This window comes from Alosa alosa, chromosome 1 (genome assembly GCF_017589495.1).
Source record: "Alosa alosa isolate M-15738 ecotype Scorff River chromosome 1, AALO_Geno_1.1, whole genome shotgun sequence".
NCBI classification, from domain to species: Eukaryota; Metazoa; Chordata; class Actinopteri; order Clupeiformes; family Clupeidae; genus Alosa; species Alosa alosa.
In genome coordinates this window covers 13141795-13250083 of record NC_063189.1, presented here as the reverse complement: position 1 = coordinate 13250083, position 108289 = coordinate 13141795, and the positions used below count along the sequence as shown (strand labels likewise).

Genomic DNA, 108289 nt, shown 5'->3' with positions numbered 1-108289 from the left:
TTTGGGTGAAAAATAAAACGGTAGTAGACCAAGATGAGCATCCAATCATGATTTGTCTTTTGTCCATGTACAGTGGGGAGAAAAAGTATTTGAACCCATGCTAAAGTTGACTAAAAAGAAAAATATAAAAACATCTGTTTGAAATTGATCTTAATGCCTTAATTAAAACAAATAGTAAAAATCCAACCTTTAAGGACACCAATTTTCTTAGTGAATGAAGAATGTATCATAAATAAATAAATGTTCTTCCTTAAATTTGTATTTGACCCTATGTTAAATTCCCATAGAGGCAGGCATATTTTTTTATTTTTAAAGGCCACTTATTTCATGGATCCAGGATACTATGCATCCTGATAAAGTTCCCTTGGCCTTTGGAATTAAAATAGCCCCACATCATCACATACCCTTCACCATACCTAGAGATTGGCATGGTGTGTTTTTCAGTTAGCTTATTAGCTGGTTTGATTTGCATGGAACCCAATGAGCATTTTAGTCAACTTTAGCATGGGTTCAAATACTTATTCTCCCCACTGTATATATATATATATATATATATATATATATATATATGTGCCAGGCCTATCTGTGTATTAAATACAAGATGTACCGCATAGTGGTACAAAATATGACCGCCGCTCAGTCCTGTACATCTGTTCCACGAAAATGATCACACTTGTCAATTTGTCTCCATCTCCTACTCCATCCCCCACCCTTGAAACTTTGTGTCATGCTTGTGTGTGCCTGTGTGTGTGTGTGTGTGTGCGCACCTTTGTCCGTGTTTGTGTGTGTGTGGATGTGTGTGTGTTTGTGCATGTGTGTGTCTGAGTGTGGATGTGTGTGTGTGTGTGTGTGTGTGTGTATGTCAATGTATCCATCTCCTTATAGAGCCTGACCAATGGGATTTTGAGTGCCGATACCGATTTCGATGTTTGAGTTACGTTTTAGCAAACGTTAGCATTGTGGCTAACTAACTTAGCTCCTGTCAGTATTGTCAGAAAAGAATGAGATGACAGTTGAAAGACTGATTACAGTGCTGTTATCAATTTACTTGGTATAACCGCGTTTATGTTTCACAAATACATCAACAATCAAACTAGCCTCTATCACTCAACCAATGCTAACGGTAACATTGTTTTACCTATGGATATAACATTAAGCTGGTGTAAGATTAACGTAGCTGCAGTAAAAACCAAGCATGTCCATTCTCAGGTTTATTTCGGGTTCAAGAAGAAATGGGAATTAACTTTTTATGTGAAAACCATCCTACTCTTATTAGACATTCTCTGCCTAAGCTACACTTAGGAGTCATAGGAAGAGTTGCAGGAAGTAAGTGAGTGAAGTCCCAGGTAAAAAAAAATAACTATTAAAAGTATACTTTTTGAAAGTGTACTAATTACAGTTTGTACTTTTTTTGTCAAATCCAAGTGTAATTAAGTGTATTGAATTATGTTCAACTTAATACCAACTTGACTATACTTTGAGTGTAATTAGTGTGCTAAAATGGAACAACTTTTTTCAAACTTTAAGTGTTTTTAAGTACATTATACAAAAAGAGATTTTATGAGCATTCGGAACACAGCCGCAGTACAATTTTGTAACATCCCAAGTGTATTGGAAATGTACTTAAAAGGCATTACAGTATAACTAATAATAGTGTAGTAGTGTATTTTGAATACACTCTTATCATCCTCATTTCTATTCATTTGGCATGCTTCTGTAATATTTTAAATTAACTTCAAATGTACTTCCTGACTACAATAAGTGTCTTGAAAGTTTGCAGTTATGTTAATAAAAGTATAGTCTTAAGATACTTTAAGCATTATAAAGGCATGCAATTTAAGTATAATATTAGTGTGATTTACATTTTATTGACATGAATGAAAAAAAAACATAATATTCATCCATAACAAAAGTAAAACATTTTTCTGAAAGTTATGGATCTCTTGAGCATATCTTTTCAAGTTGGATGTGGTAACGCGATAAAACATGCATTTGGGCGTGTTATATTATTTCACATTTTGAGTGGCTGTTTGGAGCGCTGGTCAGATTCCTCCTCCCTCGCAGCATTTTCTTCCATGCTTGGGGAGCAGTTTCCTCTGAGTGTGCACGTGCAGAGAATTTGAAAGGTACAGCTGGTAGAGTTGTGCAGTGAGTGAACTTCCCTCCCAACACTGAGATGTGGTGGCAAAAGCTGTGGTAGCTAGCTTCCTTACAAGCACACCATCTTCCAGTCCAAGATGCATAAAGTTTTCGGTGGCAACCCGGGGCTGGACAGCAGTCAAATGCATTGACCTTGGTATTAGAGAATTTGTCTCTGTTGTCTGTGAACAGAAAGAAGATGGACAACATTTTACAAGATAAACAATATTTTACACAGAAATCCATTGGCAATGATGAGATTAATACAGATTATCTGTACCTATAGGTACCTACCTATCATTGGCAATGATGAGATTAATACAGATTATCTGTACCCCCACCCCTTCTCGGTCCAGGCCTGCCCCACCTCCAGTCGTTCCGACGACTGCTCCCTCCCTCCCCCCCTTCCCCCCCCTTTCCATTCCGGGAGCCACGTCTGTACAGCACGCCTCAACTCACGAAGCGTCAGCTCGAAGAGTCACCTCACTAGCTCCCCATCTCTCTTATGAGTTAGCGAGCACCTGGTCTCAGCCGGCGCCGATAGCGACAGCGTCGCTACTCCCCCCTAACCCTCTTTCCTTCCCCGTCCCACTTCCCGCGACCCTGTCCCAGGTTGCTCCCCTTCCGGTCGCGTCAGCGACCGCTCCCTCCCTCCCCCCTTTTCTCCCTTCCCATCTCTTCCCCGGCTCCGCGCTAGACCAGCCCGCAGCAGCGGGTCATCAGCACTCAGCAAGTGCTTCGGACCACGACGTTCCGTTCCGGCAGCAAAACTATTCTTTAGCCACAGCACAGGCCCTGCCACCGCCTCCTCATGCTGCAGCATTCGAACCACCACCTGTCACAGCGTCCACCAGGAACCTCATCTTGTCAGGTGCAGACGTGACCTTTCTACCATTCTTCCCTCCTTCCTATTCCCTCTCATAACGGGATCTGGTTTGCGGTGAACTGGTTTTTCTCTAAAAATTCTGGCCCAGTATCAAAAACCCTGTCATTTCCCGAGTTCACCGTAGCTTTTACCAACTACACGGAAGTCATCTGTTTCGCGTTCCCCAGCCGACGCAAAGAGCTGAACGACTACCTGGCCATCATCGCCGGTCTAGCCGTATCCTACGGGGGAGCTCATTTCTACACATATCACCGTCTGTTTTCAGCTAAATGCGCTGCCAGAGTCGGCCTCTGGAACCAAAACCCCTACTGGGGCGCGCTCAATATGGAGCTCCATAACCGCGTTTTTCCTAGGACTTAAGCCATCTTGTCCCCTCTGCAATAGCCCCAGTCACAGCGCGGCCGAGTGTCCACTAGTCAACCCCGACCATCAACTCCCCAGCTTTTCGGAGACCATCTTCCTATAAACCACCCCCTCAGCTATCTTCAGCCCATCACGGCCGACCTAGCCCTCCAAGCCCTCGCACCCAGGACCATGCAGTCCTACTGGACTGCTTGGTCGTGCTTCAAACAGTTCCATGCAAAGCACTCACTACCATTTCCCAGTTTCGATGCAGTCACCATATCATCATTTATCACCCACGCCCACACTTCACTCGGGATCAAAGTCTCTTCCATTAGAGTCTACCTAGCTGGCATTCATTTCGTCTACAAACTCCTCCACGGCTCCGAATGCCCTTCCTTCTCTGACACCAGGATAGGCTTGTTAATCAAAGGTATCCGTAGGCAACAGCCAGTCCCCCAAGACTCCCGCCTTCCCATTACCTCAAGCATTCTCGCCACCTGCCTCGCTACCCTTCGCAAAGGGTTCATGTCACCGCATTCCGATTCCACCATCTCCGTTATGTTTCTACTGGCCTTTTTGGGCTGCTGAGATGTAGCGAGTTTACATGCCCTTCGTCCCTCTTCATTCCCGATGTCCACCCGTGCATCGCAGATCTAGAGCAGCTAGACCAAGACACCATTCGATTTACCATCAAACAGAGTAAAACCGATCAGTCCGAAAAGGACCTCCATATCCATTTAACTCCGCCTCAGATCTTCAGCCTTTCCAATACCTATCTCACTACATCTCATATCGGTCAGCTCAAGCCGTCTACTAGCCCGCTCGCCGTGTCAGGCGAAGGGCTACCCATCACTCGCCACATATTCCAGACACTCTTAAAACCATTTCTAGTCAAATCTGGTTTTCCAGCGGATCGCTACTCCGCACACTCCTTCAGGATAGGAGCTGCCACAACAGCTGCGCTCAGCGGCTTATCGGGCAACAAATTAAAATACTGGGCGTTGGTCACCGGATGCCTACCAGTCTTACATCCGGCTCAATCTAGCGGATTCTGACTTCGCTCAGCAAGCACTTATGTAGTTGGTAGCGGCCTTTCTCTGTGATCTTTTGGGGTGCAAGCGGTCATCGGCTATCGCGATATCGCTCCAGGCACTCCAGGACCACGGACAGCTACCTTGCCAAACACGCACTTCTCCCATACATTCTAGTCTAGCTGAAGCAATCATATAGAAGGGCGAACTAGTGAAATGATGTTTTATAAACAAAGTTCGGGTGGAGCCTTCGGGATGATTGACAGCAATTAACTCACCCACTGCCGCCGCAGGGTAGGCCTATTAAAGCCGACCTCCTTTTCCATACGTCACACGCTCCGACGAAATGAAGTTGAATGCTCTGTCAAACACGAATAATTTAAAAAATCTGAATCTATCGCATAAACCAAGGCATAATATCAATCAGGTAGCCTAAGCTTCATAGCACTAACTTAGTAGAACACCAGGTTTAATTTCCCCTCTAATATCAATGGTGGAAAAAAACGTTCTACTTCATAAAATGCATGTAATTTGTCCTGTAGACTCATTTTAAAAGATGTCTTTACGATTAAAGAAAAAAACAGCTACAACATCATTAGCTGCTAGCATGCCTAATGAATGTGAAGTGTGAAATGTGACTAGCCTAGCACCATCCTCCTTTCTGTGAGGTAGCCTACACCACACATAATATTAAAGAACATTGGTGAACTTTAGGCAAACGTTGCTTAATAAAGAACACACTTTCTTCCATCATATTTTGTCTAATGTTAGTGCTAGCCAACGCTTGTCAATAATCCCACAAACACAAAGCAGGCTAATGTAGTTTTCTTCTTGATAGGGATCTGGGTCGACAACCTACATCAGAATGATTTAACAATATGCTTTGGGACTCACCTGATAACGAATAACTTGGCACTTTAGATCCAACTGGCTTCAGCCCTTGTTATCTCATATGACGAGTCCTTCTGGCTCTGTAAGACCAACGTCTCTGGCATGACTAGAATTTATGGTAGGCCTATCTTTAATTTGGACACCTGACAACCTGTAACCTTATACAGACCGTAAACGTATGCATTTTCTGGTCTCTACAGTCCATCTGTCTTGCAAATAAAGTTACAAGCATAGACTATCAAATAGCGTTAATGTTTGCTCACACCGTTTTTGCTTTTCGAAGGTGCACAGATCCGCCCCTCCATTTCAAAAACAGCCATGTTATTGGTCAACTGGACTGCCTATAAATTTAACTGTGTTGCCTATAAATTTAACAAAATGCCACATTCATCCTCTCACAACCTCTACTACATCACAAACGTATAGGCTACTACCTTACTAAGACACAAAATCAACAAAAGAAAAAATATTATTTGATGACCAAAACTGATAGATCAGTGCGTCTAGGCTAGGTTATTGCACATTGCCATCCATGCGGCTGACATATCAGGCCTAAAGGCTACACACATTAGTATTTTATTAAAGGTGAGATGACTATGAAACTATACAAACAATGTATTAGGCCTACCAAAAAAATATACTTTCCATAAGTACACTATATTACAACTCTAAGTATTAGCAATTTAATACACTTAAACTAAATAAACTTCTTTACAATTTAAAATACACTAACAACAAAGTACACTTTTAAAAGTACATTACAAAAACACTTTGAATATTGCACAATAAGTATATTTAATTTTAGTACACTGAAGTTGAACTTAATAACATCTACTTTGAAGTATACTTTCTAAAAGTACACATTAAACATACTTTACATAAAGTACAAAAAGTGTAAGCATACTTGCTTTATACTTCATGTACTTTAATCATATTTCTAACACACTAAAGTATACTACTTTTTTCCCTGGGATGGTACAAGTCAAGTCTAGCAGCAAGACACTGTGCCATCTGGTGGACAAACTATGTAATGGCAATACTGGAAATGCAGCCTAAATGAAGAATCAATATTCAGTTTTCCTTTACTGAATTTGTAATTATTTATCTGCCGTTATAATTGCAGTTACCGATTGTATGTGCGTGCCTGTGTGTGTGTATATATGTGTGTGTGGGTGTGTGTGTGTGTGGGAATGATGCCAAAAACCTCCCTTCCTACCATCCGGTGGATCCATCAAACGTCATGTCAAACGCCTACCAGCACGTTCATTGCTTTATCATGCAACAACAAATGTGTAGCTACCTCTCCGGAGGTTTTGTTTTTGGTGCATTTTGTCTGTTTGTCTAAAATCTAAGACAGTAGAAAATTATGTTTAAAGACTTAATTAAATTAAAAACATAATTTTCTACTGTCTTAGATTTTAGTTTCACATTGCAAGTAACGCTTAACATGACCAATAGGGCTACAAATTGTGGTTAACTAGTGTCGATAGCATATTGCGAGTAGGCCTAGTTGTGAACCATAGGAACTTTAATCGTAGCCTATAGCCAAATTGAAATAAATGCCTGTCAGTTCTGGGACTGGCGACCCACAGTTGGATAAGCAGGTCCCCCTGAACAGTCTGCATTGCTACACTGAGGGCTTCTCTGTCTGCTGATGTTTTGCTCAAAGGTCCAGGCGGTCCACATATAGCCTTCATGCCATTTCAGCTGAAAACACTTTTCATTTGTTAGCCTACTCATAAAGGTATCTTTATTAGTGTCAACATTACAGTATTTAGGCTATGTTACTGTAATCTCAAGCCACTCTAAGAAATGGCCGTAGGTCTACTTTTATAGTACAGCACAGAAAAATCTATTCAAATTGCAGTCCGAGGGATATTGTCCATAAAACGTTGTTAAACTTAGCCTATAGGCTAGGATACATAATCACATATTTGGAGATTTGAAGTGGGCTCATATGCTTCCATAACGTATTGATGTAAGAAAGAGAAAATGTGGTAAGGCCAGCCTATGGCATTTCTCATATCTCGCAGATAATTGGTTGTCCTGTTTTGCCGATGGTTATTACGCATAATAGTTTAAGCAACAATAGCAATAGCTTGTCACTAATAACGACACAAATAGATTAATGAATGTTCATTTAATGAAGTTCCAACATTGTACAGTGTTCCTACATGTATTCATGTTCCAACACAAGCCTACATGTGATCATGTTCCAACAGAATAAGTACATGTTGCAACAATTCTGGGCACATGTTGTATACGTGTAAGTACGTGTAGGTATATGTAGGCTGCTTATAAAAAGGCAATTATTCTGATACATGTAAGTAAGGCGGGTGGTATGACGTTCGGTTGGTCGATCGGTTGGTTGATCAGATGGACGGTCGGAAGGTTTTAGGCACGATTCCCGCGCCATATGTGTGGATGTGTGTGTGTGTGCATGCATGCCTGTCTGTGAGTGTGTGTCTATGTGTGCGTGCATACATGTATGTGTGTGTTTATGTTGTTGGTTTATGTACGTGTTTGTGAGAAAGAGTGCGTGTGAGACAGTATCATCCTCTAGCAGCAACCCATCGCTTCACTAAATGTACACATAACTTATTTTATAGTCCCCCATGGATGAAAATTCATGAAACTTGGCATACGCCCAGAGGATGTCAGGTTAATCAAACACGTGAAATTTGGTGCAGTCCAGAACATCCCACCGCACCTCACTGAATAATATATAGTCCAAGGCACAACCTCAAAAGCCATTTGAACAACTTCCAATCTGATGACAACCACGTCCACCTTTTCCTCCAAACAGATTTTTATATAGTGAATGTGCAGTTAATAGCAGTTTTTTCAGTAGTAATCGTATAAATAATAGTGTTTTGTGTAGGTATTGTGTATTGCATTTTATATTTATCATTGTGTATTTCATATCATGTGTGTGTGAAAGTGGTTAACGTTAACGTTAGCAACATGGTGCAGTGCTTCATACCTGAATGCCATCACCGCTCAGTCTGTCGGTCTGATGCATGGACCGGTGCATAGTCTGCTCTTGGACCACCATCATATTCAGTTTGACTTGCTGTGAATTATTACACAAAATGTTAATTAAATGTATGATTCAATTGTCAATGGAGAAATTGTATTGGATTCTTACTTCCAGAATCGGCTGTGGGCGTTACGATATGACCGCTACGCTAGCAGCAGTCATAATAAGAATCCTTGAAGGTATAGTATGGAGAATCGTGCAATTTTAGGAACGGTTCATATAGATTTTGCAAGGACCCCATTGAATACAAAACAACCTGTTTCCAATTTTTTTCTTCATTTTAGTGCCAAAATTATGGTGGACAATATATGCAGAAAAATATAATAAATAAATTTTTTTGATAAATATACATATAATAAGGTAGTCAAGTGAGATACAGACTATTTACAAAATATGTATTGCATCATTTGCCAAGAAATTTGGAGAAAAATGGGAAAAATAGAAAAACATTTAAAAAATCTGCATTTTGTTTCATTATTGAAGAGTTCAACAAAACATTGTCACTCAAGTATTTATCCTCACCACTGTCACTGTCTTTTTAATATTGGTGCACATCTCCTCAGAGCCTTCACACCTGCAAAGTTGTGTGAATGGTAAGTTGTTACTCTTGCAAGAACACCTTCTACTGCATTGGCTGGCAAGACAACAGCACTTCACAAGCTGTACATCAGGAGCCCATTGCCCATCAACAATTTGCCTCCATCCCAGTGATAGTGAGTCAAGAATCTTTGGAGCAGGCACTGTATCTTGTGCCCAAACATTTGCTTGCCTGTGTGCTCTCAGAATTTCAATTTCAACTTAATTTCACTTATAGAGTGTCAAAACATTACCCATGTCTCATGGCGCTTTACAGAGTGTTAAACATTCAGACAGAGCCAATGAGTAACGGGCGAGGAAAAACTCGCAAGAATTGGAGAAACATATCGGATGAAACCCTAAGCAGATCCACGACTCAAGGGCCTGACCCATCTGCCTGGGGTCAGTTACAGGACAGTAAGGTCTATATACAGAGAATAGAACATGGTATTTAGAGCCATCTGAAGTATATGTTACAAAGTGGTTAGATGGTTACATAACCAGTATGATAATGCATGAATCCTATTTAGTGTTAAGTTCAAATAGTCCAGTGTAGGGGATGAATTGTCCATAGGGATTAGGAGTTGTCATCGGGCAAGTAGTGGGTCTCTAGGCTGCGTGGGCTGGAATCTGAGCATGGGGACAGCAATAGACGATGGTAGGACAATCATAGGGATGGGATTTCCCTAGTTCCCGAGTTCCACTGAAGGGCTTTAGCTGTTTGAAAACCATGTTTTGAGGAGCTGACACACACATTTCTCACATCCAGCTAACACGTCTGGAGATGGATGAGGACCTACTACAAGCCTACAAAGTGTGTTAATGACATCATCATGACTTGTTTGACTTGAAACAGAAACCTTTCCTTTCCCACGGGATAAACAGTAAATGGCGGGACAAACGGTTGTCTTTCAATTTCCTGACAGGATACAATAGGATACCCGATAGGTCCACCGACTCTATGCACGATGTGATTGGCTGGACCGAAGTTTGGTTTTTCCACCTCACAAGCCAACGGAGAGTTGCTAGACTACCCTGGCTAGAAATTACATTTGCTGCTGCTAGGGTGCGTCAAGATTTCTAGGCTGAGATGTATCTTTTGTCGACGTTCTCCAGTGCCCATGATAATGAGACTGTCTTTGTTGATGTCTGGTACCCTGCGAAGGGCAAGCACCAAGACATCTGTGTGACATGTAGATATGTGGGGTTTTGCCAAAATGACTTACTGCTACTGCCACCTTTGTGTGTGTGAACTGTGACTGGCAGTTTACATAGTTCAACAGCTTTATGAGCAAGGTAGAGGACGAGGTTGGCTTTGGTTTCCTTCGATCCCAGAAAGCTTTAAAGTCTTTGATTGGTGTAGTCTTGTATTTTGTATCCCTTATCATGAGCTTTTTCCCATTGTATCGACCTGTCTCGTCCTGTCTTTCATGGAGTTTGTGATGGTATAGTTGTTAAATAATAAGTAGCCTATATGTCATTGTAGCCTCGTGCCTCACTTTCAACATTTTCAAAGAAGCATTCTGCCAGATCTTAGCAACAGTTTATGTAACTTTTCCTGACAACCATCTCCTGCACAACAGCCATGCCATCTATTAAGATGCTATCCAATGTGTGTGTTAATTGCACTGAGCTACTCTCTGTAGATTGTTCAGATGATGCTGTTTCTGAAACCAGTCACAATTCATGGATGAAGGCAGACTTAGCTGTAGTGGGCAGCATTAGGCTTGCATATAATCAACAAATTCATATGTTCCCACAATTTCCTGCAAGTCCTGTTAACAGAATTATTGAAGACCAAAGAGCTCATTGTGGACTTCAGGAAGCTTTCTATCTGAGGAGGCTAAAGAAGGTCCACCGCCTCCTCAGATCATGGTGAACTTCTACCCCTGCACCATCAAGCGTATCCTTACCAACTGTGTCACAGTTTGGTATGGCAACTGCTCTGCCCACGACCGAAAAGCATTGCAGAGGGTGGTGAAAACTGCCCAACGCATCACTGGTTCCTCACTCCCCTCCATTGAGGCCATCCAGGGCAAGTGATGCTTGCATAAGGCGCACAGCAGGTTCAGAGGAAGCTTTCCTGCAGCTGAACTCTAGCTCTGCATCCTGGTTGACAACCAACCTACAAAGCCACCCCCGCCCAATGCCTCCTTGCCTGTGCCTGTTGAGGTGTCCACGACCATAGCAATCTTGACAGGGACAACAAGGAGGCAGCCCCCCCAATGTATGTTGTTTATACATTGTTCACATTACATAGCCATATTTATTCTGCTCTCATAAAGTAACTGCTAACATACACTGCACATATTTATATTACTCTAAACCTCTCTACCTTATATAAATCAACTGTATACTACTGTCTACACTGCACTACATTTCTTGACCTGTCTATGCACCACCTGTCTATACTTTGTATATCACATTGCACTTTTCTTTTTTTTGCACTTCTGGTTAGACGCAAACCACATTTCATTGTCTTCATACTTGTACTCTGCAATGACAATGAAGTTGAATCTAATCTAATCTAATCTATTGTGGTGAGTGCAGAACAATACTGTAATTCAAATGATTATTATGTTATGTGAAGGAAACTTTTAATCAGTCAATGTGTTTTTCTGGGTATGCCAATAAACAGCATAATGGTGGTTACACCCATCACTGGTTGATAATCATGACATCTCATGTCACCCATGGTCATATTTATTACCTAAGTCATTAAATTTTATTAGAAAATGTATGTATATAATGATAATACCTAACATATATCCATTTAAAATGATTAAAAAGGCGATTATTTGCCATTTTTGGTGATATATCCGCCATCTTGGATTTTGGACCTGTGCAGTCCGGGAAAAAATTGGAAACAGGTAGTTTTGCAAACTATAGGGTCTGAAGAAGTGAAAAAACATAATTTGCAAAATTCTATATGAAATGTTCCAAACACCTTTTTTTGCTACATATCGCCCTGCACTAGTAGAGCACTTAGATGCATTCCCTAGGATACATTTGGCTGGCTGTTGGGGTGTCATGAATATTGCATTAACTGATGTCAGTGTGAAATATAAAGAATAGAACAGGTTAGACACGAAAGTCCTTTCTCAGGTCGACGGCAAGCCACACCCTCTCGACATTGAAATATTTAGGCTTTCAGCACCATGGTCAGCGTTCCGCTCATCCTTTACGTTACCTTATTTGTGTCAATTATGAGTGTGAGGTGTGATGACTGGCCTGAGATGTGTTCATCGGAGGCGACTTCAAGGCCAAAGAAGAAGGTTCATTCATCAAATCATCACATTTAAGCATTCAACATTCCTGTAATGTGGCTCTAGTCAATGTTTCATAAAACGCACATTCAGGTGGATATTAGCCTAATAATCTCTATTTTGCTATTTAGTGTGACGTGAGCACTGTTCTGTCCAAGAGTTGGGAAACTGCGCCTGCCCACATGAAACTTCCTGTGACTTCTTCACGTTAAAATGTTTGTACACTCTTAAAATGAATGTGTTGTCCCTATTTGGACAAAAAGATGTGTTAAAACAACGCAAGTTGTGTTGTTTTTAACACATTCATTTTAAGAGTGTAGTGATTTACAGTGCAACGAAATATCTATCACAGTTCTTGCTAAAACGCATAACATGATGCTCATGTGCTTCATCAGTGTTTTGTATTTTAATCACAAAACCGTAGTTACTGTATGAACAGATCTGTGTTCATGTAATAAAGTCACTGTGACAAACCCATCTTTCTTCCCTAAAATTAGTTTGGACAAATTTGCCTATTTCACTATATTGCTGTTTGAAATAAAAAATATAAATGAAACTTGTGTTCTACAATATACATGCGCTGGCGACCCTGCGCAAGGCAGCGATTGGTCAGATTTTTTGTTTTTAAGCTTGATTGTTTGCGTATGACATCATAACCATAACTTTTCAACATGGCGTCTGAACAAGCGCGACCAAGGGAACCGATTGGAAACCAGGGTCGGGCAGTTCAGGCGGGCTTCAACAATGACAAATATTCTCTACTAATTATTATCGGAGCGCACCGACGACTGAGCCTTGTCGAATATGTTATGCTAGAAATTGAAAGAGGTATGGGCGTTTTATTTAAATAAATGTTTCTGCGGTGGGCAATGATGCATGTCTCAGTAGGCTATGCATTGGGTTTAGGTGACAGAATATCCGCTATACCATTTTAATGTTTGCTGAATTAGTATACTATAAACACCTATAATAAACACCTATGACAGGATCAACAATTCCTCAGTGCGCAAACGAGAAATGGCCAAGACTATTATACAGCGCAGTGTTATCTAGTCTCTGTACAATTATTCTTGTGTTAGAAGATGCTATTGTGCACAGTGGCCATTTTCATCTTCATTTCGAAATAGTGGCAAGCCTTTGGACCATAATCGCCTGCCAATATACAGTTCTAGCATAATTACAAATCCTTGATGTTTGACAAGTCCCAGTTCCCTGGTGCAGTGCAGTCTCTTGCAGTGTTTCCTGGGGCTGGAGACATCGAGCGCGAGTCATCTCGATGTCTATTATACGGTTTCGCATGGTCTAGTCATCGCACTTCGTTTGTTAAAGCAAGCTCATTTTATAGCGCTTTGTTCTGTTATCCCAGAACGACTGTCAGTCACCGGTGCTAAAGCTGTTAAGTTGAGCTGTGCCGTGTCTTACTGTGCCAGTATGTCGATTTAAAGGTTGTTAAATGCAGATGTCTGTCTGGGAGTGAAAGTCTAACCCGAACGGCTGCACTCACTGAAGTGAATCCTTTATAGTGTAAAATATCTGTTGATGCCACAACCTTATCGTCTATTTATTAAGGAATGCTAAGGACAACAAGATAATGACAAACACCGAAGACCAGTCAGGAGGCACAAAATGTTCTAAAATAAATGGAGATGACTGACTTATGTCATCTAAGCTGACTGACAAATTGAAACAGCCTTTTTTGGTCTATCAATGTAGCTGAGAGTCCATAATAGTCTCTAGCAAGTCTCTTTATGTTGACTGCTCTTCATCAACATACTGCATTGTGTACACAGAAACATAATGTATAGTGATAAACATTGAATAGCCACCCCTCTTAGGTCTTGAAACATGATATTTAAAAGGGCTGTTTTAAATACTGCTCATATGTTTCAAGATGACCTTTAAATAGCCCATTTGATAAACTGCTCGTCTCTGCCCATTTAGGCTGGCACACGTCGTCAAGCTTCAGGGAAACGAATGTTTGATTTGCCCAGCTCAGCTAAGCTGACACAGCTGAAGTAATTCTTCTCATTTAATGTATGTCATGCTCAGGCATTTAATACTGGCCTCTGCGGTCACCATAAACCCTGTACCTTCCCATAGATCAGCCCCAGCAAACCCATAGATTGTCTGTGTCGTGAATACTGTAGCTATTACTTTGTCCATGTAGTACTTGGGTTCAGACAAATTCAATTATCATGAGGATATTATGACAATGACTTGATATTCTAATAATTATCTGTTTCTAAGTGTGGAGTGGAAGTTTTAGATGTCTTAACTCAGAGCCTCCTATTTCAGGACATATAGGTAAATCTTGACGTTTCACATTCACACTTGATTCTGAATTCTTGGGTTTAGGCATCCGCTCCTGGGATATTGACCTGAGTGCATGTAACCTGGATGAGCACCTCAAGCTCTTTGTGTCCAGGCATTCCAATGCCCTGTCTAGTGATGTCAAAGGTATATATCTTGTCTCTCTTTTGATTTTGCGTATGTACAAAAAAAATAATCAAATGCATTTCCTTCAATTGCCAAGTCATAATGTTACAAAGAAAGATCTCTTTTTGCAGTGGCTAAGACTGCTAAACAAAGGGATTAAATATTTATCAAGACTCTTCAATAGCTTCAGAAACAACATTGTCAACATTTCACTAATACACATATCCAAAAAAGCATACTATGTCATTTAAATAGCTCAAACTGCAAATAGAATAGAAGCTGAATTCATGGTGCAATGGCATTTGGGAAACAAAAGAGAATTGTTTTGAATGTTCTGGAACATTCTCTGCTGCTGAATATTTCCCAGACATCACTGGTCATTCTGTCCCCTTGAAATGTAATCTTACATGGTGTTATTGAAAACAATGTCTTGCATGGAAAACCTGCTAATATACTACCCAAACCAACGCTGATTGATTTACTAGATGTCATGGAAATAACATGTACTGTATGCTGTAGTATAGAGTATATTTTTATCTGTACAATAGCTAATTGTTTACATTTTACAATACACTGGTTGTACTGGTGTGAAGGCATTAACTCATGGACTGACTCAACACAAATGAGATTGTAAATGGTTCACTGTATTATTTCCTTAAGGTAATGTTTATTGAGTAATTTTCCTTTTCATTGCTTGAGTTACAGAAACCTTGGTCAAAAATAATCAGTGACATTTATAACGTTAGTTTAACGTTGGGGTTACTTCAGACGAGTTTCATATTCTTTCTGTGCACAGTGTTTGCAGCCTTTTTCTTTGGGCCACCACCTCAGCACATCCTGTAAAGGGAGGGAAAGGAAGTGCTTCCAAACAATTGTTTTGCACTAGGATTCTTGGGGCAGAGTAAAGCCTAACATAATCTCTCTCTCTCTCTCTCTCTCTCTCTCTCTCTCTCTCTCTCTCTCTCTCTCTCTCTCTCTCTCTCTCACACACACACACACACACACACACACACTCATTGAGACAAACATACACGGGTCAATTTATTGTTTGATAACATTTAAGCAGTAGTCCTCTCTTTTGTCCTTGAATGAAGCTGGTGTCCCTGATGAAGCTAGGGATTGAACCTCTTGGAATGTCCAGACCTGCATCCAGGGTATCACTGAATTTTGTCTTCTGTCTCTGCTATCAGGTCAGAGGTCATTACAGTATAGTTCAGACATTCTAAACATCCATGCTGTGGTCAACCCTTCTGAGGAGTTAGTGTACTCAGAGGTGAGGAGTAACCATTTTCATTGTATTTTTGAACCATTTATAGGTCTAAAATACATGATGTATTTTTTAATTAATTATATGATCATACATTTTGATATGCAGGTTCACTGGCTCATATTAGATGGATCTCGTCACAAGTTGCTTATATTAACTGGACAGTCATCAGAGGACTCCGGTGATTTGCTTCTGCATACTGGCCAGTTCTCACCACATGATTTCATCCAGATTTTTGCAGATGAGGAGGTAGGTGATTCAAAATCCATCAAGTACTGTGAGCATGTTGTATTCAAACATATTTCTATTTAACTTTACTTCAATTAATGCTTACATTCTGTTCATATCTATTATATTTAGATAAGCCAGCTGCTGACTGCTGCAAGTGGGACTGGCAAGGCAGCTCTGACCTTAAGCTGCCCAAAAACTGGGAAGTGGAAGAACTCTGTGTTGGGCAAACAAACCTTGCAGGACAGTATCGATATCAAAATCAACCCTTTGATGGTGTTGCCAAAGATGGAGGGGCTTGAGGAGTTCACAGACTGCATTTCTGAGTCCATGGAGCTCCTCTCCCCCTTTGACCTGCTGGAGCCCCCAAACACTGTGGGCTTCCTGAAGCTTTGTCGGCCATGCTGCTATGTTTTCCCTGGCGGGAGGGGTGACTGTGCCTTCTTCGCAGTGAACGGTTTTAATGTCTTGGTTAATGGTGGAGCCGACACTCGCTCCTGTTTCTGGAAGCTAGTGAGGCACTTGGACAGGGTTGACTCAGTGCTTCTGACGCATGTTGGCCTAGACAGCTTGCCTGGCGTGAACAGCCTGTTGGAAAGGAAAGTGGCTGAGCAGGACGAGAACGCCACTGAATCCCAAATCAAAGAGAAATGGATGAAGAATCTTATCTCGCCAGAGATTGGCGTGGTGTTCCTCAATGCACCGAACCGGCTGAAAAAGGTCCACGGGGAGCCGAATGTGCTCAGGAGTAGTGATCAAGTGGCACTCACCTTACGGTACCTGGAGAAGCTAAAAATCACACCTGAACCACTTTTGCGCTTAGCAGGAGCTGCAATCGAACCGGTCATCCTCTTCCAGAAGATGGGGGTGGGATGTTTGGAGCTCTATGTCCTAAACCCAGCAAAACGCTCAAAAGATCTTGAGATGTTCATGCATCACTGGCCTGAGAACAGCTCAAATCCCAAAGGAACAGAGGTGCCCCTGACTAGCCTTGTGTCAGTTTGTGCACTGCTGGTCTGGCATCCAGCTAACCCACATGAGAAGATAATTCGAGTTCTTTTCCCTGGCTCTACACCACAGGGGAAAATTCTGGAAGGTTTGGAAAAAATCAAACATCTGGATTTCCTCAAACGACCAGTGGTGTGCCCCAATGATTTGGAGTCATCAAAGTCAGATAAGAATCCTAAACGAGCCGAGAGCCAAGATAGCCTCAAGTCCAGCAACTCACGGCCAGGGAGTGCACTTTTCAAGGAGAAGTCACCCCGTGGAGAAGTTAAAAGTGACAAGACCAAAGCCACAACCGAAAGTGACCAAAAGGAGCCAAAGGGAGAAGAAAAGCCAAAATCCGCTGACAGCAGCAAAATGCGGGCAACCAAACTGGACAAGCCAGGTGCCACAACTGCTCCACCGAAATCTGATAATGGATTGAGGAGAACACCGAGTAAAAAGGAACCTACCTCAGGAAGACCTAAGGTAGATGTAAGAAATGATGGAAGAAAGGATGGAAAGAGGGACTTAAAAACAGAAAATGGCAAAAATAAGAAACCTCTCAGCAAGGATTCTAAGAAAGTTACAGCGTGTCAGTCTGTTGAGCCAAACAAAAATAACAGTCAAGCAGGCAGTGCAAAAGCAGCAAACAACAGCAAAGAGATGGAATGTAAGAAAATAAACCACAAATCTAACAAAGACCAGCAAAATCAGATCCTGTCCGGTGATACAGAGGACGCTCCAAATCGCTCTCCTGTGTCATCACCAGAGAACCTCACATCAGAGTTCCTGAGGTTACGTGAGGAAGAAGATGAGGTTCATGGCAGAAGAGGAGAGGAGGGTCATGTTAAAGTTCTCACTGAACACATGCCCCAAGTACTGTCAGAATCTGGCCGTGAATTTGGTGGGCTGGATGGAACACAGTCCAACTCGGATGGTGCTGAAGGGGGTTGCTGTAAAGATGGCAAAGGAGCGCCATTTCCCTCTTCCTTTGCTAAACCCCCTAAAAGTGACGAATGCGTAAATCTGGACCTCACGCCAACTGAGTATACGTTACTCGATGGGGCTCTGAAAGAGAATGCATCCAAGAAGAATAGCCCAGAGGATGCCTGTGGTAGTCCGGACGAAAAGACGCTTGAGTTGACCTCCCCACGGTCCGGCCCAAACAGCGCTGGCCATACTCCTTACCATCTGTCACCTGAGGAGATGTGGTCCTCCAAGAAGAACAGCAGTCTTGGAAGCAAGATTTCGTGCTTGGGGTCAGATAGCCAATCAATGGAATCTTACAAGAACTCTGATGCAGGGCCTATCAAAAGCAACCAAGAGAGCACCTCTACATCCTCCAAAGACAAACACACAAGCTTCCTGTCCCTGAGTTCCTTCAAAGACATTGGCCCAGACATATCCCCCACAGTGACCACCACACATTCTATGCCTGCTGAAGTCTGTTCTCCACAATCAACAGAAGTGGATGAGTCATTATCAATGTCTTTTGAGCAGGTGCTTCCACCTGTAAGTGAATCTAGTAATGAGGACGAGCAGTCCTACTCTAATGGACATTTTGTGGACTCTGACTTCAAAGTGGGAATGGCCTTGCCCCTGAAGATTTCCCACGGCATGAAAAACCAGAATGAGGGCTCAGATGGGCGCCCCCTGGCACCACAAGGGCTCATATTTGACCCCACTCACGATGTTGACCTTTGCCTGGTGTCGCCGTGTGAGTTCAAACACTTTAAGCCTGTCGGAAATCATCAGCATCCCCTGTCGCCCAGAGTGGCTAACCCTAGCCCTCACGAATTCTCAGATGACAGTGACCTCTCTCAGGAGGTGCCAAAACCCAAGGCGCCATCTCATCTGGCCAGCAAGCCTCGTCCATGTGCACAGGAGACACCGCTGACATCCACGAGCGATTACCTGCCCACCGCCTCCGACTCGGACATGCCTCCGGGCACCGAAGACTGTCCTTCCATCACAGCCGACGGAGCCCTGGACTCGGATGATGAGTGCGGCATGGCGTTTCTGCCGCAGAACGCCGGTGATGGTGCACAGAGTCACCTTTCCCTGAAAGGGGGCAATCCGCTGCCTCAGGACCCCCTACCCACTCCCCTGAAAGACCTTCCCCCGTTGCCGCCTCAGCCTGGCACCTGCATGCCCGACCCCGGCAGAGGCGTAAGGGTTGCAACAGCGAAGACTAAGAGGTTACCTGTAGCCACTCAGAGGCCTGTGTCCACTTTAGGGCTTGTTCAGGGGAACAAAGTCAAGCCAGGTGGTGCAGGTGCTTCGGGGGGCAATCTGAAGACCAGCTGTGCTTCAGAGCCCCAGGCAGTTCTTCGTCCCTCAGGTGCTAGAGGAGGTGCATCACGGCCCACTTCTTCAGGTAAGAACTAATTATGCTGTCTTATTGCTTTTCCATCGATTATGTACTACTACTACAATGGTAGTCTCATTCCTATTTCAAGATACACAATATAGTTTTTCAGTAAATGAGTTAATACACAGTTTTACTCACTCAGTTTTTCTTGCCTAATGTTCACTTCACAGGCTATACCATTGGCAGCAAGGCTGGAAGTATTGTAGGCCCACCGATCTATTTGGACTTGGCATATCTACCATCTGGCCATGCAGCCTCTACCGTTGATGTTGAGTTCTTCACCCGTTTGCGCTCTTCCTGTTACATCATCAGCGGTGATGACTCTCTGAAGGAGACCATTTTGAGGCCCATTCTGGATGCCATCCTGGAGGGAAAATCTGTCTGGCCGGATGATGTGCCGGTCAGATAACACTTATTGACCCTTTGTTATTATTATTAAAACACCATTAGTACACATTAATACACATTTTCTGTTATATCTATGTCCTGTTTTGATCATTTTTTATTATGCATGAATGATCAAATCCTGATGGCTTAGCCATATCGTTATTGATTTTTGTGTTTTTCAGGTGACTTTGATACCCACGTTTGAGTCCCTGACCATTCATGAGTGGTACCAGCAGAGCCAGGAAAAGCAAAGGAAGCTTGGGGTCACTGTGCTAGGCAGCAACAGCACCGTGGCCATGCAGGAGGATACCTTCCCTGCTTGCAAAGTGGAGTTCTGATGAGCAGACAAAATCTTACCCATTTAGTCACAGAGAAACACACACATACTCTCTCTCTCTCTGTCTCTCTCTCACTCTCTCTCTCTCTCTCTCACACACACACACACAGACACACACACATACACACACACAATAACCACCACACAAAGACTCAAAACTCTCTATGTGTCACACTCTCTCACACACAAATACTCACAACTCACTAAGTGAGTATGTGTCACACTCTCTCACACACAAAAATGTTCTCCTTTAGACTGAAAACTGATAACTCTGAGCACTGTCTAATTTATAGTCTAATGACAAACAATTGTGCTTGATTGGGTTTTCCAAAAGGATATATCATGTGCACTTTGAAGTGTTGACAGTTATCATAAACTAGATTTGTTTAAAAAAAGACTGTCAGACTATGTAACCAAAAAAGTGTTATAGAAGACTTGTATGTAGGTACAGTAATGCATACACAGTGAATGACCAGTAAGAGGAGGAAGTGCCTGACTAAGATGTATCATTGGAGGTAATTCCAAAGTGATTGTAACAATGGAAATCTCTTGGCAACACTAACATGCATGAGCTCATTGTATAAAACCAAGCGGCAATGTGAGTCCCTCTGTAGATATGATCTAGAAAGGCTCAGGTCTGTGGTAACAAATACTTTTTTGTAGGCATAACACATAAAATCTAAGATTCATTTTTCCTATTGAAAACAAATTCTTTAAAAGAAAGACCAATCAAAGTCAATCAAATTTAGTAAAACCTGTTATATATATGAATATAGATGATGTTTAAAATTATTCTGATGCTCTTTATGTAAACTGATTAAAATAGTGGCAGATGTGAGGACATTGATCTGGCAATCAATTATGTTTACTTGGACAATTATAAAATAAACTCTATAAGAGGTTTTGAACAAATTGTTAATATCTGAATTGTTATTTAATACAGGTGTAGCTTGGTGTATACATGTTTTACATTTTGCAATACAGAACTAATGTTGCTGATGGGATATTTTCTTCTGACTGTTTCATTTTGTGCCTACAGAGTATTTGACAAAATGTAAAATTAACCTTGTGTACTTGTGTGTCTGCTTATGCGTTGTATGTATGGCTTCACATGAAAAAATAATTTAACTTACCGGTATCTTGATTTTGTAGCCTACTGTTTTAAATAGGATGTGGTTCACCAAACAGGCCATGATAGTCAATTGGTATACAATTACAATTGGTTAGGCTATTACAGTCATTTTTATACACATAAAATACATTTAATTTCTTTCTTCTTTTTTTTTACTTAGGCCATATTGTAGGGTGTAGGCCCTGTCCACTAAGCGACGCTATTTCCCATTCTTAGCTGACTACTGTGATCTGATATCTTGTGGTGAGAGTAAATTGCTGGATCAATGTTCAAAGTCTGTTGTTTATGACCATTAAATTAAAGCTACAGAAAATTTTAGTTTCTCACAGTACCACTACATACTGGCTAATATGATTTTGTTTAACACAATGTGAATGTTTTAAGAAATATCTTGAATGGATTTTACTGTTTATTTCACTCTTATTTCACACTCTAAATGTATTGGGAGTTTGTTTCTCCAAGTTGTCTTTTCCAACTTATTTTAAATGTAAAAGAATGACCGTATGTATACAGCATCCCCCTTATCAAGGATTAAGTCATGGATTCTGTTTCATTCATTCTATGTCTCACTGTGTGTGACTGTAACTATGTGGCAGGCTACATGAATTATATGCCCATCTATTAAAGAACCTTCCTGGATTTTTCTGAAATAAGAACTCTTGTCTTGGCTTACTCAGACCTCTTTGGAGGCAGGGATCGTTGTATGGAGCAAGAATGTGGTTGTCTTTTTCTGTGACTTGTCAGATTGATTTCTTTATATGAAAAGGTACCATGTACTTATAAGAATGACCAGAAATATAAATACATATCAGATATGTGATAGTCTCTTATCAAGATGCTAATGTGGTTTAGACTTAAATCCATGATAGTCGTGTAAGTAAAGCTGGAACAGGAGATGGAATTGCTCACTTTCAATCAAATTACAGTTTTTCTTGATCGTTTTGATACCTGTGTCAACTCTGAAATCACACTCTCAGTTCCTCAAATTCTTCATCGATAAAATTGACAAAATAAAATCTCAAATCTCACCTCCAGATTCGGATCCCTCAGGGATAGAACTTTCACCTAGCTGCCTCCAACAGTTTCAGGCTATATCTTCCTCCCAGCTTTCTGAGGTTGTCTCCCATATGAAATCTACATCCTGCCACTTAGATGTTTTACCTGCATGCCTTTTTAAAGAAGTTTTTACCATCATCTGCCCTCTTGTATTGGCCATAATTAATCACTCACTAACCAATGGAGTGGTCCCCTCAGGTTTTAAACGTGCAATTGTGCAACCTTTACTTAAGAAACCTAACCTTGAGCCCAGTGACCTGAAGAATTATAGGCCTATTTCTAAATTACCTTTTCTGTCAAAGATACTAGAAAAGGTTGTCCTCTCTCAGGTTTCTTCTTATCTGAGTGAGTTCAATATATGTGATAAATTCCAATCAGGTTTTAGATCTCTGCACAGCACTGAATCGGCCTTGCTTAAAGTCCAAAGCGACATTCTCTTAGCAGTTGATTCTGGATCTTGCGCCCTCTTGGTGCTTCTTGATCTGAGTGCAGCATTTGACACCATTGACCATAACATCCTATTAAAAGCGCTTGGAGGATGAAGTTGGTCTCAGGGTTCTGTTCTGCAATGGTTCTCTTCTTATCTTAGTGATAGATCATTTTCAGTTAGTTTAGGCAATTTCTCCTCTTCCTCTGCCCTTATAAAGTGTGGTGTTCCTCAGGGTTCCATTTTGGGCCCTCTTTTATTCTCTCTTTATATTCTACCCCTTGGCTCAATTTTTAAAAAGTATAACATTCAGTATCACTGCTATGCAGATGACACTCAGTTTTACCTGCCTGTTAACACTAATGGCATTTGTTCTTTGGAGAATATTTTTTAACTGTCTCAGTGACATCAAATGCTGGATGGCAAGAAATTTTCTTCAACTGAACGAAAGTAAAACTGATATAATTATTTTTGGCCCTCCAAGTGATGTTTCTATCTTGAAAAATGCACTAGGACCTCTGTCTGCAAACTGCCACAGTGAAGTAAAGAATCTTGGGGTTTTCTTTGACTCCTCTTTAAATTTTAATAAGCAAATAAATAGTGTGGTCAAAGGCAGCTTTTTCCAGTTAAGAACCATTGCAAAACTGAAGCCCTTTTGTCCTTCTCGATCTTGAAACTCTTATACATGCTTTCATAACATCTAGACTAGATTATTGTAATTCATTATATGCAGGCCTGACCCACTCCACTCTCAACAGACTTCAGCTAGTTCAAAATGCAGCAGCAAGATTATTAAGTGGCTCTAAGAAACGTGAGCATATAACTCCTGTGTTGGCTAAGCTGCACTGGTTACCTGTGGAGCACAGAGTTAAGTTTAAAATTGTACTTTTTGTCTTCAAAGCCCTCAGTGGTTTGCCACCTAGTTACATAGGTGACCTACTAATTCCTTACAGCACTCCAAGATCACTTAGGTCTTCATCTCAGAATCTTCTCTATATCCCCAAAACACGCTTTAAGACTAAGGGTGATAGAGCCTTCTCTGTTGTTGCCCCCCAACTCTGGAATAGTCTACCTGTACATATTAAGTCCTCTCCAACCATTGACTGCTTTAAGTCTAACTTAAAGACTTTCATTTTCTCCCAAGCTTTTAATCTACCTTAATCCCCCCCCCCCCCCACACACACACTCTTTATTCTTTATTTTATTTTTGACCAATTTGTGTATTATTTCAATTATTTATTTATTTTTTCCCCATGTTATATTGTTGTTGTACCATTGTCATTGTTTTATGTTTGTTTGTAAGCACTTTGGTTCAACTCAGTTGTTTTTAAATGTGCTATAGAAATAAAGTTGACTTGACTTGACTTGACTTGACTCTCAAAACAGTTAACACCCGTGTGTGTCTGAACAAAAGCACTCTGGACAAAATGACACATTTTGCTTGCAAAAGGCTGTTACTCTCTCAAAACACTTAAAACATGCAGCAAAAGCAAATCTTGCCTTCAAACACTACAACTTGTTGCCAATTAAAAAACACTCTTTAATCAATCATTACACACTGGACAACAAAATGCAAAATCTAGTTCTCAAAATGAGCATTTTTGCTATGTCTGTACCATTACTTTCTCATTTTCATCATTACATCATTTCATCATTAAAAAACTGTGAAAAGAAAAAATGTACTGAATAAAAAAATAATTTATTCATTCCTCCCAAGATGTAACTGTCATTGACATGTAAGACATACAGCAAACACCTAGCAAGATACTGTACATTTCATTGAACTACAACATTCATCGAAATAAACCTACAGCAAAACACTTTTTGTACTGTTTTCTCCACCAAATAGGCAATACAGTACTTTGTCTAAATGTGCATTAGATCCATACTTGCAAATAGCAACACAAAACAGACATCTCTTATGTAAAATGAATGACTGCTGATTGAAGAATTGTGCAAAGGAGTTTCACACAGGTGTATCAGAGATTCAGACTTATGCAAGGAATCTATGCCACCTGTGAAAAGATGTTTTCCTTTTGTTTAGCATGGGAAAACCAATAGAGTTTGGGGCTTTTGAATGACACCTGTGCTAACTGTTTTGCAAAAGGGTGTGAGAAATGTGTGAACCCAATGAAAATGTGTGAACACATTCGCAAGAGATGACTTCTGCTGTGCAAAGAAAGTAGTCATGAAGACCAAGTGGGTTCCAGTTTACTTAAGCAGGTAAAAGCAATCGAGAAAAACTGTAAACAAATAGAAGGCTACAATGTTTGCTTGTTGCATGGGGCAGCGTGGCCTACAGGGGGCAGCAAGTAGTAGCAGAGTTACAATCTTCATCAAGTTACAGCACTCATTAAAGCATTAATTCACTGTACAAACATATTTTGTCCTTTGCCTTTGAGTGGATACTGTGATCTCCTGTACGTGAAGGCGGCACACATTGATTTTTGCTACCCCAGAGCTAACTTGCTATGCTACTTGCCATTAAGTTAGTTAACAAGTTAGATCTAAGATAGAAAAAATCAAAGTGTGCCACACGTACCGGAGTTCACAGTATCCACTCGAAGGCAGAGGACAAAAGTGTGTTTGGGAAAACGTCTTCATTTCAGACTTTTTCGTCCCCACAAGAGTTTAACAAGTGTGATAATTCAAAATCCCCAGGTTTTCCCATTGGAGAAATCACCAGATACCGGTGTTGCACCAAATCCTGTGACCTGTCGAAATTTGTGACTCTAGAGGGCGCTCTATGAATTTAATGAGTTGGACTGACACATTGACAAAGCACTTACGCAAATAACGTAAGATCATGGTCCAAACATGAACGGTCTATTAAAGAAACGAACTAGGCTACTTTACTGACATTCAAACGCACAGTAGGTATAAACGTAATATAGGCTAGTCTAATAGTTCATCAACAAACAACCTACCGGTTAAAACGGAAGGTCACAATTTTCAAAAGTAGTCTACAGTAGCCCATAGGCGAAATGATTGCGAGAAAGTCACTCCAAATATCTCTCACCACCCCAGTAAACAGACGGACTCACTCAACATGCAGTAGGCTATGCTACTTCTTTCAGATCGGTCACATAGCCTATTTAAATGGTTAAGACAGTGCTCCACCTTGTCACACCTCGTTGTAAAAGTCATTGGGATGGCATCTTTCATTTCACTGGGGTTTGGTATTACAATACATATGTAGCCTAGTAAATAACAAAAACAAACACAATTTGTTGACATGTGTGGTTGAGCGCTTGAAACTGTCATTTATTTTATGAATGTATTTCAAGGTTGTTTTGTGGGTAGAACTACAACATATGCTGTGTGGTCGTGCAATGTCATTCTTTCAAAAAAATAATGTTTTGGTTGTTTTGAATGAAAATGCATAGGCCTACTTCCATAAAAATGGTATGTTTACGATAAATATTCTGTTGTTATTGTGAAAATTGCAGCTATTCATTAACCTTATTTTAGCCAACAGCTTTTCAGATATCAAGTTTGTTGTCATCTGTATTGTGATTTTTGTATGTAATAATAAAGTAATAAAACAAAACATCGGTCACTATTTTTTATAGACTGTCAAATTATGTTTCCCCACTGGAACTCTGCAGAAATTGACTCATATGCACACAAAACCATCTCAGGTGACTTCTCTGAATGTCCCATGTTTAGCAGCTTCCATCACTCCTGTGAACAGGTGGCCTATTGCATGGCGTGCATGACAAAATATGACAGTAGGCAATACGCCTATCAAAATATGTGACCTGTCCTGCTGAAGTTCACTGGAGTGATGGAAGCTGTTTGGTTAAACATGGGACATTCAGAGAATTCACCTGAGATGGTTTTGTGTGCGTATGAGTCCATTTCTGCAGAAGTTCCAGTGGGGAAACATAATTTGACAGTACGCTATCAAAATAGTGGCATAGAAATTCTTAGGCTAGCCTACATAAAAAATCACCACACAGATGATAACAAACTTCATTTAAGCTGCAAAACAAGGCCCTCCCCCGATTTATGTTTATAAGTAGCCTATGACATTTTCCCAATAACAACAGCAGATTTATCGTAAACACAATTTATATTATTTTTATTACAACAAAAAAAATGACATTGCACGAGCACACAGGACTCCATATTTTGTAGTTGTACCCAGAAACACCTTGAGTTGACACATTCTGAAAATAAATGACCGTTTCAAGCGCTTAACCACAAAAGCACTATGTGTCTTCACCATTTATAAAATAGGCTGACCGATCTTGCTGACGTAGCCTAGCCTACTGCGTGTTGAGTGAGTCTATCTGTTTAGGCTATGCGAGCTACTTTCTCGCTATCATTTTCCGTTTTAACCGGTAGGTTGTTTGTTGATGAACTATAGACTATATAGCGTTTACTGTGCGTTTGCATTTCAGTAAATGCATCTGCATTGAAGTTTCAGTATAGTAGAGGATTTATTTGCCCGGTCCATATTTTAGACCTCTATGATCTTACGTTATTTGCGTAAGTGCTTTGTCAATGTGTCAGTCCAACTCATTAAATTCATAGAGCGCCCTCTAGAGTCACAAATTTCGACAGGTCACAGGATTTGGTGCAACACCGATCTCAAAGATGGCAGCTTTTTTTGTAGGCGAACTTCAGAGGTCTATTTTATTCGGTATTGTTCAGGCACATTCCCATTGATATTGGACAACATTTTTGGATAATTTTAATAACAACTTGGCAAATTATCATGATGATTATGCAACCACCAAAATATTGAACCGGTTATGAGGTTGCCCTGCAACATTGTAAACGTTGCTCCACCACGTTCCATGGCTCTCAGTAGGTTCAAGTGTTCAACAAGGATCAAGTAGGTTGAACTTGTAAAGTCTAGCATACCACTTGACTTGACAAGTACAGCTGTGATAGACAAAGAAACAAATAGCCTAATCCGCAAAGTCCATCGGTTTCGATTCATAGTAAACGAATGCACGTGTGTCCCAAAGTGCGACCACACCAATCCCTGCGCAGTTTCGATTCTGGCACTGCAGCAGATTAGCACCTTTTGGTCTACGAACTAAGTGCGATTGCTAAATAACGCAGGCTGCTCACAACTTGAACTTTTAACATAAACAAACCAAGCTGTGGATCCTGGAGCTCTAAAACTGGTAAGCATGGCATTATTGAAATGGGCTACATGTGTTTGACAATGTGTCCTAAGGTATGCAGGAAATGCAGTATTTTGGATACGAAAAAACTATTGTATTGCATAGCACTGCATGTACTGTACTTGACTGCAGAAATTCAGTATTTTGGACATGAAAATACTGAAGCATGGGTGTTTAGCCGACGTCTTCAGATATTTGACGTCGCATAAAGTTGATTATTACTTCTCCACAGTGTTTTGTAGGTCTCCATCAGTATAAGGACCATCATGAGCGTCATAACATCCAAACTGACCAGAGATCAAGAGAGGATGATCTGTTCTATGTTTGGCCATGCCAAACTTAATCTGATATACAAAGCTAGTGTACATAGCTATAATAATAATAACTTTCACTATAAGTGCAACCAACAAGGCCCTACCCTGACTGTTGCCTACAACAACACAGGATTCATATTTGGGGCATACATTAGTAAAGATTATGCACAAACAGGGCAAAATATTGTCGATGAAAAGGCTTTTTTGTTCAGCTTTGATGGAAGAGAGCAAAACCCCGAGCCTTATCGTGTTACAAGTACTGGCCAGTACTCCTTCAATGATGGAGACACTGGGCCCAATTTTGGGTCTCTGGTCTTCCTCCTCGACAATGGAGCTGACATCCAAAGTAACCCAGGGAATTTCTTCAACTTCGATCCATTAAAAATGCATGGAAATGATTTGGTACTGACTGAGTGTGAAGTCTACAGAGTTGAGGGTGAGTAGGATGTTCAGCTACACAATGTTTATTGAATGTAATATGTGGAATATTTATACAAATTCCATTCACTCTCTTTACTGTGTCTCTTTAGAGTGTGATGCTCTCTTGGCAAAGCCTTGGAGGAATGTCACATGGAATGCTGAGTATGTCAGTTTTACTTTTAAAAATCATAGCCTATTAGCCACACTGAATACTTTGTTTAATTTCAATAAGGACACAATGTGTTAGCCTGGTTGACACCAGACCGCCTCTCATATTTCAGTTGAGATTGAGAGTTGGTCTAGATCGGGTTTATTCATGTACAATACTACTTCCAGGGGCGTAGCGCAGGGTATTTTTCTGCATTAAAACACATCAAATGAGCCGTGGAGACAGTATTTTTTGTTGATCAACCACTACAGAGCTTTCACAGGTATATGCTATAGCCCCAAATCGCAAACAGTGGATTAGCTAAGAGCGGTGAGCTAAACGCTTCCCAAATAGCATTTTTTAACCAGTAATATTGTTCAAAACAGCACCAAACCTTGTCAGTAGCACCAAAAACGTAGTTAGCGAACCTAGAGTTTATAAGACTTTTAAGAACACTTACCAACTGTCCCCCTACCAGCTCCTCCAACCCCAGCACGAATAATAGATTACCAAAACGTGACAGTACAACGAATCCTTGCGATAATGGGTTACTGGCCCGCCCCGCAAGTAGATAACGACATCTATGTGACACACCGAAGCTTGTAGTTTGTTTATATCTGGATCCAACATGGCAGCAGATGCAAAGTTACCTTTCGATGTATCCTTAGATAGTGTCATTTAGAACACATACATTTAGAGAAAGTTTATTTTGAACTTGAAAAAAGAGCAACTTTTGGTGATGTCTTTGCCCTGCTACCAACAGATACGACAGAGAGGGTTAAAGCGGATCTTTGGATACGATTGGCTATGACCTACGTACAGACACATTTGATAGACATTCGTAGCACCCAATAAATGGCTCTGGACATTCGTAAACCACGCCTCAAATACGAGAAAATTAATATGTGGTTCCCAGACCAGAATCTCAATGTAATAGATTGAGATGAGGTTTGGCGTTAGCCAGGCTATTGTCTATGTCCTTTTTGCTGCTAAATATGGGTTTATAAGACTTGTATATTATCACATTCTGTTTTTATATGCATTTTACACAGCGTCCCAACTTTTTCTGATTTGTGGTTGTATTTATATCTAAGAATTGTCAATGACCAGTTACCATGAAACATTTAATTAGCCTTCAACAGATGTAGCCTAAACATAAATTAAAATAAATAATATTTAGATTTTAGATGATAGTTTAGATTAATGTGAGATGATAATAACCTTGTGAAACAACGTGCCTACCCTATGTGAAACTACCCAATACCCTATACAGAATGAAAAATGAGATGAATAGTTTGATGTTTTTTTAGGAGTAAAAAAGGCCTAATGGAAACCATTGCAAACTGGAAGTCTGGCATTAACTCAGTGAGCCAAGCCCGGATACTGCTTGTTGGGCAGGTGGGGGCTGGGAAGTCGAGCTTCTTCAACTCTGTCAGTTCAGTATTCAAAGGTCATGTGACAAGTCAGGCCAACACAGGCACTGCAGGGACCAGTCTGACCACACAGGTACTTACGACTCTGTTACACAAACACACAGTTGACATCTCAATAGCCTCTCAGTGGACACACACTGTACACCTGAATGTTTTACTAATTTCCACATTTAAAACGTTGTGTTAGTGGAAGTTTACATAGCACAAGTACAGCACACTCGATGGAATGTCTTTGTATCTATCAGTTCCGCACCTACTCTATCAGAGGAGGACACAGTAAGAAGCCCCTGCCAATTGTTCTGTGTGACACCATGGGACTGGAAGAGGGCTTAAATGCTGGTTTGGATATAGAAGATTTCACAAGCATTCTCAAGGGACATGTACAAGACCGCTACCAGGTAACGTTTATTTATTGTATAGTTTTCTTAGTGTTTACAATATTCTGAGAGTAAGATAAAATATGGACAAATGTATTGGGTTACCTGGCCATTATATCTATAGGAATTTTTATGACATCCCACTCTAATTATTTTATTGTTTACTTTATATACTTTAATAGTATAGCTATAGCAGCTTCCACAGCATTTGGGATGGTTTATAATATAAGATGAAGAGACCACTGTTACGGTTTCAGTTCAACCCATCAATGCCCTTGCAAGAGGAGGCTCCTGGTTTCCGCAAATCTTTCACACTGAAGGACAAGATCCACTGTGTGGTCTATGTGATAGACACCGCCAAAGTCAAACTCCTCCCAGCCAGAATGATAGAGAAATTTGCTGCTTTCCGCAGGAAAACCAACCAGCTAGGTCAGTGTTGCGCTGAGATAATATTTAGTCCAGCAGCTTTACTCAAGAACACCACAAGATGGCACTACTAAATTTCCTAACAAATATTTCTATAACTACTGTAAATGCCAGTGAGAAATGAATGCTGCTTATTTTGTCTTGACTTCTAGGTATTCCTCAGCTCGTGCTCATGACCAAGGTGGATGAGGCCTGTCCCTTAGTTGCAGAGGACCTGAAAACTGTTTACTGCAGCCAGAACATTGAGGCAATGGTGAGGAATACATGGGCCCTAATTTAAATTATGAGAAAAGTGCAAAGTCTGACAATAAGCAAAGTGTCTTGTGCATGAAGTGTTGTGTTTAAGCATTGAGCTGACCCACCAATGTTTGTGCTTAGGATGTTGCTCATGGTATGAAATTATAAGTTAGATTTAGCCTAATTTTTGAATCCTCTGACTAATTTAGTTTTACATTTCTGTAGATGCGTGAGGTTGCTGCCCAGCTGGGCGTGTCCATGTCAGCTGTGATTCCGGTGAAGAATTACAGTCAGGAGCTGGAGCTGGACCTGCACACAGACATCCTGCTGCTCAACTCTGTCATCCAGATGCTTCGGGTGGCAGAAAGCTACTGCGATGATCTCTTCCTGGACGAAGAAGAGAAGGCTGACTAGAACTTGCATTTAGTGAAGCTCTGACTTATTTGCATTGCATTTTTAAGAATCCTTATGCTGCAGGTTTCCTTTATCTCCTATCACCTTACAAGTTCATGTGTTCAAGGAAATGGTTCATGTAGATCCGCCACAGTTCAAACTGTTTTTTTTCCTGAGGTACCAACATATACAAATTAAATGCAAGTCAACATTATGATTACAGTTGAGTCATGGTATACCCTAAATCAGGGGTCTCAAACTCAAATGAGCTGGGGGCCAATTCTGCCAACGTCATCTGATTGGAGGGCCGGCTATTTCTGAAAATGCAATGGTCTTTTTTTCAAATACCACACAAAACTGTAAACAGAAAGTGCAAGTGTTTTTATCTAGTTTTAGACACCTATGCTAGCAACCTTAGCTTATAAATAAAATAATGATAAAATAAATATTAATACAAATTATAAAACAAATGAAAAGCATAAAAACAGGTATGTGTGTGTTTCACACCAAATAAAAATATTTTCCTCATAACTTTTTTAAACCTGGCAAACTATAGGCGTCAGGGTTAAGAAAGCAACACCATTGGATTTTTATATCAAAATTTCAAAAGGCCATGGCTTGAAAGTGGTCAGAGATAAAGTCCTACTGTAAATGTAAAAATCTTTGAGTAAAACAAAAGTTTATGAAGGGGGTAAATGTACCCATCTAATTTGCCACTGGATGGCAAGCACCTCAAATAATGCACCTTTCAATAAATACTGGATGAACATATTTGAGCAGGTTTACTTTACTTTTTTCATATTACCCACATAACAAATTAACAGGAAAACACCTAAGATGTATATGGTTTCTAAACCACAAGGCCTACAATAAAGTATTCTGGTTAAATCAGTTCCTATCGCGGGTAATCTGAGTACCCAGAAGTTCGCATCATATTGCGGGTGACTTTGTAGTTTAGAGCCCTGCTGTCTGTACCACGTCCATTACGGACACTATCATCACGATTACCACTGCAACCTCCAAGCTATGTTGGGCAGAGGGTCGAAATAAGCATGGTATGCTTAGTGGACACCGTCGTATACACGCAGACGATCGATCATAATCTCCAAAAGGATATTCTCTTTCAGATTTAGAATAGGTGAATAACATAGCCTACCTAAGACTTCATCACACGTAAACGGTTTTCAACATTTGGTGTAGGCCTATTTCTGCTTAATTTCTGCTTCAATTTCTGCAACACTATGGCCTGCAACGCTTCCGCGTCATTACAAATGCACGTCTTTGTGTTTCTCGTATTTCCTGAAAACTTTGCGCAGCGATTTTGGGTTTGAATGAATGAAGCTTTGTTGTTTGTCACAATTAAAAAGTCTCAAGGGCCGGATTACATTATTATTTTGACATACGTCGCGGGCCGGATTTGGCCTCAATCCGGGTGTTTGAGACCCCTGCCCTAAATACTGATGTATGAATATGGATGTATATCTTGATAAAAGATAGATTAGATATAGATATAAGATATAGTATATGATCCATGATTGCCTCGTTGTGCACCTTGAATTGCAACAGTATTCAAGTAGTCAGAGTCTAGGAAATTTCAATCTTTGGTATTTTCTTTGTATTTTTTTGTTTCAATTTTCTGGGCTTCTCAGTCTACGTGAGACTAATAGGTTTACATTTATGTGTTATTGTGGTATATTTTTATATATATATATATATATATATATATATATATATATATATATATATATATATATTTGTTAGATTGTCTCATATGTGGTCATAAGGTCATACAAAACTTGTTTATTGTTTTAATTGATCAATAATAAATACTGCGCACAAATTGGCACATATATAAAAGTAAATCATTACAAATAGCTTAACATAAGCTGGGACCACCAGCACTAAAATGTTCATCCATGGCATCCACAATTCATCAGAAGGGTGATATTTTTGTCTCTTCCTCAGAAAGTTTCTGCCAGAACATGGCTTCTGCAGGGAGGTTTACAACTTTTTCTGAGTGAACTTCACCCAGTCAGTCACTAAACCATGGACTTGGAACAACCCCAGATGTGCGTTTCCTGAAAGCATCATTGAGGAACCACCTCTGGGACTAAGAGAGTGAGAATTTTCAGGACCAACTATCTCTATTCTTTAACAATAGGATTTGCTCTGCATCCCCTGACAGGGATACTACCTAGCTCCAAGCAGCAGTTAAGGGCACCTACATATCGTAGCTGTCGTGCTTCTCCCTCTGGATTCCTATGAAACAGTTCTGGTGTCCAGTTCATCCTCATACATGAGCCTTCCTACCCTCTCTCAGTGCCAGGGAGAGTCTCCTGGCGCTCACCCACCCGGACCGAGAGCTGCTGAGCGGCGCCAGGATGTCGTCTCGCGGTGTGGAGGCCTGCGCACCAGTAGTGGCCATCCTCAGGGAGCCGAGGGTCTTCCTCAACCAGCCATTCTTGGCTTCTTGGAGGTCAGTCGTCAGCGCTCCGTTCTGGTGCTCCAGTTCCTGTGAGATGGTCCAATATCTCAAATTAACCCAATACATCCTATAGTTCTGTGATAATAAGCAAAGCTAGATTTCCAGGATGTTCAATGTAGATTAATAATATGAACTAGAGCTTGCCTGTATCCTGCACTTGGCCTCCACCATCTGAAGCTTGGTCTGGGCCAGCTCTTTCTCAAGCTCTCGGACCTGGTCTTGGAGCAGGTCCCTCTCTCTGCTTGGTGAAGGTTTTGACAAAGTTCTTGATTCCTCTGTTTTAAGTGTTCCATCCACACTGAAGAGCTTGCAACACTTTTCACATTCCATCACTTTGCTCTGTGGAAACAACACCCACAGGAGTTTTATTTATTTAGCAATTTAAATGTACTTTTGTATTTAATTTGTATTTTATTTCATTTAGTCTGTGTATATAAAAGCTTTCTCTGAAAACATTAATGTACACATATGCCACTGATGGGAGTACAAGGTGTATTTAATCAATCATTTGGGCCTGACTTAAGGCATGCTTTAGCTTACAGTTGTTTTTGTCAGAATATGCTTCCTGAGAACCAGCCCCTGACCTTGGTGTTTTTGTTGGTGGACATACTAGTAACTGCAATGTGCAGGAACACAGTGGTAGCAGCACAGCTGAGACTTACCTTAATTGAAGCCATTTCCTCATCATTGTCTGTTTGCTGCTTCTCAAGTCTTGTATTCATCTGAGAGCAGATCTAAAGATGAGGCAAAAAATAAAGTTGCCCTTTTTGCTTTGTATATTAAAAAATAATATGCAGTGCAGAGAGAGTTACCCACAGCATACCTGCTTGTAATCAGCTATGATGCTGTTTGCCCTGTTGACCTCTGTTCCTGTCTTCTCCAGCTCTTTTCTGAATACTTCCTTTAGCTGTAGACATTGATGACCATGTTATTGCCATTCACACAAAGTAAATGAATAAGGTGATTGAGTGACGGTAGCCGACCCACTGTACCTGAGTGGCCTCCTCTTCTTTCTCTTTCTTCTCTTCTTTTGCCACTTCCAAATGGTGCCTGGTTTTCAAAAGCTCTTGTGTTAGTTCGTCAACCTTGTCCTCAGCCTGAGAAGATATGTTGCACAGAAGCACAGATGTTATGGACAAGAGAACATGGATAAGAACATGTAGACTCATATATGTTGTTTTTTTTTTTCATTTATACTGTATACAGGTGGTCTGTCTTGATTGACCTGGTTTAAGGCATTCCTCAGGGCAATCTTGCTGGTGACGAGTTCATGGGCCAGGTGATCGTTCTCTTGCTCCAGGCGCAAACTTGTTTCGTGAAGACATAGGTTCTCCTGCTGTCAATGACAAACACAGTCTCTCAGTTAAGTATTACTACATGACAACCCCACCACAGAAAGACCTTTAAGTTTAAAGGTGCATTTAAATGACTTTATATTTAAAACAATATTGTATTTCGATGCAATCTGGTTCTGGACTTTAATTGTATTTATTGGGGGCCTAGGATAAATAATAATAATAGGAAAGGCACCAATTGAGTATTGAGTTACTAGCTTTTCCTATTATTATTATTATACATCCGACATTGCAGTCTATGGCAGCCCATAGAACGCCTGGCTAAAAAGTGCTGAAATTTGGCAGAAAGTTTCGGGACACTCCACTGACCACTCACGCTCATTTATGGATCTCTAAACCCAGTCGTCTAGCGCCACCAACGGGTCAAACATTTGGCTAAAGTTATGAAATTCGGCGCACTGATTCAGGGCCGTCCCATGATCACCCTCACTATTTTACAGAACTCTATGCCCAACACTCTAGCGCCACCAATGGGTCGAACCTGGATTGCATTCACGCATGTGACCATTGAACGGTGCGTCCGATTTTCACAAATCAGGCACTGTTGGAATCCCTGGATCGACCTAAGTTCAATGACCCCTATTACGTCACTTTTCGCCATATTGGACCTCCGCCATATTGGATTTAGTCCAAACTCTACGAAAAGTTTCAGCCGTCACAAATTTCATCCGATTTTCACGGAACTTGGCGGAGATGATCTTCTGCCCGAGCCGCACAAAAGATACTTGTCAGATTTTTCAATTTCATTTTTGTTTGCCTGTGACAGCCAATCAAATATGGCGATGAAGCCGCCAAACAGGAAGTGGACTAACATCTCCGTGGCACTTTGAGTTAACATAACAAAACTCAATATCATTAGTCAGGACACTGTCCCAATCACTCACAGCAATTTTTATGCATATACATTGAACACTCTAGCACCACCACCAGTTCAATGCTGGACATGCGTTCATGCACGTGATCCTTGACTCTTTTGTCTGATTTTCACAATTGAGGTAGCGTCTGAATCCTTGGACCATCCCGAGTTCATCGACCCCTATCTCGTCACTTTCCGCCATATTGGACCTCCGCCATATTGGATTTGGTCCAAACTCTACAGAAAGTTTCAGCGGTCACAAATTTCATCTGATTTTCACGGAACTTGATGGAGATGATCTTCAGACCGAGCCGCACAAACTATATAGATTTCACTATTCAAATTCCACTTTATTGGAATATGACAGCCAATCAAATATGGGGCAATTCCATTCAAAGGTCATCCTTACCATGGAAAAAAAAGTTGTGCATACGCAAATAGAACTGTTGTTAAAATCTTCATTTAGGTCTATATTTTATTGTTTGTAACTGATCTGATTGAATTTGATGGAGAATGACACTCTTTTTACATCATAAATATGGTGTGCAACCATATAGAAACAACATTTTTCACATGGTAATATTATACATATTTCAAAAGTGGATAAATGGACCCAATGTTCAAACAAATTGTGTCATTTGACAAATTCCAGATTGACAAGGGAATGGTAGAGTAATGTCTATGCTCAGCTTGCCTTTAAGAGCACAACTCCTTACATTTGTAAGGCTTTTGTCAGCAAGTTCCATGGCCATGTCACATCCATAACGTTTTATAGGAAAAGTTTATGCTACACATACAGTGTTGATGCAACAATGTCCATAGTGTCTGTGCAAAGCTGATTTATATCAATGTAAAGTGTGATGACCAAATTGTGCCCCTTTCTTACTTTTAAAACCTTTAATGGTGCGTTATGGATGTGACGTTATGGATGTTACATAATGTGAATTTACAAGACTGGGGACTTTTTATTATACCTCAAAGCCGATAAAGCGTCTGTTCTGGTGGCATGTCAGTTTCAACGCATTTCAACTTAGTGTTTACAACTAACATTTCAAAGATTATTAGGTTGATGAAAACCACAGGGAGGCCTTGCCTAACCATTAGCAAAACAAACATAATATTAAAATACCTCCAGTGATTAGCCTAGCCATAGCCTATTTTCAAGTGGCCTAATAGCGAAAATCTGAGCGATTATCTTCCTGTAACTGTCATACTATCACGGTGGCGATGAAAAGAAGGCGCAGAAGTGGCGTCTCGTCTTCTTTTTTTATTCGTTTAGGCAAGCATTCTCAGGGGAAATCTTTGTTTTATATGTCAAGAGTATGTGATATTCGATTGGATATGCATTCCAGACCGCTGGGTGGTGGTGTCCAGACCGCTGGGTGGTGGTGTGATAGAACCCGTGCGTCCACGGCGCAGACATTCTAATTTGACAGTTTAGCCAGAGAGGTAATCAAGGATCGTTGGTTTAGCCGTTTAGGCGGAGGCGCCAAGCCCGGTGATCTTCAAAACTCTACACTCTGGAAGGAGTCTTCAGATTTTTCGTCTTCAAGCCCGATGGCGGGGTTGTCGTGTAAGCGAAAGGCACTTATGATAAAATATTTTGTCGTCTTCCTTCGCAATCGTTCTCGTATAAACAGCCCCTAATGTTGTACAGTAACTGGATTATCGTGATAGCTGGTGAAGATGGCTGACTTTGCAGCTGGAGTTAACATAGCAACCTCCTTCTGTTGCAGATCTGTTCAGCCTGCCGTTTCCGTCTGCTTAACACAGTTTAATTTTAAATGTGGCCAGCGATATGACAGCATTTGAAGTGTCAGGTCCTCTGTAGCTAATACCCACAGAGTAACATGAGTAAGGGCAGCAAAAACTAGATGTACCGCATAGCGGTACAAAATATGACTGCCTCTCAGTCCTGCATATTCTCTTATGAAAAAATAAATCAGCTTGTCAATTTGTCTCCATCTCCTACTCCTGCAACTCATGTGCATGTAAATGAGTGTGTGCATATGTGAGTTTGCTTTTGTTTATAAGAGTGTGTGTGTGTGTGTGTGTGTGTGTGTGTGTGTGTAATGTGTGTGTCTGTGTGCCTGTGTTTGTGTGTTTGTGTGTTTGTGTGTGTGTGTGTATGTGTGTGTGTGTGTGTGTTTGCATGCCCACATGTGTATGCGTGCCTGTGTGTGTGTGTTTATGTGTCTGCATTCATGTGTGTGTGTGTGTGTGCTTGCCTGTCTGTATGTGTTTATGTGTGTGTGTGTGCTTGCCTGTCTGTATGTGTGCGACTGTGCGTGCGTGTGTGTGTGTGTGTGTGTGTGTGTGTGTGTATGTGCACATGGGCATTGTGCGTGTGTGTGCATGTGCGTGTGCATGTACTTTATGTGTGCAAATCACAAATGAGTGGGTATGGGTTAGGTTCATGCGGGCTCTTGAGACTAACATACCATAAATATTTTGTCATCTTGGGTGCAACGGTTCAGGTAGGGCTAGTTATTTAGGGGAGTGGGCACCAAGTTTCATGTTCCCTGGTGTTTCAGTAACCCGGGAATCACTGACCAAAATTGATGACGGTAAAAGAAAAAAAATAATTTCTTTTTTATATTTGAAATGACTTGTCCTGATTCTTCCTGTGGATCATAGTGGGCACTGAGGAAGCAATAATTTCATCGCTAGTTTTTTATGATTACTATTTCAATTGTTTCATATCAAAATTCACTACTTAATTATGTGTTTTATGTAGTTTTATCGAGGACTGGTTCAGACCGTCCACATCCATAGCGATGAAACCGTCACATCCATAGCGCCAGTTTTTCCTACATAATGCATTACGAAAATGACGCATAGTTTCAAAAACACACTTTTTGTGTTCATTCAAGTCTCCTTCATGGTACATATATCATAGATTCGACGGTTTCCTTCAAAATTCACAGAGTTTGTAGAAAACCTGTAATCTCTCACAAAAGTGTGTCCATTTCATGTCACATCCATAACGCTGATAAAATGCCTTGTATTCTTAGGATGAAATTGATTATATGCAATTTGAGGATTTCTCAGTATTCAGAGGAGAGAGGTTACATTAAAAGTTATGCAAATTAATTCACTGATACTAATTTTGCATTTTGTTTACCAATATGAGTCCAATTGTCACATCCATAACGCTGGAACTGCCCTATGGCGAAGGAAGGAAGTGGGCTAACATCTCGGAGACGCTTTAATGTATGAAGTCCAAATTGGGTACAGGGACATAGTATGAGGCTGATTGCTCATATCTCCAGCAACGCTTCGATGTATGAAGTCCAAACCTGATGCTGATTGTGAGGAAATGCAAGGAAAGTGGTCTCATTTGGCCTCTAGGGGTGCTGTAATAAAGAAAGTGAGCTCACATCTCAGCAACACTTTGGTGTATGAAGTCCAAACTTGGTAGAGGGACATGGTAGCTGATTGTGAGAACACACAAGGACATTGGTGTAATTTGGCCTCTTGCTGTGAGTGCTTGCTCATGCCATGGCAACGCCATTCCTGCTATAGCGCACTGCTAGGCCCCCGCATTGCTGCTTGCAGCTATATTTTGTATTTTACTTGTTGACAAAAATTAATGCTATATGCCCAAAATAAAGAAAATACAAAATCATTGTGAAACACAGTTGCTTCATTGCTCTTTCAAAAATGAATGTTTAGTCCATATTCAAATTTGACATAAATGGCCTACATATTTCACCTCTAAGTTTCGTTATTTAGTGTTTACTTACATTAATAGTACTCATAACACTCTTACTAATAATCATAGTGAAAAACACACACACACACACACACACACACACACACACACACACCACATGCAACTGCCTGGTTGTGGAAGTGACCAACAGACTGTGTGCTTAGAGGAAGTGTGGGTGTGCTCTCAAGTGATACTTTCAGGATGGGACTGGGGCAGGAATGGGGGAAGTGCTCACCTGGTATCTGTCAAGAGGGTCTTCTTGCCTCAGCTTCTTAGAGGGTATCTGTGAAGTGGGGACCTGTGGCAAAGTGTGGGGGGTTGCAAAGCTGTGATTTTGTAACAGTGGCTGTAATATTCCAATCTCGTCTTTTATTACAAAAAATAGAAGTGAATAAAGTGAAAAATGAAGTATAGCCTAAAAATGTCTCATATTGAATCTCAGATGGTGTGCTTCAGTAGTTTGCAGAGTGTGCAGTGGACAGGGCACAGCCTCTAGAGGCCACTAAATCTGCTGTCTGTGGCACACACACACTAAAACAGACGAGTGTTTGCATTAACACCAGATTATAACATTATTAATTGACACATGATTATAGCATTACTTAGCACCTGCTGTCTCTAAATGTATTATCAATAATACTAATATTGTTTGTCTATCAGATCTAAACGTGCTATACAGCATTTGTTGTTTTTTTATGTGCAATATTTATACATAATGTACCTTGCCTTTCTTTACCTGAATAATGAAACAGATACTGACTATAATAGCTACAACATTTAAACATTTGTGTCATCCTACAGCACATTACCCAGTATTTCTGACAAATTGCAATTGCAGTTTATCCTATTGGTGTATGATGCAGGACTCACTGCTTGTTTGGGTAAGGACTCCGCCACTAAACTGGCCAGGATCTCCTCCTCGGACATCTGGTCGATGATGTGGGCATTGTAAGCCACAGAGATAGACACTTCTTCCATCATGTTTGCAGTGTGAGAGTGCGAGAGAGAGAGAGTTGACCTGCGGCTATCAGACTGAAGTAGAGAGACACGCCAGCAACAGGTTCAGCAGGCGCTGACACACTGTCACACGGCAACTTCTATCCCAACAAGGAGGGGAGGGACCACACTTAAGATCGGTGTGGTCACACCCACTGGTTTTGTCCATATTGTTTTCATGTGCAACACAATAGGCTGTACATCTCATGGTGCCCTCCGTTGTTGTCACACATGTGACACTGCCAGTAATCTGAATTTTCTGGGAAGCTCTTGAAACTGAACAGAGAGTAGGCATTCTGTAACAAAGTAGCCTTGCATACTCTTAAAGTAAATAACAATGCTGTACTCACATGTGTTTGTTGTTCAGTTGAATGTATCTGATAGTGGCAGTTTTGCTCATACTCCTACTTCTCATATCAATGTTTTAGCAGTGACTCCCCTGAGTCAAAATATAGTGCTTCAAAACACATGAGAAAAAGTGAAAACCTCTTATTATTCCCCAGATATGCTATTAGGTTCTTTAATGGGACAAACTCAACTATCTTAATTTTTAGTGTTAAAAATACCTGTTGAGTTTGGTGACCTGTAGCTCGAGCCAGTACCCCCTCACCTAGCATAGTCCTTTTCTCCTCATAGCATGCGTCTGTGTGTCTTTAAAAGAACGTGTGAAACTCCGACTCTCTCTGTAAGCTGTGTGGGGCAGGGTGCCCCTGGCATACAGGCTCTCCAGTCTCTTGAAGGGGAGCAGGTGCCAGTAAATTCCTATGGCCCATAAGCTGCTTAAGTCAGTCCCTAAGTAGGCCCTATCCTCTTCTCCCCTTATTCAGTGGGAGCCATGGAGACAGAGTGCTAACTGCGCACTCATGCAAAACAACACACAAGTAAATAACCACCACATGTAAATAACGCAATATACCTGTTGAGTTTGGGTGCTTTCATCCACTGTTTGTTGGTCAGTTTGGTTTTATTGGCACCATAAACAGTGGTGGGTGTGTCAGAATTGCAGGTTCACGATAAGAGTGGGGGTAATGAAATGAGTTGAATACGTCTAACAAGAGCACTCAGGTAGCTGCTGATCCTTGCCCCTACCCTGCAATGTTGAAGTGAAACCACATTTCAGCCCCCAGATCCAGATTCGCACGATCTTATAGACTGATATACACTACGGTGTCCTCTCTGCTTTGCCTTGTCTGAAAATTTGAAGTAAAGAAGACCAATAGTTTTTAAGTTACGTGAGCACTCTCTCTCTCTCTCTCTCTCTCTCTCTCTCTCTCTCTCTCTCTCTCTTTCACAAACACACACACACACACACACAATACTCTCCTCCTTATCAAGTGTGAGGACAATAATAATGTCCAATACTTTCCCCATGAAGACCTGAAACTAATATCTAATACGTTCCCTAATTTGATATTAGGGTGCTAAAAATGAGTCATCAGTAACAGGCTTTTTGGATTTTTTGGTTATTGGAGACAGTGATACCATAGAGTAAACTTGAGTCATTTCATAGCCGTTCAACTTTCCCCATGAACACCTGAAACTGCTCACTCATGTACAACAATGATAATCACATTCAGATTTGTGAGCCTGTGCCTGTGCTTTGTGTGGGAACAAAAACTGCAATTACAGATCCAAAAGTCTCTTACCAGTCACACAGGGTGTGATGGTGTGAATGCAAGAGCAAGATTGTGTTTCTAGTTTTAGTGAATCATTTAGTTGTGGTCTAACTAGTCATTCAGAAGTCACATTGCACTGTTCGGAATGAGATAAGGAATTTGAAGTCACAGCAGCCACCACCACAATATCATACACTAAGAATGGGACAACTAAACAGTAAATATCTTCATGAAAATTCATACCTGGATTAAAAGAGAATTCATTAATGAATGGAAGTGGCTACACCATAAACTGTAAAACGCAAGCATTACACTGTTAAGCTGATAAGCCACTGTTGTATTTAGACAATGTTTGTGTTGGCATAGACAAATAACACATAATCCTTTCTTTGCCAGAAAGCCCATACCATACGATAGCTGCTCTGAAAAGGAAAAAAGAAGAGATATTTTGACAATGGCCCCAAGGGATGCCATATTTCAGGTCTTTTGTCAGATGATGAGAAAAGTGTTATGTTCCAGTGCTCAAGTAAGCTTTGAGGTTGAGCAGGATTTCTGACAGGTTCTACAGGTATCGCAGCACATTGAATAAAAAAGCTTACTGAATGAAGCCTTGAAATCACAAGAATGCAGACGTGGAAACACCCATCACATTCTGTTCCAGCTCTCTTTGATAGACGGCTTTGTCAGATACATGGACAGATACACACACAAACAGCTCAGATGTGATATGGTCTTATCTGAGAAGTTAAATAAGGGATGTTATATTTTCACTATCCAGGTCACTGCTCTGCTTGGAAGATAAATGTCATCATGGAGCCACTCTTAATCAACTTCCAGTCATGTCATGACATTAAATAACTTCATGAATCTAAATAGAATCTAAATACAATACATTTCATAAATCTAAAGGGAGGGAGGGATAAAGTGGAGCTAGTAATCAAGGATCTTTGTTGATTATTAAGACGTTTTGATGTTTAATGTCCATGATGACAATATGCCAGAGTAGAATTTCTGTTATACTGACATATTGTATAAAAATAATTGGCAATAATGTACTAATGTGTAAATCCTGAAGTGCATTCAAATAAAAGTTATCAAATGAACTAACGCTAATTCTTTGGAAAATGTGATAAAAATCCAAACCACTATGTTATTTTGTTTTTATAAAAGATTACTATCGTTTTGCACCAAATCAAATTATTACCAAAAACCCTCAAATGTCAGATAGATTATTTTACTTCTCAGTTGACAAAGTGTTACTGTAGTAACCAGCCCACTGTTCCTGAGCCAATGCCTGCAGTAAGCGACACTACAGTATAGCTTTTCATATTACCAACAGAGATGACCTCAGAGAGTGTTGTGAGATTAGATTGTAACAGAGAAATGGACTGTGGCACTGCTTCATTCAGAGACTCTACCCAGAAACTTACAGAGGAGCTTCAGTGATTATTCGAGCATGCCAAGCAGTCCACAGCCACTGCACACTGGTGTCTTCTTTTTCTGAAGGAGCTCAGTAGTGTTTTTCAAGCATCAGTGTTCTGCTAATGTGTGCTATGTGGTTCTGGATGGAAGGTAAAGGGTTCCTTGTTATGTGAAACCTATATGACAGGGTTTTGGGTAATTGCGTCCACTGCCCACTGACCCAACTTGTCACCTAAATGCTCTAGGTGTCAAGTCAGATATTCTGAATATGCCATCACAGCTGTCAGGCTATTGGTAAAGAAAAAATGAGTGCTGTGTAGGATATTAATCATATTTAGAAAGCTGGGTCGATTTTGCAGGCTAGCTAGGGTTCCATCTAACTAATTCACATATGTTAAGTGCATTCATGAAAATCTGGCAAATCTCCTTATCATGTGAGGAGTATGGAACAGCTGTAGCTGCATATATGGTGCTGCTGTCGAGGGCAAATTTTATTTATTTTTTTTAAAAAGAGAGAATTTGTGTTGATAGGAATAACCCTGTAGCTCATTCAAATTCTAATATTTCATGCACATTTTACATGTTCCCGGTCATTATTTTCTTTTAATGTGCATTAGGTTGTTGGACGTAAATCCAGTTTGCCATATATGGTCATTCGTCAAAGCATGCAGATATGTCGTCAGCATGAAATCAACCAAAAAGAAGTGTCCAGGCATTTATAAATATTTATTAATATTCAAAAGGGAACATTCTGTGAATTAAGTGGCTGATGCTCTTGAGGAATTTCAAATGACAAATTAAATAATGTTTTAGGTCTAAGACATTAAAATCACTTTTGAGAGGAAGCTGTAGGCCGTAAGTGTTTTGCAGTAAATTGCTGCATTCTATAGTGTAAAGCTATGGGTCACATTATATTAGAAAGTAAGTTTACATCATTTTAATGCTAATGTTTATGGATATAAAATCATGTAGATATGGACTGAATAAAACCCATGACAGAATTGAATTGATAATTGGTTTTATATGTTGCTTTAGTGTGAATATTCACGACACTTGGTGAACACAGTGAAAAAACTTTAATTTCAGTATATATAATTATTATTTCAACATATTTAATAATTCAACAATTTAAAGTCATTTATAACACAGCAGGGAAGTTTTGTGTCCTGGTGAAGGTGTGATAATATTTATAAAGACTATTTCATGGATACGTTGGGTCCAAAACGGAACAGAATAAAACACAGGAGAAACTAGGAAGGTAAATGCACTGTGGAGATGAACATAATGGGACATTCATAGGTGGTACATTGATAGAAACCATACATACAATTAACAGATATTTCATTCATTTAACACTAAACACAATGCAGTTTAAAAAGACACACTCTACTCGAGAGAAATGAAAAAGAAGAGATAATGTGACTGCATAACATAATGCTCATTATGTAAATTAATAGAACAGCCAGTCAGCCATAGAAACAAAACCTGTGAATAACAATTCTGGACTTGCACATTTTGCTGTCTCAAAATGAAGAGGCAATGTTACCCTGGGAAAACAAACTGGTAATGTGGAAAGAATCATAGAGGTAATTTCATAATAATACAATTCATATCCACTTTCACTCAGACATAGCAGCCGCGAAAAAGGTAAATTATATGTACAAATCTGCCCTGCCCCTCACATTGTATGTGTTCGCAGAGAAGTAACCTCTGTTACATTACAGGGGTCTTTTGGAAGTCTTGTTCTCTTCTCCATTTTAATATCTGGCATACAGTACTTGCATAGAGACAACCTTAAAATTGTTTGACTCTTTTTCTGTTTGCTACAGATCTACAAAATGAAAATAAAACACAGTGATCCTTAGAAGTAAGAGTATCAATTCTCCCAGTCGAGCAACGAGTACATATTTCTATTAACTTTCTTTTTTCCAACTAACAAGAGGGTAAAACAGACCGCAGAGAAGGTGAGAGAAGGTGAGAGGGGAAAAGAGCACTCGGCATATAGCCCTCACAGTTCATGTCTGTCGAATGAAAAAGAGAAAAGGTTGGCAGCAGAGAGGGGAAAGCTTACAGGAGAGAGAAAAACTGGATCAAAAACCGAGAACCGAGGACAAGTCGTGAGGGAACTGGGACGGTTGGCATCGGTGGGGGGGATGGCCTGTAGTAGATATGACCTTCACAGGTGACCCCTGTTAAGGTCAATTTCCCTTCCTGTGCCATGATGGGTGGCAAAATACATTTTTTTCGATCTTTTTTGGGGGTGGGGTGGGGGGGTGTGGTTGGGTATTGTGTCCTGCCATTGGGTGTGTTCCCGCCTCGGCTCAGACGTCGGTGCTGATGGCGCGGGTGTTGGTGTAGAAGTCGGGGGTGGAGCGGCTACTCAGCGGCGCCGAGTGCAGGGAGGACATGGAGAAAGACGCGGCCGGGTTCTCGTAGTGGGCAGGCATGAAGGCCATCCGCTCGCCGCCGTTGCGCAGGTCGTCCATGGAGCGCATGTAGTAGGGCGAGCACGTCGGGCAGAATTTGTGCGCCGGCGGCAACTGATGCTGCGGCAGCTGCGCCGCCGCCGCCACCGCCGGCTCGTACGGCAGCGCGAGAGGCGTGACCGCCGAGCCGTCCACCCCGGGGGCGCTGCATGCGTTGCAGGCAAACTGTGGCTGAGGGTCCCCGGTAGAGCCTGCGTCCACTTCCGAGTCATTCCTCTTACAGCAGTAATACTGTGGAGAGATGGGGGGGGAGCAGTGTAGAAGAGGAGGAGGAGAGAGGAGGAGGCCTATGGTCAAATTGCAGTTCAGTCTGTGAGTATTTGGAGTGTGATGTGTGAGTATATGAATCCACGTGCATATGTGTGTGTGTGTGTGTTTTGGTTCACCAAATCATGTGTCTACACATTTTAAACTTGATGAGGCCAAATTACCTGGAGTCTACAGTAACACAGCACTGCTATGATACACAGGAGTATCACCGTTGCGAGAATTCCTCCAGTTATGACAACAGTTCCAGCTGTCATCCGACCAGATCTCCATCAAACCCTGCACATCCAATACAGAAAATGAGCCAGCAGACATTTACACATGCAGAACTGATTTTACACGTCTTTCACGCTAAGCCAAAACAAACCATTTGCCACCTTAATGTATCCCCAAACACCCAAAAGTCATTGATAATCACTTACATTCAGCAATGTGTGCTTTTAGTACCTGCCGAGATAATAAATGGTTACCATTAAACAACCTAACAGCATGATGCATAGCTGACACACAAACACTCTGGCATTATAGAGGTGCAGAAAAAGCATGCAGTCAGCCTTCAGTGTGTGTTTCAGTGGAACAGAGACGTGAGTGCCTGATTGAGTGCAGTGTGGTGCGGTGTGGTGTGTGTGTGTGTGTGTGTGTGTGTGTGGGGTATGTGTGTGGGGTGGGTAGTTGAGCGCAGTAGGTGAACCTACATCAGGAGAGCGGGAGAGGAGGGGCAGGAGGGCACCAGGGGGCCTGTGGGCACAGCTGCAGCTCCGAAGGCACCAGGCATGGGTCACAGCGCCTCGACTGAATGGAGCCTCTGCTGGTCTCACACGCGACACAGAGAACAAACAAAAACAAAAACAACACAAATTAAAATAGGCCCCGCTCAGCAGTAATGTGCTAAAAGACTGAGAACCACGGTTAACGTTACAGTATGGAAAGCCTTGTGTTACTAAGTGACTACTCTTGTTGTCAGACAACCATTTTGTCTTCCTTGCAGTGATACCACAGTTACCCACAAGATGGTGTGCAGGTGCACTAGCTGCAATACTGTAACTGCACTTTATGTTATGCATAATGACCACAAATACCATATCTTGATACATATCTAAATGCAACATGTTACATCATGAAACGAAGCACCAGTGGCATGACACTTGACTGTTCATAGCTGTTCAGATACAGAAATAATGATTAAATCTGAGGACAGAATGGAGAGGTGATGGAGATTTGGCCAACCCAATTGCCAGCTAAAGAGGAAGAGAGAATTGGCACGGAATGTCATATTGCTAGAGTGCAAATATGATACTGATATACCTCCTGGCATGTCCTTTAAAGGGCTAGCATGTCTCTCGATATCCAAATCGAAGAGTATGGATCTGACCACGCATGTTACCTCTATGAAACCCACAGGAAAGTGACATCGAGAAACAGCCCCACTGGCCTTTTAAAGCTCCACCTCTTGGGCAAGAGAACACCGTTGTCAGGAGCACAGATTAGCCCAGTTTCCCCAGCTAGCTCTTCTCTTCCTGTCCATTTTGGTTGCAAGTAAGAGCACTAAATTATATAGGGCGATGGGGAATGCTAATGTGGTTAAAAGCAACGTGCCATCTATTCTCCCTGGAACGTGTCCAAGCACTGTTTCAACAGCTCCTCCTCTGTTTCCACAGCTCCTCCTCTGCTTCCTTCTCCTCCTGGGCCCACGTGAGCAGGGATGGGCATGGAGGAGTGATCCTCTGGAGGCTTGGCCTCCTCCGATGGGAACAGGTGTCTCCGACAGTGAGGTACCGCAGAGAGCTGGCCGTGTTGAGCTGGCTTACTGGCAAGGGAGCAGGGATGACTACAATGGGGGAAATGGGCTTATGAGATACAGAGAGGTATAGGCGTAAGAGTCCAGGGTCTGTGAGGACAGATCTGTGAAGCAGAGGAATCGTATCATATATGAATGCGAACTGCCAAAGCTGTATCCATCAGAGAGGAGGCCATAGCTTTGAATAGTGGGCCGTTCAGACAGCAAATATATCTGTCTGAAAGAGAAGGATTCAGAGACATATCCATCTGAGAGGTCTGTTCACCCCACTACACCATTTCAAACTGGATATGTAATCCTGGATTTTTTTTTAGTGTGAACACTTCTTTGATTTTGTGGGTGAATGAAGTACAGTGAAATGGTAAAAGTTCATATTACAGGTGTTAGGGTTTGTTTGTTTGTCAGTTTGTTAAAAAAAAGAAACGTTGTTTATTGTGGAATTCAGACACATGGATCATTTTTTTCCTTTGCCCATGCAAGAGCAAGACTAGCAGCCTGGCAGGACTGACATAAGTAACATAAGAACAAACACCAAACACCAATGCACGAGTGCCAAGGACCACAAGCATAAGAACCCCCAAGGCTACTCTGTCTGCAGTCTGCCTTTCGTCCCCAAGCCAAAACAAAAGAACTCTTAAAGTAAATGGCTTCTTATATTGGCCCTTACTTTCCCTGGAGAGTCCTCTGGTAAATGGAGCATCAATTATGCATGGCGGAGAGTAAGAGACACCGCATGTGGACAGGCCGCTCCACCACGCTGGCCCCAGCGGATTACATTTCAGCCGTCCGATATGATATCGACGCCCGAGTCTCTTAATGAAAAGCTAAGTGTCCATGTGTGTGTATGTGTGTGTGCGTGCGTGTCTGTAGATGTGTGTGTGTGTGTTTCTGTGTATGTGTGTGTGAGTCTGTGTCATGTGGACATGAGTAGGGGGAGGTTTGGCAGCATCGGACCCTCAGTGCAGGCACGTCCAGCTGTGAGGAGTGATGCAGTGATAAGGGGGTTGGACTGGCCGGCCCGGCGGAGAGGAGCGGAGGGCAGCGTGACCTGGAGCGGGCCTTGTCAGCGTGCCCGTTCATCATCCGGCTCCCTCTATTACAGCAATGAGTCTGCAGATCAATAGACAGACGCTCGTATATCTCCGTTACCATGGCATCTCGGGGGACACTGACCCACTTCTCCTTTAACACCACCAACCTCTGTCTCTCTCTCTCTCTCCCCCTGTCTCTTTCTGTCTCTCTCTCTCTCTCCCCCTCCCTCTCCCTTTCTCTCTGCCCTCCCTCTCTCTCATTCTCAGTCTTCTATCTCTTGGCCTGACTCCTCATCTTTGATCAGATGGCCTTTATTTAATCCGCTGCTGTTGTGATGCCTCTTCTGTAATGTCAGCGGTCAGCTCTGCTCAGCTCTCCGCGGGAATGCTCTTTTGACTTTCCTTCCTGCCTGTCAGTGGCTAGTTGTCTGTTCTCTCTCTCCCTCTCTCTCCCTCCCTCTTCCTCTCTGACAGGCTGTCTGTTTGACGGCAGTGAAGGCTACTTGGTGGTCGGGCAGAGTTCATTCTGTTTGTTGTTCTGTCGAAATTGCTTACACCCCGTATAACATATTTGTTACATTCTAAGTCAGCTTTCCACAGTTAAACTGAAACGAACAAAGTTACATTGACTGATGAATAGCATAAATGAAAAGTTTTCTATGCAGAGGCTTAGACTGCGTACACGAGTCTTAGATTTTGTCTTAGTAAAGAATGTGCACCACTGAAATTAACACATTTGCTTCTTTCATGCATTCGAGTGAGCTGCTGACAAGGTGCAGAGGAAATGACAAACAGGCAGCTGGAGGATACTCTGGGAGTTTTTCCACCAACAGAGAACGCATTCTTGAACCGGTTCAGTTCAGAATGTCATGAACCTTGGTGCTATGTAGTGAACCAGCCTGCATTTCCACCAGTTTTGAACAGAACCAGGATGTGTTGCATGCATAAACAAGAGTTAATGGCATGCTTAAACAGGACATAATAATGACAGTGGTGGTCCCATACAAATGGGAGAAATTATGCTAGTTAAGTCCTGCAGTGTAATGCTAGTTGACTAGTTTTGTTTACTTCTGGCAACAGTTGATACAGAAAGAAAACTCATGCTTTTAGCCCTCTCCTCTCTGAATGGTAGAATGATACGCTCACTCCAGACCGCAGGAAAAAACTACTATTTCTTGGTTCCAGCTCCGAACCAAAATGTCACGTTCTGAACTGGTTTTTGTTTGGTCAAAATGCTCCGGATGGTTCAAATGTTGGTTCACGAATGGTAACGGAACCGGTTCTCTGTCAGTGGAAAAGGGCTATCAGACCTGTTTCCCAAGAATGAAGAAGTGAATTGAATGATGAGCATAAAGATATAAAAGAATCTTTCAAATAAACTGTATTATATTCAGTCTTTCATAAGCCCTTTGTGATTTAACAGCATTTGGAATGGTGCTGGAAGCCTAAGTGTAGAAGAGGATATTAGAGCCTACAGAAGCATTCAACTGCACTCCAAACACTCCACGCTCTTGCATTTCTCAGATTATGGCTTTTGTGTTCTCAAATCTCCAACACTAAGATTTTCTCTTTTTTCTGTCACACTTCTGGGAGTTTGCCGGCCTCCCACAGCATGGAGCTATCCCACAAATCGTAAGAATCGAGCCATCTCGGATGCCGCACTCCAAGAATAGCCCAGGGGGGATGGTAGCTGAAATAGTCCAAGCTTTCATTTAATCTCACTGCAGGGCCTGTTTTTATTCCAAACACTTAAATGACTGACTCTAATGAATTACTTACTCTTGCAATAAAAGGAACAGAAAGAGGGAGAGAGAGAGAGAGAGAGAGAGAGAGAGAGAGAGAGAGAGAGAGAGAGAGAGAGAGAGAGAGAGAGAGAGAGAGAGAGAGAGAGAGAGAGAGAGGCAGACAACGAAGCCCAACCCAGCCTCTTCTTGAGCTCTCCTTTACATGACTTTCCGTTCTATTGCTCTTCACAGAGAAGGAGGAGAGGGAATTTTTGGGGGAGATCTGCATGGAGAAACTGGACAGGATTGAGTCATTTTTTTGTGTGGCTCATTCAATTAAATTCAATTCAATTGTATTTATTCATATAGCACCAATAACAATTGTCTCAAGGCAATTGCTATTGGCACCCTGGCAACTGCACCCTGCAAAACCAAGCAGTAAGATGAAGGGGGGAAGGGAAAACTTCATTTTAACAGGAGCCTCTTCATAAGGGGCTGGCCAGATACGGACAAGGGGGCGAGAGGAGGAGATGAGGTGAGGTAAGAATCAGAAGCACGCAGATCCATGTTTACATGTGAACATGCACTGTGCATGCATCAGGATTAAACATAAACATACAAAGTATGAGCATATGCAGTCAATGATACATACAATGGCACATACTTAAAAAGCTATTCAAAGAATTAGATGTAGAAGAGCTAGGCATGTACACAGCACACTCATAAGGCTAGTCTCATAAGGACAAGCAGAAATATGAAGCTATGGAAGCTATGTCAATATATAAATATTACTTCAGCCAGTGGTCACTCACAACAGGCATTATTTCGACACTGACCACAGTGAGCTCTACCCTTCATCTGGTGCTTGTGATGATGATGGGATATGGGAGAAGCTCTCTGTCTTGTACATCATCGCCTGGCATCACTGTCATCATTATAACTGTCAGTCAAGAATCAGCTACCTGCAAGACACCACCCTCCCCCGCCACACACACACACCATCCCAGACTTCACTCAGTGGGGCTCAGGAACGGACACTGAAATGGATGTTGAAATGAAGACCTAGAAATAAAGGGTGACATCTGAAAAAGGCCAGAGTAGACACTAGAAGACAAGACACCGAAATAAGAAATGGACCATTGAAATAAAAATGGAAAATCACTATAAGCCTCAAAAGAAGCGCGCACAAAAGAATGGATGTTGCTGAGCTACACCCATCCTCTTTCCAAGACATCAACATCACACAGACATGAACCAACAACTGTCCAACACCACAGAGCAATCCCCCCCCCCCACACACACACACACACTAGTCACCAGTGCACTTGGAAATGTCCGAGTAGGCATAAGGCATGGACACAAGCTGTGGTGCTGGCAGCGGCGCTGTCCCTCGGAGGCACTGGGTAAGGAGGCTCTGTTGTGTGCCAGCGTCTATCTCATCACACCCCAGCCTCTGTCTCTCCCAGTTCACGCTGAGTGCAGCCCGCGCTGGGACTGTGCAGTGTCCACATACTTGGTAATTGTCTTTTTGGCAGGGACCAGCCGCAAGTTATGGATCCACAATCACTCCACATTCGAGCAATTCTGCGATGTGCTTCTTTGACCCTACCCACCAGCAATATCTTTTTATAGCACTCTTATCTTTGCTACAGGAAACGTCATTTGAAATGGGATTTTTTTTAATCTACAGAATGAAAAGGGCCTGTGAACAAGTGGCCAGATTTTTAAAAATAAATTTTGTGGTATGAAGAAAATGTGTGGTTTAAGAATGAGGGAAAGAAAGGGAACTATCTCCAAATGATCAGATCTCTGGATGAGTATGATGGGTTGAGGGGAGAGGCTGAAGAATGGAGGCTGTGACTGAATCACTGAATTACAAAATGATGTTGGAACAGTGGGGGGAAGCTGCTGAGAAAACTCGTGTAAGCTTAGCTCATGATGATCAAACTCATTCATGCAAGCCTTTCCATCTTTTATGCTTTTGCACCCCCAGATTATGGCTAAAATCCAAACAATCTCCTCTTATACTCCACACTCTTCTGTTGGTCCTAGACACACAGTATTTCTCGAGATGAGAGCAGTCTGTTTAGGCCAAGCCAGAAACATGGCACTTCTCCATTCTATTGGTGACATATGAACACTTCCAGGAAATTATGTGAGGAAGATTTTTGCCATCTGTCATTCAACAGGGGGATATGTCACAACAGCCTGCTCTGGAGTGGAGCTGGGCCACATCTGGCCTGGAGTCACTGTGCCCTGTCTGGGCCTGAGGCAGCTTCTCTCTCAGAGAGCCCCCTCTGTCAGACTCCTGCTGGGGCCCCCCTGTGTGTGTGTGTGTGTGTACTATAGAGAGAGCTCTCTGGGCAGATTTATGGCTGTCCAGCAGGCACATCTCGCTCCAAGGACAAATCAACAGACAGCTTCAGATGTCAGGCAGTAAAGCAACATTCAGCTGCTGACTTGGGTCTTATTCAGCAATTGTGGCGGTGCTGCTTTAATTTGGACAGTGTTTATTTAAAGCACATAAAGGAACAACAACCACTCAGAAAAAACAAGATAAAATGTTGCTGATTGGACTCATTAAAAAGCAGACACAGTCCATGGGGTTCTGAGAGCCATTCCACATGACTTGCAGGCATCATCACACAGATTAGTTCAGAGGCACATATTCCTGTGTTTGTGTGTGTGTGTGTGTGTGTGTGTGTGTGTGTGTGTGTGTGTGTGTGTGTGTGTGTGTGTGCATGTGTATCTGGTCTGTCTGTCTTGGATATTGTCCCAACGTATTTTAGAATTTCAAAATCTTGCTCAATGCTGGGTTCTGTTTTCAGCATAAACAGGACTTCCTGTGTACTGTGTGCTTCCTGTGGTAAATTGGCCTAATTAAAATGATCATTAAACCGACATTGTGTCTGGTCACTGCCTCCTGAGCAGTACAACCTCTGGAACACATGAAATGTCACAAATACTTATAACTGCTCGCTGTATTCCATTTTACAAATTAAACAACTGAATTCAACCGACACAATATCCTTAGGACTGAATATTTTCCATGGTGACCACTGTTGAGTCTCTCCATGTCATTAGATTGGCATAGTGCAAGAATGAGCTCAATCCTTCCAAACTCAGATTTATCTCCATTTAAATAGCAGAGGAATATGTGATGTGAATATCCATCATTATCATTTGTTTCCTCACAGTCAGTCAGTCAGTGAGGACATGCGTCCATCCACACAGTGCCCGCCTCAGCGGTGGTCTCTGAAGGCCTGCGTACAGCGCAACACAGGCACCAGATGTGACCAGATGTGAAATCAAAAGCTCAGAAACAATCAGCCTGAAGTGATGTGATGTGAAAGTGTTTTTCCATTCGAGTAGATCCTGAAACACCCTAGTAAATGAGTCAGACACTGACTTTCGCTACCTCCCCCCTCTTCATCCTCCTCCTCCTCTTCACCCGCCTCCTCCTCCTCCTCCTCCTCCTCCTACGCCTACCCCTCCGTCGTCATAAACATGCCAAAATGTGTTGCCTCCTTGATACCCGATACCTGTTGCATTATTCAAGTGCCGCCAAGTAAACACAAACAGGCCCTGAAGGCTCCTCCCAGAGCCGCTTGTTTAACTAATCCATGATGTCATCTAGCACAAGGCAACGGGAAGATGGGTGCTGCTCACGTCCCTCTTCATTATTCAAATGAACCTTTCTCCAGTGACCACAGAAGTCAGCACCAGCCAAGCAGACAGGGAGAGTAGGAGACCTGATCATTTTTGAATGAATCCCTGAGCCCTGATATATCCACTGTTAAATAATGACATGAATATTTCGGTGAGGTAGCCTCTAACTTTGCACTTGGAATCACGGCGAGCCTGCAATTTTAAAGCCGCGCTGCTCAATTATTTAAATATAATTCCCGTAACAATATTTTTCCATCACCAGGCAATTTAGCCAGGTAGTCCAAGTCAAGACTTTCTCCACCCCATCCTCTTCAAAAGCACTCATCTCCACCGTGCAAGGAGAAGAGAATACATCTGAATCTAGGACAGCTGCGCCACTAGCAAAACTTGAATAACAGAAGGTGAAAGAAAGAATAGTACTCCTGTATTTAGCAATTTGCACAAACCATGTTTAAAAGCACTATGATTACCTCAATTCCAGAGTTTAAATGTTTTAGTACGATTCAGTGCCCATGACTGATCCCATTAAGAGTTTGGATTTGACTTATACATATCTGGAAAATGCTGCTGTCGTCAGAAGGCATTTGGAAAATAGGCTCTGATCACCTCAAAATCTGCACATGAATGGTATGACATTTTATTGTCATAACCATGATATGGGCCAATGATTTTACCACTTGTGGCCAACGGCCTTTAACTGCCAGAAATCTACTGATCATCCTGACTCTGAGATTACATACATGGTCCCATGTGCAGGTGCGCCAGTAGCCTACTGATAAGGACACCCCTTCAGTCATCTGTGGCACAAATATGCCCCCATTAATGTGTTTGTGTGAGAGAGAGAAAGAGAGAGAGAAAGAGAGAGAGAGAGAGAAAGATATCATTTGATGATGGTAGTTCAATTACACACCTCGTGGTAGTCCATTTGCCTTTCAAAGACTTAACTAAATAACAGCAATGACATTCAGTTGAGAGGCGATGTCCACTACATGATACCATGACACAAAGTCACATCTGAAATATCTACTGACCAGTCCCTAGAATACTCATGCAAGTTCAAGATGCAATAGCATTTCCATGCCGGAACACAACAAATGAGGATTCTTGTCATCAGCCAGGTCCCCAACAAGTAAATTGTCCTAATACTGCAGCATCTTACAGTAGCATTAACCAAAAACAGCACTGGAGGTTATGGATGGTTATGGATGGAGGTTATGGATTTCTTTCTGTAGATGGGTCTGTGCATCATGTCTCTCTGTCTTTGTCTGAACAGTGAACTGGCAAGGCGTCTACACAAATGTTCTATTTTATTGAGGAGCAGCTGATTCTCTTCTGATGAAGTTTTGAGACTGGGAGTAAAACAGAATCCTGTATTGTAAGCTCATAATCTGATAAGCGGACTGCTCAGCTGAGGTTGACTATCTGACTCAACTTGATCTAGTGTGAAGAAGTGTAGTTTGCTGCGCTTTGATTCAACTTGATGCTTATACAGAGCCAAGTTTTATCAGGGGCCTCTGGAAGCTCTTCCTTGTGACAGCACTTTGTACAGGCTCAAGAGTCCCTCTCTGTCAGGCACTGAGGCACTTTGATGGGATGTCACCCGCACAGGCGCCCTGCCTGGGGGACGCTGCTTTGTAAACTTCACACAGCACAGTCATCTGCTTAAAAACACAACCCACCACACACACACACACACACACACGCTTCTCCCACAAGCACCACATCTGCCAAGCCATAGCCGGCAGAAGGGATCACCGCAAATCCAGCAAAAACAAACCACATGGAAACAAGTGCAAACATCAGATGCAACATGGACTGTTAAGGACTGTTAAGGAGATCTGGACTGGCCAGCAACCCTGAGACCCCGAGGGTCTACCTTACACACTTGCCAACCCCAGAATGAGCAGTATAACAGCTTCCCCAAAAGGGAAGCATTACATCACTGCCACAGCACTTAGTGCTGGAGACACTGAGATGTGCATATAAAATGTATGGAAAGTGTATGGAGACACAGGTTAGCAGCCACCATACTCTCCTTTTTTTGCCATTTAAAATAATAGCAACATGGAATAGTGTTATTTCTGTTATTTCAGATAGCAATTCAGTAGACTAATGCAAAAAGAAACCGTGTGCACTGACATAATATTATCTTTTATCATCAACTAAAGAACAACCTTTGTATATGGACATATAGCTGCCTGGTGTGTAAAGTCTCTAGAAGTCACATGCCTTTCCATCGATATATTAAACAACAGGATGTTGCACTTTCTAGCTGGTTGCTCAGGAATAAGAATAATTTCATGTTTTATCTGCACGCATGCAAAGGCAAAAAATCCCGTCAAAGTAACATTACCAATGTCTGCGAATGTCTGTTAAAACACGGAGTAGGCTATTCCAAATATCAGCCGCCGATTGCGTCTCGTGGTGGCTGCACAAGGTTGCCCGATGCTTTGCTTCGTTGGCAGAAAATCTCCACTGTCCGCTACATACACATACACACAGACTGTGACATCTGTTATTCGAAAATGACCACGGTCACATCATCATTGGTTGTATGTATTTTTCCTTACCATGTCTGCCTTCTCCCTCAGCTGTGCTGGTCGTGTGAGAAATGATGTTGCATTTTCTTTGTGATTGCAGAGGCGCGAGTTGGTGTTATAGCCCAGATTGCGGCTCAGTATCCAACCCATGCAGAGAGTGGCTCAGGAGCGCTGTAGGGCGCTAAAGGAAACGCAACAGTCTGAGCAGCGGCAACGACCGGCAGAGGTCAGGGGACGAAGTCCTCATAGCCTACGCCTGCTGCAGGGGTCCGGAGTTAAAACATCGGCTTCGGCTACGTCACGTTTCACATGGTCTCCCAGAGAACAACCTCAACTACAATACGAATAGGACAAGCTATATTTAGGCGATTTGTAAATTAGTTTTAGTCACCTTGCACCTCCCCTGCATATCTGCTTACACTTAGAATGTAGGCTACAAACGCTCCCTTTCTTTTGACAATATTATTACAAGAGGAGAAATATTGCAAATACTCTAGCCTACTGTAAAACATGCTAAACAAACTTTAAACGTTACATTACATTGCCAATTTATTAATGGATAGAAGGCAATTATGACAAACATTCTAAGTAACAAGACAAAAAAAATGAGAATTATCATAAGCCACATCGCCACACCTATAGGCTTATTGGAACACAACAAACCCCACCCCAACAGCAAGCAAGTGATCATGCCACTGGGGAGTAACTGGGTGATCAGGGGCTAACCACATCTTTACAGACATTACAGCCAAACTATGTGCACTTATTTGTGCTCATCTGAAAGCTGCCTGACATCAGGTCCTGAATCCACACAAACCCTCCTCAGCCAGTCAATCAGTCAGTTAGTCTGTGCTCTCCAGCAGGCTGATGCTGTAACTGCTGACTACCACCAAGAAGACTTTCTACATATCTGTTGCATGGTCCTATAAATCAACCCTAATGAAATGTCACATGCTTTCGTACATCCATTTAAACCTAGGACTAGGATAAAAAAAGCATTTAAGTACTCTTTGTGGTGACCATGCCCCTTACTTAACAACCCTGCTGAAAAAACCTTATAAGAAAAAAGCTTATGCTGGTAGCTGGTTTTTGCTGGTCTAACTACTAATTAAGCCCTTGAAACATATCACTTCACAGATGCTTGCTGTGACAAAGTGTACCATGTTGAGGAGATGAGGGAGCCTGCAGACAGTGGTCTTAAAGTTCCACAAGAATACAATTTGGTGGGGGGTTGGCCTACTAAAGTACTCTGGCTCCCTGACACGATAAGGCACTTTTATCATCTGTCTCGCCACACTGGTCATGCTCACTTGCATAGTAAATCACAGCAGGCCCTCCTAGGGACTGTTTAAGACAGGTGCTAATTCAACCAGAAGTGATACTTTGCAAGAGAGTCCTGATTTAAATGGTGACTGCCTTGTAGTCAAACCATTCGGGCTTAGTTCTATGCCTCTTTTTAACTGAGGTAGAACCTATTTTGTCCCACTTCATTGCAATGCCTTTGTCTTTCATTCACACATTGGTCATTTGCGACAACTGCAGATTTATGAAACTAGAAATCGGAATTATTTATCAAATGCATTCAAGAATGCTGCTACGGTTGCTATGACACCTGTCAACATGCAGCTGCAGCTAATTGTTGTTTTGTTTCCTACTGTATTTCTCACAAATGCTGCACAACAGTGTAAAGTAAGGAGATACACATGGAGAGAAGGGGGAGGGACTAGAGGGACAGAGAGAGAAAACAACAAAGCTCTGCACAGCATGCCCCTGAATCACGGCCTGAGTTCATTATAATCCCTAGCAGGGTTCTGCGGCAAGAAACCAGAGCTGCATCCACCAAAATGGATCCCCTTTGCAGTGAACAAAGAGGTGAGAGTGAGCACTGAGACAAGAGTGAATGCAGAACACGTGAGCAAGAGTTGAGCCATGTGGGTCTGAGCGAGATGGAACCATAGGCTTCCATAAGCGCCTGTGCCAATGACCGCATCTGTCTGCAGGTCTGTCTGTTTGCATCTCCTGTATGATCCGGTGAGTGTCTAATGCTTTTCATATGCATCCATATTAATGACCTTTTTTTGCAGCGCATGTTAGAGCTGGGTGGAATGGAGCCGACACTGCATCAGTGGGGGTCATATGGGATTGTGCTGGGAAAATGGCACCGGAATTCACTGCTCTGATGCAGCAAGCAATCATAAAACAGAGAGAGCACGGCAGAGGGTGAGACAGCAAGAGCCAGCGCTACCTACTCTGGTTTAATAAAACGCATCTGTGGAAACTGAACTGGGAGCATTGGGCTAAGTGATACTAGACAAACCCTTTCCCATCACATTCCAAACATGTTAGATTTCAGTTTAGTTTGCCTTAAAAAGTACAATCACTGATGAAGTACCATTTAGATATTTGTATTGTTATCATTATTTTTTTCTTTTTCTTTGTTGGTTCCTTACACAGCTGATTATTAGTTGTGATTTATACTTTAGAAAACACTTCACACATGATTTTAAGGAGAATATTGACAGTGTGGAAATCCCAAATTCAGAGGTCCTGAATTTACATTATGGATTGATTCCTTAATGTAAGACAGAGCAAGACAGCTTAGTGCATAGTCAAATGCACAGAGCATTTCTCAAATATGAAGGTTTAACTGTGGAAATTTGCTATTGTCTTTTCAAAAGGGATTAGGCCTAAACCTGGCCTGGTGGAGGTGAAAGTTGTCATATCATATGACCGCAAAGCCCATTTTATGACAAACATTCTATATAAAAATATACTGACAAGAAAGTCTGACGTACGGATAGAAAAGATAATGCAGTTGCCGTAGGATCAGGTTGTGGTGTGCTGTTCCATTTGCTCATCGTGGGAGCGGGGGAAATGTGGCACTGCTTAACATACAGATGTGGCACCTTCAACCCGCCTAGTCCAAGTGCTGGCCCAGTGAACACATCTAAATTAAAGCTCGCACTCTAATGGTGTTAAGGCTGAAAGAGCCATGTTTCTGTACCACTAAACTCAATTAGCATCAACGCAAGCACGAAGTGAGCCTCGGAGCCGTTAGAACGCGCTGCTACAGGCTTTCAGGAGTTGGCATACGACACAAACAAAAGAGCCCCGTGAGCCATATCTGCCAAAAGGCACAAGGCCTCCTCACTCGCTGATATCAGTCTTACCAATTTGTGCTTTATTTATTCATCTTGTTTAACTGTTTTCTTTTTTAAAGTACATCTCCCACCACTTAAGCCGCTCGTTTGTCATGCCACTCAGAAGCACAGGAGGAGAGAGCGGGGCTGCATGGGTAAAAGGCACAGGAGAGAATCCATGAATCAGCGTAATAGATGCCGCCTTTCATCTGCCAGCACGCGAACATCCTCAGCTGCGCTGTGCCCCCCGGGGCCCCGGCAGGCTCAGTGCCAACTCTGCCCGTGAGCCTGCGACTCTGTGGAGCAATGCATCAGGTCTGATGCCGCCATTTAAAATGTGTAAATTAAATGTACCACAGACCATGGCGCCATGCTTAATGCACTTTTAATAAGTATCATGAACACTCCTCATTTAAGCAGTGACCTTGAAGCCAGTCATATTCACAAGCTGAAGTTATGCAAATGATGAACTGGGATCTCGCCATCTAATTTTGCTCATGCAGCTTCACCTCTTCAGGAATGCCCACGAATACGCAGAACCAAGTCTGTGATCACCTACTGGCTGACATGATAGCAAGGCCAGATCCACCTCCAGTAGTGGTGTAATAGAGAGCCAATGCATTAGTACAAACAAAACACAGCAGATATAGAGGATATCAGTAAAATACACACAACTTTTCTTTTCTAAATTTCCCCAAATTTTGTCAAGTAGGTTGTGTCAATGGACTGATCACACAACAAGGGCGAGTGACAAGGGGTTTCCGTTTCTCTTAAACTCGCCGTCTCCACTGTCCAAGTCGCCTGTGAGCCACCTGGTGGTGTTATTCTGTGAGCGTGTGAGTGGAGAGGTGGTGGCGGTGGTGGATGATGGTGGAGCAGGGACTGGGTGCTTGTGTCGGTCGCTGAGGTGGCGGCTGTGCCTATTTGAGGATCTTGTGGTAGGGGTAGAGTTGCAGAGTGGCGGTGAAGGTGCGGATGTCCGTGATGACGGTGGCCGAGGCCAGCTTCGGGGAGATGGGCAGGAAGGTGAGCTTTGACACCTCGCCGTAGGAGGAAGAGGCGGAGCACTTGATGACGCCACCGTCGTCACCACCTGCTCCTTCTTCGCTGGGGTGCTCCTCACTGGGTGGGTCATTCTCCTCTACCCCAAAGCCCACCACCTGTAAACATAGAGCTGCCATTTTACATTCACTCAAAGCTTTTCACTCTATGCTGGGCAACAGTTTCCTCAAAAGATTGTTTAACAGGAGTGCCATTCATCTATTGCTTGAGTGAAGTCAGACAAATCTGTGAGCACATTTGAATTTGCTCTGCAGATCCGTCTAGCCACCTTCTCATTCATGCCCTTATATGAATAACCAAAAACCCAGGAACCAATCAAAAACAGCAGCAGGTCCTAGGCCACTTCAGAAGACTGAACCCAGGAAATGACCAGGCCATCCCACTTGTGTGACAGACTGTGAAGCTCACCTAACAGGCATGCTGTGCTCCTCATGCACTAGGCATGCTCACATATTTTGGAAGAAAGAAATTTGAAATATTGAACTGAAGCTCAGCTTTCAAAAATGATATTGCAAATCAAATCGCAATATTTTTCCCCAAATTGTCAACCCTATTTTTAAACCTTCCTTTACCAAATCTGTTTGCTGTACTTCCGAAAATATTCTGTAAGAGTTTAATGTAACTGTTTAGTTTCACTGCTGGTTATTCTTAGAAATCTTCATCAAATCAAAAGTGAACAAGGAGCCCCAAGACCAATTCTCTTTTGAGAATACTGTAAGTCTGCCTTCAGCCAGGCGTCTTCTTCTAAGTTCTCCTATACAGAAATTCCAGAGAACCCAAAAGGGTTTTAAATCACTCTTCACATTATTTTCAACATTGTTTTGAATGATCCGGATTGTATCTGCTGTATTTAAGGACATAAACAACTCCTTGGGCATATGGGCTTACATGAACACTCAGCTTCTTGCTGGTTTGGCCACGGTGCTCCATGAACCAGGAAACCAGCTCAGCCTTCGTCATCAGCTTGAGAGCATCAATCTGAACGGGAGGCACAGACAGACATGTGTTTCAAATGTGTTTTTATGTCATTGTTTCATATTGCTGACACAAAGCTCATCATTCATAACAATGCACAAGCACAACCCCCGCACCTCTCGGTTGAGTCTGTCAAAGACGTACTGCTGGGTGACCACCTCCGCCCAGTTCCTGTCCACCTCCTCACCCAGGTGTGTGTCCTCACACTCCTTCAGCTTGATGAGTGCTGTCACCTGCGTCTTGAAAGCCTCATCGCTCAGGGCAGTCATCTTCTCCCCGAAACTCACCAGAAACTCCTCAATCTTCGTCTCAACTAGCTCTGTGCTGAGGTTGGGGAAAAAACACACACACACACACACACACACACACACACACACACACACACACACACACACACACACAAACACACACACACACACACACACACACACACACACACACACACACACACACACACAGGCAACGTATTATACTTCCACAGAACTTTAAAAGAGGCCTCAAAGGAGAATGAAATCAAACACAACAGAGCCGACAGAATCCATTTTCAGGGCAGAATCCAGTTTAGGCCTCTGTTTCTGTGCATTTCAATTAACAGTGGTTACAAGACAGGCAACAATGCATTGAGCATCTAATTAACATCTTGGATAATTGCGGTCTCTTCATCATCCGCCTCTTAGCCATGATTGCAGTCATTACTGTAAGCAGATTTGCAGACTGCAAATTAAATCAGGGCCGCTCACTTGAACTTGGTCGCCTGCGTCTCCACAGTGACGGAGAAGCCCAAGACCCCAGAGGTGTTGCGACAGGTGGGGTACACGTGATACCTGAGAGGGGAGCAATGAAAAGGTCATGGCAGATGCAATCCAACCAATAAAACAAACTCAAGCAGTCCTAACAAAAAATGCCTAGACACAACAACTTGGACGAACCCAAGCGTCTCTTTCGTCCTCAGGAAGTCAAAACATGGCTCCTCCATGTGCATCTAAATATGAAGACAGAGAAGTGTAAGATACAGAGTGCGTAGACACAGACACATTGACATTTTCTGAAAATTCCTTTTAGGGATCAATAAAGTACTCTCTCTCTCTCTGTCTGTCTCTCTCACACAAACACACGCACCACACACACACACACGCACACACACACACACACGCATGCACCCTGTTATCTCTCTGCACTACACTAGCGCACGCACACACCCTGTTACCTCTCTGCACTACACACACGCACGCACACACCCTGTTATCTCCCTGCACTACACTAGCGCACGCACACACCCTGTTACCTCTCTGCACTACACTAGCGCACGCACGCACCCTGTTATCTCACTGCACTACACACACGCACGCACACACCCTGTTATCTCTCTGCACTACACTAGCGCACACACACACTCTGTTATCTCACTGCACTACACTAGCGCACGCACGCACCCTGTTGTCTCACTGCACTACACTAGCGCACGCACCCTGTTATCTCTCTGCACTACACTAGCGCACGCACACACCCTGTTATCTCTCTCTGCACTACACTAGCGCAATACGTTACCTCTGTTATCTGACACTCTGCACTACTACACTAGCGACACACACACCCTGTTACCTCTCTGCACTACACTAGCGCACGCACACACCCTGTTATCTCTCTGCACTACACTAGCGCACGCACACACCCTGTTATCTCTCTGCACTACACTAGCGCACGCACGCACTCTGTTATCTCTCTGCACTACACTAGCGCACGCACGCACCCTGTTATCTCTCTGCACTACACTAGCGCACACACACACCCTGTTATCTCTCTGCACTACACTAGCGCACGCACACACCCTGTTATCTCTCTGCACTACACTAGCGCACACACCCTGTTATCTCTCTGCACTACACTAGCGCACACACACACCCTGTTACCTCTCTGCACTACACTAGCGCACGCACACACCCTGTTATCTCTCTGCACTACGCACGCACGACGCACGCAGTTACTCTGCACCACACTAGCGCACGACGCACTTGTTATCTCTGCACTACACGCACACACACACCCTGTTATCTCTCTGCACTACACTAGCGCACGCACGCACCCTGTTATCTCTCTGCACTACACACACACACACACACACGCACACACACACACACACACACACACACACACACACACACACACACACGCGCACTCTGTTATCTCTCTGCACTACACTAGCGCACGACACACACACCCTGTTATCTCTCTGCACTACACTAGCTGAGTACTCTACGTCCTCCTCCCCACCTAATTCCAGAGAGATTCATCTCAAGAACCCCTGAGGGCTATTGGTCTTGGAGGACGGCCAGCCCAAGGCAGAGTGGCAGAGAGGCCGAGTGGCTGAGTGGCAGAGTGGCAGAGTGGCAGAGTGGCAGAGTGGCAGAGTGGCAGAGTGGCAGAGTGGCAGAGTGGCAGAGTGGCAGAGTGGCAGAGTGGCAGAGTGGCAGAGTGGCAGAGTGGCAGAGTGGCAGAGTGGCAGAGTGGCAGAGTGGCAGAGTGGCAGAGTGGCAGAGTGGCAGAGTGGCAGAGTGGCAGAGTGGCAGAGTGGCAGAGTGGCAGAGTGGCAGAGTGGCAGAGTGGCAGAGTGGCAGAGTGGCAGAGTGGCAGAGTGGCAGAGTGGCAGAGTGGCAGAGTGGCAGAGTGGCAGAGTGGCAGAGTGGCAGAGTGGCAGAGTGGCAGAGTGGCAGAGTGGCAGAGTGGCAGAGTGGCAGAGTGGCAGAGTGGCAGAGTGGCAGAGTGGCAGAGTGGCAGAGTGGCAGAGTGGCAGAGTGGCAGAGTGGCAGAGTGGCAGAGTGGCAGAGTGGCAGAGTGGCAGAGTGGCAGAGTGGCAGAGTGGCAGAGTGGCAGAGTGGCAGAGTGGCAGAGTGGCAGAGTGGCAGAGTGGCAGAGTGGCAGAGTGGCAGAGTGGCAGAGTGGCAGAGTGGCAGAGTGGCAGAGTGGCAGAGTGGCAGAGTGGCAGAGTGGCAGAGTGGCAGAGTGGCAGAGTGGCAGAGTGGCAGAGTGGCAGAGTGGCAGAGTGGCAGAGTGGCAGAGTGGCAGAGTGGCAGAGTGGCAGAGTGGCAGAGTGGCAGAGTGGCAGAGTGGCAGAGTGGCAGAGTGGCAGAGTGGCAGAGTGGCAGAGTGGCAGAGTGGCAGAGTGGCAGAGTGGCAGAGTGGCAGAGTGGCAGAGTGGCAGAGTGGCAGAGTGGCAGAGTGGCAGAGTGGCAGAGTGGCAGAGTGGCAGAGTGGCAGAGTGGCAGAGTGGCAGAGTGGCAGAGTGGCAGAGTGGCAGAGTGGCAGAGTGGCAGAGTGGCAGAGTGGCAGAGTGGCAGAGTGGCAGAGTGGCAGAGTGGCAGAGTGGCAGAGTGGCAGAGTGGCAGAGTGGCAGAGTGGCAGAGTGGCAGAGTGGCAGAGTGGCAGAGTGGCAGAGTGGCAGAGTGGCAGAGTGGCAGAGTGGCAGAGTGGCAGATTTCCACCCAAAGTCCAAAACACAACACACTTACGACAAGAACAAATACTCACTCTGTAACATACTGCAGAAACTCCATTGATTCCTGTTGACAAAGAGTAGTGACAACAGATATGTCAATTGTATTTCTATCAATGGCAAAGGGATCACTATTCAACCAGGAGCCAGGAGTGCCCACCCACCCTGCTAGTGAAGTTGCCCTGCACCAGGCCCTCAGCGTACAGCTCGGACTTGAACCCGCCGACAAAGTCCATGAGGTCAGCAACAGTGAGGCCGTCCACTACAGCCTGGTACTTCTGGATCATGGACAAGCGTGCGTGTTCTAGGATCAGCAACCGTACGTCCCTGCGGTCGGAAGAGAACACAGAAAGAAAATGTGGAGAACCGACACAGAGATAGCATCTACAGAGGATTAGATACTATTTTGTCTCTACTTGCAGGTGTTGGTGGAAATAAGTAGGCCCCCAAGGTACAAAAAAGTAACTTGGAGGAGGAAAGTAAGAAACACATTATGCTGAAGAGGGAAAGTGGCCATATTTAGATGTCTTGACATACTTTCCTAGCTTCTCTGGCTTTATTAGGATGTTGAAGTAGGTCTTCTTGAGCTGCTCAGCAAACATGGTGAACACATCAGGAGCTGCGCTGAAGTCTGCCAGGTGGTCCACGATCAGGTTGAACAGCAGCTGAAACCACACAAGACGGGAGGCCGTGTCTCAGAGAAAACCATAGGAATGAATTTATGAATTCTAAACCAGCATTAATTGTCTGTGCATTCTTATCTACATGCTAACACAGACAGTTGTTTTGGTGTTGTTTAATTTTTTTACTTAAATTGACAATGTTAGACTAATTTTGTACTTTGTATTGGCTATGTGTGTGTGTGTGTGTGTGTGTGTGTGTGTGTGTGTGTGTGTGTGTGTGTGTGTCTCCTCACAGGTAGCTTGTGGTTGAAGCCCTTGACCTTGATGACTAGGCCGTGCTCCCCGGCCACCAGCTTATACTCCAGCTGTGCCACATCAGCCTCGTATGCTGGCTCGGCCAGGTTGTGCGTCAGGATGTTCACAAAGAGGTCGAATAACACCAGGCTGAGGAAGACAGAACAGGAACAGGAACAGAGGCAGGAAGCCTGGAGTCAGATCAACTCAGCTGTTAGAGCAGGCAAACATGCTAACCACAAGCAAGAGTAGTGTGGACTTTTGGACTTTTGTAAGGTTTGAAGGTTTGTAAATCAACTTCATGCCAATGCAAAGTCTTAAGTTAAACTAAAGCTCATTTAATAACTGGGAAAAGTAAATTTATTAATTTAACACCATAGGTGAGACACTGAAGCACAAACATGATGCCACAAAATATATGCAATGCACAAGAATTTTGTTTGTTGACAGACTTTGCACTTTTCCCAGCATTTAAACTATGGCCGTAAATGACTCTTTATTTGGACAGATGGTTTCTGACACTGGGTAGTTTCATACAGAACACTTCACAGTTGGTGAGGATGTAGAAAAAGCACCACACAGCTGCCACCGAGCCCTATCTCACACCTATCTGTCAGTTAACCCTTACAAATCTGCCTATACTCAACTCTATGCCAAACTTGTACTATTCTGGACAATACAAGCTGTGCTGTGAACACAAAAGACAAAAAGACAAATAAAGGCTAGCCAAAAGAAAGGAGGAACTTTTTATTCTATCATCATAGTGCAATCATTTATATCCAAAGCACTTATATGCACTTACTTTTTAGCAGACTTCTGAATCACAGGTGAGATTAAGTGGAACCGGATATATGCTGAAGGCAGACATACAAGTAAGAATTACCAACAACAACAAAACCACAATAATTGAAATCTCATTTTAATGCTACATCAGTGACCCTCACAAAGAAAACAAATACCTTTTGGTATCTTGAACTTGTTGTCCTTCTTATACCAAAGACATCCTCTATCACTGTTGACCACCCTAACAGGATATTCTGTGTCAGGACAGTCCGATGTTTTCAGCGTAAAATCGGTTGCTGGTAGGAGAGAATGTGGACAACATCAATTTGCTACAAGTGTGGTAACATACAATCACCAATGCAAAGTTTTTCATTTTAACACTTGTAGTACATTTAAGACAAAATGCTAGCTGGTTCAAACTACACCACAATATAGGCACTTTATGTATTTATGCTACTGGGTTATATGGTCCATCACAGTAAGTCTGCTCAATGACCTTTTCTTTACTGATTTTTCATGAAGAAATGTTATATAAATAAATAATGCAGTATCTCATACACACATACCAATGAATTTGTTTTCAACTGGGAGATGCAACTCTGGGCTCAGTTCAAAATCGCCTGTCCAGCGCTCGGTCCACTCCTTCTGGACATCTGCAGGGGACAGAGGCCGGGAGACAACAGGAACCATTTACCTCACAGTCAACACATGGCATTCAAGTGTAAAGATTCACTCTTAGGATCTCTGTTAACTACCAGTAACAGAGCATTACAGTTAGCCAACTCTTGACTCTCCCTGTAAATCATCTCGCACGTTATTAGCCCAGTGGGTCTCACCCTCGATGCTGTACTGCGTGCCAAACCACTTCTCCCTCAGGCAACACTGGCCCTCGTGCTCTGGGGACAACAGCATCAGGTTGGCCTTGTCTGGGGTCAGCAGGGACAGAGCAGCAGAGATGACCTGAGAGAGAGAGAGAGAGAGAGAGAGAGGGGGGATAGAGAGATAGGGAGGGAAGAGGAGAGGAGGAAAGAGAGGCAGAAGAGAGGAAAGAGAAGAGGCAGAAGAGAGTAGACATAAGGAGAGAGAGCAAGAGAGAGGATTTTGAGTCACAGGATACGCAATCATTTACATCTGAGATAGTTTGTAATTCCTGTAGAGCTCACCAAAATTATAGAAATGATACAAGACACTAATCCAAGGTAGATTTTCTTCGAGTTTTTGAGCATTTATTTTACCAAATGACATGGGGAACATAATTCATTTCATCCACATATTCTTATGCACCATGCACAACAACGCTACTAAGTTAGCTTAAAACCGTGAGAATCAAGCAAGCCTCACGGGCCGTCACGGCATTAAAGTGACAGGCACTCAATTCGACTTGCACAGCCTTTTGCCTATTTTGCCTTTTGTCTTAATTAAAAAAAAAATAGGACATCAATTATTTTTTAATGTATCATAAATAAATAAATGTTATTATATAAATAAATGTATTAACTTATGCACAGCACTGTATATTCTAAATAGTAATAGTTTGTACAGTGGCCTACAGTGTACAGTTGTACAGTGGCTAATTACTAATAATGTAAATGAAAAAGGTGAAAGAAAAACATGAATAATCCTGTTCAAGTACTGCAATAATCATGCTTTGTAAATGCTTGTGTTGATGGTTATGTCATAATTTGTAACTCAATCTGTCCATTTCTTTCACAAACTCCACCAGAAGTCACCATTTAAGGAGTCATTTTTTCAAAATGTTTTTTTTTTTTGGGGGCTACCTACGATCAACAGCACCGCTGCTGGAAAAATTTCTAGGGGAACTGGAAACGCCTTCTGATTAGAGAAGGTATATAAGTATATATACTCTTTTGATCCCGTGAGGGAAATTTGGTCTCTGCATTTATCCCAATCCATGAATTAGTGAAACACACACAGCACACAGTGTACACACAGTGAGGTGAAGCACACACTAATCCCAGCACAGTGAGCTGCCTGCATCAACAGCGGCGCTCGGGGAGCAATGAGGGGTTAGGTGCCTTGCTCAAGGGCACTTCAGCCGTGCCTACTGGTCGGGGTTCGAACCGGCAACCCTCCGGTTACAGGTCGAAGTGCTAACCAGTAGGCCACGGCTGCCCCGAAGGTCTGACTATTACCCCAGTGCCAGCTCAAGGACACCTGTTATACTAAATGATATGGTTTAATAAGAAGCTTCTATTGCAGCACAATCCTTGAAGAAACAATGATATAAGCAGTAAGGCTGTGATAAGCACGTACCTCTGGTTTGAACTCAAACATAAGCTGGTCTCCTGTCAGGTAGTCCTCCTTCGGAAACAGCTGCATGTTTTCACAGATGTCCTCCACATATTCAATTGGATCTGTCTGTAGGGCATCCAATGTCAGCAAAGTAAGTATATATTATAAATAATACAATTAAATAAATCATGGACACACAGACTGCATTCAGTGAATCACTTTCTCAAAATCATACAGTGAATTATAACAAGTAGAAGAGAATGACTTGTACCTGTTCCTGATAGTGGAACTCATTTGCTTCAATCTTTTGAATTTCCTCATATATTCTGAAACCATGTACAGAAAGAGGAACAAAATGAATCAGTGGCCAGCAGACACACAATTACCATGTTCAGTTTTTCCTTTACATTTATAGGGCAGGCGTGGACATGGATTGGAGAGGCCCTTATTCTACTCTAAAAATACTGCAGGTAACCTACCTCTGCTGGGGCCCCAGGGTCTGTAGCATTTTCATGTACTGGAACACCAAGTGGACCACCTGCAAAAGAAGCCAGGAACCACATCTCACATCAGGACCTATCAAAACCCATCACCTCAGGCAACAGAACATGACAGCCCCCCTATAGCCTTGCGACATACTAAGTCCAGCTGAAATTACATGCATCGCCTCCCCCTTCTGAGAGTTTAACGTTTTGAGCGTGGCCGGTTGAGGACCAATGAGGCTTTCTGGGGGGAGAGTGAGGCACTAAACTTGATTACGAAGCGTTAAGCAGCGATAGGACTGAATAAACCCAGTGGATAATGGATACTGGATTGCTTTAACCTGCTTCCTGTCTGGCTCAGGGCTCTGTTAATCCTATTAGACACACATGCATCAAACCAGCTCCATTTACTTCAGTAAAGATGCTGGAGGAGGGTCGTATGGAGGCCACCACAACACTGTAATGATGTTAGGTGTGACTTGTACAATATACCATGTAAGGTTTGGGTTAAAGCCATGTCTGGTCATCTCAGAATGCTTAATTTTTTTCAATGTCGGAGGAATTCAGTGTACTGTAAGCAGGATGAATGAATCAAGGCTTGGAGGCAGGGAATTATGGGTAGTGGGTCTCTGAGCTGGAGGGTATGCACTGACCTGATAGAAATTCTGGAAGCCCTCGTCAGTCAGTGTGATGGAGACGCTGAAGATGGAGTAGGTGGTGTTCTGGTCAAAGCCGGTTTCGCTGTTACCCCCAAAGAGAGCCAGAGCCCAGCACCTGAAGGGGTGAGACAGAGACATGAGAGAGATTTGCCATTTCCGTCACACGAGGAGCAGAATTTCAGAATCCGTGTGGGATTAGTTAGAGGACAGCATTTCCTTTGCGCGTCTGGACAAGGCGACACTTACTTTTTCCTCAGCAAAGACAGAATGCTGCCAGTTCCTTCGTGGCCGATTAGCCAAGATATGTAATGGAGGGGTTTTACCCTGGAAATAAACACACAAGCCAGGTTTGAGCTTAAGCAAAAATAAAAGAAGCTGAAGATGTTTAGACCACCTTGAAATGGCTAATAGCTTTGTAATTGGTGGAGACTCTCAGCATTCTCACCTGTAATGTTTTTCCTGAGGAGGCAGGGCCCAGGTGATGGTGAGGGCGTGAACTTTTCTGACAGGCACCACTGCAACACAGATGGCATTCCAATGGCATATTACACACACACACCTTCAGCCAAAATATCGCTGGCCACAGGTACATTATACTCATCAGTGCATGACATGATCAACTCGTTACTGAAGTAACACTTTGAGTGTAGCAACAACTAAACGATGGACATTTATCAGTATGGGTGGTCTTGGTTCATCTTTAGAGTTAGCAATATAATTATACAATTCATTAAAACATACTTTTGTAAAACAGCATGTGTCATAACATGGTTAGCAATAAAGTATACAGTACAGAGTTTCCTAAAATGGAAATATTTTACAGACAGACCTCTGTAAAGCTTGTTGAAAGCCGGGGTGTCAAAAGGATCCACCAACTCAGAGAAGTTTGGTTGTGGCTGACCGCTACAAGGAAAATAAATAAATAACCGTGTCAACATAACTATGTCATAAAATACAGTCAGACCAGCACAGACTGGGACTTGGTCTCTCAACTCACTTGTTTGGAACCTTACTGAAGATCTCCCGCACCCATTCTTCTAGTGTGTCCAACTTCTCTGTGAGAAGGGAAAGCAGCACAAGTATGTTGGCATGGTAAATAGAATTTGGGCCATCTGAGTCAGGAGAGTACAGCATCCCTTTGGTTTGGACAGGGAATGAAAAAAGGCAGAATTTAGCACACATACCTTTAGACTGCACTGCTAAGGTCATGTAATGCGCCGAATAGTATCTCTTCCAGAACTCGCGAAGACGCTTATAAACGTTGATCTTCTGTCTTTTAGGTTCATGCTTCAAAGTCTCCGCATTTCCTGGCCAGAAAGAAAACAAAAATGTCAGCACTCCTCATTAGAATCTAACAGGTCATAGAGAGAGGGCACTTACAGTATGAACAAAGCATATGGGGACCACACATATGTTTTCTCCCAGGGTCATATAACATTGTGAAAGAGTGTGATTCTCACCCCAGCAGAACTTTCCCATGGGGTGGTTGTCCCTGGCCAGACCACCGAACAGCATCTCCTTACGATGGGAGTCAGATGGCTTTGCCAGCTGGTACTCTTTGAAAGAAAACATGCAATCAGAATCAACAATAAAAACAATACAGTAGCTGATTGGACATCATCATCTCACAATGTTGTTAGAAGTTCTTACCGCTGTCCACAGCTTCCACCTCTCTTTCAATGGCATCTTTGATCATCAACGGACATATGAAGAACTGTGCCCACCTAGAATTACATGACAAATATAAACATATGTTCAAAACTATCACAAGGTTACCTATCAAACATGCAGTGTAGTTATATGTTCAGAATCTGTTTTCAACACTAACCATCGAAGACCATCAACATTCATAAAATACTGAAGCATGTCATACTCAAGATGACACTAGGAGGAAAATGGGTTTCTGAGAAAATTTCTGAGATTCTCTATGTGCCATTAAACTGATTAGGTGTTAGCCGGAGGGTGGAAATGTTACCCTTGCACATACACATCCACATTTTAAAGGACATGCTTCAAAGAGTGGCAAGTGTGGTGAAAGGCACAAGGCGGGCAGAGTCCACTTAATATTATGATGAGACATAGGATGTGTGATCATGTTCTAAATGTAACAGAAAATGAAAAACTAAAGATCTTTGGCTGTAAGCGTCTTATGCATGAATATTACTTTTTTTTGTAATGCAATGTTTATTGAGTTTTGAACAATGGGAAGTCTTATGTAGGTGAGTTAGAAGCTTTTCTGTCTGGTCTTTATGGACAAGGACTTGAGGCATTTCCTTTTGTGGCCTTGTTGACTGTACCATTTCAACTCTGTATGACAGCTCTGTTTTGTCTATCCATTCAAAAGTCCATGGGTAAGGACAGTATGGCCTCTTCATTTGAATAATTGGTTTTCCACTGTTGAGCAGCGATGACAGATTTCCATCCAACAATAATGCCTCGTGCAGACATCTGCATGCCGTTTGTGAATACTACAAACAGTGTAGAGCAGTGTTTCTCAAAGTGTGGTCCGCAAGCTATCCCAAGTGGTCCGCGAGCAGACGTGGTAAAATATAATATAGATGAGTTGTTTGCAATATTGAACCAACTTGTATGAAAATCGAAACAGTTCTGCAACACTGTCTATGTAAGATATGCCAGTTTAAATCATATGAATCCTCTGACACCATAAGCAAAGTGCAAAGACACTAAGCAAGGTGGTTCAGTGAGTATACCTATTGTGTAGGCTAATATATTGTTGAAGTAAGTCTAATCTTTTTTTTTTAGCTAGGTGGTCTGTGTGTTTCTTTTTTATTGGTTAAGTGGTCTTTCATCTGAAAAAGTTTGAGAAACACTGTTGTAGAGTAACACATTTTGACTGTGCCTAACACATTTACAAAGCTTCTATTGATTCTAAAGAAGTGTTGTGGGGTTACTTCCTTAAGTTAAGTTTAACTTAACGGACATCTGTCGTAAGTGATCAAGTTTGCGAGGGTGTAAGGGTTCAAAACACTAATAACAGGAATGGGACAGCACCTGTTACCTATCATTAAATTGACAAGGCAAAAAATGTGTTGCAAACACGTTTCCGTTTTATGGCAGTTATTTACTGATGGTTTTTCAATGGCCTCAAGCCTCCCTTTGGGTGACTCTCTGTTTTACGTCACAACGCTATGTATTGTAGGTAATTCCCTTGAGTTAAGTGTGCATAGATGCTGACTTACGGAAAGGGCACAGAAAGGGTGTGAGCGAGCCCTCGTGCACTTCACAATTTCGCAGTGGGACAGCCCTAAGCCCTCACGAAGTTCGCGGGAACGCACATCAAAGTGTGTGAGTCCGTGAGGGGAGAGATTAGGATTCAGCCTATATTTTGTGACTTGATCTCGAAAGCACATGTGATTCCCTGAGGATAAGAAACCACAGATATTCATGGGCCTACCTATCAAGGGCTTCTTTGAAGTGTTTCCTCTGCACATCAAACTGGAATATCGTCCTCTCACAGTCGGTGGAGGCATTATCACTACCGCCATGTTTTTTCAGGAATGCATCAAAGCCATTTTCTGATGGATACTTCTCACTGCCCATAAACACCACTAGAGAAGAGGATGGCAGCAGGTGAGGAAAAGAGAAGAAATAAGTAAGAGAGAGGTGGGAGGGGGACACAAAAGCAGGAAAGTAATATTTTAGTAGTATTTTTTTTTTCTGCAGCAGAACTGGTAAGTTTTGGATGACACCTAAATTCCATCCATACAAGTTTCATCTATTTGTAGCGACTCACTGTGTTCAAGGAAATGGGCTAGTCCTGGCAGGTCATTGGGGTCGCTGAAGCTCCCCACGCCAATGCAGAGTGCAGCAGCAGACTGGTGCAGCAGAGGAGAGAGAGAGAGAGAAAGAAGAAGCCTCTTGAGAGACTACATAACACAACAGGCAAACAAAGCAACCCCACCGCCAACCCTGTTTCAACACAGCAGATCCATTACGTCTTGCCGTTAATCTCATCTTTATCAATGCAATCTTAGCCAGTTCCTCTTCAGAAGATGGCTTGTTCACACAACTTACTTCCCAAGCCCAATCATACAAAGGGAAGAATGAAAACATAAACATGAGTCTAGTACTTTGTTAATGTAATCACCTTATGGCACACAAACAGCCTTGCTTAACACACAGAAATAACTGTGGTACAAGCTGCATGTTCACCTCCCACTCCTGATCTCATGCAATGCAATACCATGTACAGTAATAACTACCACATTGCATCATTCACAGAGGCAGTGTCTAAACTGGGATGCTGGTGACAGAGGAGCTAACGGGGTCCTAATGAGTGGGCACGAATCTCAGTGTTGGCCCGGCTCAAATCTACAGGAAGCTGCTGGTATGTGTCAGTATGATGAAAAAGAAAAACAAACCAAACAACAGACTTCCGTTCATCTTTAAACATGGTTTCCTATGAGTGGCAGCTTGCTGTTGCAAGATGAGCTTGGCCACAAATAGCATGACACTATTTGAAATTAGTAATGATAAATGCAGCATTGCTATAACAATGTTGTAAATAATACAAGGAATTTGTACAATTCTAATTTAATGCAGTGTGCGACTGAGGGATTACTGAGATATGCTTTCCCAGCTCTAAATATTGAGCATCTCTTTGGCTTGCTGACCTGTTTTTCAGAGCTTGCTTTCTTCTTTCTCGTGTCATTTTCATCATCCAGGTCCTCAAAGTCACTGTCCTGTTCATCATCTCCTTCCTCTGACTCTTCGTCGGTGCCTTCTCCCGAGTCACCCTCCTCAGCACTCCCCTCTTCCTCCTCCTGCTCTTCCTCCTCCTCAGATTCTTCATCGTCCTCGGAGGCCACCTTGCCGCTGAAGTCTGAGATAAGGAGAGCTCTCAAGCCGTTACCAAGAACAATGTACCTGTACCAAAGACGTAGAGAGAAATGTACGTGTGAGTTTCAGACAGAATCTCAGATTTGTGCTGAATCCTCAGTGAATGCAGTGGCTTAAGGCAAGGGACTTCACCATACACTCAATACTTAACAGCTCTTCTTTCACGGTGTGATAGACACCTAGTCCCAATCTAAGCAAAACTATGATTACAAGAGAGGAAACATGGGTATCCCCTTACATTCTAACATGAAACAAGCCTTTCAGTGTGCGATCAAATTCCATGTAAACTTGGCAAGAACTTTCCTCGAACCATGGCAGTAACAGTGATATAATAGGATTATTAATGCGCTTCTGAGATGTAAGAGACTGTAAAGAATTTCAGAGTTGTATCAGATGAGTTAGAGAGCAAGCCAACATTGCACTAGATAACTTGTTGACCATATAGAACTTTACCTGTACTGCTTTGGGTCACTGGGAGATTTAACAATTTCTGGATCTCCTTGACTGTCTTCTCCACCACCATCCCCGGGAGGCACATCCTGGTCTCTTGGTTGTGAGAGCTGATGTCCCTCTCCCCGATCCGAACCAGGCGCCAGGGCTGCACTGCATTCAGCGTTTTTGGACTTGTTCGTGAGGGGCATTCTCACTGATGGCACTTTAGTATTGTAGCTGAATGACACCGTGTAACGATAAGAATGACAGGTAGACAGCCACTTGCAAAGTCGGATTGTACTTCTCGTTGCCTTGAACAGCGAAATCCTGAATATATGATGCAAAATACCGGACAGACAGACAGGGTTGTGTGAGACACACTAGAACATGTGGAGAGGAAAACAATCGTATGAATGGCTTTGGAAGCTCCCTACATGCTGCTTTGTGCCAAAAACAATACTTCCAAATAAAATGCTGGCACGGCTAAGCGCCAACAGCTTTCATCAATAGACTTTCACTCCCAACCAGCCCAAATGGCATTGCTAGTTAGCTAACATTTAATGTCACCCATTCCCAATGCGTTGGGAGATAGAATATCTAACACACATAGGCTACAGAAATCATTTTCACCCAACACATAATACTTAACGTGGAAGTAGCCCTTAACAGTGACACTGACTTTATCAACTGTAGAGCCAAAATGTCTGAACTAGCAAGCCAATTATCTGGACACTAGTGGACTACCAGGCTAACGTTTCAGGGCTAATAAGCGAACTATCACCAGAGTCCGTCTATCATGATGGACTGTGCTATCATGCAGCGTGCTAGCCCTGTGGTGCTAGCTGGCAACACTATTAGCATCCAAAGGGATGTTGTAACACGTCTTACAGGATGGTGGTTTAGACAGTGAACAAACAGATTTCTGTACAGATAAAATTTGTCTCAGCAAATTCATATAATGTCTGTTGCTACTCTAACAATGAATTTATTACAGTTAAACAAGTTGCAGCGTAGCATCAAAACTATCATACCTGCTTGTCGCTGTGGATCAACCTAACTTCCGTACTCTAAAGTGGGTGGAACCTTTGCGGCAAAGTGATTCGTGATTTGCTCAGAAATAGTGCGACACTGTTACGGATTCCAGTTACTGTCATTCCATGCAAGTGACAAGGCCAGGCCACAGGCCCCGGGATTCTTGTGGGAGGATGATTAATAATGCACGATTTTGAATTGTATCAACACATGTCACTTAAATATGTGCATCATTGATGACTGTCAAACGTACCTAACCTAATCATCTCTGCTCCAGATTGTTAATTTAACGAACTAGCTGGTGCATCACCTTCATGCCTCACATCCATGCTTACATTATGTTACACTCATTCATTCATACACTCATGCAATCAATCAATCAATCAATCAGATTTTATTTATATAACCTTTCATGCAAAGTGCTGAATAGTAGGCACCAGTAGGACCTAGGAAAATACATGACAGATAAGATCAGTAGGGCAAGAATGAGAAATTGTCAGTAAACTCGATAAGTAAATCATAGTAATGGTAAGAAAGGTAAAATAAACAAATGAAAGGTGGAAATGGTAAAAAGGTCAAACGAATAAAAGGCTTTCTTTCTGGTCCTGGTTAAAACATGTGCTGTAGCCTTTTCTATGGTCTGTAACCTGTTTAAAACTTTCTTGGGAAGACCAAAAAAAGAACATTTGCAATAGTTCAACCTTCTGGTGATAAACGCATTGAACAGTTTTTTCTGCATCTGCAGGAGAGGGAAATGACGGTAGTCTACATTAGCAGTATTTCTGAGAGGGTAAAATGCCTTTTTTTGTGTTATGGCAGATATATTGTGTTAATTGTGTTTGAAATGTTATAAGTGATACAAATGGCACAAACTGTAGGCCTTGCCAAACCACCATTGTGTTCCATTATTTATAAACAAATGCAGTCATTTTGTTAGCTTAAACAAGACCCAAATAGTTGCAGCCTAAGACTGCATTGATGCATATAGGCCTATGTTTTGGTCTTATTCATTTACCTATTTTTATTATTATTATATTTTTTTCATAGCCATGCGTTCCGGCCTCATGTCCATTGTATACAAAGTCAATGCATCATGCCTTGTTCATAATTTGCAGGAGGGGAAAAGTCATTTTTCTAGTCCCTTATTCTATCATCGCCCCTTACAATATTGATGTAGGTCATGTGTATTTATACGGGGATGTTTAAGAAATGATAATTATAAAGTGGGCTAGCTAATTTTCATTTTAAATATAAAAAAGAAGGTGTGGTGTTTACTGCACTACTGAAGAGAGCCACAAGGTGACAGACAAACCACTATTTGCTGGGAGACAGGGTCAGAATGGGATGAAAAATTCAAATGTCCTTTTCAGCATATCTGTGAGGGGCTGGCGAACACCAAAGCAGGGGGTGGAGGGCCTGATGCAACCCTAACAAGGTTGGGTGCAGTGGCTTTGTGGGCCAGTCTTTCTACTGGGCACTTAAGCACCTGGGACTTGAACTGGACAGGAGCAACGCCATCAAGAACATCATAGATGATTCAGAGAAGGCATCAAGGTATCTGTGGATTGAGCAGGGCGATCTGAGCTGCTTGGATAGAAGGAACCACCTCATCTGCGTTGCTTGGACTAGGTTATTTGTCTGATGATGAAGGACCTGAAGCACCCAATGATGCCAGGTATTATCACCAGTGAGCTGTCCAAACTGCATCGTAAGGTGTGTGCCAAAGCCACCACTTAAAGATGCTTTCCCAATATAGTTATAATGCATGCAATGTGCAGGTTGGGTATTTTGACACCTTGTCACCTCAAGTGAAGAACTGGTTACCAAGCAGAAAACCTATCAAGAGATGGTTGCAAGGCTATCAACCAAATTGGTGGTAATACCTTAGGTCAGATTAGGTTCACACCCACAACACTCAAGTCCCTACTGTATGGCAACGTCAGCTAATACCTCATTCTCCAGGTTTGAGCATGTAGCCCATGTTACCCCACTCATCATTAGGAAATTCAGGAGTTATCACATACCACTTATTCAATTTCATTGTGATTTGAACTTGAAATAGTATAGTTACTGCACAAGCCTGTCTTGATGAAAAGAACAGCTTTGTGTCAGGTCACTGAAACTGCTGGAATTAGTCATTAGAAAAGAGTGGTCGAGTGCACTGGTGATATTGGATGACTCAGCCTGAGACTGCCCCAGTTTTTCTAACACTGGCTTGCAGCATCATGGTGGCCCTTACAAAAAATCTTTGGTAATGTAAATGTCTGTGCCAGATTGTCAGTTTTACTGTTAGCCTATGGATTAGTTTGTGGGACTCTGACCCAGGGTTTAAATAGTCAATGCTGGCATACTAGTCTGGGATGACTAAACAAATATCTCGGCTTTTGTACTCAGTGTGTCTTTTGTTTCCAAAACCAATCGATTTGTTGTGTGTATGTAGCTAAACCTGTAGGATGACCAAACAAATTTAGGCTTTAACACACTTTAACGTCTGCCATTTGTTTCCATAATCAATCAATTTATACCTCCAGTCATGCATATTGTTGTTGTATATGTAAGTTCTTTTACTGAATGCAAACCAATATACAGAATCAAAACCATTTATATCAAGATCTATCATTTCGACTGAATGAGTTTACCTTCAGCATGTCTGCAGCATGTTTGAAGTTTGAAAAAAGCAAATAATTTGGAAACAGTGGACTTAATAGCATGTGCAATAGAGTGTTGATCGACTGCTTTGCCACTGTTTGAGATGCTGATGTCTTCTTGTACTCCAATCTCCTCTGCAAGCTTTCATGCTCAAAGTCTGCAATCAATATCCCAGTGTAAACATATTAGCCAATTTGACTCATGTAAATCTATCTCAAGTGTAATTACTTTTTTAAATTTTTAACAAAGTCTCTGTTTTTAAATAATGAATGCCACTCACAGTGGCAAGAATTGCAAAAGAAAGTCCAGTGTTGACCATAAAGCACAAAGGAATTTGTGAAGACAATATTACAACAGGACCATGTAACGAAAATCCTCACATTGTCACACTAAAGTCCAAGCATCAAACACTGCCCGACCTGACTGATTCATTCAGAAGTTATAGAAATTTACTCAGAATCTCAGCTGCACATCCTTAAACACCCACCATCTCAAAGAAGGTCAGCAAAAAGTGGATGCTAAATAGACATCCCACAGACTGCATAATGTGCTTCTCAGTGGGTCTGTAGGCGCATACAGTATGAAAAACACAGGCCCTGCGCAGTGGGTTGTCCCAAACGTCATTTCATTTTCCTCTGCAGTATGTGGCCCCAGTAGAACGCCAAGAAGCATTTTGACAAATTAGCACTTCGTCTAACATGAATAGAAAAATGCATGTGGTTGAAGTGAAAATTCCTCCCATTGAAAGTACAGGGACATGTTTAGCGTAGTCCTTGCAGTTTAGCTAAATATCTCCCTGTCTAGAATAAGAAAACCAAGAAATAACAATGTACAGAAGAGAACTGGGTGTGTATTTTTAAAGGGAAAAATGTGTTGTGGTGGAAAAGATGTTCTGTTCAATCTTTTCATTGAATCATATGGTAAATGCTGTGCTAATATTTTTGGCCCATGTGTAATAACCAAATGTGCTCATTGTTTATCTGTTCATAAACATTCACAGTTATACAAGGAGAAGTTGATTAAATCAATTGTCCAGGGTCATTATGTTGCTTTATATCATCTTGTAAGCAAACAGAAATTACTTCTCTAATGTAGCCATTCAGTGTCTTGGCAAGGATTTGATATTCTCTCTCTGTTCCACGTCTCTGCTCTTTGGAGTCCAATTTAATTACCTTTGAAGTCTGTGTCAGCAGAGGGTAGTGACTGGTGCATCCATGACACTACATTACCACAGTATGTTTATGTGACATTTCACTGCCAAGCAATATGGTGTTATTGCAGTATGAAAACTTAACTCTTCAACAGCTTTGTGTAGCTAGCCTGAGACTTAATGAATAGCTCACATAGGTTAATTGCTTTCTTTGAAATATGCTATGTCAATATTCATTAGTGTCCTGCAATGTAACTTATTCTTTATTTTACCAATTATGGACAAGTCTCTGCACATTAATCAGATGCAAGACTGCAGCAGATTGCCCTAGCCAGTTCAGTTATTTAATTATACAGAAAGAGATATGGATATTAAACTGTAGTGATTCCCACTATGATTGTCGTACATGCAGTATATAATTCTAATAAGTAATTATGCATACAGATGAGCATTGAGTATAAATACGAGTGCAAGGATAGCATGTGCCAAGTGAATATTATGAGTAATGCACCACTTCATAATGTCTTATACGAGTACAACAAATACATTTAATGAAAGTGTCTCTCTTTTTTACAGGGGCATCTTTAAGGGGCATTATTTAGAATTGTTTCCTTTGTTTGTTGAGTGAGTTTGTTTGTGAGTCTAATATGAAACAAATATATGCTGATGCCTTTGCCACTTAAACATGCACTTGTATTCAAGACTACATGATAAATCCAACATCCAGGGACATCATGCTATGAGTGTTCAAGACGATTCAAGGGTTAAATAGAATAGCACCATTAACAAAGAGTAGGTGAGGCGGAAATATTATCATATTCTTCATCATGAAGAAAATCACCCAAGTGAAAAACAAAAAGGAAAAAATTAAAATAAAAAAAAAAAAAACAGAAAACTGATTGAAAGCTGGCAGACTTTAGATGCAGTGCAGCAGCACTGAAGCTGCCTAATGCCTTTGGAGTCACAGCACTCCTAATCTACCCAGGGTTTACCTGGATGCTCTAAAGGCCAGGTTCCCATGACAACCAATTTAAATCCTAATTAAATGGGAGGTTTGTGTAATTAGCCCTAACAGTTTTCTATAGCTCAGGGCCTGCTGTCGTTGTCTGAGGTCTGTGGGAGCATGGCAGAGGAGAAACCGACATGGCGATTGCTGCACAATCACCTGTGGATTTCTTTGGTCCCAAGCTGTCTTGTGTCTGGAGTGTCCTTGACCCCCCCCACCCCTATCCCCGTGTCACCCCGGTAAGGTAATTAACAAATGCCTTTAGGCAAAGTGATCTCAAAAGCTTGACCACAGCTGTATAAACCTGTGAGGTGGTGGGGGAGATATTCCTATTATGTGAGGTGCATTCCTTTTCATTTGGGAATGGGTAGCCATAAATCAAGCAAGGGCAATAATTTACATTACATTACATTTGGCTGATGCATTTTTAACCAAAGCGTCTATCAACATGGTAAACAGTTTAAGATTTTTAAAGCAATTCTGTCAATTCAACAATTCTAGGACAATTTAAAAAGGTAGAGTACAATAAGAATAAGTGCATCAGTGAGTGCTGTTTTTAAACAGTCAAGTGTCAGTTCTAGTCAGGTGGTAAGTGCTAGGATCAGCAAGACTAGTTGTAAGTAGTGCTACGAGAGGAGATGTTCTCTGAAGAGTTGGGTCTTCAGGAGTTATCATTAGTAAAGCCACCTCCATGCTTTTTAACCAGCTGTTATTTGCAAACACTACTCACAACCAGATTTCACACTTGAGTTGGATGTGTAAAGCGTACCTCTGGCAAAAGTCTGGTAAGTGAATCAATGAGTAGTTTACATACTCCCTCCAAACAGCTATGTTCTAAAAGGAAGTCCATTGATCTTGGCAGTGTAGGTATTTGACAGCCATGCAAGGACACATCAATACTTCTTAAGGACTGGCTGATATTTAATTATATCCCAGTGTATACCCATTTAGGGAATGGTGCTAGTCACGTAGCCAGCAAGGCCAAATGAAGCTGAGCAAAGAGAAATATTATAAATGCACAACCAAACCAAAGCAAAAACAGGGTTTGATTACAATGGCAAAATACATAGGTGAAAAGAGAAGCAATATACAGCAAGTAACTCGCATTTGACACTCACAATAAGAGTGGTGGATTTAAAGGTAATGTCCACGATTCTGGCAAAGGTTCTTGACATTGGAGCTCAACGATCAAATGACACCCCTCCCTACTGTATGTTGCTGAGTGCTGCTGATTGTCTGGAATTGTTTATGTTTTTTTATTGTTTATCTGAGCCACTATGTTTGTTATAGAGGCAGGCCTGTGTACTGTATGTGTACCAGTCTTTTTAAAGCACACACTCAGTGGCCAACTAGAGGACCACAAGGACAATCAGCTGCATTTGGATCACAATCACATAGAAGAATGGCAACCATACAGGGGAAAAAATGAATGTCTGTCAGGGGAAAAAATGAAGTCTGAATCTTTTTTGTAATAAGTCATTTTGATTTCTGTAGATCGCAGTACATTGCATAGCCATGTAGATGGTTTATCACAAGCCACCACACAAACCCTAAGAGATTTCTGTCAGGCTATGTGTATCAGCACCACAAAAGCTGGGTGATTGTCTGATGGAGATCCACTGGAAAGCTTCAGTGCTCTGTAGCTTGGAATGAAGATGTTGCATTATAATGTATGGCCAGGGCCTATCCGTTATCTTGGAGACATTTGCATGATGGAGACCAAAAATCAATACAAGAATGTGCTCTGAATTAGAGTAATAGCTTCAGGTTTATAATGGTAGGCCTACTCTTTGCTTGAAGTAAGCATAATGTAGAAGCTTTAATGAATGGTGTCTTTTGCTTGTATGGAAGTGGGATGTCTGAAAACCAATAAAGTGCATATTATGTAAGAGTAAAAGGAATATCATAGACATAAGAGAGAATATCACGATCCGTCAGTCACATTTTGATTTCACACTTCAAGTTTTTTTTTTAATCTCAGCAAGAAACGAAATTGTGAAATGAAATTTTAAAACAGCCTTGCCAGACATTTTCTACATTTTTTTATATATATACTGTAATATAGCTCCACCAGCACCAAAAGCTCATTTGAATTCCTACACTAAATATAGGCTAATGAATAGCAAATGGTAATGTAGTGGTAATGCAAAAATGGGGGCCAGAATAGGGGACAGTATTAATCAATTCATTTTATAAAATAGCCTACTTATACCTCCAAAAGGATATTCATAAATTAACCACTTGTGCTAAATAAGGATATTTTATAAATTAAGTTCAGGTAGAATATATAGCACAGTGATGTAAGATTGTAGGATATTTAGGTAAATGAGCTAGCCTAACAAAACGCATATGTGTATCACCAGTTCCTGCGTAATGGTAGCATGCAGTAGTAGGCTATACATTCACCTCATTTTGTGAAGTCCGTGGCCTCTGAGAGAGCTATGCTCAACCCTTAACTGCATTCAAATGTCAACTTTACTAACTACAATAGACTTTAAAGACCCCCTGTGGTTTTGCCTATGCGCGCAGGTGGGAGTTCTTCCCTATCTCCTCCATGATGTCAAAACCACATAGCCTGCTCTGCCATCCAGCTGTCTGTTGTCGGTAACCTATTTCACGAAACAGTTAACAAAATAAGTCGGCGTAATAAGATTCAAAGTTTGCCAATTTTGTAGGTGATGAATATAACATGAATTTTCAGGAGTATGGAATTGCCCGCAGGTCTCTGAGTGATAGTTGAGAAAGTCGCCACAGTAGATGTTGCGCAATGATGCCAGCTGGCAGAAAGTTTCCATGGAAACCAAAATAAGGCCCTGTTAAACGGTTAGAGCGATATGCATTGGGCAAAATATACAAGCAGTTAAAATACAATCAAGTGGTTAGCCTACTTCACACACACTGAGGTCCTTCAGTTAAGATCTATGTCCTCAAAGGTAGTGATGACAAACTTCACCATATCCAACATTCCACAGGAATTCGTTTGTAGCTTAAAACAATGGCATGTCAATTCTTTTGAAAATATTAAAATATTTAATTGGCACAAGCATCATAACTCATTTAGAAGAGATGTTCTCGACTGCATGCTTGTGGACGGTTGCAGCATTAATAGTCTAATGTCCTGATAACAAATGTAGAAGATGCCCATGCATGTGCGCGCCCTGTAGCCTACAGTGGGTTACATGTTTGTGAGTAGCCTACTATAAAACCCGTAGCCTACTTTAAACTCAAAGCTGTTGCTGTATTTATCAATGCGCTAGTAGCACCTTTCTACCTCCAATATTCCAGCATCAATTCCGAACTGAACAGGCTGTCACTGGATCAGTAAGTAAGAAGTGATTCTTCGTAGCGATTTTGCATACGCGTGAAGCTGCAGCCTCTACTGGCTGCACTGTTGAGCGCTCGTCAGGGGAGCGGACCTGCATTCTAAAGCAAACCTCTTTTAGACATTGCAGTCCAGTCACGTCCTCGGTTTTCCTATTTGCCTCTGCCACAAGAACGCTGGGATGAAGAGTGTGACTCAATGACCACGACATGACAAGAATCAACAGCGTTTAAAGTGTTCTGTCGGCCGTTGTTTTAATTGCCCTGCACCAATCTGAGTGAGTAGCGCACATTTCTGCTTAGTTTCCGTATGGATTCGAATGCGGGCGGTGGTACAGGGAGACAAAGGGAAATAATAATAGATTAGGCTACATTACAGTGCAGTGGATTTCACTAAGTGTATTAACTTGTTAATGATTTTTAGTTATTGGATACTGGTTAATATGGCATGTGTAGCTGATATGCTGCCAAACCTTTTGTAATTCTCTGTTATAGCCTGGTGGGTTTCCATAAGTTACTGTTTTTTTCATGCGGTACTTGGCCATTCAATGGTTTTCTTGTGCTTACACAGTACTGAGTGAAGGTAGCGGAAGCATTGGGTTGATTCTCTCCAGAAAGCGATGTGATAGTCCTGCTTGGATATCAGTATCTTCGAGTGGGTATTTCGTGAAACGTATTGAATACGTTGACTGTCTACTAGGACGTTATTCACGGAGATAAAACTGGTGTACGTTTAAGTGAGGTGCTTAAGAGTTCATAATTAAAATGTGCCATTGTCTCATTAAAAACACATGTTATTTAGCGAAAATGACATTTCTGTGTCCTCCCAAGTGTCTAGTATCCATTAAAAATAATTGCATCAGCGTCTGAAACAACCAATGGCTGTGCGTGCGCTGCTAACATGGAAATTTCATTTAATGATCAAGGCTTTTTAAAATACAGTAATTCAGCCTCCTGTGTGCCAGTATATCCAAATCCCCTGCAGTTAGTTTTATCTAATAAATGCCTATTAGCAAAGTAAAAAATCTTGTCTATGGAGGTCAAATAGACTCTTTTGACTATTTTGTCATTAGCTATCACCTGATCAACAAACGTTTTTTAATCCTGCAAAGGAAGATTATTTTGGGGAGTAAATGGACTATACCCATACCACATCTACCATCCCTCATACAGTAGCATATAACGATGGTGGGAAAAGGTGAGAAGACTGTTATTTTCTCATGTTTGTAGGCATCTTGGTATGGCACAGGCTACTATATTAGACCTCCAAACTGCACGCTCATGTATCAAGAATTATAACTTGTGTTTGCTGTATGAAGATGCTGTAAACACAGATAATGTCAAAGTATGATTTCATTGTCTAGTCGTTTGATACAGCAGATAGATTGCTCTGATGGTTGGCCTCTTTTCACTTAGTACTGCAAAGTCATGATCACAGGAGCCATTGCGTTGCATTCCACAGTAGTCTCACTAAAGTTATTTTATTTTACAGTGCAGTGACGAAGTCTCTCGGGGGCTATGCAATCACCTGGCTTCGGCGGAAGGATGTTGTGGGTTACGCTGCTGAGCACAATTGCTTTAGGATGGACAACCCCAATCCCTCTATTAGACGACTCGGAGGAAATAGATGAGCCTTGCTTCGAGCCCTGTGACTGCGAGGTGAAAGAGGGCCTGTTCCATGTCCATTGCGACGGCAAAGGATTTACAAATGTCAGCCAGGTGTCACAGTCTTGGCTAAGGCCTTTTAAGCTGTACCTGCAGAAGAACTCCTTACGCAGGCTTTACTTTAACAGTTTCCTGCACTTGAACAATGCGGTGGCTATTAATCTGGGGAACAATGCTCTGCAGGACATCCATGTGGGGGCTTTCCATGGACTCAGGGCCCTTAAGAGATTGTACCTCCACGAAAATAAGCTGGAGGTGTTCCGCAACGACACGTTCCTGGGGCTGGAGTGCCTGGAGTACCTGCAGGCCGACTACAATGTTATCAAGAGGATAGACAGCGGAGCGTTCAGGAACCTGCACAAGCTGCGGGTGCTTATCCTGAATGACAATTTGATCCCCGCGTTGCCCAGCTTCCTGTTCAGATCGGTGTCTCTGACACACCTCGACCTTCGCGGCAACCGCCTCAAGGCCCTGGCCTACAGGGGCACGCTAGAGTACATCGGCCGCAGTCTGATGGAGATCCAGCTGGAGGAGAACCCGTGGAACTGCGCGTGCGATATCGTGCAGCTGCAGGCCTGGCTGGAGCGCATCCCCTACACGGCGGTGGTGGGCGAGATCACCTGCGAGCACCCCTTCCATCTGCACGGGAAGGACCTGCGAGAGATCAAGCGGACCGAACTCTGCCCCTCCATGAGCGAGGCGGAGGTGGAGGCCCGCTTTGGGATCCCCCATTTGCCGTTCTACACGGGCAGAGCCAGGCCCACCAAGCCCTCGTCCATGTCCTCCGTCAACCACAACACTGCCTCGTCCGAGCAGAAGGAGAGACCCCTGAAGCCAACGAAAAGGCCAAGGCCGTCCAAGACCCCGCCGACTCCTCGCAGCGTCTTCCCCAATCAGCCTCCCATTGCCGGCTATCAAACCAGACCCCCCATCCCAATCATTTGTCCCATTGGCTGTACTTGCAATTTACACATAAATGACCTTGGTTTAACTGTTAACTGTAAAGAGAACGGATTTCGTAACATTTCTGAGCTTGTGCCGCGACCTCTTAATGCCAAGAAGCTTTATTTAAGTGGGAATCTAATTCAGAAAATTTACAAGTCAGACTTCTGGAATTTCTCCAGTTTGGATCTACTGCACCTGGGCAACAATCAGATCGGGTACATACAGGAAGGGGCCTTTATCAATTTGCCAAATTTAAGGAGTCTGTATTTAAATGGCAATAATATTGAGATTCTAACACTTGATATGTTCCACGGACTTCAGAGTCTGCGCTACCTGTACTTTGAGTACAACGAGATCAGAGAAATCCGCCCGGCGGCTTTTAGTCTAATGCCCACGCTGCAGCTGGTGTTTCTCAACAACAACCTCCTGCGAACGCTACCCAAGGGGGCCTTCGCCGGCACGTCGCTCGCCCGCCTTAACTTGCGGAACAACTACTTCCAGGGCCTGCCCGTCGGCGGCGTGCTGGAGCACCTGCAGGCCGTGGTCCAGATCGACCTGAACCAGAACCCGTGGGACTGCACCTGCGACGTGGTGCCCCTCAAGCAGTGGCTGGACACGCTCAGCTCCGTAGTGGTGGTGGGCGAGGTGGCCTGCAAAACCCCGGAGCCACTGGCCAGCAAAGACCTGCGCTCGCTCCCCGTGGAGTTCATCTGCCCCGAGCTCCGGCTCTCCTCCCCTTCGCCTGTCTCGTTTGGCAGCAGTGCCGGTGTCTCGTCCAGCTACCCGGCGCCGGGTTCGCAGCCCGCCAAGGCGGTCATCCCGCTGTCCGTGCTCATCCTGAGCCTGCTGGTGCTGTTCGTGTCGGCGTTCTTCGCGGCAGCGGCGCTCTGCGCATACGCGCTCAAGCGCCGCGAGAAGCTGCCCTTCAAGAAGCAGGGAGAGGTGGGACTGACGGGGATCCAGATGGAGTGCGGGATATTCCCCGAACAGCCTGCCCCGGTCCCCGAGACGCCCCCGTCCACTCACGTGTACGACAGCATCGCTGCCCCTATGGTGCACATGTGCAGCAACCCCATTTACAAGCCTAGACCAGAGGACACCGAGCATCCACAGCAGCCACAGCAGGAGCAGCAGCAGCAGCAGCAGGAGCGTCCAGAGAGAAGCAGGTCAAATTACAGAACACTCACAGAGAAGGAGGACGAGTGGACCATGGCTGTGTCCAGCTCCCCCATAAACACCATAGTGGGCATCGGATCGCCATGCCGAGACATCACAGGCTTCCACGAGAACGGGATTCTCTGCCCGACAGTGATTGACAGCCAGGGTCCTACTCCTAAGGTGGGCTTTGTGGATAGCCTATTTGGCACTAAAACCCGGTTTAGTGACATGCCAGACAGACATGCGCACCCGCCTCCCGAGTACCCACACACCAACCAGGACGCCAGGCAAAAGCAAACGATCACAATCGAGACAAGGACAGGATGTCCCAATCAAACCCAAAGTGATTACCCCGAGTTGAGGGCCAGGCTGAAAACCAAGGTGGATTACATTGATGTGCTGGAGAGGTCGTATCAATTTTAATACATGACTGCTAAAAAGCCCATTTTCTGATAAAAAAAATGGTAAGACTAAGGAGGAAATGCTGCAGTCTGTAATTGGTGTTTTCCCCTCACGTTGCTCTGGAGGAAATACATTACTCAGATTTTTATCAAGTGCCTTCGCAAGAGCAACCAGCAATGTTGTTAATTGTTATTTTTATACGGCCACAGTTTTATTTATCTAATTACAAAGATACAAAGTATGAAAGATGGGGCACTAGTGCAGCTGTCATGTACGCGTACAGTACATGTTTGTGTGCACCTGAAAAAAGGGCGTGTCTTTATAAAAATATTTGGTTTTGGCTTTTATCTTGTTTGCATATGGACTTCTGAAATGTGTTTATTGAACTGAAAATCGTCCTCCAACAAATAGGTACACAGCAGTTATTGTATAACTGTCAAGCGCTTTGTTGATTATGTATTTTCACAATGAATAGATTGTCTTTACTGGGACTTCATTGATCAGTGAAATGGACCCAGACAAGGTCAGAACAGAACACTGAAATTGCCAGAGACTTCTGGAACGTTTATTCACCGCAGAGATGGTACCCTTTTGTGCTCCATCTTGCAAATATTAGATGAAGAATGTGCATATATTTATTCATAGATTTCAGTGTTGAAATTATTGTACAATGTTAAATCAGTGTATAAAGACTATGCCTCTGGTTTAGCTTTCCATAAAAAACGAATCCAATAAAGGGTGCTTATCTAACATATGGTCTGACCAAGTCCCACCATGAGCATGACCCTTTTGATTCTAAACACACACCAACTTGCCTGCTATTGTACAAACAGATGCACTCACCACAGTGCATAAGCCTTCGCAAAAACACACATTCAAGTAGTATTCCTTTATGATGATGATTAGACATGCTTGGTGACCTCTGTTTGAAGCATAGCAGACTGCATTTCGTCACAGTGGTGGTATGAAATGGACACATTTTTATTTGCAAGGCAGCGTGTCAAATCTGTCATAACCCTGCAGGGAGAGGCCATAGAGAGCTGGGCTGTCTCTCCTCAGTCCTCCTCACTGAGCTCAGTCCTCACAGTGTCCATGGGAGGGAAACAGTTAGATACACCTCCTCACGATTCACAGGCAGGCTTAACCTAGTTACACAGAATTGCATAAGGGAAGAAACATTTCTCTCTCTTCTGTGATGGATGCAAAAGAAGAGTAACCACTCCGTTTCAGACAGCGGCCTCAAATGAATCATACAGCACTGGTGTCGAACAGGAGCACAGGAATGTGTACTGTATCATCTCTTTTATGTATGCCATGTATGATGCTTTTCTAAGGTACAAATATCTCCCAAAAACCATAAAAGAATATGACAAGCAGTATCAAAAACTATTGCCTTTTTGTCGTAAATATATTCCAGGAGATGTTGGTACAAAAACCTTTTCATGAAAGCCCTTGTATTTTTTTTTTTCTAAGAGAATGTTTATTGAATCTGTTGGGATTATTGAGAGAAGCCCAGTGAGTGATTCTTTTATAAACAAGACTGGTGTGACTTTGCCCCTCTGCTGTGTGGGGCTGACTGGAGTCTTGGGGGAAACAGAATGAGACGCATTCGCCGGGATTTGTGTGATTATTGTAATTGTGGTGGAAAGCGTCAGTCTCAATTGTTGCCACAGTATCATTGTTGTTAGGATAATGGCTCCTTGTAGTTGGACGATTGACAGAGCGAAGGGCCCAAGGACACGCGCGAGTTGAATGAGGAATAATGTCAACGCAGCACGTCAACAGGCATCAACGCTGACTTTATTTATCTTTGCTAATGTTGAACTTGGCAGAATGCGGCGGCGCGGCCGTCCTACCATAGATTTACACAGCTGGCCGTCTGCTGTGGCAGTTCTGCTGCTGATCCAAATGTGTCCGTCAGGAGAGCGGTTCTGTCTGGTTTGGTTCACTACTAAAGCCTTTGTCTAAAGTGTGCGTGTGTTTGTGTTTGTGTGTGTGTGTGTATGTGTGCATGGGGGAGATAATACCCCTCCCCACTCCCCAGCATCACATGAGTGGGCCTCATTACGCTCCTGTCCAGCCTCACCGGTGCACACTGGCTGATCTGTTATGCAGAGGAGCGCGCTCCAGTCAAATCAGCTGCTCAGACAGGAACACGCTGGGCTTGTGATGCACCAGGGCGAAGTGACATGGCACAGAGAGACCCTGAGGAACAGCAGCGAGTCATCAGAGCCGTGCAGCGCAGCACAGTACAGCACAGTGAAGGGCTTAATTACAGGAAGATCAGTGGAGTGAGCTGCACTTGATTTCCTTTGAAGTGACTTACTGCTGCAGTTTAAAAAATGGCTCGTGCACTGGCGAGGTGACAGAGCGTTTGGATGACAAAAGAAATCCAACATTTGACGATGGCAGGCACTTTCATCTGTAATAATCTGATTGTCCCCCAGTAACAATGAAAGATTAGAGTCTTGGAATCTTGAATGTGGAAAATAGGGGAAGAAACAATGCAATTTTGAGGACCACCAGATGGATGGTGATCAGACTATGCCCACTGGTCATATTGATGAGATTGACAGGAGAATACAAATGATTATGTTGAATTAAGTCATCGGGTTCTTTCCATGTCACTCTTCATTTCTGAGATGTGAGGTTGTGCATAACTTGGTTGTCATCAGGTTCCTATATATAGTACTAGGTTTGGTTTTTTTTTTCTCCGTGTAGCACAGTGCTTTTAACAGTGTGTTAAGCCCATTAGTTGCAGTGCATGGAGCGAATTTTACAGCGCTTTAATGACTGTTACATTGCATATCACATGAAATGAACTCCTCCACCACAGGAGCCGGGCGACATGGCTGCCATGCCGACTATGGCAGCCCCTTGATTCCCCCACGTAAGCCCCCCTTCTGCTCCGGGGACCGGCAGCCACCTCCCACCGAGCCAGCAGTTGTCATTTCTGTGGAGGGGGCATGGCGGATGGTTCAGACACGGTCCACCGAGATAAGGCAAGACCCGCAGATATCATGCAGATTCATTTATTGAGTCTGAGTGTGTGCGTGTGTGTGTGTCAGGCAGCTTAATTTTGAGGTTTAACAGTGACTGCCATCCTTACCATTCTTATCCCTTCCTCTGAAGAGCTGTGAATCCAGGGCTGGCCCACTGATGTGGTGCTGTTTTGTTGTGTGTCCAGATTTTTGTAGGTTTGCTACCCACCCTGCTTTCCCACCTCTGGTTGCACTTTAGTTTCAAAGCTGTCTGTGCTCTTAATTAGCAATGAAACAAGGGAGGAGAGAGAGAGAGAGAGAGAGAGAGAGAGAGAGCAAGGAAACCAAAGAATGGGAACAGGAGACAATGCAGCAAGAGATTAGTGTGATGGTTCAGAATGAAGGCTGTTTGAGTCCATTGTAAGTCTTTGGCATTTGTGTTTGGGCACAGCAGAGTAGTGCCAAAAAATCTGTCTCAGTACCCCTCCCCCCACACACACAGACCCGTCTCATGCAGGCAGAGGACCTCTCGGGAGCTTGGCTGAAATGAGAGATGTTCCCCAGTCTGACAGGCCCCAAAGGATTTCTCCCTCCCCTCCCGGCCTGCGACTTTGTTTTTGTCCGTTGCATTTCTAATCACTCCACTGACATGTAATCTAACCTGTCAGTTTGGGAGATGGCAATTGTGGCAGAAGCCTTGATATTTCTCGTGATGAATTTAGACTTCTGGCCAACTGTCATCGGCCTGCTGGCAAACATTAAAATGAAAAGTCTGAACTTGAAAAGCTTTGCATTCAGATTCCATTACCTAACATTAATGCATGAATAAACATGAACAAGGTTTAGTAATAATAATGATGGTTATGATCGATCCTGATGGTAATGAATGAATTTAAGTTACATCCATGATCCTAAGGTATTAACATTACTCATATCATAAAGTATCATTAAGAAACCATTAACTTCAGCCTTCACAAACATGAAATAATACTAAGTTCAGTAATTAATGTCATACAATGAAGAATTCTTGATGCGCTGTTACCTTTTCAACTTTATCTGAGTTTTAAAACAAAGTAAGAAAAAAGAAAGAAAATGGGAGCATACCAAAGGAAGTGAGGTGCAGTGCTGGGATGTTGTAAGTTGTGGGCCGCACCAGGTTTCCTTTTTATGTTAATGGTTGTGGAGCAGCTCTACTTTGTATGCAGTACAGGTTGCGCTCCAGTGTTTGAAGCTGCGTTGACACCATGCTGTGAGCCATGTCCAGGGAATACAGAGAACGCTGTGAAACCATTGTTCACATGTAAGTCTCTTTCTCAGGAACACGCCATGCTGGGCACAAGAGGCATTTTAAATGTATTGATGATGCATAGCTAACTCTCAGCGTTTTATTTCCACTGCACCACTCAACTCCCCCGCAAAAAGAGCGCTCCCATTGTAATGAACTGAGGATGCTGTTGCTGTCCAAGGTCCTGATTTCTCCCCCTGGCACTCCTTCCGCCTGATTATGCCGGGTTTTTCAGTGGCGCTCAGTGGTTTTGCACGCACCACTACCTGCTGCGTAAACGGTTTGATGCACTTGAGCATGAATCAGGAAGTGCTGGCGTGCAGAAGCGGTCCAGGAATCCGCCGGGCCATCGCCTGGACCATCTGCTCTCCTTCCTGCTCCATTACGGATTACCAGACACTTTAGCTGGAGTTTGTCTGTGCACAGCGCACATGGCTGATGAGCCTCAGAACAACCCTCATTATCACCAGCACACATGAGGCTGGCCAGTCCACACCCACAAAGACATTTCAGATGTTGACGATCTGCATTGGTCGGGTTCCTCACACTTTCTCTGTTTGTGTAGAGGCCCTTTATTATTCTGACGGAGATAACAACATGTCGAGAAGCCCTCGGAATCGCTCTGGTCTGATTCACAGTTGTGGCTGTCATTTTCTACTTGTGTGTTTTGTGTGTGTGTGTGTGTGTGTGTGTGTGTGTGTGTGTGTGTGTGTGTGTGTGTGTGTGTCTACAGTGTTCATGTTCTGCATTAATCATTAATCATAATGGGGAGCTATGAGGCAGTCAGATAAGAAGAAATTAGAATATTAGCATGGTCAATGATAAAAGCCTATTCAGTGATCTAAGCAGCTATGGATAATGCGCTTTGTGAATATCTGCTCAAATTAATATCTGGATTTTATCAGCCATAGGGGTTATTGGAAAATTGCTTTTCAAAGGAAAGTGCCTGGGTTTAAAGCCTTCATATATTTCAATATTGCAGGATTATTTTTCTCACACTACCTGAATATCTACCAAATCATTGTTCTCTGATTATGATTGTGGCATTTCAAGTGTACAACACAACAACACACACACACACACACACACACACACACTGCCCCTCTCTTCTCTCTCTATCTCTCTCTCTCTCTCTCTCTCACACACACACACAAAGGGACATTTGAATATATATATTTTTATTTTTTTGGACTCTGAGATGGACTTCCTTCTTCCCTCTGTTGGTGTGAGATGCTCGGGCAGGTACGTGCTAAATATGGAAAGCTGGCTCAGGAGCAGGGCCGTGGAGAGAAAATAAATCTGAGGAAAGAAAGCTTACCTTAAAAAGGGAACTCACTGTATGAATCAGTTGAGGGCTTGACGATTAGTTGAATCACTTCATGCATGCTTGATCTCTCTCTCTCTCTGTCTCTCTCTCTTTCTCTCTTTTTCTCTCTCTCTTGCTCTCTCCACATTTAACCAAATGGCAATGGCTGAGTGTGCAGTCACGTGCCAGCCATGCAAATGCCATGACTTCATCTGACTAACAGACAGCAAATGGTTAAGGATGTGTTCAAGGTCATGGCTGCTGCCTTGAGTTTTGCATATATCATTCTTCTCCATCCCTCGCTGAGGGATAGAGGCGTTTTCCCCGTCATGCTTGTTTTCCCGATTCATGAGCTGTGGCATTCGGCAGCCACCAAGCTTGATGAGAGCCCCGCACAGCACTCCGGCACGATAAAGAAAAACACATTACAAACAGAAGAACACAAAAACACCAGACTTTTTTTCTCGCACTTCCTTTTGGGGAACCGGGGCATGATTAGAAACAAAGGATAATTAGTTGCAGTCGTGGTGCCTACTCAAAGACATTAAAGAAGGACACTAGTGAAGAGAACACTAGAGAGAAAGAGAGAGAGAGAGAGTAAAAAAAAACATTCTGTTTCTGCTCATCTACTTCTTGCATGCCTCTGCTGGGGAGAGATCTTTGGCACAGCATTTCACAGTACCAGTACGGGCACAGTATTTCACTCCTCTGTGTCCTCCGCTGTTTTAAATGAGAGCACTGACCCCATTAGAGAAAAAAATAGAAGGGAGGACAGACGGCATTCAGTCTGAAACGGGTGATTAATTACAGATGTTACCGAGACAATGAAATATAGATCATACCAGGGGGATGGAACTCGGTTTGCCGAGAGTCGGGGCCCCTTTTGGTTTTTGATCAGAGATAAAAAAAAATAGGGCTTTTTTTCGCCTCTGTACTGAGGTCCTTGGCCCTGGTTCATTAAGGACTCTCTCTCTCTCTCTCTCTCTCTCCACTTCTTAAAGTCTGTGCATGTCTTGCCAAAAGGCACTGACATCATCAGCATTCTGACTGTTTTTTGGTTCGGGGTGGAGGTTGGGGGGGAGTTTGTTGCACAAGGGAATGATGTTTTCCTCTACAACACGTTATTTCAGCACTCAAATATGAGAGAAGCCCCTGCTCCAGGTGGAGGTGGGTATTTGTTATGAGCCATCGGGATTCAGATCTGCACTTCATCATCAACTGAACCTTGACCGAGAGCAATTCAGATAAACAACTACTTGAGGAGCTGGGGAATAATAAAAAAGGGGGGGAGTTGGGAGCAAGGCCCTGTGGATATCTATGATAGAGAGCAGGAGCCATTCGGAGTCAGTTGAGGCAAGCTCCAAGTGCCATGAGGTGGGGAGAGGAGGAGGAGAGGGGCTGCTGATTAGGAAAGATAGCACTCCTATTGTCTTTTCGTGTGCGGGGCCCCTCCAAGAGGTTTCATTATCTTGGCATGCGGGGATCCCTCTCATCGCAAGTGTTTTCTCAAGGGCTGGCAGAAGTGAAAACCCAAGGGTGGGGCGGGGCGGCATGAGCTAGGGTATTCTACGACTTGGGTGAGGGAGAGATGGGGGGGAGAGGAGAGATGGAGCACTTACAAAAAGAAAAGGCAAAAGAAGATAGCAGAGGTGACATCAGAATATCACAACAGGAAATTTACATGAATGAAATGACAAAGCAAGGCAGTCCAGCTCAGGGAATTGAGAGCAAACGGAATCTCACCTGAATCTGTATGGGACCACATTGATGGCTGTCAAAGACATGCAGCGATGCTGTGTGGAGAGGTGTGTATGTGTTCCATGGCTCTTGTATGCATCAAACACACAAACACAAGAACACCATACTACACATCCACAGCAATAACAACACCAGTGATGGCAAAATCATCTGAGTGAAAAAGGAAGGCAGTGCTCTGTCTGCTCATGGCCTTGATGTTATAGCACCTTCAGATAAGTGGCCAAGACGTTGTCCTACACTGCACACATCAAGGCAACAGCTTACATGCTGCAATATGATTTAAAGCATTTGAATCAGCGGTTTTCCTCACTTATTCTCATCGTGCTTAGCCCGCCGTGTCTGTAGTGAGTCAGTAGTAGCCTTGTGTGGCAGCTCTACTAGATCCTGTGGATGAGAGCTTGGTGTGTGCAAGTTAGCACAGAGATGTTGAGGGGAATTAGTTAATGGTGGTTTCATGGTGTTCAGCACTGACCTCAGGAGGGGGGAGTACACCTGTGGTGTAGTGATGGTGGCTCCGTAATTGGTGTTAAACTGGTGTCTATTCAGTCATCTGATTGGACTGGGATTTTGTTATGGGCGGTGTGTGTGGACAGCGGTTTCATACATTTCAGTTGCACTAATGTGAAATTGGACTTAAACACTTTTGTCTGTCTGAGGCCAGGCTGAGTGTGGGTCTGCTGAGCTGTTACGCCTTTCTGCTCTGCGCTGACTGCACACTTGACTCTGTGCATGCATGAGAACAATAGATATGTCTGTTTTTCTTCAAATGGGGCCATGGTTTAAATATGGTTCAGTCTCACACTGTGATTTCTCATGCACACTCACATATAAGCACAAGCACGCGCGGACACACACACACACACACACACACATTCACAAGCACAGACATGCTCACATCTCACTGCGAGTTGCCTGCCCACTTTTTGACGGCTGAAATAACAGCTATGTGGTGTCAATTATTCCAGGCTATTTCCCTGTCTGACAATTGCCACACTCCCCTCTGATATGATCAGTGTCACTGAGAAAAAGCCGCACACTGAATGCTGGGCACCTACCTGGAATTGGAGCCCCTTTTCAAGGCATAACTAAGATGTCAAATTACAGTAATACCCCTTCCCTTGACACAAAGTGTCAATCATCTCTTCCTGACAGGTCAGCCTACTTTTTGGCAATAATTAAACCCAGGATGTCACCTTTCCTTTCTCTGCTGGACAGTTTGTGTGCAGTCAGTGAATACATCCACTGCCTCTGTCTGGTGTGTTGCATAGCGTTTTGCCCAAAGATTCTAGAACAGAGCTCTGTTCTAGAATCTTTGGTTTTGCCTTTGTGGCTCCTTGATGACATTTTAAAGACTGTCCATGTACTGGGCAGCTTTTCCATTATGTTCTTGAATTATCTTGAATTTCCCCTGGGGATTTCTTGAATTTAGTATCAATAAAGTATCTATCTATCTATCTATCTATCTATCTATCTATCTATCTATCTATGTTTACCCTGCCTCTTGTCGCCTGTGACAGGCTGAACGTTACATTTCTTGTCAGCTGACCTTGGGCAGAGCTCCTCAGAATGTGTGTGACAGCGGTGCCCTGCGGAAACGTGCTGCGCTGCTGTCTTCTGCAGACTCTTATTTAGGCCTGGTCCCCAAAGTCATTTGCAAGGATAATTAGAGAGAGGTACATGAATTGTATCTGGCGCGTGCTTCTCTCACTCTCTTAATAAAATATGAAGTTTTTAATGACAGCCTGGTGTAATACACCATTCATTATTCATCATTTTTATGTAACCTTTATGTAACTCGAGAGAACTTCAATAAGTTTGAAATCGGAGCATTTTTTTTGAAAATCATTTGAGTTTTTTTGGCAATAGTCATCAATGCATATCCTCTGTCAGACATAAAAAGGGCCATGAAAACAGCCAAAGTCAGGCTGCTCATATTCTCATTCCAATCACTTGTTACTGTAATAGGCAACTGATGGGCTGGGAGACAGAGAGAGAGAGAGAGAGAGAGAGAGAGAGAAGAAGAAAGTTTGAAAATCCACACTGCCTGGTATTTCTTATTTTTGAGAAAATATCAAATGGAAGTGCTCATCAGAAAGACGGCTGGACGCTTGCAGCTTTATTTCAAGTTTTAGCTCACACAATTTTGCACTTCAAAGAGCTCTAAAATGTATTATAGATCTGTCCGTGTGAGCTCCCTCATTTTTATTCAAACTTCTGGCAGTTAACGGCGAAAGGCACACACACTTTGCCAGGTACACCATTCCATTTTAGAGTCTGTGTTGGAGAGTCTGCGTCTGTGTTGGTGATGTAGAGACGTGTCTCCAGAGTATCTGGCCCATTTGCATACTCTTTAGAATGGATGTGCTGTGGGAATTGTGTCTTTGATGTCGCTGAACCATAACACTGTGCAGAGAACTCTGCAGCTGTACTGGAGTCCATAGCTGAAGTTCCATGCAGTTGATAAGGACGTTGTGAAGCTGTCCTTTATTAAGGATCATTTTTGTCTTTCTGAGGAAATAAGAGTAGCAAGAGATGTTTTGGATCCTTCGGTACTCACTGGAGAGTGGGCTCAGCCAGGTATATACCCTTTCAAGAGAGTTCCATTATCAGCATCATAGTTGGCCCCACAAGGCTTCCGTTTTAACATTCTATATGTTATCTTAATGCAGAGGAAGTAGATTGGGAACCAAATAGAATGTTCAAGCATTGTTTTTGTTGTTATTGTTGAAAGGGTCTATATAAATGCTTTACAGTTCTCATGGGCTCTTCTGGAATAGTAACATCAATTAGTCATTTGCCAAAACAAACAAACAGACAAAAAAAACAATAGACAAATGGTCTTAAGTGTGTTAACCAGCCTCATATTTTGCAAGACTAGCATACCAGGGGAGGACGGTACACCATCTTCTTCCATCATTACAACCCTATTTTGAGTCCATGACTTATGAGCTATCAACACATCTCTATCAGGAAGAGAGATGTGAACCTCAAGAGACTCCTAGATGACTTTAACTCGCTGCTCACCTGTGCCATCAATCTAACTCACAGCCATTTTAACACATGGCCTTATGCATGTGTTGCAGTGGCTGGAGATGAGGAAAGAGCAGGACTAGTTTGCCAAATGTTTAGACAGCACTTTGCTCTGCATGTGTTTAGGTCTTTTGTTACCCAACCATGCTGAAACAAATTTAACTTTATGCATGAGAGGCACACACACACACACACACACACACACACACACAAACATACCCAAATAAAAAAAATACACACAAGTCATTGGGTTTTTTACTATGAATATATTTTATGGAACTCACAGGAGACAATACCTATTCTGTTTCTTTTAATATGGCAATAAGACAGTCACAGTAAGAAAAACATTTTAAATCACAAGTATCCTTGCCGCATGTGTGCTATACGGACCATATTTCTATTACCAGTGTCCCTATTGCAATCTGTCTGTGTCTGGTTGTGTAACAATGTCTCTTTAGTACAACAGAGGGTCCCACAGCCTTAGCATTACTGTGAATCAGTCATTTCTCTGCATTTCACCCCACGACTTGATAGGATCCTCATTCATCACCACAGTTTAGCACAGTATGAAATGAACATTATGTAAGCAAATGGATAGATGTGTGTGCGTGTGTGTGTGTGTGTGTGTGTGTGTGTAAGAGAGAGAGAGAGACAGAGAGAAAGAAATCAAGACAAATAGAGTGAATGTGTGTGTGAGAGATGGAGAGATAAAGGGAGAGCGAGAAGAGGAGCAAGCAAGCAAAGGTGAGAGAGAGGGAGAGAGAGAGATATATTCAGATATTCCAAATTCCACCGCTGCAGCAGAGTTCAGTGTTAACTATTGTCCAGTTCAGAGGATTCCATGAGCTGCTATTCACATTGGCTTCTATAGACATTAATTGAAAATGACTTCAGCAGCGTGCAGTCTCTGCAGACACAATGGCCCTGTGCTGTAATTATTAGCCACTGATTTAAACCGTGCTGTACAATTTACTCTCTCTCTCTCCTCTCCCCTCACCCACTCCCGATCTATTATTGTTGTTTGGTAAAGTAGAAATACAATTTCACAGTCGAGAGGCCGGGTCAATCCTGGCACTTTGATTAATAATACAGTGCTGAAAAATGATTCTATCCACCATTTTGGGGAGGAAAGTAATTGCACCTTCTTTAATTGTGAAATGGATTTGGGGCGATGAAAAATGGATATGATGGAAAACTTTAGCATTAAAAATTGTAAATGCTGCGGGACTTCATATGTTAAAGTGATGCAGGTCTAAGTAAATAAAAGGAGTCTAGATGTATAAATCATAAGAGATTACGAAGGAGTGTATTATGTTATTATAAGAGAGCATGAGTAATTCATGCCAGGAAAAAGAAAGTCAGGCCCTGACGTGTTTGTCTAACCTTTCCCTGTTAATTCGGATCATTGATCCGAATTCCCCATTTAGAGAGGCAGTTGACACCGACATGAACAGGTGAAAGAAATGGCTGAAAAGTGTTGGTGCTCAATCATCATTAGCCATATTTCAAATGTGTAGATTAATTTACATGCCTCATTTGAGGTGCTCATTGTCTCATTGACCTTTTCTTAGCCATGCACTGAAAATGATTAAAATGTTGTCTGAATATTAGTGTAACTTTTTGTTTGCATGGTGTATTCCCCATTTTTCTTTATTTATCTGGATGCCGGGGGAGCATGACTGTTCTCGGTTTGCGCACTGTTGTGGAATTTGCCATTGTGGCAGCTGTTGCTAAGCAACTCAAAGCCTTCCTAAAGCACATGTAATTCATCCATTATTTAGAGAGGCACAACATAAAGTATAGCCTACCCAATCACTCATCTAGTGAGCCTTATTCAGGGCAAAAAATGAATCTTGATTGCATTACCCCAGTCCTCTAATTAATAGCACAAAAGTTAATCTTGTTAATTGTCAAGAAGCTGTTTAATCTGGTAATACTTCATATTGAATAAGTATACAGGGATGATGGTTTTCCCCATAAAGGCTTTGATAATGACCATCTTGAGTAACTCTTAAAAGCAGCATGCTGCTGGTTGGGGGTCCTACTTTGGTTTGTTTCAGAGAGAAAGGATGGCCCTTGTCTACACTCACTATCTTATTAAATCAGTAGATTGAGTTTTGTGGACAGAAAGCATGTAGACTTCTCCCTGAACTTTAGAGCAGTCTGGCATTTTCTAATATCAGATTAGCCCAGGCCACTGTATTTTTTATATCCCCTGATAATATCTCCTCCGGAGGTTGGCTCTTGATCTATTTTCTTTGGATGCTGACACCTTTTGTGATATGCCAGGGGAACACTTGAACACACTGATGGGCTTTTAAAACAGCAAGGCTAACCAGCACTGATCTTACCCTTAGACAAAGCTAAGGAAAGGGAAAACACCAGGCTTGGGCTCTAGGCAACATAATATAGCTCACAGTTGTGTATAGTATCTATTCATGTTGGAGAACCTAAAGTTGGGTCTAAAGAGTTTTTGCCCAGAGAAGGAAAATATATTTGTTATTTTGCATGCACAGCATCAAATATGAATTGCTGGTTCAATACCTTGCTATTTCTCACTATGCTTCTTTTAAGATAGGTGTAAGCCGCATGAAATTGCAAAATTTTCTTCAATTTACCAATGGACTTTCATTTCAGTCTGTGGGAACACAACAGAATTCATCCTGCTTATTCTAATCTAACCTGTTCTCTTTCAGAGGCAGACTACTCCTATATGGCCTGAAATTATAGACGTGTTGCGCTCCCTCAGATGAAAAAAAAAAATGCGACTAAGTGCTCAACTGAGGCCTAATTTAAAACTATATTTTGTACCAGTCGTCCATTTATTTGCTTGGACATGCACCCAAATTTTCCTCTCACCCTCCGAATTTTGGGAGCTGTTGTGGTCTCCATGACTGTCTGCCGGCCGCGATTAAAATAATGATCAATCTGGGCATGTTGGAAGGGCCCCCATCAGACACACGTTCCCGCTGGCCCTCGGCCGCATCGATGAGTGCCGTTGATCCATTCACTAATGATTCAGAGTCGAGTCAGAGTCAGAGCTCATTACAATAACAGGTGATGTGCTCTTTGATGACATGGAATCACTCCCCAGAGAAGATCCTTGGGAGCCTGTGCTGATATTTGGCACAGCATCTCGTTATGCAGATGTGGAACACAGGTAAAAGTAAAAAACAATGCTTGTTTCTCTTTAGCTAAAGGCTGTATTGCAGGATGACATTGTAACTGTGGTACGTGTGTGTGTGTCTCTCTCTCTCTCTCTCTCTCTCTCTCTCTCTCTCTCTCTCTCTCTCTCTCTCTCTCTCTCTCTCTATCTGTATGTGTATGTGTGTGTTTTCTGAGTGCTTCCTGCTTACCTCTTGCTTTTCCCTCACCCAATAGAATGAGCTGCCTGTAATCGGGCTTTGCAAAATTGCACACTATACTGTAAATGTGAGACATTTAATGCAGATTCTCACACACACTCTATGACATGCACACAGATGTACACATGTACAACACACACCACATAGAGACACAGCATAACATGCACACAAAATCTGACATCAGCATTCTCTATTCATTTCTTTACTTGCAGGTGCAATTTTTTGGTCTGTAATAAGCTGTCACACTCCCTCAGCATAAAGTGTATAATCTTGCTTTTGACAAATTCCTGCACAACTGAACAGACATGCAACTTTTGCTGGGGGACATTTCCGAATGAATAACCCAGGTCCTCACTCTCAAATTCAGGGAAGCAAACCTCCGAAAGCAAAACAAGAGCAATCGCAGCAGCAACAAAAGCAAAGCAAAGCAAACCACAAAGGTAAACAAACAGATGACACCACATTTACAAACGGCGCATATTTAAAGAATGGATATTGTATTATTGTAGAGGGGGGAAAAAACAGCCATAAAACCGCTGTTTGCTTTGAAGTGTATGGGGGGTGGCTGTTGCGTATCTGTGCTGCCGCGCTCGCTGCCATGCAGGCCTGCTGGTGTGCGCTGCGCTGTGTGTACAGCTTGAGTGGTTTTGTTTGGAGATGGCTCTGGGGGCCCAGGGTTGGCAGCACTCCTGCATCGACCCGGCTCTCTGAAACCTGCCTAAATGCACTGTGAACAACACAAACAGCCCGGCTCAAATTAGAAAGGCGGCATGAGAATGCGGTGGGCTCGATAGGCAGAGCCTTTTTTTTTTGAGGAATCAAGGTCAGTGGCCTGGTAACTGTTTACTTCTGTGCCCTGAATCACCGGACCAGAATATATCTACGTAGCTTTTGTCGCTACTGCTACGTTCACAGATGCATTTCCACCAGCCCTATATAAGTGCTTGTCTGGTGGTATCTTTAAGAGATATCAATAATTCACTTAAGCTCAGTTCATTTCAGTTGATTTGCTTGGCAAAGCTGTGGTGGGATTAGATGTAATGGGAGGAAGGAAGGAAGGAAGGAAGGGAGGAAGGATGAGAGAAAGGAAGCGATGGAGGTGATGCTCCATCCCAGAGCGCTTCTCACAGGACCCTTGAGATGTTTGGCCTTTCTCGTTAATGAAGCCTACTGCAAATGACACTGTTTAAAAGAGGGATGCTAGATTCCAGATGCATTGAAAGACTGAGCTTAATTGGGAGCTGCAAATGCTCCAGAGATTTTACAGCATCAACCAGAAACAAAATATATCTACATTTTGACTGGAAATCACCATATTGTGTAAAATTAAGGATTGATGGCGTTTTGTTATGTTATGTTGAGCTTCCCCCAGTCCTTTTTAACATATACAGCTAATCCGTGATGCCCTCTCCCCAAATACACAGCACACTATCCCATCTCCCCTGTCATCCCCCCAACACACACACCAAGACCCCTGGCAGTTGGGTTAGCCCCTTGAGCCGTGGATCTGCCCAAGGTTTCTTCCTTGGTAAAGGTTTCTTCCTTGCTCTTGGGTGCTCCTTGTTGGTGCCCCCCCCCAATCCCAATCCTCCCCCACCTTTCTTATGCAGCCCTTGCCACTTAATCTACTAAACCCCTCTTCTACTGCACCCCCATAAATGCACAAATAGGCTGACACCAGACATAATTTCACTGCATTTGTTACTTCCAGTAACTATATGCATGTGACAATAAACTTCCTTGTATCCTTGTATCCTTGTATCATGCATGATTCATAATATATGCTACATAATATTATGAACACAGCCATGCCAGGGGCAGTGCCTGGACTGGATGTGCACACAGAATGCAAAAGGCTATTTTATGTTCCCCAAAACCCAAAGACAAAGAAAATAGGTACAAGACTGAAGCAACAGAGGCAGTCAGTCAGTCTGAGACTCCAGTGAAAAGTGTGAATAAGTGCAGAACTCATTATACAGGGGACATGTGGGAGAGCCGCAGTCTAAATCCTCATTTGCCTATAGGCTGGGATTTAGTGAGATGGAAAAAATCCCTTTCATGATTCACACAAAACTACATGTCATCACGGCGCCACACTCCTAAGCGTTTCATTGTCTTGAACTAATTGAAATATCTTAATATTGCTAAGCTGAGACGCCCCCATACTGGTACTTTTCATGTGGTAAGTGTTCAAGCAGTGGCAGCATTATGGCTTAAAGCTTTAATGACGGGGGAGTATTCAGACATTGGCCTCCACCAAGTCTTTTTTATGGCTCAATTTGAAACACTGATATGCACATTTGTGCCACTTGCAGATTTGCGCTCAAAAGGCAAGTTTCATCTCTGCCTTTTTGTCCAATCACAACTATGTTTTTTTTTTAAGACCAAGCGCAATATATAAGAGCTGAATTACTGTTGAAGAATGAAAATGGGACACAGACATAATGGCTCAGACTGAGCCATAAACATTTCCAACCCATCAGTTTGCTACCTTGTGCACTGTAAATATTGTAATGACTCGCCTTCTTTTCTTCACAATTAACTCACTCCAATGTTGAAAACATGTCATGAAACGTTTCACTGGGTTTTAAAGATGCTTAGTTCAATAGTAAGTACACTGTCTTGCTTACATTTAATATTCATATATATGTAATATTATTAATACTTGATCCAGTCAGTGTATGACGTCCTCCCCAGCCCTGCCAACCTGTTCACTTGGGGCCTGGTGGACTCACCTGCTTGCCAACTCTGCCAGAAAAGGGGATCACTAGAGCACATCCTCAGATGCTGCTCCAAGGCCTTGGGAGATGGGCGTTATCGTTGGCGCCATGACCAGGTCCTGAAGGCAGTAGCAGACACCATCTGCATTGGCATTAACATCAGCAAGCAGCATCACCCAACCAAGTATGTAATTGCCTTTGTCCGAGCAGGTGAGAAGCCTCAGCCCCCCAGAAAGGCCCAAGGGGGCCTGCTCACAACAGCAAGAGACTGGCATCTCCTGGTTGATCTAGGGAGACAGTTGAGATTCCCGGACACCATTGCAGTCACATCACTCCGACCGGACATGGTCTTGATGTCCGCGGCAAGCAAGCAGGTGGTGTTACTGGAACTAACTGTCCCCTGGGGAAGATCGGATGGAGGAAGCCCAGGAAAGGGAAGGGGCCAAGTCACGCGGACCTGGTAGCTGAGTGTCGGAGGAATGGGTGGAAGGCCAGCTGTGAGCCTGTTGAAGTGGGCTGCAGGGGCCCAGGCCAGTTTACACCGTGTCCTGGGAGTCTTAGGGATTTGCGGACTGCACAGGCAAAGAGCCATCAAGAACATCCTGGAAGCTGCTGAAAAAGCTTCATGGTGGCTCTGGATAAAGAGGGGGGACACGTGGCACAGTGCGCTACCTGGACACAAGTCGGGGCCTGATCACCCCCGGCTGGGTCGCCCGGGTGAGGGTGTCTTATGTAAGACCCGAAACACCCTATCACCCCGGGAGCATCACTGACGATGTGTCCAGGTTGCACCATAAGGTGTATTCTAGTACTAATATTAATGTTCATATGTTCATATTCATGAACAGAATTCTTCAACATGAATGAAGATAAATAGGGAAGGGTGTTGAAAATACCATAACGTAAAATAAATTCCCATTATGCAATTTAATATATTCTTAGCATGCATCATTCCCTACCTCTCTATAACCTCCTCCCTTAAAACGCTGAACTTGCGAAGCATGGCTCTTAGCAAATGCCTCATGGCAAGCTAACCATATTAGCTTTATCAATCATGGATCATAGCCTTTCTCACAACCATTACATAGTCAACTTTAGTTAACATATCGATTAACGAAGGGTTTGATACCCATAATCTGTTACATTACATTACATTTGGCTGGCACATTTTTAACCAAAGCGACTTACAACATGGTAAACAGTTTAAAGCTTTTTAAAACAATTCTCCCAACAACTCTAGAACAATTTAAAACAATTTAAAAGGTAGGTCTTCAGGAGTTTTTTGAAGGTGGAGAGGGATGTCCCTGCTCTAGTAGGAACTGGTAGCGTGTTCCACCAACGAGGAACAACAGATGAGAAAAGTTTGGAAAGGCCTGAGCGTACCAGTGGCAGAGCTAGACGTCGTTCATCAGAGGAGCTCAATGGTCGGGAGGTAGCATATGCCTGTATGAGGGTATTCAAGTAGGTGGAAGCAGAACCGGAGACTACTTTGTAGGCAAGCGTTAGAGACTTAAATTTGATGCGGGCGGCAATAGGTAGCCAGTGTAGCTTGATGAGCAAGGGGTTTCACTGTGCAGGCTGGGAGACCGGTCAGCAGGGCATTACAGTGGTCAAGTTGTGAGATGGCCTGTACCAGGAGTTGGGTAGCATATTGAGTCAGGTAAGTCCTGATTTTCAGTATATTGTAGAGTGTAAAACGGCATGACCGGGTGACCGAGGCAACATGATCGGAGAAGGATAGTTGGTTGTCGAGCATGACTCCTACATTTCTTGCAGCCTTGGTAGGTGCAACAGACAGGGAGTCAATTTTAA

General features: G+C 42.8%; 6 protein-coding genes across 8 annotated transcripts; 3 read left to right on the top strand and 3 right to left on the bottom strand.

The window, feature by feature from the left end:
• Positions 1-12853: 12853 nt before the first annotated feature.
• map1sb (microtubule-associated protein 1Sb) lies at positions 12854-21969 on the top strand. The gene is made up of 7 exons (XM_048259071.1): positions 12854-13002; positions 14530-14631; positions 15801-15883; positions 15986-16126; positions 16238-19469; positions 19634-19863; positions 20033-21969. The coding sequence occupies exons 1-7, from the start codon at positions 12984-12986 to the stop codon at positions 20186-20188; spliced, it is 3963 nt and encodes a 1320-aa protein (XP_048115028.1). The 5' UTR covers positions 12854-12983; the 3' UTR covers positions 20189-21969.
• A 5442-nt stretch (positions 21970-27411) lies between these two features.
• LOC125308424 (interferon-induced protein 44-like) lies at positions 27412-31905 on the top strand. Its single transcript, XM_048264937.1, has 8 exons — positions 27412-27943; positions 28176-28693; positions 28788-28839; positions 30136-30331; positions 30504-30656; positions 30893-31064; positions 31214-31314; positions 31524-31905. Exons 2-8 carry the CDS (start codon positions 28210-28212, stop codon positions 31710-31712), a joined length of 1347 nt encoding a protein of 448 aa, XP_048120894.1. The 5' UTR covers positions 27412-27943; positions 28176-28209; the 3' UTR covers positions 31713-31905.
• A 1631-nt stretch (positions 31906-33536) lies between these two features.
• On the bottom strand, positions 33537-41344 carry rabgap1l2 (RAB GTPase activating protein 1-like 2). Of its 2 annotated transcripts, none has more exons than XM_048254289.1 (8): positions 40973-41344; positions 40338-40400; positions 35402-35509; positions 35169-35273; positions 35000-35083; positions 34839-34910; positions 34321-34515; positions 33537-34203 (listed from the first exon to the last, which is right to left on the bottom strand). In XM_048254289.1, exons 1-8 carry the CDS (start codon positions 41081-41083, stop codon positions 33982-33984), a joined length of 960 nt encoding a protein of 319 aa, XP_048110246.1. In that variant the 5' UTR covers positions 41084-41344; the 3' UTR covers positions 33537-33981. The 2 variants fall into 2 exon arrangements, with proteins under 2 accessions (XP_048110246.1, XP_048110240.1); XM_048254283.1 differs by having other exon boundaries at positions 35402-35512; positions 40973-41339.
• Positions 41345-45137: 3793 nt separating this feature from the next.
• On the bottom strand, positions 45138-61039 carry fam163aa (family with sequence similarity 163 member Aa). Of its 2 annotated transcripts, XM_048242847.1 has the most exons (5): positions 57682-61039; positions 47585-47697; positions 47312-47336; positions 47054-47168; positions 45138-46853 (listed from the first exon to the last, which is right to left on the bottom strand). In XM_048242847.1, the coding sequence occupies exons 4-5, from the start codon at positions 47144-47146 to the stop codon at positions 46458-46460; spliced, it is 489 nt and encodes a 162-aa protein (XP_048098804.1). In that variant the 5' UTR covers positions 47147-47168; positions 47312-47336; positions 47585-47697; positions 57682-61039; the 3' UTR covers positions 45138-46457. The 2 variants fall into 2 exon arrangements, with proteins under 2 accessions (XP_048098804.1, XP_048098813.1); XM_048242856.1 differs by lacking the exons at positions 47312-47336; positions 47585-47697; positions 57682-61039 and having other exon boundaries at positions 47054-47304.
• Positions 61040-61159: 120 nt separating this feature from the next.
• Positions 61160-77826, bottom strand: nrd1a (nardilysin a (N-arginine dibasic convertase)). Its single transcript, XM_048261651.1, has 30 exons — positions 77736-77826; positions 76726-77031; positions 76047-76299; positions 75167-75248; positions 74828-74981; positions 73063-73136; positions 72873-72968; positions 72597-72719; positions 72410-72467; positions 72242-72315; positions 71858-71927; positions 71659-71736; positions 71407-71527; positions 70751-70809; positions 70543-70597; positions 70293-70397; positions 68855-68978; positions 68585-68671; positions 68195-68314; positions 68038-68089; positions 67235-67385; positions 66856-66983; positions 66483-66645; positions 66354-66385; positions 65081-65099; positions 63758-63810; positions 63569-63652; positions 62945-63152; positions 62742-62831; positions 61160-61951 (listed from the first exon to the last, which is right to left on the bottom strand). Exons 2-30 carry the CDS (start codon positions 76911-76913, stop codon positions 61712-61714), a joined length of 3141 nt encoding a protein of 1046 aa, XP_048117608.1. The 5' UTR covers positions 76914-77031; positions 77736-77826; the 3' UTR covers positions 61160-61711.
• Positions 77827-85862: 8036 nt separating this feature from the next.
• On the top strand, positions 85863-90784 carry slitrk3b (SLIT and NTRK-like family, member 3b). The gene is made up of 2 exons (XM_048264003.1): positions 85863-86140; positions 87355-90784. Exon 2 carries the CDS (start codon positions 87381-87383, stop codon positions 90051-90053), a length of 2673 nt encoding a protein of 890 aa, XP_048119960.1. The 5' UTR covers positions 85863-86140; positions 87355-87380; the 3' UTR covers positions 90054-90784.
• The last annotated feature ends 17505 nt before the right edge of the window (positions 90785-108289 follow it).

What these genes read in the sequence shown, in the direction of transcription:
- map1sb (XM_048259071.1), top strand. An exon ending in AGGAGTTAGTGTACTCAGAG is followed by an intron (nt 15,884 to 15,985) that starts GTGAGGAGTAAC and finishes TTTGATATGCAG; the next exon opens with GTTCACTGGCTCATATTAGA. An exon ending in AGATTTTTGCAGATGAGGAG is followed by an intron (nt 16,127 to 16,237) that starts GTAGGTGATTCA and finishes TATTATATTTAG; the next exon opens with ATAAGCCAGCTGCTGACTGC.
- LOC125308424 (XM_048264937.1), top strand. Translation starts at nt 28,210, where the DNA reads ATGAGCGTCATAACATCCAAACTGACCAGAGATCAAGAGAGGATGATC. An exon ending in GGACCAGTCTGACCACACAG is followed by an intron (nt 30,332 to 30,503) that starts GTACTTACGACT and finishes TGTATCTATCAG; the next exon opens with TTCCGCACCTACTCTATCAG. An exon ending in CAGGAAAACCAACCAGCTAG is followed by an intron (nt 31,065 to 31,213) that starts GTCAGTGTTGCG and finishes CTTGACTTCTAG; the next exon opens with GTATTCCTCAGCTCGTGCTC.
- rabgap1l2 (XM_048254283.1), bottom strand. Translation starts at nt 41,083, where the DNA reads ATGATGGAAGAAGTGTCTATCTCTGTGGCTTACAATGCCCACATCATC. An exon ending in ACCCTCTTGACAGATACCAG is followed by an intron (nt 35,513 to 40,337) that starts GTGAGCACTTCC and finishes TGTCATTGACAG; the next exon opens with CAGGAGAACCTATGTCTTCA. An exon ending in AGGCCAAGTGCAGGATACAG is followed by an intron (nt 34,204 to 34,320) that starts GCAAGCTCTAGT and finishes ACCATCTCACAG; the next exon opens with GAACTGGAGCACCAGAACGG.
- fam163aa (XM_048242847.1), bottom strand. Translation starts at nt 47,146, where the DNA reads ATGACAGCTGGAACTGTTGTCATAACTGGAGGAATTCTCGCAACGGTG. An exon ending in TGTGTTACTGTAGACTCCAG is followed by an intron (nt 46,854 to 47,053) that starts GTAATTTGGCCT and finishes ATCTCTCCACAG; the next exon opens with TATTACTGCTGTAAGAGGAA.
- nrd1a (XM_048261651.1), bottom strand. Translation starts at nt 76,913, where the DNA reads ATGCCCCTCACGAACAAGTCCAAAAACGCTGAATGCAGTGCAGCCCTG. An exon ending in ATTCAGAAGTCTGCTAAAAA is followed by an intron (nt 67,386 to 68,037) that starts GTAAGTGCATAT and finishes TGTCTTCCTCAG; the next exon opens with CCTGGTGTTATTCGACCTCT. An exon ending in AAGCCAGAGAAGCTAGGAAA is followed by an intron (nt 66,646 to 66,855) that starts GTATGTCAAGAC and finishes TTCCGACCGCAG; the next exon opens with GGACGTACGGTTGCTGATCC.
- slitrk3b (XM_048264003.1), top strand. Translation starts at nt 87,381, where the DNA reads ATGCAATCACCTGGCTTCGGCGGAAGGATGTTGTGGGTTACGCTGCTG.